This window comes from Stegodyphus dumicola, chromosome X2 (assembly GCF_044657685.1).
Source record: "Stegodyphus dumicola isolate Sdum_Otavi_A_Nest chromosome X2, ASM4465768v1".
Taxonomy (NCBI): domain Eukaryota; kingdom Metazoa; phylum Arthropoda; class Arachnida; order Araneae; family Eresidae; genus Stegodyphus; species Stegodyphus dumicola.
This window is the reverse complement of record NC_140781.1, coordinates 25,268,222-25,405,794: the sequence shown is the minus strand read 5'-3', so window position 1 is coordinate 25,405,794 and position 137,573 is coordinate 25,268,222. Positions and strand designations below refer to the sequence as shown.

At 34.0% G+C, this 137,573-nt stretch overlaps 2 long non-coding RNA genes and 1 other non-coding gene across 3 annotated transcripts; 1 reads left to right on the top strand and 2 right to left on the bottom strand.

Annotated features, from left to right (window-relative positions):
- Positions 1–43,036: 43,036 nt before the first annotated feature.
- On the bottom strand, positions 43,037–52,197 carry LOC118201063 (uncharacterized). The gene is made up of 3 exons (XR_004760190.2): positions 52,040–52,197; positions 48,973–49,166; positions 43,037–43,161 (listed from the first exon to the last, which is right to left on the bottom strand). It is a non-coding gene; the product is annotated as an uncharacterized LOC118201063 (long non-coding RNA).
- A 17,804-nt stretch (positions 52,198–70,001) lies between these two features.
- LOC146992705 (uncharacterized) lies at positions 70,002–132,791 on the bottom strand. Its single transcript, XR_015039107.1, has 3 exons — positions 132,604–132,791; positions 91,122–91,335; positions 70,002–70,305 (listed from the first exon to the last, which is right to left on the bottom strand). It is a non-coding gene; the product is annotated as an uncharacterized LOC146992705 (long non-coding RNA).
- TRNAI-AAU (transfer RNA isoleucine (anticodon AAU)) lies at positions 130,608–130,679 on the top strand. The gene has a single exon. It is a non-coding gene; the product is annotated as a tRNA-Ile (tRNA).
- Positions 132,792–137,573: the final 4,782 nt, after the last annotated feature.

Below are 137,573 nucleotides of genomic sequence, written 5' to 3'. Positions count from 1 at the left end.
CCAAAATATTGTTTATTGAGTTAATCGAAAAATCCCATGCAACCGGCCATTTCACCGGGATTTGGACTCGTTGAAGTACCAGTATTCAGTGATTTTGCCGCTGGTGAGCCCAAATACTTGGCCTTCAAACGATATGACTAGGCTCTCAATCAGAATTTATAGTGGAGTTTTAGACCTTAGAAAACAATATAAATAGAGCGAGAGGTAAAGATTAAGAAGATGCTTATTTTTTCTCTATGACTTTTAAAAATATTTATTTTCTAATCATTACAATATTGGGATTTATATGATTTCCGTGAAAAAACACCGAAAGTCTAAAACTGATAATGCTAACGTGTGATAGAATTCAAATTTTCAACTCTATTTGCCCATTTTATTTCATTAACACAGGTATAAAGTGAATTTACAGGAGCCAGAGAAGACATTAAGCAATTGAATTAAATATCGCAATACAGGTAATTAATTATTTATTAGGAAGAAATATTAAACGCTGCTCATTGATCCGTTTCTTACTCTTAAGAATTACTGCGCACATAAAATGATGCATCATATGTCTTATACTGAATTTATCGTCTCAAACAAATATTTCCATTCACGTAATGTTTCGGTAATCTGCTACGTCAGTAGTACATGGGTCTCAGTGCATGGCTACTTTTGAAAGCGCAGTGTTTAGAAAACATGAATTGGTTGCTACTGTTGATAACTATTTGGATGCAGTATCGTGACATATAGTAATCGACGAAAAGGTGTCAAAATATCTCAAGAGAAGAATCAAGTTCTTATCAGTAGGTCACCGATAAATGAGAAATACATGTTATCTATCAAAATTTATTTAGAAAGTGTGCTGCTCTGCAAAATAATATTGAGACTATGGAAAATAATCAAAAATGTCCCTGGAAAGTAGGTCTTGTTTGATTTGTTTTAAATATTTTTTAAAACGATTGATTTCGGAGTTCGTTTTTAACCAAAGTATATATGGTCTGTCACATCTGTGCTTTCGTTTTGAATCAGAGTCACCTTCAACCTTCGTTTTGAATCGGAGTCACCTTCAGTCTTGTCTTTGTCAACGCTACTTCTAAGCTTCAAGTATGCGAACCTGCGCTCTGAGTTCTGTGACATTGTTTACATGCTTTTACTTCCAGCATACTACTAAGCATGTAAACAACTACTAAGAACATATACCGGGCGCTCGGAAAATATCTGGTAAAAATGTAACGGCAGATAGAGGAAATCGAAAAGAGCAGATTTTGTTATGGAATGTGTGTGCCAAACTAGCGAATTGATATACTACAGTGCGCTGGTGAGAGGAAGAGAAAAGCTTTCGGCTGGCGTAAGTTGTGATTCATTCAGATTTCGAGTGATATGCACCGCTTTTGTCTATGGGGCTAAGGCTAAAATGGAGCAATTATTGAAAAGAGATTCGATTTTATGATTCTCATGTACCTTCTTTGAGCATCTGCTCCCTTTCCATCTGCAACCCTGCAGACAAAATGCTTGTTAGCGAGCTCAGCTTTCAGGTAACGATGCCAATTACTTTAAATCCGTGTGGGGAATGACTACTCACGCCAGCAGAGTGCTTTAATCTCCAAACAGTAACATCCTCTACAATCTCAACGCGCCATTTGAGCACACATATATTCTTTCAAAATTTGTTTATTTCAACGGTCTCTGTTAGCTGTCTTTACATTTTTTGAGCACTCTTTACACGCAAAACATAAATTATTTATCACATATATTTATATTTATTCTTGCCTGAAAATTCTTTGCTCAGATGTGTTTCTTTACCTCGCTTCTAAAATAAAAATGAGAAGGAAGGCTGCGTCGGTCCTGGTAACTGACATAGATATGTGGCAAAGGAAACCACTTCTCTACGCAGCGGTTTAAAAATTTCATGTAGCAAGTCTGCTGCAAAAAGCAATGCGATGCAGTCCTCGCTTGCTTTTGCAGCAGACTTGCCTTCTAAAACTGGACTTCTACATAATAAGCATTCCATCTTGCGTGTTCAATAGTAATGAAAGCGAAAGTGTACTGAATGAAAGAGAACGTAATAGAAGTCAATATTTTATAAAAATGAAAACCAATACAGTACACTTACTAAACCAATAATTCAGTAGAATGACAATCAAGTACTTAAAATAATGCTAGTGACACTCTTATCTGGTACAGTGGTTATCACTATACCAGATACAAGTGTCAAGAGCATTATGTTACGTATCTGATTGGTTATCACTGTACTAGATAGATACAAGTGTCAATGAGGCGAAAAGTCAGTACTGATACTCCTTGAAAGCCTTTTCCCTTTCTTAGTAACTGCCAATGTTTAGGTTTCGATTACCTGATACTATATATAGCGATAATAGTAATTAATGCCTTAATATCAGTACTAATTTAGCGTCTACTTAAAACTCTGGCTAGGCTCGAGTGCTGATCTTAGCCAACTATTTGAAACCCATATTGCTGAAGGGAAGAGAATAGATAAATCCCTGATAAGTTGCCCATTCTCTCTGTCTATTTAGTAATTATCGATATATTCATTTCGAACAACTGGTTTTGGGTTTACAGTAAACGCTGCTTAACGCGATCACATTTGTCCATGGATATTTTGATGACATTAACCGAATAAAAGAAACATATAATTAGGTATTTTTATAGCATTTTAAATAGAAAAATTAAAAAGTTTGTTTATAAACTGTTCATAATATGTCTTTAATGCAAAAGCTCGTTTATGAGTTGTTAATAACATTTCTGGAAATTATTTGACCTATGCTGGACAGAATTCTTAATTTTCGGAAGGCGTTCGCCACTGGGAGAGAACATACCCGCGTGGAATTTTAAATTAGGTAAAAAAGCAACATTAATTTGTCGTCGATGTTTTCATGGAATTTGATTTCAAGGAAAAAGAAAACATTCTGTAGAATTTCTTTTTGGAGAAGACTTGTGTCTGATCTCCCTCAAAATAGATAGAGTTATTCAAAATGTATGTGAAACTAAGGCTGCATTTTTGCCTAGTTTTAAATGGTTGACTGAAATCGAAATTAAGCTGTTTGGCAACTTAACCCCTAACTTGGATACATTTCGCTCATTTTTATAACCTTTTTTGACCTTATCTGGCGAATTTATCTTCCTATTTGAAGATTTTTCTATAGCTTAAAAATTTTATTTTATAATAATTTCATCATATTAACCGAACTGTTGATTACAATGTGCGATGTATCTTCTATGTTTTCGTATTCAAACGGAAGGACCGGCAAATCGACAACAATATCCGAATGCGAATATTAAGTGTAATCACATTATTTCACATCATGCATGAGGAAAACTACGGAAACGCCCACGCAGCCAACCCGTCCATCGGGATTTGAATCCGCTTTTAACTATTAATGTTTAGCGGTTTTATCGTTGGTGGGTCACCGAGTAACTGGCATTAACTAGGAGAGCAACTGTGATGTTTTTTCACAAGCTTCCATGTTTATTTATAAGCTCTGTCAAGTTTATTTTGAATACAGTAGTAATTTTTGTGAGAGGACCCTTTTTAGGAAACGAGTTTCCTTAACAACTTAAAAATATACCATGTAATAAATTTTAAGCGCTTCTTATCATGACCAGTTTGTCCGATCGGTAGCGTATCTTTCTCATATCGCTTAATCTTAGATTCGGTCGCACATGTCTCTTCTCTCCTATTTCCCTATCTTTTCCTTTTTTGTAAGGTGCAATATGTTTCTGAGACACAACTAAAAATTTTTACGGATATGTTACACTTTATACTATCATGCACTCGTATAAGATATCTCTGTATCAGATAACACATAGCGTTAGATTATACAGAAGAACAATCGGATGGTATGCAAAAAAAAGTGATAATTTTTTTTAATATGTTAAACATGAATACTCCAATTCAAATTGTTTATTAGCTGAAGTTTTGAAAATCCATGAGAATATACTAAATCAGACTGGTGTGCAGAATGTTCCGGTTTTCAACACGAATATGACATGGTCGCTGGTGTAATATTCATAACTGGCACTAACGAGTAGAGCAACCGTGATGTTTTCACAGGTTTCCATGTTTATTTATAAATAATAAATATATTGTTATTTATAAATATTGGAATAACTCGGTAAAAAATAACTCGGTAAAAAACAATTAACTGATAAATTATTTTAAGAAGTATTTCTTTTCGAAAGCTATGAAATACCCGACGAATTAAACAACCGCTTTAGCATAAACACTTAAACTGACTAGAACAGTTTGAGGTTTTTACCATAATTAGAATAATTATGTTTTTTTTTCAAATCTGCAACGTTAATGACTAAATACTAGATACTTTGAATAATTGTAGTGTAGCATATATATTGATAATGCAGTGAAAGCTGTCAGTGTGACCACCTCTAAAAGTTAATACTATTTCTGAGAACTTAAGTGAATAGTGATACTGAAGGACGCTAATAATCTAATGTGACAATACAGTCTAATGTGTCTCTAACGTGACAACGTTCTCAGAAGACAGAAATCATTTGGAACTGTGGGGTCTGTACGCGGGTTTCAATGTAATACGTTCACAACTTAAAAAGTCCGACTAAAAATACTAATTGTTTTTAAATAACAATATTATCCTCCAAACAAAATATGTTTATTTTTGCAAAGATTTTTGATCGCCGAAATTATCTTGCCTCGCATTTGTTTCGGAAAAAGAATCTGATAACTTTTTTGTGTTTTCTAAATGTCCTTGGTAAAGGCTACAAGAAGATGTATGTCTCGACCCTTTACTCATTAACACTTAACGTTTATCTTCTAATAAGGTAATGAAGATAGTTGTAGTAATAATGTAACAGATTATGTGAACGATATAGCCTGTGTTCTTTTTATTACCGAGCATAATATACTGGTTATCATAAATTAAGGAAAAATCACAAAAATAGCGATAACTCCCTCAAAAAGAAGCCAAACCGTGTAAAATTTGAATATGTTGCCAAGTAAGAGTAGCTGAGTAAAACTGCGATATGTAAATTAGTGGCGCTGCTTTCGGAATACGTCTCTGCGAGGAGCATGAAAGTCCATGTTTGAGAGCAAGCCCACATATTTCACTGTGACAGTGACATCAGAAATCTGAGATAGCTAATTCATAACAATGACCTCCAGGCATCATTTGCCTGCAGAACTGCGATGGAGAGCCATTGGGAGACTAGAGGCAGGACAAAGTCAAACAGAAGTAGCCAGATGGCTAAATGTGAGTCCTTCTGTGATTCATAGACTTTGGAGGCAATTTCAAACCACAGATTCGGCATCTACGAGGTTCAGTCAAGGACGGCCAACTGCTACGACGAGCGCCGATGACCGATATTTGACATTATGTGCACGCAGGAATAGAAGCGATATTCCGAGTGTTCTTAGATCCTCCCTTGCTGCAGCCACCGGAAGGTTCGTGTTAACGTCAACTGTGCGTAGAAGGCTTCACGAAGGTGATCTGTATGCGAAGCGACCAGCCATTTGTGTGCCGCTCACGTCACGCCATAGGAGGGACCGTTTTCAGTGGGCACGACAACAGTTCCACTGGACGCCTGATCAATGGAGGACGGTTCTCTTTACGGATGCGTCCAGGTTTAGTCTAGAAAGCGGTAGTAGGCGTTACTTGATATGGAGAGAACCTAGAACACGTTATCATCCGTCAAACATCCGTGAAAGAGATGCATACGGAAGAGGCAGTGTCTGTGTTTGGGGTAGCATCTCTTTGGGTGGACGCACAGACCTCCATGTCTTTCCAAGGAGAACCGTGAATGCTCAGATTTATAGAGATGACATCCTTGATGTTTATGTGCGCCCATATGCCGGGGCAATAGGTGATGCTTTCCTGTTACAGGACGACAACGCAAGACCACACAGGGCTCGCATCGTAGATGATTATCTTAAACAGGAAACAATTATGCGCATGGAGTGGCCAGCTTGATCCCGGACCTGAATCCTATCGAGCACGTTTGGGATGCTTTAGGGAGACGTCTAGCTGCTCTCAATCCTCCCCCTCAGACGCTTGTCGCGCTTGCAACTGCTTTGCAAAAGCAATGGCTCTCGCTTCCTATGGAACTGATAGACCGCATAAATGAAAGCATCACACATCGCTGTAAGTGCTGTATGGTTTCTAGGGGCGATCATATTACATATTGAAGGTACTTTTCCTATAGCAAACTGACACCTTCGATTTGTTCATTTTATACATGTGCTAATTTCTATACTACCATATTTGTCTGGTAATTTCTTTTTATGTTATTTGATACCTTACTATGTGTTGTATATTGTGGGTAAGTTTCATTAAATTCTACATGTAACTTTTTCAGTAATCGTGATTTTTCCTTAATATATGATAACCAGTGTATAACATAAGTAATACTGTTATTCTTTTTATAGCAAGTTTAACGTTTTATAGCAAGTTAAATTTTGCTTTAGATGGTTGTAGTGTTCAGCAGGTTCATTTCTGTGTGAAAACTGGGATATTAGTAACTGCACAAGAGAAGGGTTAAAAGTACCCTTTATTAACTCTTTAAAATTTACAGTGCGTCAACTCGACGCTAACAAACTACGCCTCTGCTTGGGCGGTAACTGAAAATCAGATAATAAAACTTAAAGTTTTAAGATATTAACAAACGATAGAACTAAATTACAGGGCTCAGCGAGATCCCATTTTTTTAAATCCCCTTCGAAACTAGTGGCAGCAAGTAAATGCAATTAAGGCACGTGAACCAGCAATAAGCAAAAGTTTTAATAACACAGGTGGCGGCTGTAGCTTAACTCTCCTCTTTCCTACCGAAAATCAGTTTTAAAACTATTTCTTCAAAGTGGAAATTTGCATTCCTTCACGCGCCCTACAAAATTTAAATATTCTGGCACCGACAATGAGGAAAATGAAGGCTTATAGGAAAGTTTAAAATTAAACTTTAACTTGTTACTTAAGATGAATATAAATCCCTATATGGTATTTATTTATTTATTTGCTATTATGCAAATCATCACTTGATGTTAAAACAGTTAGATAGACTTTCATATAGATTTATATTCGATAACATTTCCATGTAAAGGGGACTCTAAAAGGGTTCAGATTTTAAGAGTCACTCAAAAGGGCTCTTTTAAAGTTTAATAGGGTTTAGCAGTAAAAATTATCAGTAGAGATTTCCCAAGTAGAATATCGAAGTATTTTTAGGCTATTAGATAAATATACATTTAGACTTGACATGGGATATATCTTTATATATATCTTTTGTATCCATGAAAAGTATAAAACTGTATAACGTAATTCTATAAAAATATTTACTGTTTTTATTAGATACATCCAGATTAACGCATCTAGATTAAACGCATTTTTATTTAAATAAATCAGACTGAAACGTCAAAATGTAATATTTTTAAGAATTGCATCTATTGCTTTTAAGTAACCTAGTTTGTTCATCAGTAACTGACAGATTAAATTTGAAAGATAAATATCTTACATTTTGCCGAATGGCAACAGACTCGAATGAAAAGTGAAATATCGCAAATTCATGTTTCGAGACTAAACGCTTTTCTTTGTATGGATTTTTATCGCCTTCTACAACCTCCCGCTGAGATTCATTTTTGTCCACTTTTTACTAACTCAGACATATCGAAGAATTTTTTTATGATAATTAATTGTTTATAGCATCTGTACAAACTCCTAATTTCACAAGCAGCATTTTTTGAACTCTAAGCAACCGAGGAAAATACATACGTTATAACTTTCTATTTTCTTTCATTCTCTTTCCTTTTTCCCCCTTCTGAAAATTCTATATCGACATTCCAACTAAGACATGAGCTCTTCCGAAACGGATAATCGTGCTGCCACTTTAAATGTCTTGGTAAGCCAACCGATAGGAAAATAATTGTAAGAATTATGCAATGGAATAGAACAGAATACAGTACAACTATAAAATGTTGGTCTAACATAATTAACTGCATCAAAATACTCGTAGGGAGCATAAGGTATCACCCGATACATTTATTTGACGAGAAGTAAACTCGCATTTATTATTTGTGTTCATATGAATTAAAGAGTTTATCTAATATACTCTATTGGAGGCTGTATTGTATCATGGGAGAGCAAAACACGAATTGATATTTTTATTCGGTAATGACAAATATGTAAATAGAAAATTGCACTTTTATTTTTCTTTATATTATTAAATCTTTAACAATTCAGTCTGTAGTGGAATACATTTGTCAGTAGAACCCATCTGAAGTTTATCGACAGAATACCTATTCTGGCTATGAGTGCCTAGTGGAGACCAGAATCTTTAGATACACACACACAAAAAAAAAAAGTTTGGCGAAAGCTAGGATGCAAAAAATATTTTAAACGAACCGTTCGCAAAATTATGCAAATGAAATTAGTTTTGTCCTTCGGAAATTATCTTTCACGTTGATTACCTTTCAATGTTGAAGGCCATCATGTCGCTACTACTTTTCTAATGAGTTCTTCTAAGTTTTTACTGTAGCCTCACTATGCGCAAGGATGTGAAAGCCAACGAAGTTCGTCATTTACGTACGTTGTCATCCACGGCCGCGTTGTATTTTGCATTTCAATTAATTTATTGGTTTAATTGTTAAGTTATAAGAGGTATTTTGGATTGATCTTTATAGTAATGGCACGTAAAGATATTTCAGATAGTTCATTGAATGCTTTCGCATTGGGAATTTAACATTTTTATGCTTTCAAGAAAAGAGTTTCTTTTTGGAAATAAATGACATTTAATTATAAAAATTTCGATAAAGTGGTCTCACCAGCCACGGCAACGTTGCGTATTGCATTTCAATTAATTTATCGGCTTGTAGCAAACGTATAACAGGTCTTTTGAACTGATAATTTTAGTATGGGCAAGTAAGGATATTTCAGATAGTTCTTTGAATGCTTTCATAATGGAAGACTATAATTTAACACTTTCCCGCTTTCAAGAAAACGGTTTCTTTTTTAACATATAAAATTAAACATTTCCATGAAAATCTTTTGAAAATAGCATAGTCTTGTTCCTACTTTAGGAGACTTTATAGTTTGCATTCCAAAGGCTTTTAATGCGTCAGACTTCAAATTTCCGCAGCGGAAGACAAATCTTGAAAAATCATTCGAGCAAAGCAAGATAATGATATATTTTACAGCCTGCCTGTGGTATCCTTTAATAGAAAAACTAATGAAAAATACCTATTTATTCGTTTACTTTTATTTAAAAAAAATAGGCAACTGAAAAAATAATCCAATAAAAATGCATTAAAACATAGAAAAGTATACAATGTATGAAATGGTTACACTAAAATATACGATTTCAATTCAGTCAAATTTTGATCACGCCTCTCATCAGGTTTAAGGTCTCGAAAAGTTATATCTCTGTCTGGTATCCCAACAGTTGGTAGCATTTGTAACCCGTCTGTTAATTTGGCACTGCATTTAGGTTACCAAAGAAAACAAAATAAAGGCTTTTTGTCATTCTGAGATTGACGAAACACGACGACATAATGAACTCTGCTATTAATCTTTGGTTCATTTCTTTGATATGTTTCCAAAAGGTAAAAAGAATAGAAGCTACAAGTCAAACTAATGTTCCAGAAATTTGTTTCCCTCAAAACTAAATTTCTGGGACAAATTTAATACAAATTTATCTCGTTAATGTATCAAAATAATCCTACTTTCTGAATCTGGTTTAAACCAGTTTCAAATTATACTCAAGAAAACGAAGAAAGGTACTCTTAACAGAAAACATTGACATATGACGCGAACTCGTAGTAAAGCGTAAAATTTCCTTTAATTTACTACGGGATAAACTGCAATAGAGTGAGATTAGAAATATTTCATAGTATTTCCATTTTTCGCATTACGTCATGTTATGCTACAATGGCATTAGTCATCCAAGCGGTCTGTTTCTACCAGTGATGTTACTCTTAAGTATCATTAGATCTTCTCATCTACTTAGTATGGAAAATTGTCAGTTGTCAAAGGAGTTACGACTGCGAGCAGAGCCCACTCCTTAACAAAATGCGGTGAAAAGATATATTTTATAATCTAATCGGATAGGATAATGTAGGATTTATTCGATTATGACAAAGTAAACGAGAATTATTTGCTTGAGGGATATCTTCGTGGAAGACTTTCTAATATAGTTTAATTGATATAATTTGAAATATAAAGCTGATAAGTTTTATAAAAAAATTCACCTTTAGTGTAATTAATAAAAGTTATTTCTAACATTATATACTTTAGCTGTAGAGTAATAACCTGTGAGTTGATTAATAATATTTCTTATTTCCAGTAAATATATCTAACAGTTTTGAAATCTGAAAGTGCAAATTGTTGCATTGGGAATAAATTGGAGTAGCCGAATTTCTAATGTAATAAAATGAAATGTCTTTAGACTGCTTAATTATCGTCAAATCAATCTGTTCATTGCAGAGCTAAGGAAAATTACGGTGACTAACCAACAAGAATTCAGAAAATAAATTTTGTAATATTAAATGATGAAGTAATCGTTAAAATTTCTAGTAAAAATATTAGCAAAATTAAGAAAATGAATTCAGTTACATTTATTCATTGGAGAGGATCTGGAGTATTAGTGGTATCAAAATAAAAGCTTGGTCCAAATACAGTCTCTATACTCTAGTCAACGGTCCTCCTAAATACAGCATAAGGATTTCGTGCTCGCATCCTCCTTCCACAAGCCTAACAAGGGAGCTTTCGGAAAAGAGACGTTTAAGTGTTTGTTCTGTGTAGACACAAGGCTTGAGAATATTCAAGTACTGCTTTAGTTTCAAATCCAGGACAATCGAAGTGGGAGCAACCTTTGTTCAAAAACGCTTAAACACCACCCTACTTATGCCAAGGTAGCAAACATAGTGCAAGAAGATTTTTTCCTTTTGTAAAGCACAAGTGTCCCATCACTTTTGTGAGACACTGTATCTGTTAGGTGGAGAAGAGCTAGTTTCCCTTAGAAAGCCCCCACGAAAGCATTCCTCTCCTTAGGCAGGAAGCCCCGCGTGCTTTGCCATAATTAGTAAATGGACCAAACCTTATAAAATTGTTCGGTCGAAATGCAGCTTTGACGGATAACGATTTTTTTATGTAACTTCGCAGAAAAGCCACTTAATGTAAAATTTTAGATAAGCTCATTTATTCTACAATATTTCTGGCTATATGTAGCTTCATATTTATGTGTGACCTAATGTTTTTTACCTGGTATTGTTCGCGTGCAGCTAAAGTTGCTGGCATTAGCTCCAATAATTCCAAAAAAATTGAAATAAGCGTATGTTTCAAAATCTCAAAAGAAATGCTATGTGAAAGTGAGAATTACGTGTAAAGCCCTATGCTGTGAACCGCTAATTATCATTGCCAAAATATTGTTGGGTTTTCAAGTATTACAATATACAGGCATAATACATATATTGACATACTAATAATAGTTTTGAATGGCTGAGACCGCTGATCGCTGGTAGAACAGTGTGAGTTCAATTCCCACCTCACAGGATGACTGAATAGGAGATTTTTGGTTTTCCTCATGCGTAATGTAAAAATAAGCCAATATTTCGAAGAAAGTGCTCCCTTAGGCATATAGCTCTCGCATGCTTTGTCATAATCGAATAAACTAACAAAAAACACGTATAATTTTTTTCGGAGTAAGAACTTTGTACGAGCACTCGTAAGTAAGCACAAGTTTAAGTAAGTACTCTTTAAATTAAGCACAAGGTAAGTACCCTTTAAATTACGTTTAAGTAAGATTAAGTAAAGTACAAGTTTCAGTATTTGACAAAGTGTGAAGTAAAAGTAATAATAGTAATAGTACAAAATTAGTTAAGTTGAATAACAAAGCTAAAAAGGTTAAATATTTTGCTAATAGATTAATACCTAAAAACTGCGGTTTACCGTACGCAATATGCCCACTAGTAAGTTTCTCTTAAAAGTCTTCCCTGAAGGCACCCATTCTTTCAGACCTAACGTTGTTTACTTTGCCTCAATCAATTCATCAATCAACCAGCCAAAACGTTATGAAAGCAAGAAATTTGAACCTAAGCTAGATGATATAATCTAGGTTTAATTATTTAAAAATTCGGCAGGCAATGGTAATGCTGTTATGCTTAATCTCAGCGAAACGTATTTTGTGTGATGTAAAATCATTTAATGAACTTAGCCTGTGTGTTAATTTTAAAACTCCAAGTAATGCTCTATTGGTTTTAGCTGAATCCCCCCAAAAAATTATCTGTTAGTATAATTCAATCAAACAATAATTCTTTATCCTATTAGTATTTATCTAAATTTCTTAAAAGCCATTTAGATAATCGCTAATAAGATCCTCAGTAATGAAATATTGTTTACCTAAAACACGCGTAAAAATCGAGAGTTCAGACAATTTCGTAGCATGTATTACTTTAAAGAGTTCAATCCTCTTTATGACCGGAAAGAACAATATTACTGTTTATTCGCAATTTTCGGAGCAATTTAGAAAGTAAATAAATTTTAAGAAAGCAATACTTCCGTTCGGTCCAATTTGAACTTGACTTTCTGTTCTGCGCTACTGATTACGTTTACAAGAAATCAAATAATATTTTCCCTCGTAATTCACAGTTGCTAAAAGTTGCAACAATTCGGAAACACTTTTTGAGGGCAATTAGAAGCCAATGATGCGTAGATCAAATCAAAGACAGGCTATTCTGAAGCTTGCTTATTGTTATTTCACATGTAAGTATTGGCTACAAAGTGTGAAATAGTTTTATTTAATACCGCGAAAAATTTTAAATCCTTTACAGGAAAAGTAACCGAGAAACAACGTACCACAAATCGGACATTTCATTTGAAATTAGAATTCTGGATCTTTCTTTTCCGTTATGTTCAGCAATGTGTAATCATATTATAGATTGCTTAGAAAACATTTATGTTAAATGAAACTATTCTGATTCACTATATTTTAATTTTTCTTTAAAAATAAAAGACTAACCTTAATAAAGGTATGTCGATTTATTAAATAACTTAATAAAAGTGTTATATATGTGTGTGTGTTTAGTAAAACTGCGTTATTATTGTAATAACATGACTTGGTGGAAGAAAGTTGCAACGGATTGGCGGTGGTTCTGTGCACAATAACTTGAAGACTTTGCTGCGTAGTTGGCAAGATGACAGTCGAAGAACACACATAACGGTAAATTCCACACATGATTTTATTTCATGGATAATGTACATTATCACTGTGGCTGCTCTATGCACCTCCCAATTTTGTACAGCTCACATTTTAAACAATGGACGAATTTAGAAAAGTAAACTTTGCGTGGCTAGCGACACAGCGGAAAGCAGCAGAAGAGACCAGCGAAGAGAAGAAGGGGGAGTTGACTTGATTTGACTTATGACTTACTTTTTTCCGGTCACTAACTACTAAAGAATTTTCGCCAGCAGGTATCTTAGTACTTACGAAAGTAGGCGCTCATCATAAAAATTGTGCAGTGATAAGCAATGGCATTAAATTGAAGCATGCAGGCAGGTGCAGTGAGTTATACGGCAAATGCAGATGGTGAGTGCAATGTAGCTAGTAAGAGTGAAGGATAAGCAGTAGTGAGACATGATGAAAATGGCGCGAAGACAGTTCGAAGCTGTGAATGGCATAAGAGTTCTAAGTCCTTCAGAAGTATGCAGTAGCTAGATAGGCCGTAAAAAGTTCAAAAGTTCGTAGAATCATACGAATTAAAAATGAAGTAGTAACGTAAAAATCTTGAATAAAAAAAGGTTACGACGTAATTAAGCTTTTATACGAATTCTATTTCAGATCACATGACAGATTTTGGATTCAGATTTCATCGGTAAGTGCGCATCAGAACTGCAGGGAGACAAATTTATTGCTGTTATTTTTAGAATTAAACGGAAATTAAAGGGCTATTATTTTATTATTTGAAAGATAGATATTTTATATAGATATAAATAAATATGTAAGATAAAAATATATAAATCAAAATTATAATATAAACTAACTGTAAAACTTTTAATTTTCCCTCTCTGTTCTAAAAATCATAACTTCTCTCGATTGCGTCATTTCTAGATCATTAATTTTTGCATGGCCTGCGCAACGCACGCTCATGACATAATAGTTGTGAACTGAAACTTTTAACTCAAGCCAAAACCTTTCTCTTCGTGTACTTCTATCTTCCATAATTACGCACTTCAGCTTTTGCCTCTGTGCTCCTTAGACGCGGTTTCATTCTGCTCTGTACCTATTGCAACAATATCAAAAATGTAAATGTTCTTGAATAGTGCCAAGTGGTTGTGGCCACAAACGTCAACTGGAAAATAAAAATGGTATTAAAACTGCTTCGACTGCCAAATCTCTTAGATATTACCAAGTCAACATACTATTAGCATACTACGCAATCAGAATTCTTCCTCTTCAATATGGATCGACGATCTATCTTATCTGAGTATTACACATCAACAGCGCTCCGTCTTTTTCTGTGCTTTTATTATATCATATATATGTGTGTGTATATTATTAAAAAGACGTAGAATGTTGAATCCGTAATTAACAGCAAACTTGGGCAGTCGAAGTATATTAAATATTCATCTTTCTTCCAACTGATATTTGCAGCCACAATTTATTGGCACTCTAATCGTGCCTATTCAAGAATATTTACATTTTGTATACTGTTGAGATAGGAAGAGATCACAGAGGCAGCGTCTTAGCGGTAACAAGAATAGGAGCAAATGTGCGCAGTTATCCAATATGGCAGCCTATTAAGAGAAGGTTTCGGTTTAACTTACTGATTCACAGAAAGTTTCAGTTCTCGAAGTTTTGAATTCATGTTCCGAATTAGCTACGTCCGGTAACAAGAATAGAAGCAAAAATGTGCGTAGTTATTCAAATCACAACCTTTTAAAAGAAACGGTTTCGGTTTAAGTTGCTTATTAACAGAAAGATTCAATTCTCGAAATTTTGAAGTTCCGAATTAGCTACGTAATCAGCGTTGTTAAGTCATGTCACGTTGTTGTTGAATAAATTAATCATGTGTATGGATTAATCTAGAAATAAATTATTAGAATTTTGATCCAATTCAGATGCTAGAAGGACGGCATATAAAAATCTAATAAAGAAATTTGAAGAGGTAGTGCTAATTAAGTTAATAATTTGTTAGAGATTTTTTTTCTTATTTTATATTTTACATATACATATATATAAACTTATTAAAAGTGTCTCGATTTTATTCTTTATAAAGTTTAACTCCGCTCCGCTTTTCTTCATTAGAAAACTTAACTCCACTTTTCTTTACAAAGTGATGAAGTAAAGAGATGTTTTCTGTAAAGATGCAAAAACACTATGCCATTGGCATAAAATTTAAGAATGGTGAAGTTATACAATGAATTTCGCAAAAGAGGCACATATTGTTTTATTGCTATTGATTTAGTTACAGTTTCAATTTTATTATAATAGGATAAAAGGTCTTCCCCCGTTAAGTAAGTACGTGTGTCGTTAGCGTTATATAACAATTGCATAGCAAGCATTAATTTTAAAATGAAGCTTTTAAAACATTTATTACTAGTGTATTACTATCAGAATACAAAGAGGAAATTACCAAATTAAAAAAGGGATTTAAAGGACCATTAAAATTAAAGTTCGAATTTTTAACATATATTGGATCATCCTAAAACTTTTCAGGTGTTTTGAGGACAAAAACAAATTTTCTTATGCTTTTGTGATATTCCATAAAAATAGCACAAAAACATAAAAAAATTTCATTGAATTACCATATTGTTCTATGACTTTTTACCATCTGTCCAGCAGCTTGAAATATTCTTTTTTCTAAAAAGTCATTAAGTTTATTCGTAAAGAAGTTATTGACATGCTGTTTGACAGTCTCCAAAGAAGTGAACTCCAGGCCGTTTAGAGAATTTTGAAGTGACCTGAAGAGATAAAATTTGAAATGGCAAGGTTTAGTGAATATGGAAGGGGGTGACACAAGACGTTTCAGCCATGCTCAGTAAGTTTTCGTCTGACATTCATCGAAATGTAGGGTTGAACATTGTTACGAAGGAAGACAATGTCGAAGAATGATCAACTTTGAGTGTTTTGGTTTGATTTTTGCTTTTAAAACTGCCATTTGGGAACAGTATTTTTTTCGAATTTAATGTCTGATATGGTGATATTTAACAGCAGTCAATTACAATATACATTTCCTTTTAGTTGCACCATACACAAAGGAATACTTTTTTGGGATGCAGCCCCCTCTCGATGGCTGATCTCATTATCTTTTCCTTGCAACATTATTGTATATCTACTTCTCATCTCTTGTAATGAGTCGTTTCAAAAAAGCAGCATCTTTACTTTTTTCGCAAAAAACCACGTGTCAGTTAAAGTATGGAGTACCCGTACATTGTAGCAACTTAAACACCCAGTCTTCTTCAAATGATCATTTATTGTACTTTTGGAATATTTATTTTATGCCAAAGTTCCTAAATTGCATAACTCAGATTTTCAGTGCTTGCTGCTTTTAATAGGTCCTTGCTGTCCTTGGATGGTCGTCCGAGTGGCATCAGTTTCGAGGCTGAAATTTCCATGCTTAAACTTCTTAAACCATTTTCGAACTACATCATCAGAAACAGCGCTTTTTACATATATAGCACAATTTTTTACCAGAAGTCTGACTACCCTTGTTTTCCTTTTCTAAAATAAAAGAGCGTAATATAATAAAAAGAAGTTTGGGGGTCCTCCATTCTTTAGCATTGCACTGAAATTAAACCACAGGAGATACTAGAGTTATGCAGTATGGACAGAAAAGACCGTATTTAAACATCCGCTTCGATCAATGCCACTCCATGCCACTTTTAACAAAATAATCAGAAGAGAACGCTCTTATTATATTTTTAAAATAGAATCGCACTTCAAATGGTGTAATCTCTGTCATTTTTCAAATGTGATCCAGTTTCCTTTAGAAATTCTTCCACGAAGGCATTTCTCCCTTTGTATAGATAGTCCTAGAGTGCTTTGTCACAATCTAAGAAATCTAATCTAAACCTTTGTCACTTTTCATTCAACCTGTAACGAATGAACATACCAATGTAGCAACTTGCATTTCACATATGAATTTAAAAAGCATTTGTATAAAATTAAACTATTACAAAACAATACGTTTGCGACTTTCATCTGAAATCAAAGCATTTTGAATTAAGTTTCAGAACGCTTTCTTTAAAGACTGCATCATTATCAGCTTTACTTCGATACCTAAAAATGACCATCGGGCATTGACTGTTTCATCCGCTAGAATCAAAGAAGGGGAGGGGGTGATAAGCGACAAATATCAAAGAAGAAGGCTAAGAAGTGAGAAAATGTTGTTTAAAAGCAATCTGTTTGAATTTGGATAGCCATTCGAAACGAACATGACATGTACTGTATCAGTACGGACTTGCATGTCAGTTCTTTATTTATCGATACTTTGCGAAGAAAGAAAATGACGATATTTCTGTTTTTGAATTAGATTCAGCGTCTTCATATCAGGTTAGGTTAGGTTACTTAGATTGTGGCAAAGCAATAGCGAACTGTTTAAGGACATAGGAAGAGGATATATTCGTGGAGGACATTTTAAAGAAAACTGGTAGATATTCATGTTACACATTGGAAAAACCATAGAAACTCATATGCAGCTGGCCCATTCATCGGAATTTGAACCCGGGTGAAACTACCAATGTTCAGCGATTTTATTGTTTGGCTGTCAACATTTTCAGAAGGAAGAATTTTGAAATTTCGGAAGAATTACTAATAGGGTAGATAACGATGTTTTAGTTTGTCAGTGGTAAATAATTACCGTAAATAGTTTTATAGGTTGGTGATGCTATTTTATATTTTGAAATTAAGGATGGTAATCTCAGTGAGAAACAACAGAAATTACCAAAATACAGTTCAACGCAATTATAATGAAATAACTCCCCCCCCTCAAAAATGCAGCATACACAAAATGTATACATACATCTTTGAAGCTTACTCATCAGGTACTTTAGGTCAGTGGTCTCCAACTGGCCGTCCAAGGGCTATGTGTGGCCTCCGAAGCAATTTTATGCGGTCCGCGAAGACATTCCAAATATGCATTAGTTGCACATACGGCGTCTCAAAGATTTCAAGAATTCAGTTATTAAATCCAAGTTCAAGGTATTAAGTTCATGAATTCAGTTATTCAGTTAAGTCCGAGTTTACATTATTTCCACTTCCATTAAAAACGAACGAGAATAATGCAAGAGAAAATCTATAAATTAAGCTAATTAATTTACAGTGTGATATAAATCTTATTTAAAGATTTGAAGATATCGATTTTATTAATTTTGTCAAAATGTTTTACTTGTCAAAAAATAAATAAGCTCAGTTACGAATTTTTGCACTAAAAATTATCGCTTAGTTTGAAAATACATTAATACGTGAACAGCTTTTTTTCACAATTAAAAATTAATGAGTTTAAAATTATTATAAGAAGTTTATAATTATTTACATACAAACTTATGTATTTTTATATATGCGAAGAAAAATTTTAGAAATAAGATAAAGAGACTAGGTTGTTATGTATTCTCCAAGTTTTGTCCCACTTGGTAAATTTTCTTTGAAAACTTGTAAGGTTTTCATAATTTGGTTATTTTTAATTATTAATTAAACAGGTTAAAATTATTTGAAGGTAATGTCAATCTAAGAATTTAATACTTAGCTGTCAACATGTTTGAATTAGAAAGGTACAACCAATAAAAATACCTGACAGGTACCAAATTAAATAGAAATTTGAATACAAAATAAATATAATGTAAATTTGAAATAAAGGAAATAAATATAAATTTGAAACTTTACCTTTGCTATATTATTATTGTTGGCTACCTATGTTCTGATAAATATTTAGTAAGCGAAATTTAAAATTTATTTAAAATGCATAATCATCTAACTAATATGATGCATTAAAATATTAAATCTACAGCACCAAAAGAGAGAAAATGAATGGGTATTATTCATGTTTCGGGAAATTTGTACTGTTATAAAAATGAAGCTCAAAATATAATGAGGAATTTAAGTTTTCTTGCTCTGCAGATAAGCTTCTGTTTGAATAAATAAACAAGAATCCCAGGAACTTAAATATTATCGAGCAAGTAAACCAAGCAAGAACATCGTAAGGCAATTTTTGGTTCCTAACGTCTGTCAACAAATACTTTTTATAGATCAACACAACATCATATAAAATAATACACGTGAATTTGACAGATAGATTGCAAGTAATTTTTTATCAAAAAGTTGATTACAAGTTTTTATTGAAAAGTCAAGCTACCCCTGAAGTGATTTATTAAGTGGCTTAGAAGTGTTTCCCGTTTTCGATTTTAAAAAATTGGACACTGCTTGTAAATACACTGCTTTACAACTGCTAAGTAATCATTGATTTAGGCCCACCAGCGGCCGAGCGGTTGAACACTGGTAGTTCGGTCCGAGGTTCGAATCCCGCGAACGGGCTGGCTGCATGGGCGTTTTCGTGGTTTTCCCCATGTGTAACGTGTATACGAGCTAGTTTCCCTTAGAAAGCCCTCCACGAAGGCATCCCTCCTCTTAGGCAGATAGCCCTAGTGTGCTTTGCCATAATTAAATAAATCAAATCAAATCAATCATTGATTTATGCCAAGTGGTGTTCCAGCTCAACCGCGTAGTTGCTACATGTGAGTGTAGGAAATGTTGTAGTGCATGACCTCATCTGTATAAAAAGCAGTGCGTACGAGAGGTTTATTTATTATTTGTCCAAAATAAAGTTTGGTGAATAAGCGTTAACGTGTGTGAGAAACAACTTATAGTCGAGAGACTTAAAAATTCTCCAAAATAAAGTTTGGTGAATAAGCGTGAATATATGTGAGAAACAACTTATAATCGAGAGACTTAAAAATCTTTAGTGTGTTTATTTAATCCAAATTTTCAAGCAGTGAAATGTAAGGCAAAAATCACATTATAGGTTCCCGAAGGCAGTGCTCTAAATTTTCATGTTTTAGGGCTAACAGTGAAAGCAGAATGCTTATAAGATAACATTTAAGTGCTTATGATCGCAAACGAACAGCTGGACGTCTTAAGACACAGCAGTATCACTCAAGTTACCACAGTACATGTCGAAAAGTGTTATCTCGAGGACAAAAAAAAACAAAGGCTCCTAAAAAGAGGGAAATACTTTGTGAAAGCATGCAGAAACATAGAAGGAACATCACACACTCGGAGGGATCACTCTTAATACCACTAATGAAGAAAACGAATAAGAGTCTTATTCTTGGCCAAATAGTCGTAGACACAAACAGGCCCACCAGAGGCCGAGCGGTAAAGTCGCTGAACACTGGTAGTTTGGTCCGAGGTTCGAATCCCGCGAACGGGCTGGCTGTATGGGCGTTTTCGTGGTTTTCCATGTGTAACGTGTATACGAGCCAGTTTCCCTCAGAAAGTCCTCCACGAAGTCATCCCTCCCCTTATTCAGATAGCCCTAGTGTGCTTTGCCATAATTACATACACCACACCATCAAGGGTCTAATTGCTCTCAGTATTGATTAAAACTTTGTCTCTCAGGTTGTTTTCTTTGGTTATTATTATTATTATTATTGAGCCTGCATCAAGCAAATATCTCTCAGGGCGATACTTACTGGCAGGAAAGTTATCCTCCTGGCAGCGCTAAGGTTAATTCAAATGCAGGTGCTCTGATACATTCTACCGAAATGAGTATCACTGTAAATAGGGAAAATTCCTTGATGACAGTAATATTCTAGTCTAGAACTACGTTTTTTCAAATGCATAATGCTCTACGCCACTGCACTAGATTTATAGCTGAACATAAAGGTTTCCAGACAGAGTCGTAGGTACGGTTTTCAGCACTCGGAGGCAGCTGAAGATTTCGCCCTTTTTCCTGTTTGCCAAGAATGGAAAATATTTAGTTCTAAAACATCGTAGCATCAGTTTGGCTCCCCCCTGGATGCTGCGCAAGGGATAGATGAACCCCCCTTGCCCACCCTCCAGCTACGCCCATGTTTCCAGGTACGGCTTTGCACACAAAATTCTGCAGACATCAATCTAATGAACTTTCCGACTTCAAGCTGCGTCAGTCGTAACCTCTAGGATATAATTGAACAGAAAATACGATCTGTGGCATCTGTAGCAAGTGAATGAATAGAATTAAATTACCTTCTGCCAAAATTTTAGTGTCAAATTCCATGATACAATTTCAGAAATGTTCTAGTGCCCATGTTTCTCTCGATAAAAGCTGTTTAAATGACAGGGTGAAATGAGATTTTACTAGGCAAATGGCCTTAACAGATTGTCTTTTGATTAAACTTACGTAGTTAGAGAAGAATATAAAAGTTATGAATCGATGTTATTGAACAAATTACGTATAAAAAATAAAACAATAAAAAATCAATATTGTTGAGTAAAATTACATATAAAAATAAAGCACAAAATTTAATAATCACAGCACCGAAACATTATTTGAGTCGAAATAAACCTATGGGAGTTATTCCCTTGTTCCATAACTATGCATTAAGTAACTTCTTAACTGCTGATGACAGAAACAGTGCAGAAGAAATAATTTTTTAAGCATATTCATTATTTTATGTTATAGAAAAAAAAATTATTTTTAACTCGGTGGCGTTATCTTTCGCCGCTAAACTGGTTGTGTGAGGTCTAAAGGAACATTTGCTTTTAGATACTTATATTAAGTTACAGAAAGACGTTGGTTTAAAGGAAAGATTGTGTATTAAGTGGATATTTTCTTTGAACATCAAATTTTAATTGCTTGTTCAATGAAAGTTGAATAAGCGATTACAAATGATTATTAAAAATGGTTACTAAGTATTCCCCTTCATTTTGTTTACTTACCTAACAGCTTTTATTGCTTATGTTACTTAAACACTCATAACTGGAATATTTTTTTCTATTAAGTAAACAACGTTCGCTGCAGAAACAGTTGAATTTTATATCATTATTTCATTTTAAGCATTGCAGTTTTCGCAAATAATTTATAAGGTATTTTCCTCCTTTCCGCTTGCTTTTGTAATATAACCGGGAGCATGTCCGACACATAATAGGGATGCTCGGAGTTCGAATCCCGGCGAAGGCATTGTGGATTTCTTCCCTTTTCTGACTTCGAAAAGCTCTAAAATGACTCTACAGTAGCGCCCGAACTTAAAGCTGGTAAACGATAATTCGTCACCACCACGATTTGGCAATTGGGTCCCCTCAACCCCAGTCGCCCTTTAAAAGGGGGAGTATATAAGGTATTTTTTCCTTCCTTTCTGCGCGCCTTCGTGGTGTAACTGGAAAGCACGACCGTCGCGTAATCGAGAGAGGTCGAATCTCTGCGGGGTGGGCGTAGCACATTTTTCACGTTTACTGCATCGAAAAACCTGTTGATTCTAAACTTTCCGATAACATTTGAATAGCTCATTTATAAAACTGTTACAGAAATTTTGCTTCCATCGAAAGTCGATTGAGTATGAGAACATTACAAACAGAAAATTTTAAACTTTTTTTATTATTTTAAATTTAGGAAGCCAAGTTCCTTCAGATGAAGACTAGTTTCTCCTTTAATTTCCTCGGCTGTTAATATACATGTGTGTGTGTGTGTGATTATGGCAAAGCCTCGAGGGCTATCTGCCTAAGGGGAGGAATGTCTTCGTGGAGGACTTTCTAAGGGAAACTGGCTCGTATACACGTTACACATGGGGAAAACCACGAAAACGCCCATGCAGCCAGCCCGTTCGCGGGATTCGAACCTCGGACCGAACTACCAGTAATATACATGAGTTTGAAATCTATGTAAAAGGTACAAAATCCTGCATTTGGCGGTTTTTGTAAGTTTCAAGAATTGTTTATTTTTCAAACAGTACGCAATAAACTGTAAGTAGAAGGTGAAGCAATGAAATTATGTAAGAAGATAATGGGGTCCGTTTGGGTTACGAAAGTTCTTTACTGCTATATAACTATTTCAGAGATAAAAATAGGATATAGTGTATAAAATTCAGATAATATACTTAGATTAGGATGGTAGTACTTGAAAATTAATCGCTTCTGAAATAAGACATACTCACACAAAAAAATAAAAAGAAGACGAAGAAAAGAAAAGAAAAATAAAAAGGGGGAAGAAACATTTGCGGTGCTAAAGACCGAAGCGCCTCACTAAGCGTTTGAAACCTCGTATTACTAGATATATAATTATTTATTATTGCTGCATTATTAGTCATATGTGTGAATTCAATTTCCAAATATTGGTTTAGAGAGGTATTGTAAACTAGCATTGAATAGTTAATATACTGTTTGTTTTCTTCCCTTTATGAGGCTGAAACACCTTTAAAGATTTTTCATTCTCTCTGGCTGAAGGTATTGTAATTAGAGTTGATCAGTGAGACCCAATTCAAAGAATTTGCTTCATTTAAGCAACAGTATTCAAATACCAGCTTGACAAGACAGAACTGAAATTTATAACAGAACGAAACTGGATCTTCAGAAGTAAAGTAGCAAAGATTTTTAATTATATTTCCCGTGGCCGAATTTTAAGGTTATTCATTCGTTCTCCAACTATCACTTCCGCAGTTTCTTTTTTATAAAACTTCTGAATTTCATGGCCGCCTTTATCCGGTCATAAAATGTGTTCCCATTTTGCATAAATTAAATTATTTCTAAGGCATTTTACTCTTATTTATTTTAGTGAATTAAAAATTAATTGCCATGACGTGACTGTTATTAAGACAGGATAGCGGAATTAATCATATCGCGAATTAAAATAATAAAATCTGCGCTAATGTAGCATTTCACGAGAAAATCTAAAAAGTATTGTCACTCAAATCAATAATTAAATATCCTGCCATTTCCTAACCAAGAACTGTCAGCTCATAAATGAGCTTAAATACATCTTGGATTCTAGCAAGTACTCTAAAGATAGTGCATTGGATTCTAGCAAGTACTCTAAAGATAGTGCATTGGATTCTAGCAAGTACTCTAAAGATAGTGCATTGAATTCTAGCAAGTACTCTAAAGATAGTGCATTGGATTCTAGCAAGTACTCTAAAGATAGTGCATTGGATTCTAGCAAGTACTCTAAAGATAGTGCATTGAATTCTAGCAAGTACTCTAAAGATAGTGCATTGGATTCTAGCAAGTACTCTAAAGATAGTGCATTGGATTCTAGCAAGTACTCTAAAGATAGTGCATTGAATTCTAGCAAGTACTCTAAAGATAGTGCATTGGATTCTAGCAAGTACTCTAAAGATAGTGCTGAAGACTATTTATAACGATTGAAAAATGCTCTTGAACTTCCAGGCATTAAAATTACCTTAATTAACAACAGTTCAAAAACACTCAGAACACATTTCTCACGACATATCAGCACTCATGATATATCTGTCATATTAGCACTGACTTATTCAGTATTTAAAGAAGTGGTCTCAAACGCAAACTGCTGCACGCGATTCGATTGCACGCAAGCCACAGCTGCAAAAATTTTTAAAAAAATTAAAAGAATTTGCATTAAATTAAATTTGTATTAAATTAAAAAATTAAAAAATTTTTAGAACGCTATTTCCAAATCGTAAATAAACAGTAATACTAATGACGAAAAGAAAAAAATTCAAATTGATACTTATTTTCTGTCTGAAATCTAAAAGCTACGCAAGTTTTAGAAGAAATTTCTGTTGGTTAGTCAAATAATTCTAATACATTAAAGTAAACACTGAATAACTTGCTTTTTAACTTAAATTAAAAGTAAACAAATTGTGAAAACTTTCCAAGAGGGACAAACAGGAGAATAAAATAATGGCAACCTAATCTGTTTATTTTATTTATTATTACATTTTTCTACCACACACAGAGAAAAATTCTTATATTACAATATTTGTACGTAAATAATTATAAATTTTGCAAGCTTGTACAAAAATTGCTAGAAAGTATCTTCATCATGAATTGTAGATACTCAATAGCAATCTGTTTTTTTTTCCTGAAGACTTATTAATTTTCAACTACGGAAAAACATTTTCTCATATAAATGTCCTCCCAAACGAAGCGATTATTTTTATTGCAAAAACTCGTAATTAAAGATTACTGAAGTACGAAAAATAAAAGTTAACTAAATTTGTATTTTAATATTATTAAACAATATTTATATAACAGTGGGAATTAGTTAGCTTTACCTGTAGATTTTTGTGGGCGTTACTCACATTCGTCTTTGGTAAAATTAGACTCCAAATTATTAGAATCTTAAATTTTTTCTTCAAATTTTTCTCGTAATAATGCTAATTAATTTACCTGAAAGTTATTCGCGACCCGTGAAAAACTGCTTCGGTAGCCGTCAGTTTGAGACCACTGATCAAAAGACTGAATACTTCTGCTTTCAAATTCCCAGGAATGGGTCTTTGGCTTTTCAGTTAAAAGGCTCAACATTTCAATCGATGTTAAAGTATAACGTTTCCTATTTGTCTGAAATCATCATTACGAAGAAAACGACGGTCTGGTTTGGTCTCTTACGCGAGAAATTTGAAATTTAAATTTAAAAAAAATAATAAAAAAAAGCTAATAAACTTAACACGGAAGAACATTACATTTTGGTTTCTATGTAGCGATGGCTTATTAAACGTTTTAATCTAAACAGTTAGACGCACCTTGCACCTTTTTTTCTTGAATTTAAGAAAATGTCGATGCTCATCCCATATGCCCTTGCGTACCGCCACCAGATGACTACTGGATTAAGATGGGCGCTTGTAAAATATTTTTAAATGTAATATATTTCAAGATAAAGGGATTATATTGCAGTTCGAAGTAAGAATGTGGTTAAAAATAAATATAGATAGATAAATAGTTAATTTCGCATAATCAGGAAGTTAAGAAAAGTATTTTCCACATCGATGAGAACATTGAATAAGTAAGGTGAATGCTCTTTATTGATTAAAATTAATCAAATTAAGCAAATAACCTAATCGAGTATCACTGAAAACTAGTTTAATTCTGCTTTCTCAGTCTGTTCCGATTTTTTTTTCTAATTAAGAATTTAGAAACAGTGCGAGCTTTAGAAAGTAATTTTTACTTGTGTTTACATTTTTATCCCCCGAGGATATGTTCAAGAAAGGACAATTAGGTTTTCAGGTAGAAGTTTCATATTTTGTCTTCCCAGTTTCGTGTCAGAATCGCGATGTTGACCTCCTCACATATGACTTGTGCTAAAGCGAATTCTTATCGTCCCTCGTGTCCTCGGAAACTACATTCGGATGGAATTTAGAATAAGGTCGGAACCTGTTTTAAACGCCACTATCCATAAACTCGTAGATTGGGATCGAAATTGAGATTCAACGAACGTACTACGCAAATTTCCCTGCATGCCTAGTTCTCATGCACTTTTAGATAATCAGCTTCTCAAAATGTTTCACAGCAAGGTGAAGTTTTGATACGAAAGAGAAAAAAAGAACTGTTTATATTTCTTTGGGAAGTTTGAGGTATTTGATAACTAAGCGGCAATTTTATATCTAGATTTTTGTCTATTTCTGTTTCATATTAATATGTACTTTTATAAACACTACAGGTAAGGTTTATAATTAAGTGATTATCAGAAAGATACAACCAAGCGCAATTGAACAACAGGTATAATTTATTTATTTTTACTCATTTCATCTCAGTTGTTGACGATAAATTGTCGATTTATGTCAAAAACTGAAAAAGCAATATTCGGATCTTTTACGTGGTAAAACTACATTCGCTAGTTTTCTACAGAAAGACAGCTATACGCTAACGTTTGCTGTAGCTTTTACTTTGCTATAGCATTGGCATGGCTGCTATAACGTGCTATAACGTTGTCATAACTACCCCTTTCTATAGCTAATGTTGTCTTTTTGCCACAGTCAAATTAAGTTTATTATTCTTATTTCTTATAATTTTGTGTTCTTGCTTTCAAAGCAAGTAATTATTGCCATTCTACTTCAGATTAAGGTATTACTTCAGATTCTATTTCAGATTTATTCAGATTAAGGAAGAAAGAAGTGATATTTAAGTAAAGATTTCGCAAGTTGATTTTAGAGCGTGTTCTGCTTACTTGAGGCAACGTTACCGTCACTAAATAGCGATTTGGCGTGGAGTGCTTCATTTGGCTTGTCTCGCCGGCTTCTACGAACCAGAGCCTTCCCGCGCATTTATTTTTATCCTATGAGCAGTTGGACTAGTCTAAATTAATTTAAGTTCAACATTACTTGTTTTAAGTTAAGCCAGAAGTGTTGGCTTATGTAGACCCAGGTGGGATCAAATTTACTTCTTTGTGATCAAATAAAAGAGCTATTTACACCCTTCTTCTGACTTAGCTTCTACAGCTTAAAGACACGAAGATAATTCCTTCTTCAGTCTTTCTAGAGCTCGTGAGTTTATGCTACTAAAGCAGACGAGACTTTATGAGCGTTTTACCGCGTCCAGGTAAACTAATGACGAAAATACGTTTTCTCTCTGAAGAATGACGTTGGTTCATATGTCTCTCGAGAGAAAATTGTTTGGCGTACGTTGTCCTTTAACGGTACATATCCTAATATTCTATGTGAGAAAGTGTATTCCGTAAATATATAAAGCATATATTCCCTTTTTCAGTAAATGGAAAGTTATACCTTTATTGTTATATATGCACCTTCCTAGTCCTCTTAAAACTTTACCGGTCTTATACTGCTTATTATTTGAATATATTTTTTGTATTAGTATATTCTACCATAAATCTCCTGTAGGAATTAAATCACTGCATAACTCGGACCACTTCCAGTAACTGAAACTCTGTTTTCCAAAAAGCCATTCATAATTACCATTTACCCTCATTTTTTTGCAGCATTCTCCAAGTCGATGGAAAACTTTTGCTGAATACTCTTGAGATTATGTAATATAAGTGGAATACTTTTAAATAAGTAGAATTTTATTTGGTTAAATATAGAATTATAGTGTAGTGTTGCGGGTTCCACCCTTTTTTATCTAACAACTATATGTGGCGGAACATAGTGAACAGCTAAGCGAATAATCGCTTTAGTTCAGTAACAGAAACGTAAACTCGGGAAGGGTTAATTACCCTTTATTGCTCAAAATAAGATTTAACAGTTGGCCTCTTCCTCAGGGAGTACAGCTTGGACTTGAACTAAAAATAATAAAAAATAAAAACTTAATTAATGCTTAACTAAAGAGATATAGCCAAAGCTATCAAAATTCTAAGTAATTGGCCCCTAAATATCGTATTAGCTGGCGAAGCTATCAAGGGCCTGTAATACGGCCGAGCGTGGTAACAGCTTAGAGAGAAGTGACCAAAAGGCAAACGCGTGCTAGCCAGAAACTCTGAGGCTCTCTCTCGAAGTTAGTGGAACTTCGATTTAAATACTACTCTTACTCACTTGCATTAAACGCGATTCTAAAACCACATTCTGGTAGGAAATTGTAAGCTGAAATTAGGATGGACAGGAAAGAAGCTTAAAATAACTGTTAAAAACTTAGGATAAACCTTACATCGCGTCTGAGTAAAGCTAGTTGGGATCTTTTCTCTTTTAGGATAAAACGCACCGATCACTTTTCTATAGAAAGATACCTGAGTCAATGGTTACCTATTGGCCACCAGTACATTAAATAAATTGCTCATAATCTGTTGTAACTATATTTTTGATTTCAAAGTAAGTATCATAAATAAAACATTTTTAAAGTGTTTTATTCTATTTCATTCTTTGTTCATAGAAACAGCAAGCCTAAAAACAGTTTTCGAATCTGAATACGTAGTTCGTGATTAGCATATCGACGCTCTGATTTCGATGCAGTAGAAATGCTTGAGCATATGTCCCATAAATCATGAAGAGGTACATCAAAGTAAAGCCGTTCATCAGTTATTGAGACTGTGTTCATTTTTTGTCATTTTACTACTTATTAAATTAATTCTAGAACCGCATCAGAGGTCAGACTGGACTGACCACTGGCAAAATTTATGTTTTTTGTAATTTTCTAAGCATTTCAGTTTCACATGAAATTAAACGACTTTACTTAAATCTATTCAAATATGAAGTGCATAAAATTTCAAAAAGAAATACGTTCTGCTGTATATGTTCACCATATATTTTACTAACAAAATATGTATAAATGAAACATATTTTCAAACTGCTGCAAGCAGTTTGCTTACCAGGAAACATACAATGAATCGCACGTTTGTAAGTGCAGATGATCTTGAAAAATCACTTTATAGGATCTCTAAGGAATATTTATGTATATAAAATAGCAATCTCATTTTGCTTCACAGAGTAATCACATGTGATATTTATGAATCTCTACAGCAAGTATCTAAAGTAGCTTTCATAATTAAGAAAGATGAGATTTCTCGAAAGAAAAAGTAATTTGAAGATGATATGCAATGTTAAAATAATTTTGTCACTGCAGGAGAAAATATCAAGAATAATAATTTCCTTCGCTAACTTCCTTAATTTCAGTTTTTTAACAGTTTCTCAAAATTAAAAATTTAAAGGAATGCATTTCTTTGAAATAATAAATTGTTCTTTATAAAAAAATTTCACATCAAGCTTATGGTCTGGAGCTGTAATTCACAAACTGAATATTATGATACTACACTGACCATATATGAACTAGCATTAGACAAAAATACCTTGAAACTGATCGTTTTTATATTCATATCAAGAAATTATGAGCAACATATGAAACAACGTTTAAAAAAAGTAAACATTTAAAATGCTAAAAAATATTATATACATATTTTAGATGTGATGCTGAAGCACTCGTATATTCGAAAAGAGCAACTTTTTAGACATTAAAAGAATTTTCTCACTGAAGGAATTAGTATCAAAAATGATAATTGCCTTCGTTTGTTAATATTTGCACCAAACTTTAAGTCTAAAGAAAGAAGTTTATTTGGGATAATGAATTGTTTTAAAAAAGAAGTATAAAGTCCAGCATATGTTCTGAAGTTGTCTTTCATGCACTGAGTATTATAAAGCAATGACATAGCACTGACCCTCATTAGGAATAAAATTACTCAATTCAAAATTACCCTGGTATCTTAAAAGATCGCAGGTAAACGGAAAGTTTCTTAAAAGATCGCAGGAAAACGGAAATATTTTAAAAAATAAGTTAGAAGAGCATATGTCTTGGATAAAAATGTGGAGCGAAACAATTACCACATGATACGCGTAAATAAAATATACTTGACTTGTTAGCATGTTTAGGTATATGCAGAAAGTACTAGATGTACATAAGGAGATTGGATTTTAATAATTTTTATTCAACTGAAGTTATAACATCACATTGTCTCCTTCAAGTTATCATACTGGGAAGCCACACAGCACTGGAGACGATTTTTCCACTCTTCATAGCAGTGCTAGAAATTGGGTACCAGAATTACATTCAGCTGGTCAATTGGGGCAGTTCCAAAATGAGGTCTTATAAAATGCGTTTTCAATCCTGGGAATCGAAAAACGTTACATGTACTCAACTAGGACCGATAAGGTTCTGATGAGTCACAGGAAAATGTTTACTTAAAAAAAAAAACTCATTAACTGAAAATGCAGTGGGAGATGGCTCATTGTTGTGACACAGCATCCGACTGGTCTTAATTCTTGGTCTTACTTTCATGAGCCTTTTTACAAGTCCTTTCAAGAAAGAATTTCTCGGTAAACTTATTGTTTCAACGTTTGGCCTCAAGTTACAAACGCTTTGTGCCTGGCCATTCAAAAAGTAATTCAGCATGCTTGTGACCTTTTAATTTTTTTACCTTTTTCTTTTCTTTTTTTTTTTTTTTTTCCGTAGTGAGTTTGAAGTGTGCCGTTCCTTGCTTGGAGAGACTTTTGCGGACCGTACTGGAACACCCAAGACTCGTCACCAGTACATTTCAGAAAATGAGGATCATTTTCAATCCGCTTAAAAAAATAAATAAATAAATAAATAAATAAAATAAGGACCTGTTCTGCTTTTTTCCTGCGAAAAGGTTTTCGGAAAACGTTTTGCACAGATTTTCCTCATCTCAAATTCAGAAGTCAAAATCTGAGGATTGCTGGTGTGATTAAAATTCAACTCTTCTACAATCATTCTGATTATTAAGCGACTATCAGAACACAGAAGATATAAGATTCTGGCAACATTTTCGATATTTTTTGCAGTTGCAAGCCTTTCCATGTGATGTTTGTCTTAAGTTGGAACCCTTCCTTCTGAAAATGCCTTAAGCTAACAGAAAACATAGCCCCTTACAAAGCATTATCTCCGTTGGTCTGCTGAAGCTTTGAAAAAGTTTTTTTATCGCACTGCGCTCGTGTCTAAAGCAAAATCTGATAGAACAAAGTAGCTCGAAATTTATGCGACTTATTTTCAGAATGCACTAGAACAATACAGTTTATGAATAAACATCCTACGGACAACTACATGACTCTACGCAGTTCAAACTCATATTGGTTATGCATCGAATGTACCCTCATCCTTCCTTCCAAATGGAAAGTTCATAGTATTGCCAGATCAAACGTTATTCTTTTAATCTAATTAATTTATTTGCAGACCTCCTATGTGTGTCCTATTATCAAATGCTATAACTTTGTAGAATAGGAAAGGGACGTTGATTGGCCCATTTTGTGTTTATAAATCGTTATAGCGCAATAATTATATATTCTCTTTCTAGTTTTGAAATATTTGAGACGGATTACTCTTTATTTTTTAAATTAAAAGTAGTCTAATGTTTTACAGTTTTTTGTTTAAAACCATTACAATTCTTCTTTTTATTTTTTCGTTATAATGCAGTCATCTACTGGAAGGGTCATTTAGACGGTTTTAAAAGAGATTTAAAAGTGCATTTCTGTCAACATGCATACTAATATTAAAAAACAATGCAATTTTTTTAATAAAAAGTAAATACTTTATAAGAGGCATTTGTTAAAAAGAGATTTTTATTATTCTTACTTTTATTTAAAGCATAATACATTCTTTCATGTTTTCCGTTTGTTTTTACATCTTAATTTAAAACCATTCATAAAATAGCTTAAAAATAAATTACATTTTGAAATGCTAATTAGTACTTCAGTTTAGATTCATTGTTTAAAATTGTACAGCATTCTGTTTAGAAATGCGAACATACATACATTTGGACAGAAATTAAACAATTTTAATTATATTAAAATGATTTACAAAGCAATTTTATTATTGAATATTTCATTTCTTTGCTTAGTATATCAGTTATAAATAATAATGAATTTTTCACAGTAAAAGTTTTTACATGACAGTCAAAATGACCACAATCTCGGTTCTAGACAAAGATAAATGTCCGTGGTTCTGGTGTTAAATTGTGTAGTGTAAACAATAACAGCATTTTATAAAATTTACTATTATTTATCATCTTTCGGTGGCAGCTCTTCTATCAGGAACTTTCATGCTTTATATAGCTAGCACACCCGTGTGGTGCGGGCCTGGAAGTAAAACACCGATAACGAACAGTGCAACCGCCAGGTCGTGGACTAATTGTTCCATGTCACCACCGTTATGGCGCTAAACATTCGCATAGTAGGAGTTCATATTTAGGAAAAAGAAGGTTTTGAATCCATATCGAGATGCCTTCAGTTTTTCAGTAACACGATGTGATCCTTTTTAAGGTATCTGTAGCTCAGGAAAAATTCTCTTCAATGTTTCGACCGTCTGTTTGTTCTCTAATCACACCGGATCTCCTTCTTTGGATTTTACGTATGTCAGTCATTTTGCTTGCATATTGATTTTTCTTATTTAAGCTGTTAAATCAAGTCTTTACTTCGTTCATCACTGCTACCGTTTTATTTGATTATTATAAAGCATGCTGAGGCTATCTATTTAAGAAAGAAATGAAGCGGTGCCTTTGTGAAGAACCTCCTGAGGAAAATTCGTTCATATTCATATTACACAAGAAACAAACTATATAATACACTGGCGACAAGTTCGTTCACCGGCAAATGAACCCGGTTAAATTAACAGTGTCTAATGCTCTTATCCACTCTTCCGCAAGTAGACTAAATGAAGTATATTTTCCAAAATGATCTGGACCTTTTAATACGAACTGCTTAGGCGAAAAAGTGGCATTTGATGATCTTCAAACAGTAAACTATATGACACATGACGATTTTTCTAAACAGCATTCGAAACTAAATACTATTGGTATTTTTGTAAATGGCATATGTTATTTGAAAGAAAGCCACTTTGGGCCCAAATGGTTTTTAATACGAGATTTGAAGCAGCATTATTTTCCGATGAGGAAAGGGATCTGGACATTTATTGAAACAATATGTAACAAATGTATTTTATTTTCCGATATTAGCTGTCCTCCTGAAATAGTGGTTGACGTATGCTGACAGTGATCTTCCGAAACGCAACCTCCTGTAATGTTGTAAGGATCTTAAGTTTTACTAACGTTTATTTTATTTTAAATCTTTACTATCACTTCTTATTTTCTACTTCCGGCCAGAATTATAAGCGTTAAAGTATTTATGCAAAGTTTGTCTGGCGAACGCCAAGTATTTAAGTTGTGGCTTTTTGCCAAGCGAGAGAGAGGAAGCAGTGAGTCGAAGCAGGCCGCTTACCTTAGAAGTTTTACTCAGTTGCTGGTTGCCTTCCAGGCCAGAGGTTTTAATCCTCTTGATAATTTTTAAACGTATTGTAGTGTTCACAGTTCTCTGTACTACATACAGCTTCCTGTTAATATAAGGCCAATCTTCCACGTTTATTATTTTAAAGTTAAATTAGAGTTTAGTTTTATTTTTTATATTTTTACGTTTAGACCACAAGTAGTGGGTCTGTGTATTCCGAAGTACGGAAGTTATTGTAAATAGAGAAAAATAAAGGGTTTTGTATACCCTTCTTGTGTATCCTGTCTACTTCCCACAGTGATTGAACATAGCTTTAGTAAGCTCTCTGTTCCGAGTCAGGTCCTTGCATGTTCCCGAAGAAAGTAAGACGGAACATTGAACCTGATAATGTAACGTACATTGTAACATTCCTAGGGAAGAATATGTCAACAATTTTTTTTATTCTCTATATCTGATTAGCTCTTTATATCTTATAAACGGTTTTCGTTACGTAGGAAAACACTGAAAGCTCGTTAAATTCCTACGAAATTCTAGAGTACTAAAAACTCTTTTACTAAAAACGAGCTCTCATAAAATCAGTTAAAAAGGTAGATAGATGCCTAAGTGCAAAAGTAAATGACGAGGTTTTGCTCGAAGGCCCAAATTTTGCTTCTTCTAGCTTGATGTTATGGGTAATTTTTAAGGTTTCCCCTTCATTCACACGTTGTTTCTTATGTTGAAGTTTCTAACACTTCGATTGCTTCATCTAGTCCACCAGAAAATATAAATTAAATTAGTTTAAATAACATGCGAAAAATCTAAGTTTAGAGAGAGTTATAACCTTGCAATGATGATTCAACTTACTGGAGTGCTGCGCTGATTGTTGGTGAATTAGCATTTTATTTACAATTCCATGAGGAGTCTCATTAACACAGCAGCCAGGTTCCTAGATTTTAATATTTGATTTGTTAGCTGTTTGAACTCCTATTGTATTCTCAGATCAAAAGCAGCGGAAGTTAAGTTTTGTTAATATTTATACCTGGAATATAATTTAAACCTGGAAATACCAATAAATGATTTAGTTACTTTTACATATTTTTTCTTGTGAGTTGGTGTTGTAATGTTCTAATTTAAGGTGGAGCGAAAATTCATATCAGAACAGAAAAAAGTATTACTAACTGCATCAGAGTTACGTAGATAAACAGTAACGTAGCGTAAATGTTCTGGAAGAAGTTTTTTAGGGAAGGACGGGTCAGGGTCAGAGACGTATTAGTTTCAAATTCTCAATCCAGCATTGACAAGATATTCTCTCCAATAAAAGACAGAAGGAAATTAGAAGTTGAGTTGTATCATAAATATCAGATGTTAGAGAAGGAATTGATTAAGGGAGGAAATTATTAAATTTTTGGTCGAAGCCGGAAAATGAAAGCTGATAATCCTCGGATTGTTGCTTTATATTCATGATTCTATAGACATGTGTAATCACAAAAGCGTGGAGGGATTATTTGAATTAAGGGTGAAATGCAAAATTAAGAAATTAGCGCGAAACTGTAATGATGGAAAATTCAGTGGTGGAAATTTGAGTTTTTTCAGAGCTTCCTTTCTTAACCCAAGCATGTCTAATAGTTGTTGAATTGTTAGACGCCTATCAGCTTTTACCAAAGAACGAATTTTCTCCACATTTTCCATATTCTTTGAAGTTGGAGGGCGCTCTATCTTTGGTTCATCTTCAAGGCCTTCGCTCCCACATTTAAAGCGGTTATACCACTCATACACTAGTGTTCCTGACAACGATGACTCACTATATATTGTTCGAATCATCTCTAACGTTCCGACAGCAAATTTATCTAATTTGTACCAAAATTTAAGGGTATAACACTGTTCCATCTCGAAGCAATGTTTTTAAAATGCCTTTTCAGTAAATGAAAATGGCTTTTGATATGCAGACGACAAAATAACCAGTTTAAACTGGCTTTAACGAGAACTGAGATGTCACTTTTTGTAAACATACATCCATTCTTTCACTTCTTTATTTTATCTCATGGTCTTTGAATTTGTCCAGTTACTTTATGGGCGTACCTTGGTACCTTATGGGCGTACCAGTTACCTTACGAGCGTACCTTGTAAAAATAATTGTGCGTATTTAAAGACTACAGAAAATTTTGAGCATGCTGGTATAACAGGGATAATAATTAGATCAAATAAATTATGAAATAGTCGACGAGGTCTTAAAAAATGTTCATAAAACACAATGAGGAATTTTGGCCAGTAATGCCAGCTAGTTTAAGATCGAATATTTGCATGACTTGCTTAATTCACCATTATCTGTCTGTTTATGGGTCAGAAAGACTATGCATCATTTGAAGGAAATGGTTTATTTCTTCAGTTACAGAAATCTGTAACTCAAAAACATTAAACAAACCATATTTTAAAATATTTAATATGGACTATTATAATATACAATAGGCAAATGAATATCAACATATACTTTCAATAACGTAAAATAAGTAAGAAAAGTTAACTTTTTTCTTTTTCCTCTATTATTATTAACTTTCTAAACATTCATTTTAATTAACAATGCTTTCATTCACTAGTATTAATGGGCACTGATGGAAACTTAAATAAATCACCAAGACGAAATCTGTTTAAAGGAATGAAATGCAGGCAAAGCATTTGTCTAGGTAACATGTGTTTTTGATTTATGTTTCATGCTTAGAGTATGCGCGAAAAGAGCCATTTTGAATGATATGAATTCATGATTTTTTTAGAAAAAAAAAAAAAAAAAAAAAAAAAAAAAAAAAAGGAAAATTGTAGGAGTTTCAATTTTCAAATTCAAGCCAGTCGAATATGAGAATGACCACAATTGCTGGACGCAGCCATAAGTTATATCATTTGAAAGTTGGGCAAACGAGCTGACTGCATGATCGTTTACGTGGTTTTTCCCATGTGGATGCCCTTAAGAAGTCCTCCACGAAAACATCCCTCCCCTTTGGGCACATAACCCTAGTGTGCTTTGCCGTAACCAAACCAAACCAACCGCTTGAAAGTCATTATCTTTGAATGGAAATTTAGCTGTGCAGAATGTCGGGCTTCACAGGACTGAAACTCTCATCCCGTTCACGCCTAGTCATTCGAGAAGGGAGCAGTTTTTGCTAAAGAAAACTATTCAGTACTTTTTTTTACGTACAGTTGTAGGTAATTTCGAAGCCGAAGAGATGAAAAATTAGCAAAACCGGGAATCGAACCACGGACCTCTGGATACCGGCCCAGCGTGCAGAAACACTACACCACGAAGGCACGCTAGGAAAGTGGGAGAAATACCTTATACAGTAACTTTAAAATTCAGTACGTATTTGACATCAGAAAGCAATCACTAAAATCAGTGCATGGGGTCTTTAAAATCAATAGATGTGATCAAGTATTTACGGCGTCAATCAAAAGCAACTAGATTTTCTTTTAAAATTTCTGTTTATCACCGTTCAGCTTGAACATATAAAGGAAACTTGGTGGAAGTTTGAGTTAGAGTTTCAGATAAAAAACGGAAGGGTAAATAAATCAAGAATAATTAATCGCTACAGCCAGAGCTTAATTTCTTAAAGTACCGAATTTTTATAGAAAGACATAAAAAAAAAAATAAATAAATAAAAGTAAAAAATATTTAAAAATGAAATATTTAATAATTAAAGTAATAAAATAACTAATAATTGAAATTTAAATTGAATAAAATGTAAATAGACAAATAAAAATTTAATAAATTATTAATTAATAAAATAAAATACCTCGGCTTATTCGGGGCTCCGACTGGAATTACACTTTCACTCAAAAGCTAAGAAATAGCTCAACTAAAATCCGACTGAACTCAAACTCTGGATATACACTAAGCATAATAAATTGTTTTAAAGGATAATGGAAACAAAGATGCTTTTTCAAGCGAAACATTAAAAAATGGTAAAACGCATAAAGCGTCACTCATGAGACTAGAGAAAGTACTAGAAAAGGGTATGAAAGTTCAGAGGGAAATTTTCATGAACATAAGTTGGCATGAAAACAAGGACAGAAGAATCCAATACTTTCTGATCACGATGCCCCACCGATATAATTCTAACCCTGAAGGAGAATATGTCAGGGGAAAAAGGAATCGACTTCTAAGGTTTACTTATTAGATAACATTAAAATTAAAGTATTAAATAAATTTTTCGAAATCCAAAATATTTTCGACTGAAACTATGGTTCAGTTATGAAAAAGAGCCAAGAGTTCTGGTGCACTCCGGCTGGAATTACGTTTTATCTTAGACAGAGAGACAAACAAAGTAGACAGATGTTTTGTTTTTCACCCGCTAAGTCTTTCTGCACCGATGGACGAAATATCAAGCTTACCTGCGAAGGAAAGGTCTATAGAAAGGGGGCAATTTCGTATTTCAGAGGAGAGTAAAAAGGAACTTCGTACATTTTATACGAGTACCAAAGGGCAGGAACTGAAGATGGTACAAAATGAAAATAAATGGCCCACATGTAATAGAAAAAAAAAAAAAAAAAGAAAAAAAAAAAGGCCTATAGGAAGAAAAGGAGGATTGTGTCCATGAGTGTGGTCTTAATAATCGAGAAGGCACAATTTAAGCTGTGGTTATAGTTGGGAAAGTGACAAATTTTATTACAACTTGAACAAAAGTGGAAATTAAAAAAAACCAGATACTAATAATGCAAATTTGCTGTTTTCGGTTTACGCAACTGCTGCCATCTGTGGACACGCATATTAACTAAGCATATGTTAATAATTCTGAAACTAAGTTCTTGATGTGATGTTTCTAGTATTGTTTAACGATAGCAATGTGAATTACATTGGCTAATAATGAAAATATCATGTACTAGCCGGCTATGCGACCCGTCTTCGTCTGGCACTCCTATTATTTTCTTGCTTTATGTTTCTTTCTTCGAAGTTAGTGACCAAGTACTTATTACAGTAGCAAATCGTTACTAGAAAAACGTCGCCTAAAGTATCCGTGGGGTTAATTCCTCCAGTTAGGTTCGTCAGTGTTACTGCTTTTCTGCAATACACTATATCTTTCAGCGTCCACCATAGATAAAAGTTTAAAGGTGTTAAATCACGTGAATGCGGTCGGAACTCGAGTGCACATCTTCGTTCAGTTCAGCGTCTTTGCACATTTTCATCTAGGTAATTTAGCACTTGTCTGTGGTGCTACTCTGTCTTTTGAGAGAAGAATTCATCATTCCCCACAGAATGCTCGTATAAACGAGGTAAAACGGATGAGCGTAGCATATCTACGGACGCTTGACTTGTAACAGTTAATTCAAAGATGAAAAGCTCTATTAAACCCTTGGTTGACAACCTACAACAAACACTGAGCAAACACAGAAGCTGCAATTAACCTGAATGTAACTTTTTGCATCGTTTAACTCAAAATTTAGCTATAAATTTCCCATACCTTTATGCATGGTCACGTAAAACGCAAGGAAGAAATTAGAGAAATGTTATTGCAAACATTATGCAATAATACGAGGTAGGGAAATTTTTAAAAATAAATATTGATATTAAATTTATAATATTATCCATCCAAAAACAATGTAATAAATAAACTGTTTGCAACGTTGTTAACGTAACTGTTTGCAAACATCGTTAATATATGTTTAATTATTTCGATTTCAAAATATGAACAGTGTCCTTTAAATCATTAAGAAGTTTTAACTGCCCTTCATTAGCACTGCATGCTATCTTTAAAAAAAAACTCCTCCCTGCAATCCTTTAAAATACCTAATATGTTCGAGATTATTAGCCACATACTCTCTAACAAAAATATCATTAGGAATCGTTGGCTATAAATCTGTTAACAAAATGGGGCCATATGAATTATACCATTGTAAAATGAAAGCATCGTTATCTACACCAGCATATTCTAATTCATCAAAAACAGCTCAGTGCCTTCTGAAGACATTGAGTCAAATCAGAAAGAAGAATGCGATTGTGTGCAAATATTCGTCCAGTTTAGCGTGTTTCTGTTCCTGCTTTGAAGAGCCGATAAATAAAAATTAGCGAAGTTTTGTATCCACATTCCAAATCATATTCATTCAGAATATGTAGCATTTATAAATATTAAGTTTTTTGAAGCAGGAAACTTGAAAAATCAATTATGTTCTTTCCGAGACAAACTACGGGTCCTACGTTTGCCAGCTGGACGTACTACCAGTTACACTACGCAAGCATGCGTGAAACAATTCAATAATTCCTTTTATTATTCCCTACTTAAGGAGAGAACGACTGCGGAAAGGTACGATGATACCCTAACGAACAATTCCAGGTGATGATGAATTATCATGAACCACATTTTAGTTCGGGCACCAACCTAGAGGCATTCTAAATTTTCTGAATCTAGGGAAAACGAGAAACCAGCTATACTTTCGCTGGAATTCGAGCTATAGATCTTCCAATTAAATATCTAACTCGATCCACGCTGTGAAGTTTGATTGTTAACTTTCAATTTTGAAATGTATCGAGAAGCACTGCCTTGAAATAGTACATTTAATGTAATAAAAAGTGTGATATAATCTTGAGCATTTGTACACAATCGCGCTTTTTCGAAATCCTAACCAAATTAACAAAAAATGGATTAAATGTTAACGAATAAATAATTAAAGTGAAAAATTTTAAAGCTCATTAACGGATTGAAACTAATAACCTCTTCAAGCAACTCATTTTAAAACTTGACATATGTCTTCTTAGAATTTAAAAGAAAATGTGAAAAAGAAAGAAACAAAAATGTGAAAAAGATAGGAAAGAAAATTTGAATAAGTCTCGCAATCAAGAATTCTAAAGATGCAAATACTGCACACTTAACGGGTTAATTCAATATCTAATCCTGGCGAACAGGTTCCCTGCATGAGCATTTTCATGGTTTCACCCGTGTGTAATGTAAATACTAGCTGGTTTCCCTTAAAATGCTCTCTACGAAAATATCCCTCTGCTTAGACAAATAGCCTTGGTATAATTTGCACACTGAATTTAAGAAACAAACATAATATAATAGAAGGAAGATGCCTTTTTCTTTACGGAAAAGGGGAGCAAGCAATCTTGAGAAATGTCAGAATTTAATTTTAAAGATGACTATACCAACAGAATATAAAGAGAAGTGAAAAATAAAGTTTAATAAATCCGATTGTCAAGAATCAATTGATAAAAGAACTAAATTTGCCCCCCCAAAAGTATTTGTTCACAGTAGAAATGAAAGATATTTTAATCTCTTAACCTAAAAAAAAAAAAAAAAAAACAGGTTGGGCCCACCAGCGGCCGAGCGGTAAAGCCGCTGAACACTGGTAGTTCGGTCCGAGGTTCCGAGTCCCGCGAACGGGTTGGTTTCATGGGCGTTTTCTTATTTTTCCCCATGTGTAACGCGTATACAAGCCAGTTTCCATTAGAAAGTCCTCCACGAAGGCATTCTTCCCCTTAGGCAGATAGCCCTCGAGGCTTTGCTATAATCACATACACACTTAACTAAAAAGGAGGAATCAAAAATTAAATGAGATAGCTTCTGATTTCTAGCTGGTGAAACTTAATGTTATTGAATTTATGTATTTTGAAAAGGAGCAGCTATTACTTAGCACTAAAATATTCAAATGATATAAATGCTTCAAATATTGCATCAGATATATCTAGTTTTGAAACTACGCTGTTTCAATATAATAGTAAAATCAGATCTTCTAAAACGAATGCAGGAAGGCAATTTAGTTCGAACATATCTGAACTTGAAAACTGTGATAAGAATATTTTTAATGTTTCTATTTACTTCAAATTATAAAAGAATTCATTAAATTATAAATTTATTTTTAAGTACATTAAATTATAAAAAAAAGCCTGAATACCAACGTAAGAATTTTATGTTAACTGCTGCATTATTTATTTTATTTCAGTGTTATTTGCTGTTTATCAAAAAGGTAGTATTCAACGTTTTCTTTCAAAAATTATAATTTATTATATGCTTTCGGAATGCATAATGTTATAATTAAAAATACTGTAAGACGTATGGTATGGTTTTATTTAATTTTGTTGGATATGGACGTATACAGATACATTTTATTTGATTGCATATAGGGGCGCGCATTTACCTCTTTGACTCAAGTGAAAAAATATCTGGTAACGGCTCTTGCTTTTACCAAAGAATTATTAGCTTTTAAATTTTGAATTACATCCAAGCAATAGTAAACTGTTTATTGGAAGTCACTGATAATGTGTTAAAAGAAATTCATTGAAAACTAGTTATGGTTAGACAGGTGAAAGCTATAATACAGCATGAGCCCAAAAGTCTTTAATCAGCCTTTATTTGGGCATAGATATAATGACAATTTTTTTTTAAATGACAAAAAGATTCAGTTTTTGGTATTCTTAAATTTAAAGAAATCATTTTTATAAAAATTACGAAATCTATGTTCCATCGGTTTCTATACTTACATTTAGAAAAATTTTGCACTCGTTATAAAAAAAAATAATTTATAAAACGTTTGACTCTTGTTCGACAATAAATCGGGAATCACATTCAGGGGCTGTATACAAATCAAAGAGCGAAATGCTTGCTTTTTTTATTCACAACTTAATATAAGATATCTTTTCAAAAGGGTTTTCTGATGTTAGGATATTACTTGGCGATCATTTCTATGCATATTATTATAAAAATATTGATCAATGTAATTTTTAAATGGATATTTTATGCACAGAATTTTTAAGGTTTGCTCTCTAGAAAACACTGGTATTGGTACGTAGCTAACTCCTGATATTATTTGAATTAATTAAAAAGGAAAATTATTTTTATATTAATGAATTTTTAAGATTATCCGATTATGATTTTAAAGTAATAAATCTTCATGAGAATAATAATGACGTATTTTTAGACTTTAAATATCTATAAATTACTTGTGTGAAAGTTTTTTCGCCATACCAAATGTAACAAAATAATGAATAAAAACACTTTCATATTTAATTATTAATGCTATGATTCATACTTAATGATTTAATATTTAACAATTATTCTTTGTAATCACAGCCATTTTTCTTCTCTCTAAGTAAGTAAATGCCTAAGTTTTTAATAATGAATAAAGACACTTTCATATTTAATTATTAATGCTATGATTCATACTTAATGATTTAATATTTAACAATTATTCTTTGTAATCACAGCCATCTTTCTTCTCTCTAAGTAAGTAAATGCCTAAGTTTTTAATAATGAATAAAGACACTTTCATATTTAATTATTAATGCTATGATTCATACTTAATGATTTAATATTTAACAATTATTCTTTGTAATCACAGCCATCTTTCTTCTCTCTAAGTAAGTAAATGCCTAAGTTTTGTGCTAACACATTGTTAAAAAAAGACTGAAATTGTGTATAATTATAACTGTCATACGTGCGAAGCAAATATTTCTGTGTCAAAGTATGCTCAAGTTCTAGCATTCAATCCAAAAGAAACCGAGAAAAATGCCAGTCAAATACTAACAAAAATAAACTTTATTCATATTCAATAAATTCGATTAATTACAATCTTTTGGTAGGTGTTTTTTTGAAAATATCTGCTGTATTAATACTGCTGTATCTCGAAGTACCTTGCTTTCCTCCTGCAAAATGAGTAAATACAAATAAAACAGAGCATTAAGATGACACCAAATCATAAAATCATCTCATTTATTAAAGGAATTTACAAGGTTGTTAAGTACTTCAAGATATTAATTTAGAAGTCAAACAACAAAAATCAGCGTTATATTTTCACGTTTTCACAGGACTAGCTTCGATATTTTTACCGAACCATCATCCTCAGCTGCAAAAGCGCAAACGCTGATTTTTGTTGTTTGACTTCTAAATTAATATTTGTTCGGCGTGTAATTGTATCTTAATTACTTCAAGGTATTTACAAAGTTGTAAGTACTTCATTTTATATTAAAAAGTAATATAATATTTAACGCAATTTATTCTGAATTGAATGAATGATTACATCAAGTTTCGATATGTGGACAATCTCTTGGTGTTTTAATTAGGAAAAATTCAGATTAAATTGGCGTATCGTGCCATGTCAGAATTTTCTTTATAAAATTACCTTCCAGTTTAAGTTAAAATTTTTTAAGTTTTAAAGTTTATTTTTAGAATACTTTTCTTACATCTATTATTTAGCCGTTAATGAAACAACAGCGAAATTAAAATACACACGTTCCCACATACGAAATATACATTTATATAAAATATGTAGCACATATTTTGTATTCTTGATATCAGAAAAAAGATTGTTTTATCTTAATCGAGTAAGAGTGTGTAATGTCACGGATTTTACAAAAAAATGTAAACACTCTGCTTCCAAAACTTATTGTTTATCTTCTAGAGACATTAGACATTTGTAAGCAGCAGAAGTGAAAAATGAACAACGCCTTCGCCGGGAATCGAACCACGGACCTCTGGAATACGTGCCCAGCATGCAGACCACCACACCACGAAGCCATGCCAAGAAGGCGGGAGAAATACCTTATATACTCCCCCTTTTAAAGGGCGACTGGGGTTTTTAGGGAACCTAATCGCCAAATTCTGGGTGTGGAGAATCATTATCCACCACCCTTCTAGTTCGGGCGCTACTGTAGAGATATTAGGTATTTTTTTGGAAGCAGGAATAATGAAAAATTAGCAACGCCTTCGCCGGGAATCGAACCGCGGACCTCTAGAATACACGTCAAGCGTGCTGACCTCTCCAAGAAGCCGGGAGGAATACATAATCTTATTGATTGTTTTATCTTACTCGAGTAAGAGTGTGTAATGTATACATACAGGGATTGTACAAAAGAAAAATACAAACACTCTGCTTCCAAAAATTAATGTTATTTCTATCTATTACACAGTAACTTGTAACTGGCCATCACTTTTTGTATGATCATTTTATATATAAACTCAAGGTGGTAAGAAATCGTAAATTCCAGTTGTGTTTCCTAAAAAAAAAAAAAAAAAAAAAAAAAAGTGACTTGACTTTCTAAAGGGGTCAAATTGTTTGTGCCTAGTTCCTTTGTTGCCTGTGTAACTTCGCTTAAGTTATTGAGGATATCGAAAGGTATTGTACCTAAAGCAATGAAGAGATAAAATGTTCTCGGCGAAACATTGTCTCCGAGACACAAGAAGAAAACGTAACTCTGACAAAAGAGGATTGTTACGTTAGAAAGAAACCTACTGAGAAAAATGATGACTCCAAAGCTTAATATGCGTCTACAGAACCAAGTGTTGTCCCATACACTATGAAACGAAATGCATAAGTAGAATGGCTCAGATGCTATCGCAAAACTGCTTGATTCAAAAATAAATGCAGACTATAGTGGTGGCAAGAACATAAAGCGAGAAAAGCTGGCCCACCAGCGGCCGAGCGGTAAAGTCGCTGAACACTGGTAGTTCGGTCCGAGGTTTGAATCCCGCGAACGGGCTGGCTGCATGGGCGTTTTCGTGGTTTTCCCCATGTGTAACGTGTATACGAGCCAGTTTCCCTTAGAAAGTCCTCCACGAAGGCATCCCTCCTCTTAGGCAGATAGCCCTCGAGGCTTTGCCATAATTACACACACACACACGGGAAAAGCTGATCAATGAAAGAAGTACGGTTTTCGCCGCCCAGACGTTATAGTGGTTAGGGAAGCCTACTGTGATACCAAAGGGCGGAGAAGGCATGGATGTTTGTAAACGTACAGTGTCGGTGCGGCATGGAGGCACTCTAAATATGCGGCGAGCCGAAAGTCCTCTCGAGACGTTGGTGGTAGGGGAAGACGGGTGGGAGACCCTCGAACCCGTCTCCCCAGGATGCTTTCCTTCAAAATTGGAGGCGGAAAAGAGCGAAATCATACTGTCACCTGTACGGTGTTCAAGGCTTTGCCAACGACAGGAGCAATCTTGCTTTTCTTGCCGCGATGAATTTCGTGGGCTTGTTCTGATACCACTGTCAGGCAAGTGATGTAAGTTATTTCTCCCACATTCTTGGCGTGCCTTCGTGGTGTAGATGTTCTGAACTCTGGGCCGGTATTCCAGAAGTCCGTGGTTCGATTCCCGGCGAAGGCGTTTGTTAAATTTTCATCTCTCTTGCTTCCAAAAAATCCTAATGTCTCTACAAAGTCACAATACCAACAACACAACATATTACGGTTTTCAGATGAGTCAACCTTCACATTGTTTTCCGCCTGAGAACGACTTTATGCCCGAAGCTTACAATCCAGACGGTATGTTTCCTACAGGAAAACATGGTGGTGGTTCAGTTATGGTGTTGGGTCATTATATCGTGGTTTACAGCAGGTCCAGTAATCAGCTTATAAGAAAAAATAAATATTTTTGACTAAGTAACCATTTAAAGCGGCCATGTCCATCAATGTTGCAGACGTCATATTCTGTATGTAACTGTAATTTTCATGATGATAAGGCCCCCACTGAAATTGTTCAGTAGAAATCTGAAGAACATGGAGAAGAAATTATGTGTCTTTTCTGGCCTGCACAGTGATTAGACTTAAATATCAGTGAATCTCTGAGGTGCGATAGAAACTATATTACGATCATGTTTTTCTTTTCAAGCACCTGTCAAGGAAGCAGTTTTCTAACCGAAAAAAGGTATAAAATCCCTATTATCGCCATTCAGAGTTTGAATGCTTTCCCTACAAAAGAATTTCAAGACTTAGGCACCAATGGCGCTCCTGCGCCATATTTCTTGGACAGCCTTCACATTTTCAGGTGGTTCCATAATTCTGACCATCCCTTCCAATTAACAGAGAATGTAAACATTTTTTAGTCTAATAGACAGTATAAGGGGATCAGAATAAAATAACTTTCTAATACGAATCCTTGACCTTCAAAGTAATTAAGAACTAGAAGCTTTTAAACACAAATCTGTATTACACTGTAGTTGGTGCTCACGAATCACAAACTTACCAAGAAGCAAATCTATCGTAAGAAAAAAAAATTAAGCATTGCAGGTAATTAACATCATAAGTTCTAAGGTACTTCTCCAGCCTTCCTGGTGTGGTGGTTCTGCACGCTGGGTCGCTATTCCAGAGGTCCGTGGTTCGATTCCAGGCGAAGGCGGTTGCTAATTTTTCATTTCTCCGGCTTTTTCAATTAACCTATTGTCTGTACAGTGGCGCCCGAACTAAAAGGGTTGTAGATGATGAGACTCCACACCCAGGATTTGGCGATTGGGTTCCCTAAAAACCCCAGTCGCCCTTTAAAAAGGGGAGCATATAAGGTATTTCTCCCACTTTCCTAGCGTTCCTTCGTGGAGTAGTGGTTCTGCACGCTCGGCCGGTATTCCAGAGGTCCGTGGTTCGATTCCCGGCGAAGGCGTTGCTAATTTTTCATCTTGCCTGCCTCCAAAAAATACCTAATGTCTCTACAAAGTGAACGATTTCTGAAAAAAAAAAGAATATACGAATATACAGATAAGAATTTGTAAGATGTACAAATCTTTTAATAACAATAACATCGACTTGAGTTTTAACCGAGCATGACCTTTTACTTACATATTATCTCACGCAAGTAAAGTAATAATTGAAATAATCCACTAAAATTAGTGACGTTCACTAGAATTTTACTGTCGATTCCCAATAATAACCATGCATATAATAGTTCAGCTGAGTTTAAGTCTTGGTTTTCATTTTTTAATTTATTTTTGTTTCGTAATCCTAACTCCATTTTTATTTTGCTGTTTATTATAAATTCTTTTTTTTTCCTTCTGTGTTGCGTAGTTCCTACAAATAGTATTTAAATACGTAGGTCGTATCTTGATTTTCAGTTTGTTTACTTTCCTTTATCTAACTTTTCATTGCTCCATAGTGGTCGTACGGTTAATGACTGCTGAATACTGGTAGTTCGTCCTGAGCCCGAGCCCAGACCGATAGATGGCTGTATGGTTGGTTATTGCGGTTTTCCCGTGTGTAGTGAATACGAAGTTTCCTTTAGAAAGCCATCCAGTCTTTAAAGTCATCTTTATCCTTAGGCAGCCAGCCTCGTCCACTCGAATACAGTTTCCTCGAAATAGTCCAAAAAAAAAAAAAAAAAAAACCTAATAACCTAACCTTTCGTTACTAAGCGATTGTTTCTCGGATTTTGTTTCAGAGGCGTTTACTTCAAAGCTCACTGGCTAATATCCTTGTATATTTTGAGATCTAGATAGAAAGCACATGACATTTGTTTCTAGTGTTGCGGCCAAAATTGTTTTCAAAGGGGATCGAGATGCGCCTTCAATTAGCCCAGTGCTTTTTTTGCACAGTGTGATTATTCCCCCATTGCATTTCCTTTACATAACAACACTGCAATATAGAAACTGTAATTGAAGGCTTCTTATTGACTCATGAATACTACTTAGATCACCGAAAAAATCATTACATTCTGAATGATGTTTTACACGCTCCTGAAGATTGTGAACAACGTTTATGTTTATCATCAAAGTATCCCTGTTTAGGTCACTGAGGATTATCTCATTTTTCATATTATGTAAAGCTTTGCAGCCTTCTTTATCGGTATAGTGGTTAAATATACTGGTTGCTGTTTCATTTGGCCCAAATTCGAATCTCAGAGGGGATATGGATGTTTATAAGTATCTAGTGTCTGGGAGACTTAAAATACTGGCGATCCGAAAGTCATCTTTATTGGTATAGGAAGAAAAGTGGGAGATCCTCAAATACGTTCTCTGAGGAAGTATACAGAAGATGTAAATTTTATTGATCATGTGTTATATTTTTCTTATGGAACTATTTCAACTTCCTTACACTTAGCAAATTAATTATTTTTCCATCTATCTGCATCTACAGTTTACAATCATTATACTCGTACATTTACAATATTATGCCTCTTTGTCAAACAATAAGGAGCTTCCCCATAAACTGAGCCGGCCATTTGGCTGTGCAGGAAAGTTGCGAAGAAATAAAAGTTATGCCCAAGGGCAGTTAGCAGCAGCGAAACTTGCCTTCTTCGTGGATTTCTTCCATGATGTAGTCTGTCTGTGTAGTCAAGCGTACCACATGCAAAAACCAAGCCAGTTTCATTATAAAGGTCCCTATGAAGCGATCCTTCTTAAGCCAATAACCAATGAGTACTTTAATTAACAAAACAACTAATCTATATTCAGCTGAGTGATATTTCTCTTAAAACTATTTAAAAATTATTTGATTTTCTATGCATCGTCATTTAAATTAACGCACTGCATTTCAAATCAATTTTATAGGCTGAGGGATAATTCTGTAAATTTATCCGGAAAATTACTATGCGATATCTCTGTTATGTTTTTTTATATCAAAGTAATTCTTAAGTTAGCAAACATATATTTTTTATAAGAGTAACATAATCCGCAAAATTAACTGATTGGTAATAAATATCGTCTCAAGTATTTAAATTTGCCTAAAAAAATTCTCAATAAGTTTGTTTCAACTTACCTCCATTTTTCGACACATTCTGGTTACTTGCCATACCATAATGGCCACACAGCTGATAAGGGAGCAGAATATCCATAGTTATAAGAGTAGACAATAGGGTAGGGGGCAGCTGCAATGGAAGCGAGAGAAGGGTAGTATGGCACAACGTATGTTCCTATAGCCAAGCCAAGAAATAACAAAAGGATGGCTGCAGCCTAGAAAAAAGGCATTACGGTAAAAAAAAAAAAGCTAGAATTTAATTGAAAAGTTTCGCTAAGTTTGAACTAAGTATCGTTATATAGAATTCTAAATTTACTTTAAATTTCCTCAATAAGCGAGCACACCAGAGGCCGAGCGGTAAAGACGCTGAACACTGGTAGTTCAGTCCGAGGTTCGAATCCCGCGAACGGGCTGGCTGCATGGGCGTTTTCGTGGTTTTCTCCATGTGTAACGTGTATACGAGCCAGTTTCCATTAGAAAGTCCTCCACGAAGGCGTCTCTCCCTTTAAGGCAGATAGCCCTCGTGTGCTTTGCCATACTTGAGTAATCCAATCCTCGATAAGCAAAATCTTCAATTACTCGAAATCTCTAGTTCTTCATTTTTTAAGGTAATGGAATTTCGATTGCCTTTTATTAAATTCCATTTTAAAAATTTTTAAAAAAATTTTAAAAATTCTGAGATTTAAAATTAAAAAAGTTCTGAGATTCTAGCTGTTGTTTTTCATAAAAGTTCCGTACAGAGAATGTGAAAAAAAAAAAAAAAAAAAAAAAAAAAAAGAGATGTTTTCTTTGGGTGCGGTAAACATCAAGGTAACGTGCGACTTCTTTTTTCAAAGCAAAAACTTGTAAGGCTAAAAACTTGGTTAAATCGCTTTTTGCATTACAAAATGAAATACAGCATTATTTGGTTTCGGAATTTCTATTTTTTTTTTATCTATTTAAACTGTTAATGAAAACAATGACATAGTTCAAAGTATTCTCGGAAGTTTCTTTACAAAACCAGACTCTTTTTCCATTTTAACAATCCATGTAAGAAATGTTATCTCTAGGACAATAACTAACCTTACATTAATGTCAGGAGAAATATGTCATCTGTAGGAATTCTTTATGAATATGAAAGATTTTTAATTTGCTCTAACGCGTTAGTTTATGTTGTTCTATCATATCTAAATCTATCCAGTTCCATTCCTAAAATACGTAAGTTTAATCACTGTGTTAGAAGACGTAGCACGGCAGAGAATACAGCAACCTTGAATAACCCTGTAAAGAGGGGATCTAATTACACTGCATTAATTTGATATCTTGCGGTTTTTTTAGTAGCTGTGAAGAGTTTGATAACGTAATCAGTTCAACATCAAGTAAGTAAACATCAGACATCGGATTTGTAAACAGACTTTAACCATCCAGAGATCTCGTGGCTGTTTATTTTTTTTTTATTCTGGTAGTAGCTCAACACTCGAGTGTCTTCATGTTCCGCTATTTCAATCAGTAAGTACTTGCACATCGACTTAAATTAAGCATATTTTACTCCTGTCAGGATCAAGAGACTCTTCAGTTCGTACGGTCTTCTATTTTATAACAACAAACCTTAACTTCAATAAATGTCTCAGTTCAACAAACCTCAATAAATGTCTCAGTTCTCGTACTTTATCCCGCGTTTTCCCCTGTGTTCTTAGTTGTCGAAGTTGTGTCGAATGGAAAGAAAGTGACAGCGCGCTTTTACTCTGCATCAAATAAAAGAATGTCTGGAACAACAAAACGATGATAAAAAGAATCGAGATAGTAGAATGGGATATTTCACTCAGCCGCCATCAGTCGGCGAATGTGTGCTTAGTTGCGCAGTTCTTTGCGATTCGTCACCTATCACAACTTACGCTGTGATGGATGGGCAGCTTAAGTCGGGAGGTAGTGTAATTAGATACGAAACAAACTTGTGCATTAGACCTTTAGAATACTTCTTCTAGCTTGCTCATGACTCATAAGTATCTGCAAGTGTTTGTTAATAAGAATCAATATCGATTGCTTTTATGAATCTATTTCAATTTGAAATAAAATTTTGTTGCTGCAATTAATCAGCAGCAAAGAAAAAATATCGAATTTAGGCATTACTCCCTATTAAAAATGTTGCTTAGAAACTTAAAATGTAAAAGCTGCTTTTTCAGATCGAAATAATATAAGTGATAGCTTTAAGTTGTGAAGTCAACTTCGCCGGGTCTCGAACTCCGGGCCTTCTGATTTCCAGTCGGACGTACTTTAAAGTTACACCACGAAAGTTAAAATAACACACAGAATTAAAATAATACTTAAAATTTTTATAAAAGGAAAAACATGTATTTTTATAAGGATTTCAAATTTTAGATATCCAAAGAAGAATACATTGAAAACAAAAGATTTAAAACTGATTTTAAAAGTCTAAAAACTTAATAAAAACTAAGACAGGTCTGATATGAATCGAAAACATGGCTGCTACAAAATTAGAGGTGCATCCTTTATCGTTCGAAATAATTGTTATCTATTTCAACCAGACTGTTATTAAACGTTGTATGTTTCAAAATCGATGCAAGCAGAAGAAAAAAAAAATGAAACCGGGTATTAAAAGAAAAACAAATATTGTATAACTAATAAAATTAGACAAAAACTATGCACAAAGTTGTAACATCTCCAAATTAACAAAGGCTAAGAAACCCTGTAACCACTTTAACTTTTATTTCCTACTTTACTTTACTTTTCCTACTTTACTTTTATTCAAACAGCACGTAACAAGGAAACTACCTTTCAAGTTAAATGACACTGTTAAAAGATTGATAAAAAAACAAATTCATTGCCTTATAAAAATTTAAAAAGAACAAACGTAAACATAAATGCTGCTAGAATAAGTTAATCTGTTAAGATATATTTCAGGAAAAGCGAATAAACGATGTAAATATTATCTTTCACCTTACACCATTTTGATTATAGGTTACCATTACTTCCACTAATATAAATTTTAAATACATTTAGATCCTTTCTTCTGTATTTAGATTTTCAACACTGTCTAATTATTGTTCATTTTGCACCATTTAATCTATGAAACAGAGGAAATACGTACCAATAGCTTCATGTTTAGTGCTTGAGGTATGAAAAACATTAAGCACTACAGCTGTAGATTCTGGGACAACACGGTCAGATAGGAACCCAGTCTTTATATATGTACCTGAACCACCCAAAATGCGGAAAATGACCTTCAGTTTTGCAACAAAGAACCGAAGTGTGGGCTTTGTTTTTATCCGTCAAAGTATTAAGGAGTCAGAAAGATTTCATTTTATGGGACATTGATTCATTGTCCGAAGCATTGTCCGCAAGGCTGAATCATGAAAAAAAAAACTTTATCATTCCAACTTGCTGACACTTGATGATGTACGACTCTTTTATTTCGAAAAACCACGAATCTATATTAAACAAGTTTTCTAACCAAAGGTGACGGTAGCCAGAGAATATTCTGCTGATTTTTTTGAGTTAAACGTGACATTTTGACAGGGATATTACGGCAAATTTTGAAGTTTGACGAACCGTAATAATTAATTGCTTTCTTTCTCTTTTTTGGGTTTCCTAGCTTCTAAACAAAGTTGTAAACTAAATCTAAGTTCTAAACAATTGTGAAAGCAGTATAGAGTAGTATTTTCATTATTATTTTTTTAATTTTACTTATTAAAGAATTATTTAATTCCTTAAGGGAAAAAAAGACCTTTATCGTGTAATTTTACTTTTTGTATTGTCATAATTATTTTACTTTATTTCTTTTGTGAAAGAATTCCTGTGTTACTACCTAATTTAATCACTGGCTTGTGAGGCAAAATTCCTTATTAAATTCTTCTGGCGTTCAATGATACTCAATTTTCTCATTCTTGGAATACCTTTTAGTTATCATATAAAAGTGTATCACTTTTTATGATAACTAAAAACTAACTTTATCTGTAATTGATTATTAATTACAGATAAAGACACGGAGTTTCTTTTTTTTTCATGCAATGAATGGCAAGAAATTTATAGACACTGTCGAGTTGGAGTTTGTTCTATCCCTTCTCTATTGAATGCACCTATAATGCATCCAAAAACTATGAAAACTAACTTATTAATCACTTTTTCAAGCCTCTTCTAGATTAGTTCCTTCTTATCAGATAAATGTGTAGAATCTCATTTCCATGGCAATTCTAATTCATATCTCCCAGCAAGAAGAGTTTGGTTTAAGTTTGGTTAAACTCCCTCAAACCAGGGTTTCTGAAACTTTTCAAATTTTGTACCGCATAAATATGAAACAAAAGTATATGTACCACCATAAAAGCATTTCGCCATTAAAAATCAATACATCCTAAATGGAGTGTATATAATCAAAGAATAAAACCCTTTAAATATATATTATGTAATTTGTAAATGAAACTTTTAGTTTACAATAAAATATAAATAAGTATACTACGAGTATACAGGAGTGCCGCTACTATTCTTGGAAATCATGCAATAAATTCTTAGAAAATTCCAAGAATGATTTTCCAAGTTTATAGTACCGTCGGAAAATTGTTCAAAACTCTTGGAAAAGTCAACATTTCAACATTGAAGCTAGAGTCGTAAACGTCAAAAAAGTGAAAAATATATGCGTTTCTGAATAATAAAGATTAAAACAAAATGTTAAAAGGGGCGCAATTATACATGCATTTTGAACATTCCTTTAAATTTTTTCTGTAAAAATTGTACTACTTAAAATATTGTAATGAACCACCAATGGTATATGTACCACTAATGGTATATGTATATGTTAAAGTTATTCTCCTTAAAACAGTTTTGACAGAAATAAGCTATTTTTAAAATTTCAAGTTCCCATAATGTGCTCAAATGATTCCTAGCATGCAGTGACAAAGTCGTTAAAATGGTACAACTTGCTCATGAATTCTCTTTTCTAATTACCGTCCACTCAATTTCAGTTTTTACCGCTGTCAAACCCCAATCTAGCTCAACTAAGATTATATTCAGAAATTTTGCAAACCATTAGCCCCAGTCAAAATGCCAAGTTCACTTTCTTCACAGAAAATACCTGCTAAATCTATTTTATTTCATTTCAAGTAATTTAAAATTTTACATTCATGAATTTTCCGATTAAATTCTCATATCGTTTTCTCCGAAAGAACTTCAAACTTCAAGTATACGCCGTTTTAAATCATTGACCTCGATAAAAGTACTTTTATGTTCCTTCGATTTCGTTTCATCCCCTCCCCCACAGCAGCGCGTATATTACAGTTTCATGCCTAAGTGGAGGAACGCTCGATGTCAGAATTCTTTCGATTACGTAGCCACTTTGGTTAGCCGAATCGCAGAAAGTATGAATCTTCGTATCTTAACCTTGAACCCGAGTGACTACGTAGAGAATTCGCAAGTAAACAGTTTCGTTCCTGCAGCAATTAGAACCGGAATTCTCTGTTTTATATACATTCGTTTTTCCTTGTTGAGGACACATAATGTCAAAATGAGAATTATTACACTACGTTCAACTGATTTTTTTTAACATTGCAAAATTTGCTTATATGACTTGCTTTTTTAAGACATGAAAAGTAAACACCTTTCCTTAATAATAACTGTGGTTTGTCATTTAAAGTTATATTTTATGGAACTTACCGTAAAAACCACAGTTACTTGTATTGTTATCCAGGCTTATCAATGCAGAGGCCGTCGCAAGTTCAGCTTCCTTTTTTCCCTCAGGTACAGAAGTCTTCTTTTTTAAAATTCAATAAGAACTAAACCCCGTTCTTGCTAATAAGACTGAGAGTCATTAGGGTTTTTTTTTTTTTTAGAAGCAAGAAACATGAAAAATGAGCAATGCCCTCGCAGGGATTTGAACCTCGGACCTCTCGAATCCTCGCCGTGTGTTCTAACCGTTGCACCACGAATGCATGCTGGAAGGAGGAAGAGTATATAAGCCTTGGCACGTCCAGCCTTGGCACGAATCAGCCTTGGCACGTCCAGTCTCAGCGTCCTTCGTAACCATGCTTACAAGCAAATCATTGCATCCAAATTGTTTTTTTAACTGTTTATGATGGCCTTTCGTTAATTATATGGTGTTGCCGGAAAACTCAATCAGACGCTCAGCTTTCGATTCGGCTCCATAGACCAGATGTTGCATCTTAGCTTCATTAGGTACAGACCTGTCTTCATGAAACTTCTAAAATAGGCTCCCAAAAGGGCAAATAATCCTTTGGGTTCCCTAAAAATTCCTTCAGCTTGATTTTAGGAAATTTAAAATTTCTTTTTTTTTTCAATTCTAACTGCAGCAGTTTCTTGCAATTCGTTTTACTTGTTTACAACAATTTCTAATTCTTTGTAGCTTTCAGCTTCTTCAAAAATCATCGGTGTAGTGTTTCCTACAATCTTCAGTCTTCGATAAGTTATCAGAAATCAATGACTAAGTGCCTTCATTTCGCTGAAACTTAACAATGCGTTCCAGTTTTCTTTTAAAATGGAAAATTCATTCAAATCCATAACTTAAGTAGTTTATTTTCAATTTTCTTCAGATTGAGATTAAATGATGTTCCCTTGTGCCTTTAAAGCATTCAAATCCATCTCCAGGGAATGATTCCAAGTTCTAAAATAAAAAATATATCAAAAAAAAATATTTTCAGTACATTTGTGTTCCGCATTTTGTAATTTAATTGTATTTTGAGTTCATTGTGATATGAATTTAATTACAATTAGTACTATATTTCGGATTTTCAGACTACCTCTGATGCTGAAAGTACTATCTATTGAACCAAATACTTGAACTTATCTGTTACACTTTTAACTCGATTTCACATGTCCTTCAAAACTCATTCTAAGGAATTAAAATAAATTAGAGAAGTGAAGAAAAAATAAAAAGGTCTTCGAAGAATGTTCCAAAAGGATTTAAAGGGAACCATTTCTGGTTAGCACAGATTCCAGTAGCATCGCCTTTTCTGGAAGACCCATTAGTACTTTGCTGTTCTTCAAAGGAATAATTTAAGTGCTACAGGTCCAGAAACCAGGAAATTAAATCGATTCACCCCTTGGTAAATTACGCATAATATCGCTCTGATTGGTTCAGAGGCTAGGGCTGCTATTTGACTAACTGTGGACCCAGGCTCGAATCCTGGAGAAGGCTTGGTTGTTAAGCTTAGAGTGTCTGTGTCTGTGCGACATGCGGGCTCTTGAAGTACCGTTAAGCCGAAACCTCTCGAGAGCTTTAGTGACAGATGAAGAAGGGAGATTCCCGATTTTCACAAGTGTAAAATCGGTTACCCCTATGGTGTACCTTGAGCAACGTTCTCGATGATGAGATGGCTAAATGGCTGTTGAGAATTGGCCATTCCCGACGAATGCATTAAGTTGCAAATTTCTAGACATTTGAAACAACAAGTTACGCATGATTAAAAAAAATTTTTGTTGTGATATTTTAGTTAGTTGTAAAATAAATTAGTTTGGTTTGTAAATAGCTGTATTTTAGTTTCAAACTATCATTTGAGCTCCACGTAATATTTGGATCTGAGTTTAGTTAAACTGTGACGAGTGAATAATAATCTATAATCGTTTACTTTCTTAACTCGTGTTATTATTGAGTTTTGTGCGACAGATAACCTGTTATAAAATGTTAGCAATGAGTTGAGCTCTTGATACCTATGTAAGAGATAAAACAAAGTCCTTTCGCAGCTGCAAAATTCATAGTAGTGTGTGTGTGTGTATTCTTTCTTTTTAAATCCTATAAGAAGTCTTCACGTCTGTCCAAGGATACTATTCAGTTAGTATGTGAAATCATGCACCTCGCCATTTATTCTTCAACTTTATAGTTTTGTATTATGAGTCTCGATTCAGTTTTATTGGATAAACTAAATGCGATCTTCATATTTACTTGTTCTTTCAAACCGTATTCAAAGGATGCATCTCATAGCTTTTCCCGCTTTGAAGTTTTCTGAATTAGCTTCTCCGCGTGTTCTTGTTGCGCATTTTACCGTTCCCGAGAATACTTTTCTTAGCACGTTTTGAATAATTGCCGTGAAAATTGCTTCACAGGCATTATCATTTTTGCTGATAATTTCGAGGCATATAGATATTTTTCTTACCTGTTTCCCTTCACTCGCTCAGTCTAGACTTACGCAAAAACCATAGCTAAGTAAAACAGACTTTAAAAAGATCAAGGGATCAGTTGGCGGTCGATAGCAGAATATGCACTAGCACTGATCAGTATAAATAAGATCACTTTCATTAAAAAAGAATCATTAATAAAATGAATAATTTATTGTTTATTGATATAAAGCTACATCATACAGTAAAGAAAAAATTAAAATAAATATATGGGAAAAATGTACTAAAATTATGATACAAAATTAGGTGATTGCATTGAAGGAAGATGTTCATGCACATATCTTATTCAAACCACATGGGTATAGGTATTTTTTGAAGCAGGCAAGATGAAAAATGAGCAATCGCCTTCGCCGGGAATCGAACCACGGACCTCTGGAATACCGGCCCAGCGTGCAGAACCACCACACCACGAATGCACTCTAGGACGGCGGGAGAAATACCTTATATGCTAAGGTCTGAAATTTAAAATTCTTCCGAGAGAAATGTCCAAAAATAAAAGTTGTTAACCGAACCAGCTTACTTCTCTTTTTACCTAGTGGAAACATGCTTTAGTTATGTCTATGATTTATTGCGAAAAACCAATAGTAGATTGAATATTTCTTTTTAATTAGGGGATTTAAGAATTAAATTAAGCGATTTTATGCCAAACGTTAGACCAGTAAAATAAATTGCTGGCCCATATATGTCCTATCTTCACAGATTTCGCCTAAGAGACAGTGACCAATGTATTTGTGGCAGTACTGGTGACCCAGATCACTATCTGTTTGACTGCTCGCACACAGGGAATTCACATTTGAAAAGACCAACTGCAATCAATACGCCAGCATGATTCAAGAACACAATTAAGAATAAATATGCGCTCAGCTGTATTAGAGACTGCACTACCATTGCTAAAAGCATTGCTGACAACCTGGAGTGACTTCTTTCCTTGGACACCATGCCGTCAGCAGCCTGCTCTGTACATATATTAATTTACTTAATGTCTTGTGTTTTTTTTTTTTTGTTTGTTTTGCTGTTTTTAATTATATTTAATATCCAGAACACATTTAATGTATTCCCCAATTTGTAATGTATTTGGTCATCTTTACATCTGTCCCTGATCTTTATAGCACATTCTTAATATAACTGCATGCCTAACATGTACGATAATAGTGAAAAGTGTTCCGCTTATTCTCAGCAGTCCCCACCATGCACCTTCTTTCCATGTTCTGGTTCTCACTTCAATGTTCCTCGTTTCGTGGCCAATCCCCTGAGGACACAGTACTAAGCTCTTTAATTATATTTATTCATGTATTTTTTTAAAATTCCATCGACGGGATCCAACAGGCTAAAAAGCACCTAACCCAGTGGGCCAGCTGTTCCGTCGATGGTGAAAAGAAAGAAAGTACATAAAGTGCAAACATCACATTAATTAAAATCGAATACGTTTGTAATTACAGTCTGATTCCGTTTCTGAAAACTTGTTTATATTTGTTAAATTTAAATGATATTAATACAAAAAGTATAAAACAAATTTAAAAAAGAATAAATCATTTCTTTCAAAACTTCTGTTCATATCCTTAGTCTAATTATTATCTATAAGGGTGCCGATGAAGAAAATAATTTTTTAAGGAGGATCGACGCAAGAAAAGTGTTAGGAGAAATCTCTAGACTAGAAAAAGAATAGTTACGAAAGCATATACAGACCAAAGAAATCATAGGTCCAACTACGCAGCAACACTAACTTACTTCGATTAGTTCTGTTGCTACTTTAAGATAACAGTACTTACCCGGCTCTTGAAGTAGAACTCAGCGACGGTATTTAAAAGTAAACTGGCAGCAGCTGTATAAATTAGGCTGTGTTTTTACTGACAGCTATATAAATTACAGCTAAATAAATCAGGCTGTCTGACAGGATTGCGCAAATAGGGCAATAAAAAATATTTCACTATCACGACTGCATTTCTGTTGATTTCATTTCTGTATTATAATTGCTTATATTTATGAGACTGCTATGAACTTTCCTAGATTCTTTTTAACTTGGAAAAAATTTTTGGTATATAATCCTTAACCCTGAAAAGCAATTCTCAGAAAAATATTTACGGAAATAGTCAAAATAATAGTAGCAAACCAGTGTAGTAAAAGCTTGAGAATAAAGATAGAAGAGGTGATTGCGCGATGTAAGGTTAAAAGTTTATTCATCAACAATATCACATAATGTATCTTTTAATATTTTTAATTAAATGGCAATGTTTGAACCAAAGGAAAGTTTTTTTTAAATGGAAGAAGGGTAGGATGCGACGAAAAAAAAACCTATTGTTATGCTAAGAGGTTTACTTTGATTTATTAAGATTACGGCAAAGCACACTAGGGCTATCTGGCTAAGGGGAGGGAGACCATCCTGGAGGACTTTCTAAGGGAAACTGGCTTGTACAACACGTTATACATGGAGAAAAACCACAAAAACGCCCACGCAGCCAGTCTGTTCATCTGTAATCGAACCCAGACTGGAACTGCTAGTGTTCACCGACTTTAGCACTTTTAGCAATCTTTCTTTTAAGCAAGAAGAAATGAGATGAGGACTTTGGCGAACGCCGTTTCCTCCAGTCCGGGAGGGCAACAATTCCCTCGTTCACTGACTTATTCGCTCGGACGCTATTGGGCCCATAATGCCAAAAGGAAATACTAAACCAGTGCGAAACTATTTAGAAGAGAAAAACTATTCACTTGATCACGAGACGGTCCATCACATCAGAAATATCAAGAAGTTAATTGCGAAGAATGATGAAATCCGTGGAATTCTTTGCATAATAAGGTTTCGTCATTGTTTGCCACTCAGTATGGGCACGGAAAGTGAAGATGATTGATTTTGCAAGTTTAAGGATAGAGATGAATACAAAAAAGGACACAAAAAAAGGAATAAAGTATCTGATACAGCAATGTGCAGGTGAATGGCTTTATCATTAAACAAAATTGAGGATTATTGGGGGTACGCTAAGAATCTCCATTTCAATAGTGTTACATCGTTGCACCTACATAATGTTACGCATCACATGCAATATCTGCTGAGTGAAAGGTCTAGGCTAGCATTCACAGCAGGTGCTATTACTGGGTTGAATTATCGGTAGATGTTGGAACAAGAGTTATAAAAGATTATTTTCCTTTATTAGTTCCTAATAGACTGAAAACACCAAAAAGATATATCACAGTAATACAGCAGCATCGCAATGGCGAACCAACAGTTACATAATCTAAACACAGAAAAATTCTTTCGGGGCAACAGCGCCCTCTACCATGAAAAATTGCAACAAAAGTAAACTGCAAGCGTGTAAGGAAATTTCAAAGAAGATTTCTTTTAAGAATTGTTAGTAGTAACCCGGTGTACTCGTGCTACGGAAGTGACGTCACAGAAAAGGGGCGTGACTTGGATCACGTGACCGGAAGTGCCGCCATGTTGTCGAGTGGAGTTGAGTGGTTTCGAGTGGAGTTGAGTGGAAGTAGAAGTGTTTGTTTGAAAGTGGAAGTACGAGTGAATGGAAATTTCAGAATTTAAGTTTTTTGGAAGTTTTATTTTTATTGTGTGGCAACGAGCTCTGGAGCCACGTGTTTGGCATGACATCTCTTTTAATTTATTATTTTTAATTATTTAATACGTCATTAATTTACTCTTTTTAATAAGTATTTTAATTATTTAGTACGTCATTATTTTAATTATTACCTTTAATTAATTTTTATGGAATTTAATATTATTTTCCCTGAATTTTAAAAGTAACTTCGCAGCTAGGATTCGAACCCGCCATCGCTGAAGTGTAAAACCTGAACGTTACCACACGGCTACCCCGTCGTCTTATCAGGCTTGTTATTTGAAACTCTCTTGGTCCCTTTGACTTATTTTGCACCATTGATGTTATGAGGCTGAAAGTCTGAGCATGCGCTTTGACATGAAAACCGCGTCACACATTTGTTTTTACATGACGGCTAGGATTTCTTTTGGCTTCTTAATCATTACTTTATTCATTGTTGTTTTAAATGTAAGATTTTTCCACAGTTAATTTTTTTATTATTATTAAGATATTTTTAATTGTTTTCCTTTTTGATCTCATTCTGACTATTTTTTAAGTTATTAGTTAATTTATTAATTTTTTATTTCATTTTTTTTCCCTTTCCCAAACAAAAAGTTTATTTTTAACTTTCGCAAATTGACGTTTACTACCACAAAAGTGAATTTAAATTTTCTTTTTACTTTTTATCTTGCAACGTTTTTTTTTTTTCGTTTTTTTCTTTTTTTTTTAATTTATTCCTTTTTGTATTTTTACTTTAATTTTTTTATATTTGACTTTCTTTTTTTGGCTTTACAAAAGTAATATTTTATTTTTACGAATTAATTTTTTCCTTTTCACCTTTTATTTTGCAATTTTTTTTTAACAAAAGTAATATCTATTTTTACAAATTTAATTTTTCCTTTCCGCTTTTTTTTTAAAAAAAGATGTTTCTACTTTTTTTTTTTGAATTTTTTAAGTTTATTTCTTTTTTAGTTTATTTATTTATTTATTTATTTATTTTTTTTTTTGAGTTTTTTTGTTTACACATATGCAGTTTTTTGTTTTTTCCCTTATGCATTTTACTTCGAAAAGTAAATTTTATTTTTTCTTTCCCTTTCCTTTAATTTTTTTTTTGTTACATTTTTATTTTACCCTTAACTATTTTTCCCCTTGTTTTAAATACAACATCATGTTACACTTCCATTTCTCCAAAAGTAAACTTACCTACATTTCTCCGTCTTTGAAATTTTAAGCTGGAATTTACATGCATATAACTTCACTAAATAATATTTTCTGTAATTTTAAACCAATATACACATTGTTCCTTCTATATAGTTTAACTGGAATACTACATTTCTTACTTTTTTACTACTAAGTTGGAGATACTCAGAACTTTTCCTTCTAATATATTGTACTAACTACTAATGACTGTATTAACTTTTTGGCCAACTATACAAAACTTTGTTGATTCCCTTTTACACGTCTTACTTTTATTCAAAGGATTCACCAAACTATGTCTGACAAATGTAATTTTTACACTTTCCATTTACACATTTACCCTTATATTTAACTTATAAAACATATTCATGCTGTATTTCTGATTCCTTTTCCCCATAATAAATACAGACTTACACATGTTTCTTTATTGTAAGACCTACTGACTTTAAATAAATCTTATAAGGAGCAATAAATTTTCATGGTATGAAGCCCACTCAAATCAATGCATGGAACATTTCTACCCAGTTTAGTTTAGATACGTACCAATAGTACTTCATTTCTTCTTATTTTACTCTACAGACATTTATACATATATATTCAGAACACTCCCTTTTATTCAGTAAGATTCATTTATACTACTAACACAAATTTTGCTAACTCTTTGAAATATTTTACAAAAAATATCTTATATTTTCTTGCACACATTCTACTTAAATCACCAAACATACACTGAACCTTGATTTTTCCTTCATGTGAAAACGTCACTCGGTTTCTTAATATGATTCCACCATTTACCGCAGAACTTTATAAACACTACTCTATTTGAACTTATCAACCCCTTACTCTCTTAACAGATACAGAAGATTGAATTATATTTTAACTACAGAGAAGAATATCTACATTGTAACGTATTATTTTAAATTTGAATTATAGTCACATTTGTGAAGGAGAATTTAAAGTCTATAATACACATGGAATTAATATTCAGCCATGGAAAATGAAACTTTATCGATTTTTCCCAACTTGTAATATAAAAATTTGTTAACTTGGAATATTTTTAACGTATTCATTGTAAATTAACTGAAAAATATCCATATTTCACATTGTCAATAATTTATTTAGCACTGAACTCTTACAGCCTTTAGAGAACGAAATTTAATTTATCGTACCTGACAAATGACTCCTACATAGTTATGATACATTACACGAAATATTGAGTAGAGTTCCAAATAATGATCTAACATAGTAATTAACGTAAAAGACCTAACACAAATAATTTTAAGATAGAAATTTCAAACTGACATTGTTTAACTCTTACAGCTTTATTTGACATTTAACTTCTCATAGATAGTAAATAAAACTACACACAAATAATTATACATAATAGGTAATAATGACAGAAACTCCATATAATCTACTATAGTTACCAACTTTAAAAATTTTAACGCATTTTAATATGTCACAAAAAAGACCACACTTTTTTTTTGAAAAGCATTATTTTAATTAAACATTGGAACCACGCAGTCCTGCGCACATGTATAACATTTTTATTTATCATGAGCATGACACATAATAAGTAAATAAAATTTTCACAAAGTACGAAACACATTTCTCTTTTAACTGAACTGTACTCTTAAGAAAAATGCAGTATGGAATGCTTAGAACACTCAGGGCCACAGTTCCTCCTTTCCCCACGCATTGACCAAAATATACATGTACTTTAAAATCAGTTAAACAAATTCAAATGTTAGTATTCAAAGAGGAATACTTCACAAATTAGATGAAAGAAAGGTACACAATGAACTTGAGTCATAAATACAGAAAAGCATGAAAGGACCGAGAAAAAGATGTATTCGTGGAGAACTTTTTTAAGATAAACTTGCTCTATTTTTGCACATGGGTTACATTTTGCATTTCAGATTAAGGAAACATTCAAGATAATTCCTGTATAACTAGAGATTTTATTCACACTTGTTAGTAATGTAATTTATTAGAACAGTCACAGATATATAGGACAAGTATGCCATTTCCAAGGAAAACAATTTTCCCAAGACAGACGTTAATAGTGAAATATAAAATGGAATAAGAAAATCTCATATTTCAAACAAAATTAGTATCTAAGTATGCAAAAACATGAACAAGAAACGAATATTTTTTCTGAAAATGTTCCGAATGGTTTAAGTCAGAACTAGTTTCATGAACAGAGCATGAAAAATAATGATGAATTTTTAATTTTATTTTGTCTGTAGTACATTTACTTATGCTAAAATCTTCCATTTGGTTGACTGTACTTTACATTTAGACGCAAGTTGATAAATCAGAGTGATTTTGTGTTTTAAAGCTTCAGATTCAGAAATATTACAACTTCAGAAATAATACAACTCAAAAGCAAAAAGATTAAAACGACAAGAGAATATACTGCAAGCAAGCGAACGTGATAAATGACATTTTTGGGCCGATTTTCATGAATTCATAGATCGGGTGCAAAATTTTAATGCGCTGTATATGAACTATTTTTCAAATGTATTACGATCACTGTTTTCCAACTATACATAGACTTTAAGTAAACATTTCATGTTAATTTACCATTTTTCCTGAGATTTATCTACGTATTTACTAAATTTTTGCATTTTGTTTATAACCATAATGCCAAAAGGACATAAGAGAACATTTGTTTCTTGAAAATGTCCGTATTTTTTACCCAACTCTTATTTCTTTCATAGTTTTGAAGTCACCTATTAAACACATAGTTATCCTGTATTGACCAGACAGCCGTTGGTCTTGCCAATGTCTGAGGGAAGTCTCAAAGCTAGAAAATTTAAGTAATATTTTACCAGTACGGAGAACTTCTTACGGCGTTTTTGATGAAAATTGACCGAATTTAGTAGTTCATTACTAACCTAGGAGCCTTTAACTATTTTTTTTTATTCGAAAAAAAACACACAGAAATTATCATCAAGATTTTCCATACAGATATATTGTACTACTTTTCATGCCATTACATTTCCAATGAAATTTGATTCATTGTCAGATAGTTAAATGTTTGTTATTTTTTCGCATACGAATGCATTTCGTGTCTCACATACGCTCATTACATATGATTTAACAAAACTGCAAACAAGTTGGAAGTTAAATGAATATTTCCTGAAATACTGTACATTTCATTCCGGAAAGTTTACATGAGAATTTTCATTTTGAAACCCCTAATGTTTCTTTTCCTGCATTCAATGTAAATTTTGAGTACAAAATTTTCAGTTGTGACGGAAGTTATTTGTGGGTGGTTGTGATGTGTTCGTGTTTTCATAAACCGTTTTTTGTGAACTACCTTTTGAAACTTTGAATATTTCGGCCACTGCAAATCATTTAATTTTTCAAATATTTTTCTTATTTATCTTTTACAAGTCCTTGTCAAGATTTGGGAACAAATTTTTATTAAATAGTTATATGATATGATTTAATAACTTTTTACACGTTTGGAAGATTTAACATCAACAACACTACCACACCGAATCAGAAATTAAGAAAAGAAATGGAATTTTTTATCTTAGTATACTACAGGAATAGATTAATTTTCCCTAGCACTGAGGTATTCGAATGTAGTAGATAATGGAGACTTTTAACACAGATCATACAGACTTTGAATATTTTCTCCAAGTCACCAAAAATTGCATTGTCATAGATTTTTCTCATAAAGTCTATTTCTTTCCTAAAAGAAGTTTACATACTAATTTCATTAGAAACATATCTAAGAAAATATGTCACATTCATAAGAAAATCAGCGCTTGTTTCTTTACCAAATTTGTACTTTCTGACTTCATTCTACTGAAACGAAAACATTCATAACTTATTGCGAAGAAAAATGTTATACTTTTTGATTAATTTTCATACCACAGTATTTATCTTTGAAAATTTGTTTCCTAGTCCACTGCTAATATATTGCTAATTTTCGTACGTGACAAAACAAAACTCAGTTTAGAAACTTTTTTACTTAAAACCTTACTTTCGGTTGTTACGTAATCCAAGATGGCGGACACCACGTCCCCTATAGCCTCGGGCGCCGGCCGGTTACCGTGGCTTACTACTATTGTTCGTTGCTACAGGACTATTAATTACGATCTGCTTTTTACTGTAACTAGTATTCCACCCAAAGATATTGAGAGTTTGATCAAATAGGAATCCTATACCAGTTGTTGGCTATTCTGATGCTGTTCTTGACAAGTATAAATTAATTTGCTTTACAGACTAAAGTAAGATGAATAAAAGGCTGGCCTTGCTTCTGTTCAAAGAAATTTCAAACAGTACAGATTAATGATAAGTGCTCTGTTTTCTGTTTTTCAGGCTGTGACGCTGTGTTTAAACCTTGGTGTGAAATGGATTCTTTGAAATATTTCAATGCGTATTTTAATATATAGTGATTATCTTTCTTCGTTACGACTATTACAGATAATTAGTGTTTCAGAGAAACTTGCTATTGAAATTCGGGTTATTATTAAGACCTTGAAAGACCTCGATATTGACATTCATTTTGTTAACGTCCGTGGACACTGGAAATTCTGGAAATAAAAAAGCTGATGTTCTAGGAAAAAAAGCCGTGATATTTCATACTGATTTAAATCTCCGTATTCCTGTTTCTCATTGAAAGCGCTTTTATAGAAGTGATGCTATGTATATTTGGAACAGAGAATAGATCTGCTTCACCAAAAGCACAATGGACCAAAGGGTTTTTTCTCTACATTTTAAGATAAAGTTGATCAGTTTTCAGCAGATTTTAAATTAACTAAATTTTTGATTGGAAGTGGCAATTTTAAGAGCCATTTAAAGCGATCTGAACTAGTCTCAAGTGCTTTGTGCATCTGTGGTATCGGCGATGAAGATGATAAGCATATTATTCTTGAGTGCATTCATGTCCAGCAGAGGAAGATATTTCAGGCAAATCTAAAGCATCTCTCTGTGCCTCGGACACCAAGGTTTGCTGAATTCGGACTAAACAAACAGTTTCTGCTTTTCGAAATTTCGTTCTCGATTTAGATTATTGTATTAGCATTATTTTATTACTTCTCTAGTAATAAAATAATGCTAATACAATAATAAAATAATGCTAATACAATAATTTTCTTTTACTTATTTTCTTTCTTTCTTTATTGTAAAGTACGCTCCTTTACAGTTACATAGCAAATATGCGTTACACAACTCTTCACACTACATTCTCAAAACCCCACGCCAACTCTGACTCAAATCGAAACTTTTCTCACACAGTTGAGGAGTGCTACGACGCCCTCTATGGGAGATCTCAACATTTATTTTTTTTTAATTAATTAATTTTTTTCTTAATAATTTGTACCCATTTGCAGTGCTACTGCACATTCGTGTATTTTGTTAGTGGTATAACTTACTTGTGTAAACCTCGAGGTATACTTTGTGAAACTCGAGGAGTTAAAATTAATATTCATAAAAAATAAATAAAATAATCAACGGAAACTGCATAGATATATTTAGCGCGTAGTTTGCTCTTGGCCCTACCACCGACGTAGACTAAACGACAATAAATATGCACGGCCGTAAAATAGCAAGCAGGACACGCTCTCTCTGAAGTAACTCAAGACACCAAGTTAAATAGTACCTTTCCACCCTTACTGTGCATAAGACTCGAAACTGAAATTTCATTCTGACACGAAAGCGTGGGTTGAAAGCAAGAGCAGTAGCAGGAAAGGCTGTTGAAAAATAAAATTAACTGTTAAATAAATCCCCACAAATTTAACGATAAACAAAATTATCCGATACTAGAGGGTTGGCAAAAGCAAATGACTTACTAGCGTTAAAACTTGGTTACAACCATATAAAAGAAAACTTATCTGACATCTGTGCTTCAAAAGTTCAGGAAAAAAGTAACTGTAGTGAAAGTTACATCTTTAATAACAATTATGCAGATAATGAAATGACAGTTATTCGAGAAAATATTTTGAAATATCAATTTACTAAGAACTAATTCCACCAGCACATCTCTATAAGAACGTATTTATTAAAATCATTGAAAAATTTTGTTGCACGATTCCGCCATGAATTTTTTCACGCGGAAAAAATATCAATTTCTATGGCATCTTTGATATTTGAAGAACAGAATTAGGATTTTTTTTTTTTTTTTTTTTGATGAAAGTAATCGAGAATTTAAATCGCTTTCAACGCGCGAAATACATTTTTAATATTATTTGCGACAACATAATAGCACAACTTACTCTGATAAATGAAGTTCATAAAATAATGTAGAAAATTTAAAATATTTTAAAATATTCCTTAATTTAAAATTGTTGAATTTTGACAAAGTATTATGTGTAGAAAACTTAAAAAAGCTTTATAAAGATGATATGGATATAACGGCATTTTAAAGATGAATACATTATTATAAAGTACATTATTTTTAATTAAAAAAATTAAGATAAAACTATTTATGTCACATAATCGCATGACAAATATCACAAAGTTTTCCAAATGTGGAAATTATTAAAAAAAAAAAAAAAAAAAAAAACCAACTTTCTTACTTCAGCAATCTGTAATGCATCCAAAGATCTTCTTTTGTTTTAAAAAGGATTTAAAACTATTCAAGAAGTACGATGCCAGAAGATTATTAAACTGTGTGTCTCTATTGTATATGGAACAAGTATTATTTATTACCATTGATATCTAGAAAATAATTGATGAATCTGTTAGCAAGAAGTCAAAGAAAGAAGTTATTAATCCTTAAAAGCCATCTAATAATTAAACACTCAGTTATTTTAATTTAAAAATATTCCATTAATTCATTTATCAGTTTGATGTTTTACTTTCATTTCCAAAGAATATTTAATTTTTTGATGTAATTTAAATTTTTGTGCCTTTTAGTTTTGATATGCAGAGAAAAAGAAAGTAATATTTAGAGGTAAAAACATTAAATCACAATTTTATTGAAATAGTGATAATTTTAAGTAGTTATGTGTATTTATTTATTACACTTCAGCACTAATTGCGATTCAAAGTATATAGGTATGTAGTGTTTCTTCCCATTTATTCTACTAAAGTAAATGCTCAAGAACCTAGTGAACTACTGCTAAGCGAATAATTGCTTAAGTCCGAGAAAAGAAACATAAACTCAAGAAGGGTTAATTACACTATATTGCTCAAAATAAAGATTCACAGATGGCCCATTTCTCAGGGAGCACTTGGGCTTAACTTAAGAAATAAGAACTATCTAACGACTAATTGGGTTTAACTTAAAATGTAAGAAATAAGAACTATCTAACGACTAATTGGTTTAACTTAAAATGTAAGAAATAAGAACTATCTAACGACTAAATAGATTTAGCCGAAGCTAACACAAATTCTACCCTAGTTGGCCGGTAATATTAAATTAGGTAGCGAAGCTATCAAAAGGCACGTAATATGGCCGGGCATAGTACAATTAGAGAGACGTAGCCAAAATGAAAACGCGCATTATTTAGGAAACCTAACTCACTCTCCCGAAGTCAGTGGAACTTTGACTTCAATACTTTCTATTTCTCATTTGCATTTCACGCGGTTCTAAAATCTCTGATAAGAATTGTAAGCTGAAGCTGGAAGAGATAGGAGAGTGGTATATACTTAAAATAACTGTTATAAAATTATGATATACCTTACAGGTATATAAAACGTTTTTAGAAGCCTTTGCATGCAATGCCATCAACATTGGTTCCATTATAATAAAAAGTTACCGACTCCTTAAAATCGTCTCTGAATTTCACCTAACCCAAACTTTTGACTGTCTTCAAAATACTTTGCGAGTTTTCGTCGTTTTTGTGAGAAATAGTTGTATAGTGAATTGTGACGACCAAAATATATTTCCAGGCTAAAACGTTTTTAGGATCATATTTTTCAACGGTTTCAGGTTTTTGACAATGCTATCGTCTAAATTCTATTTATTTGGTAGAAAGGCTTTCTACTATTTTTAACCGTTTTATTATTTGAAATCAAAGAATGGTTTGCATTTCATTTTACTAGTGACCTGCGTACATACCAATACGATATCATATGATAATACGATTACTTGCCTCACAAATCCACAAAAAAGCTGCAGATTCACTACATCAAATACGGGAGTCTACTCGTTCAGAGATGCATTACGTTGGATGACATTCATTCCTAAAGTAGTGTATTAAGAAGGAAATGAAACACAGAAACTTTGCAAATGCTTCAGAGAAAGTTTTATTTTTTTAATAGCAACATTTTACAAATTTCAATTTTCGTTTTACAAAGTTTTTAAGCAGCTTTATGCAGCTTGCTTTGACAATTTTCATTTCCAATTTCAGTTTTCATTTTACAAAGTTTTTAAGCAGCTTTATGCAGCTTGCTTTGACAATTTTCATTTCCAAATTACGCCCCTTGCAAATGGGGCGGAATTTCTGGTGCTGGAATTTCAGGATTAATTTCGTCTAAAATAACGGGGTTTATCCGAGGTTTCGTAGGGTCAATGAAGTGACTATACGAAATCCTGAAACAAAATTTATATATATTTTAGAGAAATGAAAGAATGAATAAATTAAGATTTATGAATTAATTACAAAAATCAAGATTAAATAGATTAACTGAGAAAAGACAAAGATAATATCAAAGATGATATTTTAGATAGACCACCTTTAGCGCTTTGCCGTATTTGATCAAATACACTAGTGTGCAAAAATTAAGGACTAAGTCGAAAAATTAGCATATCAGCTGAACGAAGAGGCAGAGAGGACAGAAAGACCAATCAGGAGATTAAGTAAGGTGATGTACGGTAGCACATGCGCAGATATGCAGGTAGACGTAATGGGGGAGTGTCTGAGTTGTATAAAGCATGTTGTCGGTGTAAGATCAGTATTTCTGGCAAAGAGATTGCACGCCGTATAGCAGTTAAAATCACACCGAGTTGCTGCCTCAGCGAGAAATGGCGAATAATCAATCTGTTAGACGACATCTGGATGCTTTTACCCGAGGTCGAATTATTGAGAAGTTGGAGGAAGGCCGCAGTGTGACAAGTGTGGCTGCAGAGTGCGGAATTGCTCACAGCATCGTTTTACGACTTTGGAGACAATTTAAAACTACAGGAACAGCTATCCGGGGATTTAGTAGTGGTCGTCCACGAGGAACCACACTCGCAGATGACCGGTATATTGCCTTACAGGCCAGAAGAAACAGGCGGCAGACAGCGGGAGAAATCGCTAGACGCACGACACAGGTGACTGGACGACCGATATCGCGTTTTACCGTGGCCAGAAGACTGCACGGTAGTGGTCTGTTTGCACGACGCCCTGTACGGTGTGTACCTCTAACGCCTGCCCATCGGAGAAGGCGTTCTCTGTGGTGCCGGGAACACCGGAATTGGAGAGACAATGAATGGGGACGAGTACTCTTTACAGATGAGAGCAGATCTGAGTAGCGATTCTCATCGCATACTCATCTGGAGAGAGCGGGAAAGCCGCAATCACCCCTCGAACATCATTGAAAGGGATAGGTATGGAGGTGGCGGTGTTCTCGTTTGGGGAGGCATCATGCTTGGTAGTCGTACAGACCTTCACATGTTCGACGCAGGTTCAGTCAACGGGACCCGTTATTGTAACGAGATTCTTCTTCCATATATGCGTCTTTTTAGAGGCGCTATGGGTCCGCAGTTCCTTTTCGTGGACGACAATGCACCATGTCATCGCACAGTAGCTGCCGAACAGCTCTTAGAGAGTGAGGATATTGAACGTATGGATTGGCTGGCACGATCGCCGGATCTGAATCCCATCGAGCATGTATGGGATTTTCTAGGCAGACGCTTGGCAGCTCGTACCTTACCACCAGTAACGATTCCGGAACTTCGATTGGCGCTGCAAGACGAATGGGCAGCAATGCCTCAACAACTCATTGACACCCTTATTCTCAGCATGGGCAGACGCTGTGAAACCTGCCTAGCAGTCAGGGGAGATCATATCCCCTATTAAAGACCGGATGTTTCTTGCTGGACACCCATCACAGGGATGTTTCGGCCTTCAGTCGCATTGCGCTCCATGCTACTTTTTCAATAAAGCTTCTTTTTATCCCTCTGATTTCTCTTTTAGTAAGTGTTGCTTACATTACTCATGTCCTTACGTATTGGGGATCTTACGGTATTAAATGTGTTGATTTGGAAAGCTTTTGTACAAAGTTATATTGAAAAAACCATCTCGTCCTTAATTTTTGCACACTAGTGTAAGTAAATATATATTCTTGGCACTGAACGTCTTGATATCTCTAATTGGGAAGAAGCTTTTATCATTGAAATGGGCAACAATTTTACGAAAACAATTTTGTATTTTCCTCATAACTAAGATTTGTCTCTCAGTTATCATAGACATAACTAAGATTAACATTATAAAATAATAAAGGAAATTTGAAAACTTTCGTATATCTAAAACTGTTGTTATGAAAATTTTCTTTAAAAATAAACGCGCAAAAACAATACCTAATATACGCCTACATGATGTTATGAAAATTGCGCCGCATGAGTTTGCACATCAAGCATAAATGGTTGATCAAACTTCAGAAATTATGAGAAATTTCTTCATAACATCTTATGGGAGCTCTGTATCCTTCAATTTAGAAAGAAGAAATTATAAAAATAAACTAGTTTCCCCATTTGATTAACAAGTTACTCGAGTGAAATCGATGCATAATCTGTCCTTAATATATTCCCATATTAAAACTCTGCAAGGACTGAGCTCTGAGCTCAATGCATCTAAGTGGAAAGGTGTTTGAACATCAGGGTACTTGAGCAACAAGGCTCTACTCCATGAAGAACGTTTTTAAAAGTTGCGAATGTTAGTATAAAATTAATCTTAAAATAATCGACTTTTTTAAAAAATATTCTGGTACATGTACACTGCGAAAAAAAAATGAAATGTTTTATATTTTAAATTACGTCCAAAGGGGCATTTTTTTTAACATTTTGTGTGCTACATTTATTTATTAAATATCAAGTTTTTCGCACTTAAACCATAAAATTAAGTTCAACAGCAATATCGCAAAATAGATTTAAAATGAGCATATCTTTAGAATTTCTTATATAGAGACTCCTGCGCTGGAGATAAAAATGTTTTTTCTGTACAACGTTGCCATTGCTCGCTTTGAAATCCTTGAGTTTGCCACTCAAAAATTCGTTAACGTTTAACAAAATAGGAAATCGATAATAAAACAAATTCCAAATTTGGTCTTCCATATGCCCATATTCATAGGAAGATTACGTCATTCAGAATTCGATGGCTCTATGTACCGTTGTTTTATCACAATGCGAGAAATAGCATACATTTATGCAGATTTTTCATTATTTAATTTCTTCAAATATAATACAGGACTCTAACATTTGGTGGCAACAGTTTAAAAAGTGATTCGCCGTTTGTATTGAATCGACGCAAAATCGCAAAACGAAAGCAATAGTCCTTCAGGGTCTAAGCTCTTTGGACTATAAAAAAAGGGGACAGTTCTATGTCTCCCCTTCTACTGGGCCAATTGACGAAATTCAAACTGCATTTTCCATGTCGCGAAAGCACGACTTAGGATATGTATTAGATTTATATACATATAGCATTGTTCTAATATAGGTATTTTAACACAAAATCGGACTTTTTCTGAAATGATATACGAATTTCTTTCCATATTTCGATTCTACGACTCAAATTATGCTAAACGGCCAAGTTTTGTAAAAATCGCACGAGCAGTTTTTAAAAAATTAGCACTCAAAATTTTTGCTCCTCTAGGTTAATTCAATTTTGTATGTATTTATTAATATCCTTTTTTATTAAACTTACTTGATTCCTTTTTTCGCAGTTCGAAATTTAGGTTCATTCCAAATAAAATTCACCCATTTTTTATGATTTATTTTTTAAATTTGTATTTTTAAATAATTTTTATAAATTTTTGGAAAAACATTTTGAATTGTAACCTGTACAATTTTTACCCTCATCTTAAAGTAGATGTATTTCTAAGTATACCTGAAAAACATTAGAGCCTTTTATTCAAAATTTCCGAAGACATACGTGAATTTATATATTGGCGCGTTTTCAAATTTGGCATATTTGTTGAAAACGATAATAACATGCAATGTGGTTTAAGCACTTTGTTAAAATTATTTGAAAATAGGAACGATGCGACTTTCTTTCGCTTTTACAAAACGGAAGGGAAAGGAAAGTAGGTTGCTCGTATTAAGAAGTTCACCAAGTGAATTATTCTTGGCGCAATCTGAAAAAACTGCGCTAAGCTACATTTTTTCTCCGTAAATTTCGCACAAAATTTTACAAAATTTAATATTTAGGCATAATTTGAGTCGTAGAATCGAAATATGGAAAACAATTGTTATGTTATTTCAGAAAAAGACCCATTTTATGCATAAATCTAATATATATCCTAAGTCGCGCTTTGGAGACATAGGAAACGCAATTTGATAATCGGCCCAGTAAAACGAGAGATATAGGGTTTTTGTTTTTCATTTTTTTCCCCCGCAGTGTACTTAAGCAAAAGAGTGTAAGTTAAAGTTGCAAGTGGTTGTCTCTAAGGTAATAGGGCCCAGATGCTGTCGAACTGGTGCTCTAAGCTCATCAGCATCATTTGATCTTGTTTTTCCAATGAATGTTTTCCAATTTAGACCAGTTACTCTTTTATCAAATATTAATTCTATCCGAAAAAAGATGTCTATAAAAAGACTCATCTCAGAAAAAACTCTTTTAGAATGAATACAATCAACCGTGAGCAGCGAATCAATTTAAATCGCATCACCTAAAAAAATTGTGTGGGTTCAAAGGACGCAACAGTATTGAAATACTGATTCAAAGTGTTCAATATCGCCCTTTCTATTTAATGACATGGCCGTTCATTTGGAAATGACCGTCGTAGCAGAACTAGACACTTGAACATTTTCATTGTTTTGAAGAGTTATCTATCACCTGGAGCATAAAATTTGCTATCTAATACTTCTTTTTAATGTCTCAAACCTTGAGTGGCTGCCAAAGCTATATTTCGAAAGAATTTTCTGATTTTATAATTACCCCCCCCCCGCTCCCATACGAGGCCAAGTAATAAAGACATATGTGAAGACTGGCAGTTCGACCCAGTTTGAATATTTTCTTGATTACGAGTCAGTTTTCCGAAAAATTTCCTCCACAAGGACATCCTCTTTTAGGCAGATAGCCCTTTTTTACCAGATAGGTGCTTTGCCGTATTTGACAAATAAGTTGTAAGGATTATGTTAATTTTATTAACAGTTAAATTTTAAGTTAAAGTTCCTTTCCTGTCAAATTTTTAACTTCAACTTACTACTTCCGGCCAGAACGTACTTTTGGAATTTGCTGAATACTAAATGAGAAGAAGCGGTATTTAAACCACAAAGTTACTTACTGAAGTCAGAGAGAATCAGAGTTTCTGATTTACGCGCGTCTGTCTTTTTGACCACTCTCTCTCTCAAAGCTGTTATGTCGCTCGGCCGTACTCAGGCCCTTGCTAAGCTTCGTAGTAAAATAAGTCAAAGGGACAACTCAAATTGAACCTTGATAGCTTCGGCTATACTTCTTTTTAGTTAATCTTAGTTTTAGTTTAATTCTTACGTCTTTTTAGTTCAAGTCCAAGTGCGGGCTTTGCTTGTACACTCCCAGGCGGAGTTTGTTAAATCTTATTAGAATAATAAAGAGTTAGTTACCCTTCTATCTTGTTGTTTCTTGTCACCGAACGCAAGCGATTATTCGCTTATCAGTTCTTAGATTCCTCACTTCCAACATTAACTTAGAATTCCAAAGTGAGGTAGGTACTCTACAAAGTAAATAAATATTCTTGGCACTGAACGTCTTGATATCCTTAATTGGGAAGAAGCTTTTACCACTGAAATGGGCAACAATTTTACGTCTTTTTCTCATAACACCTATTTTTTAATCGAATCCTTCTCTGAAAGTCGCAACTCGTGAACTCAAACCTTTTTAGGTAAACGTGAAAAATTTGAAAGAGACTAAAAAAATACGTTTAAAATAAAGCCCCTTAAAAACGAATAGATATCGAAATTTAAAATTTACCTTCAATTAACGTTTCAGTACGATTTTCCTTGTACGATTAATTAGCCTTTTTTTGGGGGGGGGTTATTTTCATACGATGTTGTTACGATAAACAACTTTCTTTCAGAATTCAGTAGCCCATATAACAAAACTTTCGAATTGATGAAGAGGGGCCTATCTTTAAAATCCAATCAATAAACTCTTAAAATAAAACAGTTACACATACAAATCAAAACAGATGTAATCGCGATAATACATTTTCATGTTGTTTGGGGCACTCATTATATTAATACAGCCAAAAAAAGCTGTAAATAATAAAAAAAGCTGTAAGCCTTTATTTATTTTACTCTTCCACATTGCATTTATTTGCTGCAATGTTAGAAACTGCTCTTAATGCACAACACATGCTTTTATGAGAAGTTCAAAACAAAAAGATTGGATTAGATTAGATTATTTTTATTATGGCACAGCGCACGAATGCTATCTGCCTAAGAGTAGGGATGCCTTTGTGGTTGACTTTTAAGAGACACTGCTCGTATTCACATTATACATGGAGAAACCCATGAAGCCTCGCAAGAACCCAGGCTATTTCCCGGGATTTGGAACCCTGATCGAACTACCAGTGTTCAGCGGTCTTCCCATTCAGCTGCTGGTAGGACATAGCACGTTAAGTACTTAATTTTAAGTTATTAAATATTTCAGGCTGCCCAATGTAAATCTCGACACTCTTGTGTTATATTTATGGCAATAAATACCCAAATTTGTTCTTTATAGCAGATAATGACCTTTACCTAATCATAATGAGTATTCATTTCTCTGCAAAACAGACTGAACGCGTGAACAAATGAGATTAGAGTATTTTCGATACTTTTGGTTGTAGAGACATTAGGTAATTTGGAAGCAGGAAAGATGAAAAATTAACAACGCCTTTCGCCGGGAATTGAACCACGGATCTCTGAAATACCGGCTCAGTGTGTTGACCACTACACCACGAAGGTACGCTAGGAAAGCGGGAGAAATAATTTACATACTCCTCTTTTTAAAGAGCGATTGGGGTTGTTAGGGGACCCAATCGCCAAATGCAGAGTGTGGAGAATCCTCATCCAACACCCTTTTAGTTCGGGCGCCACTGTAGAGACATTAAGTAATTTGGAAGCAGGAAAGATGAAAAATTAACTATGCCTTCGCCGTGAATCGAACCACAGAGCTCTGAAATACCGGCTCAGTGTGCTGACCACTACACCACGACGGCACGCTGGGAAAGCGAAAGAAATACCTTACACGGTAATGGCTATTTTTCGAAGCTAGCGCAGGCAGATTTGTGTAATCAGTGGGTGAGAAAACAGTGTCTTGTAATACGGTGAAGAAATACTACAACCACTTTTCTGCAGAGGGCTAAAGTTTGCTGCGAGACCCCAGCCTGAAGCATCAGTTGTGAAGACGGGATCGTATCTCTGTATGATAGCTGGCAAGAGTTTTTACAGAGTAGTGGTGTATATGCATGAACGTTGACGAACTTCTGAGTTTTCAATTAAATAAAAAGTTAAAAAAATATATGTTGCGTTGGATGTGCTAATTTTTAATGAACATATGAACAATACATTAATGCATAGATAAGCTTTTCGTATCTTAAGCCTGTATGTATCCCTTTTTAAGAGATCCGCATTTAAAAACATTTATGATATATTGATTCAATGATTTCATAACTTTACTATGACATTCATTTTTTTCAACTTACGGAAAAGGGTTAAATAAGAGCTAAATTCCACTCGAGATATAACTGTCATATAAACCAATGATATAAATTTAATCAATGATTTAAAATTTTAAGGTAAGAAACAATGAAATGTTTTGCACAATACATCATGTCACTCAATACATTAAATTATTTCTAAGCTTCCAAATTTATTTTTATATTACTGATTATGCAAAACTGTAGCATATTTTTGAAACTCTGGCTTATGAGACTTTGGAATTCCAATATTCATTCAATGCATTAAAATCATGAATTAAAAACCCAAAAAAATTTTCTAGATAGATAAAAATTTGACAAAACGTTCACAAAAAATTATGATAAACTTTAATTACATTTTAAAATTAAAACAATCTGTAAATCAGTTGTTACAGTTTGACTATCTGAGTTTTCAGAAGTAAAGCTATGTATGTTAATTACAGGCTGTTATTAAAGTCCTGGACCCATTTTGATGTTTAATAACTCATAAAATAATAAAGATATATTAAAATTAATAACATAAATGGTTAGATAAACTCAAAAAGTTTTATGACCCTTGTCAATGAACTTCCACGTGTGCCCCCTTCGTCTCACGGAGATTATCAAGTCGATATTCAATTTCACGCCAGGTACCGACAAGCATGTCGGCATCCACAGAGGCTGTTGCGGTTTAATTCTGGCTTTCAGGTCATCAATGTTCGACACTCTACTCTTGTAAACGTTGTCCTTTACAAATCCCCAAAGGAAAAAGTCCAGCGGCATTATATCAGGTGATCTGGGTGGCCAAAAAATTGGACCTCCTCGCGCAATCCATCTTCCTGTAAAATGGTCATTCAAAGAACTAGGAACGATGGTACCCCAATGAGGTGGTGCACCATCTTGTTGAAAAAAGACATGTGGCTGAAGCTCTTCTAGTTATGGAAATACAGAGTTTTCCAACATGTCTAAGTATACGACTGATGAGACCGTCTTTTCTGTAAAAAAGAAAGGCCCAATGACTCGGTCGTGCATTAGTCCACATCACACATTAACCTTTGGAGAATCCCTTTGTGCCTAACGGTATTCATGGGGGTTCTCAGATCCCCATATGCGCCCATTATGGCGATTAACAATGCCAGAAAGATGCCAAAAACCAAAGAGAGAAAAATGCAATTAATAAGCACACGATATTTACAAAAATAAAGATATTCAAACCTGAAAAGAAAAATATATAAGTTATTCCATCAATAAATGCCATCAGTTTGTTTATATATTCATTATTTTATGAGTTATTAAACATCAAAATGTGTCCAGGACTTTATAAACACCCTGCATTTAAAAACAAACATTTTAATTGTAATACATTATTTAAATTCAAGAAAATGTGTCTTTATTCGCGTTCCGCTAACTTAGCAATTCCACGTATTTTCCATGGTACACTTCTTCACACCTCTTTATTAAAGTTACATTGGTGCGCAAGCTTTCTTGTTGATCATAAATTCATTGTGTTACATGGAAGGCTACTAGTAATTAGTATTGTATAAGTAAATGAACCAGGATGAGTAAGATCAGCAAATACAGCAGAGTAACATTTTAAAATGCAGCACTCATTGGATACTAAAGGAACTTTACAGACTAATTGGTATAATGCATTGGATTACTTTATTGTAAGAAAACATATTAAGAATATCTGGTATTGGGAGAGATTACCTGGGTGGACGACATTTTAAGTAGAATTTGTTTAATTGTGTTACACATGAAGGAAAACGGAAAACTCTTGTGCAACCAGCTCACTCAGCGACCAGAAATACAGTTGAGTACAAAATTTCCAACGCGTTATTTTCTTAGCATTCTAAAGGTAGCAGAGTAATAATTACTGAGATTTATCTTAAGTTTAGAATCTATGTAAAGAGTAAATATTAGTAATGGTTTCTGAATAACGAAACTCCGATGTAATGCACTTTATACTTCATATATATGGTAATAATAATGATGACAGTGATAATGCCATTCACGGCGAATACCACTCGTTAAGAATAAATAAATAAATACAAGTGACGTTGAAAAAATTTCATATTTTCTCCTTCCTGATAAAAGGAACTTACAGGGGTTGGACAAAAATATGGAAACACCTTTAAAAAAACATGTTTCTTTGCTTAATATGGTGTAGGAAATCCGTTGGCATCCAAAACAGCTTGCAGTCTTCTCGGAATGGATAAATACAGTTCCTGTATGTTTGCCAAGGGAATATTATACCATTCTTCCTGCAAAACGGTGACAAGTTCAGATAACGATGTTGGCGGTGGATAACGAGAACGCACTTTCCGTTCCAATGTAGACCACAAAGGTTCCATAATATTCAGGTCTGGTGACTGTGGTGGCCAGGGGAGATGGGACAACTCATCCTCGTGCTCAGAAAACCAGTCCTGGACAATGTGAGCTATGTGAACAGGGGCTTTGTCGTCTTGGAAGACACCATCACCATCGGGGAACAAAGTTTGTACCATGGGATGAACTTGATCGGCCAAAATGTTCACATAAGTCTTGGCAGTCATGTGCCCTGACACAGTTATCATGGGGCTAGCAGAGAACCACGATATGGCTGCCCAAACCATAACAGAACCCCCGCCATGTTTCACTCTTGGCAACAAGCAGTCTGTATTATAGGCTTGAGATGGCGTTCTCCAGACGTAAACTCGGCCAGAAGTGGGAACAATGTGAAAGAAGACTCGTCAGACCATATTACTCGCTTCCACTGCTCTATAGTCCAGGCTTTATGACTTAAACACCACCTTTTCCTGTTACGGGCATTAGCATCACTGATGAGTGGCTTCTCAATTGCAGCACGGCCAGCAATTCCCTGTTTATGAAGCTCCCTTCTAATTGTTTTGGTACTCACAGGGTTCGGTAACACAACATTCATTTCAGCAGTAACTTTTGCAGCTGTGGTCTTCTTATTTTTCGTCAAAATTGCCCTTAATGATCGTCTGTCACGATCACTCAGGACACACTTTCGCCCGCGCTGTGATTTAGCAGATGATGTTTTTCCGCTTTTCAAATATGCGGAATAAATCTTCGATACAGTACCTCTTGAAACACTAAACACCTCGGCTACCTTGCTTACGGAAGCACCTACCATACGTGCTCCAACAATTTGCCCACGTTCGAAGTCTGTTAACTCTGACATAATGCAATGACAACCTCACATAACAGTACTCCGACAACAACTGAACTGTTTAGCACATTTACGAAGTTGTATAGGTGGCGTCAGTAGTCAAAAACCCCAGCGCCACCTACATATTTCATTAAAATCAATTTTTCTTTTCAAACATGCATTTCACAAGGTGTTTCATTATTTTTGTCCATCCACTGTATATCAGATCGCCCTTGGTATCCACAGAGTTTTATTCAAACTCTACTCCAATCTTGGGCCGCTTTTTTGACTCATTTTTAATTAAATAATTAATTTCATAATTCTGTTAACGTATCTAATATTTTATGGATATAGAAACTGCTTGAGAGAAGATGGTTCTTTCTTGGTTGAATTATATCTCAAATCATTTTCAGATTTCAAAAAAATAAAAATAAATAAAGTTTCGAATGAGTTTGTGCACATTTGTATAACATATATTATTTTAAAAAGATTTAAAAAAAAGGGAGCGCTAACAATTGGACAATGCTTTTGTGTAAAGTTGTGGTCTACAGCAGTGGTCTCAAATTGCACGAATTCACAGTCTCAAAACAACTAACGGGTCAAAATCTTTTTTTTTTTCCCCAGAACAATGAACAATTTTTGTCAGCAACGCTTACTAAATGTTTATATAAACAGCTATAATAATGACGCAAATAAATTCAAATTTATATTAAATTCCTATCAGAAACCTAAAGTTTGGTACCTAGAAGACAATTTTATTGGTTACACTTTGTAATTCAAGTACTTTGACAACTAAATATTAATATTTCAAACTGACGTTTATAAAATGTTTCAAATAAATCTAATTTGCTTAATTAATCATTAAATAACTTACTTTAAATAAAGTTAGAAATTTTTCATGATTTGTTTATTTTTAAATTTAAAGAAAAAGCTAGAACATTCATAGAAAGCTTTCCAAGTGGAACAAACCTTGAAAATAAATAATGAATACCTACTTCCTTTCTCTTATTTATAAAATTTTTCTTCGACACATTAAAATACGTAAAAAAAATATCATTTTTTTATTTAAATATTAATTTTGTTTTATAATGCCCATGCAGTGTAGAAAAATTACTAGAAATTATCTTCTTTATGGATTTTAGATGTCCCTCGTTTAATCGTGCTTTTTTCTTATTAATTTTCAAATGTGAAAAAAGTCTGTTCATATGTAAATATATTCCCAAATAAACTAATTCGTAAGTACTAATAAAAGTTAATAAAGTATGTGCTTTCATATCTTTGAATAATATTTATATCACACTGTAAGATAATGTAAACTCGGAGTTCAAATAATTAAAATCTGGAAACCTTTATAACAGATACCTAAATGAATGTATTCGCTGGCCGAATTGTTTTATACCACTGTCTATAGCATATTTCTTTATTTATCAGTATTTCTTTCATACACTGATACTTTGCTTTATTTATCAGAATGTTTGTTCATGTAAGTTGCAAATTTTAACATTTTACACATTTGTCTTAAACACGCATTCTGAAAATTAGTCGTCTAGAAACATTAAAGAGAGTATGTTTATCTTAAGCGGCTGCTACGAACCATTCAGAAAATATGAGAAAAATGAATGTTTTTCAAATCAACTTAGATAAACACAGCCATTGAAGCTTCCTGCTCATGAGGATTTCTACCACTCGAAAGACATAAATTCCAAATCTAGATAGCAAACGAACCCCAAATCTGTACCGAGATAAATCATTTCACAGCTCTTCAATTGGTAATTGATGGAAAGGAGCAAGTACACTCCCAGCCTCGAATTCGGAATAAACATCTGTTTTCCATCTCTGCGGTGCAATTAATTCCTCTCGATGGTCTTGTCTGTCATGCAAAGTTGTTATTTTTTTATCGGTTTATAGAAATAATGCGCAGAAAGGAAATAAGCTCGTCAAAATTGAGAAATATCTCTGTTAATGTCACTGGGACTAAAAACCATAAAACATGGTGAGGAACAGAGTGAAGTATGGTTCTGAATGTAAAGAAACTAAAGCCATGATTTTTTTTTTAATTAGGGGCTGGTTAACTGGGCACTGTTTAAAGGAAAGATAAGTTTGTTTATTGCGCAATGATAGAAAAATAATCACAAACAATCCTCGTAAACTAAAACCGTATCCAGATAATACGCATAAAACTGAATAATGTACTTTTACTTAAATACAATCGATTTTAAGGACTTATTTGGGAATGCTTTCAATGAAAGCTGATTTAAAAAAAAAGTTTTGCCACCCAAGCGGGGAAGTATTTAGTGACTCTGACTGCAGTACCAAAAGAGCCCGGGTTCGAATCCCGCTGAAGGCATGGTTGTAATCTGCCCATCCCTTCAAAGAAGGAAACGGTGGTCTACCTCTTACGTGTCTCCATAATAAAGCGACTACTATTTCCGGCCTTAATAGTTCCCTAACACCTTCTAAATTTAACTAATCTTGATTCATCTGAACATTATGCAGCAACTAAACAGGGCCCTTTGTTACAAGAAATGCCACGCACAGTTGGTTGCTAGCCGTTTAGTGTTGAGCTCAAAGCTCAATCTGTAACAGCCACTGGGACTGAAAACATATCCTTTAAATATAATTTAGAAAATCCTTAAAAGAATAGCCAGCAATTCACAACATATATTCAAGGATTTATCACTAGTGTTCCGAAGAATTTAAGATCCTTGATTTTATTGGATATTGTTTTAGTTGAACATCTTTGTAAAAAGCTCTGAAACGAGCAATAAGTAAGAACTGAAGACCTTATATTTCGATAGCTCAGTAGCCATAGTCAGTCTTCTGAATAGTCGGTCGCCCTAGGCGAAATAGAAAAACTCGCAAAACAACAAAATTCTGGGAAAATTGTAAGGCTCGTGATTAGCGCAAGAGAATTTTTGGTTTAAAATGAAGATATAAAATAAAAAAATTTTCTTATAGATAAATCATTTAAATGAAGCAATTTTGTTTTAAATTTAAGTGGTATTTTTAATGTATTTCCATCAGAAATGGTCGTAAAATCTTAAAATGCCAGTGTATGAAAGAAATACTGAAACTTTTAAATTAGGGTAATTTTACAGAGAACTAGTGTAACTCACAAGGGCATTTTTTATCGTATATTTTATTCAAAATAATTAAATTAAGCGTTAGAGCTATATGAATTCTTGTTACACTTTCTACCTCAAAACTCAAATACGTTACAGATACTTTCTTATAAATGAGAGACTTATCCGTAAGATATAGGATTCAGTTCACCAAGACATAGTCATTGCAAAGAATTACCAAACTGGCCATATCATACTTAATAATGATTATGTGTTTCGGACACTTTTTAAGCAAAAATATTAATAAAGAATTAAGTTATTTGATATCAAACTTCCTTTTTAATCACAGCACTTTAAATTCTGGGCTGTGGATGGGTTAATTTTGTATGTGTCCAGGAAAATTGCTCTAATATCACCTTTAATAAAATCAGATTATTTTTAAACAGAAAATTTTGTTAAAGTACTTCTTCATTTAACCAAATAATATACGTTTTCTAGCTGCACGTTTCAGACTTTTCAGTTGTAATTTAAAATAAATTCATTACATTAGTTTAATATCATGGCTTAACACGGATTTTAATTTTGTTGCACTAAGATAATAATTCCATTAGTTAAGAGCTATTTTAATTTTTGTTTTACCTAACTACCACATAAATGCATAAAATAATTCCATAGCTTCTTCGAAGTAAGTGAAATGTTTACATATATATCGTACGAACGAATAATAGAAAAACACCATTCGTTTTACTCAGAACATATTCCAAACTGACAGCAAAAATATTTCAATAACAAAATTTTCAAATAAACCTTTAACTGAGGAAATTTTCAGCTTGAAAGAAACATAAAATTAAATAATAAAATGAAAATGCTGAATATGTAATGCACAGGTACATAAGACACAAATCTCTCAGGTCTACACTAAACTACACTGTTATTACAGATTAGCTGTACACTGTTGTAAAGCGTTATTTATTGTAAAACATTCAATAAACAAAATGCGTGTTTTTTTTTTCGCATGAAAGTAAAACTACTACATAAACATTTCCTGAAAATTAAAATTTTCAAAATTTGCTTATTGATAAACTAAAATTCAACGAGCACCAAAGTCCCGACAAAACTTCATCTTTAAGACCAAGCTGACTACTACACAGCAAATAAATTTTCTAACTTATATAAGAAATTAATATTAGATCTGGAAAAAAGTAGTAAATTAAAATTGCTTTTGTTTTACTCTCTTTGGGGCATTTTTCGACATTACTGTCTTATTATTGTAGATGAACTCAACATAAAAGTGCCAAATTTACATATATCCGACATACAAATAAATAAAGAATTAAGACTCGCTTCGCTGTAGTCATCTGTGATGATTAAAATTTTAGTTATTTAACTTTTCTTCTTACATGCAGACATCTGAATCTATTTCATTAACAATTTTTACATTGCTATTTCATTTATTTAATATGATATCTTATATAATATCACATACAAGAAAAATACTAGAAGTTTTTATTATTTTCAGCAGATTTTGCTAGATTAATATATTAAGAAATAATAAAATCATTCCCTGGTGAAAAGAAATGTTTCCATTTTCCCTTTGTCAAAAGAAGTCATTATTTACAGAAATTTATTGATGATTTCTTATTTTATTCTTATTCATCTGAAGTAAGCTTTCAGTTGTTGCTGATGGATGAGATAGGCAAAATGTACTTATAACTAATATCCTTAAGTAAAGAAAGTTTATTCTTGTACATTTTTTATTATAAAAACTTTATTTCACAAAACCATGTTTTCTTGAGCAAGTTTCAGGGCTTCTACAGTCCTCAGTAAATGTCATGCTCAATTAAGATTTACACAGCTGTTTTCAATAAAATTTGCAAAACTGAAAGCTCCACTCTTAAATTCTAGGAATACATTTTCTATGTCTAAAAACTAAACACAGTAGGCTAGGTTTAACCTTTTAGTTTGTGTTATAAGCAATAACTTACGTTTCATAAAATACTTCATGATTATTTTCGTTTTATATTCTACTGATGAAATTAGAAGATGAAGGAAATATTCAACCAAAATTAGTAATTTAAATTTAGATTAACTACTTTCGGTAGGGGGAAGGTTAAGAAGAGAAGGTTTACTTTAATTAGAGGATTATACAGTGGAGTTAAAAATTCATTTGATTTATTTAAATAAACATACAAGTTACTAAGAAATAAAATTTAAATGAAGTATATTTGTTTACGATTATCAAAACTAATATTTATTCTATAAAATTCAGATTTTTATTTCTTATGCCTTCTTTAAGTAATAAACATGTTAAAAATACAACATTATTAATCTGATTTTTTTAATCTATACATAAAAAATTGAATATAAATTATTCGTTTACTATTTTAGCAAAACTCAAGTTTTTTTAATATGTACTTTGATAGGGATGAAAATGAAATGGCAATTTCGACTATCTAGGCATTAATAATATTTTTCTTTGTAGAATACCAAAATTCATTGTGAAAATGAGCTACCTGTCTAGAAATGAGCGCTATGTTAAAATCATTATTTGATTCTTATTTGATACTAAATTACCTTGTTTTATCAAAGCTAGTTATAGTGCAGATCTATTGTAAATGTCTTTTTTAAATGCACTAGAGAAAATACATATATAAGTAAAGATATAAAATGGATTTTCAGTTATGCCACAGATTCACTTTTGATCTAAGGATATCACCATAGTAAGCAGAAATTTACTAACTCTAGCACTTAATAATCTTCTACAAAATATGAAGTATTAAATATTAGAGAGCACTTGACAATAATTTTCAATAACAGTTTTTAATTTCCTCACTTTTAACCAACTATTATCCACAAATGCATTTTATTATTTAGTAATTTTTCCAAATTTGAGTTTCTTTAGTCTTTTACTATAATTTTTCTCAGTTAAAATGAACTGAATCATTTTAGTTGGACTGAATTAGACATGGGTTGAATTTCATTTTTCTGCAAACATCAAATTTTTCTGTTGCAGATAAATTTATGCCTAGTAAACAACACTTTTCATCCTGGGAATCAATAAGGTTAGAAGTGAGGTAATAAAGTATTTCTCCCACTTTTCTAGCGTGCCTTCGTGGTGTAGTAGTTCTGCACGCTGGGCCGGTATTCCAGAAGTCAGTGGTTCGACTCCCGGCGAAGGCGATTGCTCAGTTTTCCTACCTCCGGCTTCCAAATATACCTAATGTCTCTACAAAGTACATATAAATAAGGATAAACTGCAGTTTAAGTTTTTAAAATGCCAAACTCTCACGAATGGGAGAACATTTTAATGGCCTAAAAATCGATCAAAATCTTCCTCTTGAATGACTGAAAATTTAAAAATATATTAAAAAAATATTTGGAATTGTAAGTGATGAGATTTAGTATAATGTAATGATTTTATCATGTGATGATTTTTGTTTAGAATGTAGCCTGTTTTACATTTATTATCAAGCAATTTTTATACAGTCTGAAGAAGCTGAATAGTTTATGAAGTAATTTAAAATTAGATATTAAAGAGAAACAGCAAATTAATACTGACAAATTAAATCTAAAATACCACATAGTATGGTAAGCTTTATTTAGCATACATCATGTAAAGATTTTTGTTTAGAATGTAGCCTGTTTTACATTTATAATCAAGCAATTTTTATTCAGTCTGAAGAAGCTGAATATTTGAAGAAATAATTTAAAATTAGATATTAAAGAGAAACAGCAAATTAATACTGGAAAATTAAATCTAAAATACCACATAGTATGGTAAGCTTTATTTAGCATACATCATGTAAAGATTTTTGTTTAGAATGTAGCCTGTTTTACATTTATAATCAAGCAATTATTATACAGTCTGAAGAAGCTGAATATTTGAAGAAATAATTTAAAATTAGATATTAAAGAGAAACAGCAAATTAATATTGGAAAATTAAATCTAAAATACCACATAGTATGGTAAGCTTTATTTAGCATACATCATGTAAAGATTTTTGTTTAGAATGTAGCCTGTTTTACATTTATAATCAAGCAATTTTTATTCAGTCTGAAGAAGCTGAATATTTGAAGAAATAATTTAAAATTAGATATTAAAGAGAAACAGCAAATTAATATTGGAAAATTAAATCTAAAATACCACATAGTATGGTAAGCTTTATTTAGCATACATCATGTAAAGATTTTTGTTTAGAATGTAGCCTGTTTTACATTTATAATCAAGCAATTATTATACAGTCTGAAGAAGCTGAATATTTGAAGAAATAATTTAAAATTAGATATTAAAGAGAAACAGCAAATTAATATTGGAAAATTAAATCTAAAATACCACATAGTATGGTAAGCTTTATTTAGCATACATCATGTAAAGATTTTTGTTTAGAATGTAGCCTGTTTTACATTTATAATCAAGCAATTTTTATTCAGTCTGAAGAAGCTGAATATTTGAAGAAATAATTTAAAATTAGATATTAAAGAGAAACAGCAAATTAATATTGGAAAATTAAATCTAAAATACCACATAGTATGGTAAGCTTTATTTAGCATACATCATGTAAAGATTTTTGTTTAGAATGTAGCCTGTTTTACATTTATAATCAAGCAATTATTATACAGTCTGAAGAAGCTGAATATTTGAAGAAATAATTTAAAATTAGATATTAAAGAGAAACAGCAAATTAATATTGGAAAATTAAATCTAAAATACCACATAGTATGGTAAGCTTTATTTAGCATACATCATGTAAAGATTTTTGTTTAGAATGTAGCCTGTTTTACATTTATAATCAAGCAATTTTTATTCAGTCTGAAGAAGCTGAATATTTGAAGAAATAATTTAAAATTAGATATTAAAGAGAAACAGCAAATTAATATTGGAAAATTAAATCTAAAATACCACATAGTATGGTAAGCTTTATTTAGCATACATCATGTAAAGATTTTTGTTTAGAATGTAGCCTGTTTTACATTTATAATCAAGCAATTATTATACAGTCTGAAGAAGCTGAATATTTGAAGAAATAATTTAAAACTAGATATTAAAGAGAAACAGCAAATTAATACTGATAAATTAAATCTAAAATACCACATAGTATGATAAGCTTTACTTATCATGCATCATGTAATGATTTTTGTTAAGAATGTAGCCTGTTTTACATTTATAATCAAGCAATTTTTATTCAGTCTGAAGAAGCTGAATATTTGAAGAAATAATTTAAAATTAGATATTAAAGAGAAACAGCAAATTAATATTGGAAAATTAAATCTAAAATACCACATAGTATGGTAAGCTTTATTTAGCATACATCATGTAAAGATTTTTGTTTAGAATGTAGCTGTTTTACATTTATAATCAAGCAATTATTATACAGTCTGAAGAAGCTGAATATTTGAAGAAATAATTTAAAACTAGATATTAAAGAGAAACAGCAAATTAATACTGATAAATTAAATCTAAAATACCACATAGTATGATAAGCTTTACTTATCATGCATCATGTAATGATTTTTGTTAAGAATGTAGCCTGTTTTACATTTATACTCAAGCAATTTTTATACAGTCTGAAGAAGGTGAATATTTGAAGAAATAATTTATAATTAGATATTAAAGAGAAACAGCAAATTAATACTGATAAATTAAATATAAAATCCCACATAGTATGAAATTAAAATCAAGTCCATTCACATCGGCTCAAAATCATAAAGTAAAAGCATGAATTCATAAAAATTATATACTTTCAGTAAATAAAATATGTAAAGACTAATACACTTCACACATTTTTCATAACAGGGTTATGATATTTAAAATTATATACTTTCAGTAAATAAAATATGTAAAGACTAATACACTTCAAACATTTTTCATAACAGGGTTATGATATTCAATCTTGCAATGGTTAAACGTAGCGCAATAATAACAGTTAGAAACTCTCAGAAATCAATCATAATTCTATATTGTTTAATCATTTTTAGCCTTGTTTCTCTACATTCTATTCTTACTTTCTGATCTGCTTTATAAACGTTCGCTAACTATAATAGGTTTAGAAATGTAAAAGTAACCAAATCTGAAACTTTCATAGTTTTATTGAGCTTAACAAGTTACGGACATTTTTATATATCCGAAAACTATCTTTAAGCAGCTATCCCATCCTTGTTTACGTAATTGGTCATTTCTCAAGAGCTATTTGACAAGTCGTTGATCTCTCATTTAGAAGTTCTGTTACTCAATTCGCTTAGTCTGTCTCATTACTGATGCGCGTTGATAATATGTCAAGAATTATTTTGTTAAAATATTTAAAGACCTAAACATCTCAGAGAAGCCACTGGCCAATTAAAAAGATAGCCATCAATATTCCCTATTAAGTAACAGTTTCTACTAGATCTTAATCCTACTCCGCAGATGTAAAAATTTATTTATTCCTTATCAAATATAAAAGAAAAATATGAAATAAGTGCAAATGATTTTAGACAGAGGCCTTATTAGCAATTATTAGTTCGTGAAAGCAGCTTTTCAAGAGTTTCAGTTTGTAAAAGCAGCTTTTCAAGAGTTTATTTGTTTAATGGCGAAAACGTACTCAATGAGCACAATAAAGGTAGTTTTAAAAGGCAAATTTTTCTTACTTTTCTACTTCTTTTCATTTAAACGGAATAAAGATGCAATAACTTTAAACTACCGAGGTAACATTCTGACAATCAAAACATATATTTTTAGAACTTAGAAACATTTTAATGGTTAAATCGAAAGTGAGTAAAAAGATGGCCAGCAATATTCCCTATTAAGTAATAATTTCTACAAATTCGTTATCAAACATAAAAGAAAAACATGAAATAAGCATTAATGATTTAAGATAGCGACTTTATTATCAATTATTAGTTTGTCAAAGCAGTTTTTCAAATTTATATGTTTAATCGCGGAAACGCATTCAGCAAGCACAATAAATGTAATTTTAAAAAGCAAATATTTTTAATTTTCTACTTATTTTCATTTAAACGAATAAGGTAGCAATAACTTTTAACTACAGAAATAACATTCTGAGATTAAAACACATTATTAGATTTCGAAACATTTTACTCTAAATCGAAAGTGACTAAACTAGCTATTTAATGAAGTCTAAACTAGCTATTTAATAAAGTCTAACTTTTAACTATATGTCCAATTACATGATTTAGTCAAACTTTAAAGATTCCCTTTTGTATTTTAACCTGTTAAAATTTACGTAGAAACCTACCTTTCGATATTAGCTAGTGTTCGCTTTACGAAATCTGCATACAGAGAAAGGTCAACCAACGGAAGATGGTATTAGATAAATTGCCTAAATTAGAGTTAATGAAAAAAAAGATACTTACAGCGAGCCAATTGTTCCTGAGATTTTATAAGAACTGCACTGCATCGTCGATGTACAAACCATTTTCATTAATACAAATTCTTAGTGCGAAACGAATACAAGTTCTTCGTGCGAAATGAGCTGTTCTCACAGTAAGGTCTGAATATCAGTGTGTCTATTGGCTGCGAAGTATCAGCCTGTCTTAGCAAATAGGATCGCGAGAAACAGATGGTCATCTGTGAGGAATAACAGATGAGTTGAGTTACGTAATAATACATGACTATCAACGTACAATCAAAAAAACATTTTTAAATTTTGAGAACGGGTACTGTCAAAATTTCCTATATATTCTAAACAGGAATTTTATATTCGCTGAATATGTTAACTTGCTTTAACCACGTTTTGCTAAATTTGATGTCATAGAGCAACAATTATAGTTGTATCTTTTACTTAAATATGAGTTATAAAAACTATTTTGACTTCTAGATTTTAGTATAAAACTTTTTTTATTCCAACCAAAAATGTCAGAAGTAGCACTGCTTATCAAAATCGAGTGTTGTTACGTACGGTATTCTATAGATCAAAATATGAGTTTCGATTTACTTATTTTTATGAATGCTGCACTGACCACTGTTAGAATCCAATAACAGAATGTGATGAACATCAAAAATCAACTAAAAAATTTGCTCTTACTTCGGTTTTAAGACACAAAAATTAAAATAATTAACAGAAACTTAACAATCGATTTTCGCGGATACTAATGCATTCATGTTACATTTATCTACGAAACAAAATCATTATCAGGTTAAAGAATAAGAACATGCTTTTACACTAACATGTTTTTTTTAACAGAATTACTACTAAAAGCTATAACCGCGAATCAACAGAGCGTCGCCTTAGGTAGGATCTGAGAGTTATAGCACCTCTTTGCTAAATACCGATACTCTCCCTAACTTAGATTCTCACAAGTTGTTAAAGCATATTTAATTTGCATATCTTTCATAGTTGACCCGAAGTCGAAATGCAGGAAATTTTAATATTTGAAAAGAATGTATTAATAAAAATAAGCCTCAAATTTAATAAATTAAATTTTAAGCAGAAATTTAAAATAAAATATGTCCTGTTTGCGCTTTCCGTGCTGTTTTTCCAATCTTTCGCGGGAAAAAAATTCTTCTACAGAATGAATGAACATAATATTTCATATCGCAGTACAAAATTGTCTGATTATTTTATGGAATAGTAAATAATAATTAGAGCCCTCTTTATACAGTTTTTATGTTTTTTTCTTTTCTAGTTGACCATCAATTTCTGTTGTATTTTTCTTAGTTGATTCTCATGCACTAGAATGATTAGAAATTCCTCTTCAATCATGCACAGAGAAGTGCAAAATAATAAACCAGAAAAGGCCAGCTTCTTTTACGAAATCTGCATACAGAGAAAGGTCACAGAATGGAAGATTGTATTATATAAAATGCCTAAATTAGAGCTAATGAAAAACAATATACTTACAGTGAGCCAATTGTTTAACCAAGTTTTCTCCTCTTCCTTTAACCAAGTTTGCTCCCCTTGCTTTAACCAAGATTTGCTAAATTTGATATCATTGAGAAACAATTATTGGTGTCTCTTTTACTTAAATATGAGGCATAAAAACTATTTTGACTTCTGGGTTTTAGTATAAAACTTGTTTTATTCCAACCAAAAATGTCAGAGGTAGCACTCCTTATTAAAATCGAGTGTTGTTACGTATGATGTTCTATATGTTAGATCAAAATATGAGTTTCGATTTACTTACTTTTATGAATGCAGCACTGACCACTGTTAGAATCCAATAACAGAATGTGATGAACATCAAAAATCAACTAAAAAATTTGCTTGTACTTCGGTTTTAAGATACAAAAATTAAAATGATTAACAGAAATTTAACAATCGATTTTCGCGGGATAATAATGCATTAATGTTTCCTTTATCTACGAAACAAAATCATTATCAGGTTAAAGACTAAGAACCTGCTTTTACACTAATATGTTATTTTAACAAAATTACTACTAAAAGCTATAACTGCGAATCAACACAGCGTCGCCTTAGGTAGGATCTGAGAGTTATAGCACCTCTTTGCTAAATCTCGATACTCTTCCATTAACTTAGATTCTCACAAGTTGTTTAAGCATATTTAATTTGCATATCTTTCTTAGTTGACTCGAAGTCGAATCGCAGGAAATTTTTATATTTGAAAACAATGTATTAATAAAAATAAGCCTCAATTTTAATAAATTAATTTCTTAAGCAGAAATTTCAAATAAAATATGGTTTGTCTGCGCTGTCCGAGTTGTTTTTCCAATCCTTCGAGGGACAAAAAATTCTCCTACAGAATGAATCAACATAATATTTAATATCGCAGTAGATAATTGTGTGATTATTTTATGGAATAGTAAATAATAATTAGAGCCCGATTTATGCAGTTTTTATGTTTTTTTCTTTTCTAGTTGAGCATCACTTTCTGGTGTATTTTTCTTACATGATTCTCATGCATTAAAATGATTACAAATTCTTCTTCAATCATGCACAGAGAAGCGCAAAATAATAAACCAGAGAGGGCCAGCTTCTTTTTATATAATGGCCCGTTTAATATGCTTTGCTGGAGGCAAAGACAATGTAATGTTGTATTTTACTAATATTTACTAGAAATATATCCTTAGGTAATAAATACGGATTGATGGAATAAGAATATATATGTTCCAAATTATCCTTTTCGTCTGTGTTTTATATGCAACATCAAGAGAAAATGTAAGATTTATGCATATAAGAAATTCAAAATTCCGTTTTAAGTGAATTTTTCCAGGAAGTATTTATGCCCTTAAATCGAGACTCACAAATTAAAATGTATTTTACATTTTAATTTGTAAATTCCGGTGTGAATTAACCTGGCCGCTAAAATAACAAAATGCTATTAATAAAAATTTTGTGATCCTCCATAAGAAAGAAGTTCGTCCACGTGAAACAATCAGTAAGTTTTTCAATATATTTTTGACAATTCAAGGAGACCTAAAGATGATTTCAAGTTGGTTAAAATACGAAAATTTAGGAAATCCATAGTCAATAATAGTAGTTAACAGTTACGACGAAGACAGTAATAATAATAATAATAGTCTGTCCAGTGGAACTTCGGACACTCGAGTAAAAGATTTCCATAGATATCCAGAAACTTCAATTCTTTTTTGTTCTCATACTTGAGTTCAAGTTGGGTATTTCAGACAAGAGGCAACTCGAAAGAATGTGTGCATATAGATAAGAGAGTAAACGTTTTCATGTAACTCAGTGAAGAAATACCTGCATTATATCTCAGCAAGGGACTACAAATTTTGGTCGAATCCAACTCCAGTTTCTTTGGACGTTGACAGTTTGCAAAAGCTCATTTAGCAAGATCAGTGATATACAGCCCTCGAAGTATCAGGGGTTCTTGGTTGCTCTAAATGAAACCATATTCATTTGATGAAACTCTAAATGAATTAGGAGTGGGGATAACGGATGCCGCATTAGTTGATTCATGATCAGCTGACAACCAAAAAGGGTGTGTGTAACCGACTTCTGATTTACAGATGACTCCCCAATGCGGTCACTGGCAATGAAAGGTGGGGCTGTATGTTAACTATTCGAGCGAGCGACAATGCTTCGGCCCTAGTGTAGGAGAAGTTCTCGTGCCAGAGGCGAAACCTTGTGGTCTGCAGATGATGCTCGTATGTGTTTCGTTTATTAAGGACGTTGTACTCTGAGATTTCTTACGAAAATGACATATAGTTACTGTAAGGAATTAGAAAAAAATAACACCAGTTTGCTGAATAATTCCAGTTCTTTGCAAAGTAATGGAGGATTAGTCCCTTTCATCTGAACTACCATCTAACATCTCACAATATCGTGTATACAGACATTTTCCAGGCGGAGATATCAATGGAACACGATCTCAGCAATATATTCCCTCGAATCAAAGCCACCATGGAATCTAAACGCCATATCTGTCTGATCTCCATTGATATCTAGAAACCCTTTGACTCTTTGTGGTAGCAAGATACCTTACAACTATTGCAGGTTGCCCCGCCAATATTCAACGGTTACTGGCCAGCTATTTAAAATAATCTATAGTATTCAGGTCTTGACCGGAAGGTGATATCATCACAAAGGCTATTACAAGACGTTGGAAGCACAACTCTCTGGGACAAGACCTAAATTCTACGATTTCCTAAGATGAAAGTAGTTAGCCCTCCTCATCTTACCTCCAATTATTTTCACCTAACCGTAGATATATCACCGCCAATTGACATGAAAGACATAATCTTTTCAACTGGCATTAAAAGAGTATCAGCTTATGCGTACTGAGACACTCTAGAATAATTCACACAACGAGTCTCCTCAACAACAGTTAAGTTTTTCAGGCCGAATTATTTGCCATCAGGATGCTCATCAACTGATCAGCCAAGCGTGTTGATACTATCACAATGAAGACCTACTCTGCTTCAGGTTTGTAAGATATTAGAACACGATATTAGTGACATAGATTTTCCGATCACGTACCTGCTAGAAATCTCAATTTTCCTGCCTACAATGTCTTGTGAACTGCAAATATCCTCTTCCTAGCAGAATTAATATTTTAGTCCATCATTATTTACCATTTTCTCTTTTACTTCTGGCTCTACGTTCTGCCTTCAAGCAAGACCTTCAGGGTACATCTGCCGAACTTGTTTACAGTATGACCCTTCGACTATCTTCTTTCAAAGTTTAACCACTCTCTACTCCAGTCGAACCATCGTCTGAAACCTCCAGACTTCCTGAGAAGCGATGAAAACGCGACATCCGACTCTTACATCATGCCCCAACACATAAACCTCGTTTCTGCATCCAGCATAGAGTACTTGTGCTCATGTGTTTGTGCATAACCACACGAAAAAAAAAAAACCTCCCGCTAATTCATATGACGATCTCTTCAAAATCTGTGCACGCGGCACCGAAAATTTCACCGTTCTCGTGCGTGACAAGAAACCGTCGAACCGATCGCCTAAAGCTTGCATTCTTGGAAGCTTTGAATCCTCCGATCTTTGCGAAGCGTGATCAGAGTCCGGACAAGGGTGAGGCAAGTGAAGGTACGTGTTCAAATTTTAGAAATACAAGATAAATTACAAGATAAATTTTGATTGTTAACTTTCAATTTTGAAAAGTATCGAGAAACACCTACTTTAAATAGCGTATTTAAAACAATAAAAAGGTCGTTATATTCATGAACACTTGCGCACTCTCGCGTATTTTCTTACTCATAACAAAACTAAATCAAAAACTTGATTAACTCTTAAACATTAAATATTTAAAGTGAAACAAAAAAGAATCATTATCATGTACTTTATATATTTTAAGTTCATTAGTGGTCTAAAACTAATAACCTCTTTAATCAATGCAATTTAAAATTTTACACATATCTTCCTAGAACCTAATATTCCATGAAAAAGACTACAGGTGAATAAAGTATCGCAATCAAAAATTCAAAAATCTAAAAATTGCAACACCTAACAGAGGGGTTAATTTAATATCTAATCCTGGTGAACGGGCTGGCTGCATGCGTGGTTTATTGGTTTTCCCCGTGTGTAATGTGAATACTAGCTAGTTTCCCTTAAAATGGCCTTGACGAAAGTATCCCTCTCCTTACACAAACAGCTCTCGTTTACTTTGCATATTGAAATAAACAAACAAACGTGATATAAGAAAGATCTTTTTCTCCACGAAAAATGAGAGAAAATAATCTTGAGAAATGTCAGAATTTAGCTTTAAAGATTTAATATATCATCAGAATATAAAGAGAACTAAAAATGAAGTTTAATAAATCAGATTGTCAAAAATCAATTGATAAAAGAACTAAATTTGCCAAAAAAATATCTTTTCACAGCAGAAATGGAATAAATGACAGATATTTTAAACTCATAACTAAAATGGAGATGTCAAAAATTAAACGAGAGAGCTTCCGATTTTAAATTTTTAGCTGGTGAAAAGTTAATGCAATTGGATTTAAGCATTTTAAAAAGAAGCAGCTTTTACTTAACACTAAATACCCAAAATTATATAAATGCTTCAGGCATTCCATCAGAAATACCTAGTTTTGAAAACGACGCTATTTCAACAAAGCAAAATCAGAGCTTTTGAAAAGAATTCGGGAATGCAGTTTAGTCCGATCATATTTGAATTCGGAAACTGCATTAAGAACATTTTTAATGTTTCCAGTTACTAATGTTAAGGTGAAAGAAGCTTCTAAAAATTTAAAATTTAAAAAAAATCAAGAAGAAAAAATTAAAAAACTCAAAATCTTTTCTTGGCCCCAGAAAAATTTCAGTGTCATTTTTATCGCCCTAAAATATAAATTAAATAACCAAGTAGATTTTATTTTTATATTAACTGCAGCACTATTTACATTATTTCAAAATTATTTGTTGTTTATCGAAAAGGTGCTTTATAAAGTTTTTCCTTTAAAAAATTATAAATTATTATATATATTAGCTTTCTAAATGTGTAAAGTTATGATTAAAAATATCATAAGACATATGGTATGGTTTTGTATAATTACATTTACTGAAAATGGAAGTATACAGATACATTTAATTTGACAGCATGTAGAGACGCGCATTTACCTTTTTGCTCATGCGAAAAAATATCTAGGCACGGCTTTGTCAGATATCATCCTGCTTCTCCGGATCCCCCTGCTTCTCCAAATCCTACTTCTTCGTTCGACATTCCGCTTCCTCCCAGTGATCCACCAGTCATTACATTCTCGGAAAGACGTGGGAGCATGACGTTTTTCCTTCGTGCCTTTGGAACCTCGGGGATGAATACTGTGGATGACCTTTTTAAGTACCAGCCAGAGCCCAAGGACCAGCTTTTTTTTCTCCCTCTCGCCCAGTAGGGAAGATAATTTGTGACTGTCCCTCGACAGTTCATCTCTGGCAGTCATCGGGGAGGTATCGAACTGACCTCGCTCGTGTCGCGTAATACCGGCCGACTTTCCTGCAACTGGAATGCTTGTTACTAACGTGCATCCCCGCCTGTGATCATTCTTTGATTGTGTCGAACGACCGATATCTGATATTTATTTTCGTTTATCAGTGGATATATCCTAAACTAGTATATTTTCTAATTTAATTAAAGTAGTGGATGTAAAAATAGGCATATTATCTTTATCTTTTGCATAAAGACACATCTCTAAAGAATAATGACTCTACAAGCTCTACTAAGATAAAACACGATAGGCTTTTACACGATGCATATTTTCTAAACAGCATTCCCTACGGTCAGTACTTGAGTAGCACTCTACTTGCTCTAAGAATTTAAAATTTTTTTCTGTTTTTTGCATGTCTTTTCATCACGCTCCAAACATATTTTGATAACACGTACATTTTTCTTATAACTCGTAGCGATTTACATACTCTTACACTAGCACAAATCCATCATTTTATATATCAGTGTGCAAGCCACTGCATACTATAACTCATAGACATGGGCCTTAAAAACTTTTAAATTACAATTCACCTAAAATGGTTTAATCTTCGGTAATTTATACAGGGTTTTCTCTAGTCAGGATTATCTGTGGTGCTGGTAATAGCATGATATAATTATTGCTGGCACACTAAGCTAATGATAAGTGTTGAAATTATTTCTTTTTCCTTCCGATGGAGGCAATTTTTCTTTTATTATTTATCGTCTGTCCCCGGACTAGGTCACGTAACTGGCGGCAGAGAAAGAATGTAATAACTCTTCCAGTTTAGCTTGAGTGTGACGCTTGAAATGATCTGTTCTTGACCGCATAGCGGTAATCAACAATTATAATAATTGCTCTCGATAAAACTAATCTTGGCCCTATGATGGGGAAATTTATACCACATGTAAATTTTGTGTTTTGAATAATGTAACTAATGTACCTAGGTTCTTCATTAAATATTTCTGTGTTTCAAGTGGAAGTTCTTATTTTCAAGTTGAATCTTTACATTAAATTGGTATGTTGACTCTTGATATACTCGTATATTCTTGATTAAATTGATGCTCTCCCAACACCGTGAATAAAACAGAATCGTGAATCGTGATCATAACGTTCAGGTTTATATATTTTTTAGTGCCGAAAATCCCGGACCTTTAGATATTACGAAATCGAAAGTGAATATAGTTCTTGATTCGTCCTATGCTGGAGTAATGGAAGGATACCTGAAAATATCAGGTAAGCCATTTTCTTTTCCTTCTTGAAGTATTCAACCATGAAGAAAAAAAGATTGATTTAAATAAAAATATTGAATATTTGCTTTGATTTATTGAAATATTACTTGAAAGAATAATATTTGATTGATGCTTGAAAAAATAATTGATCTTAATCGAAGGAAACTTGTGGATTACAAATATTGTTTTTAAAGGAAGTGCTTGAAATACTGAAATACTGTACGTTAATGTTTATTACAATTATTTGTTGAATTTTATAAGGTTATATTACATTACTTGAAATAAGGAAAATATAGATAAATTAAAGTCGAAAAGAGCTGCTATCAGATCTGCAATCACTAAACAAATAAATAAAGCAGAAGATTTGCTGGTAGCAGCCATTGAACGAACAGACACAGATTCCTTGTTAGAGTATCAGGATATTTTGTCAGAAAAAGGAAATTATTTAAATGAAATTGATAAAGAGATAGATAAATTGATTGAAGATAAAGCTGAATAGGAAGAAGAAATAAAATCTGTTGAAAAATACTCTCATAAAATTTTGAGTATGAAATCCAAGAATAAGAATATCTTAAGAAAATGTAAAGCAGATACTGAAGTTAACGTAATTCAAAATGCACCTGTAACTCCTGTAATTGAAAATAAATTTGTTGCGGCAGTTAAGTTGCCGAAATTAAATATTGAAAAGTTCTCTGGTGATCCCAGCACTTATTTAAAATTTATTAACTATTTCAAAAATGCTGTGGATAACAATGATTCTTTGTCAAAAATAAGTAAATTTCAATACCTGAAATCTCTTTTGACAGGTACTGCATATAATGTCTTATCAGGGTTTGATCTCACTGATGAAAATTATGACGAATGCCTAAAATTGTTAAACGAAAGATATAAATAGTCACATAAATAAAATTTTGAACTTAGAGCCAGTAAAATCATCAAATAATATAAGGGGGCTTAGAAATTTGTATGATAAATGTGAAATACATATCAGAAATCTTAAGTCAATGGGTGTAACATCAGGTTCATACGGGCATCTACTTTTGCCTATACTGTTAAAATTGTTACCAGAAAATATGGTTCTAGAATTTTATAAGAAAAAGAATACAGAAAATGAGTATAATGTCAATGACCTATTGGAATTTATAAGAGAAGATTTACGTGCCCGTGAGGCCACATTATTAGTAAACAATTCTTCTAGTAATAAAATACATGACATTTGCACTAATTTTAATTCCAAACAAAAATATAATCAGAACTTTTTCTCTAAGAAACGTGTTCCTTCGGCTGTTGCCTTGAACACTTCTATAAAAATATTTTGTGTATTTTGTGACTCTTCAGATCATACAAGCTTGAATTGTAAAAGGTATACAGACCAAGAGAAACGCTTTAAATTAAAGAAGGGTAGGACGTTATTACAAGTGTTTCCTAAAATCACACCTGTCTTCTAACTGTAAAAGTAAATTAAACCCATGTTCGAAATGTGGTAATAAATTTCACAATGAGCTGTTCTGTAATAAATCAGAAAAACATGAAAGTCCTGAAAATATTAACACAGATAAATCCACAACCTTAGTAGCTTGCGTTTCTGAACAGAAAAATAAAACGATTTCTACATTACTCCAAACTTGCATTGTATATGTCTCTGGTGGTGAAAACAGAATCCATGCAAGGGTTTTGTGTGATAGTGGTTCAGAAAAATGCTTTATAAAAGAAAATTTTGTAAGAAAATTGAATTTAAAGCCCATTAGAAAAGAAAATTTATTAGTATATTCGTTTGGCGGACGAAAACCACAAGAATCATAATTTGACGTAGTTTCTCTTGAATTACAAAATGTTTCGCAATCAAGCAATTCCATAAATACTGAAGCCTTGGTAATTGAAAATATAACTGGCGCTACAGTCAAAATTCCAGACAAAGGTTTGAGTCAACGATTGAAAAGGAGAATATTTAATCCTGTTGATACAGGGCCATAAACGGGAAATAACTATTTTACTAGGGTCAGACTTTTTATGGCAAATTCAATTAGGATATCAGGTTCAATGTTCCTTCTAACCTTCTTCGGGAACATACAAGGACCTGACTAGGAACAGAGAGCTTACTAAAGCTATGTTCACTAATTGTAGTAAGTAGACAGGATACAGACGAAGGGTATACAAAACCCTTTATTTTTCTCTATATACAATAACTTCCGTACTTCGGAATACAATGACCCGCCACTCGGGGTCTAACGTAAAAGTAAAAAAATAAAACTAAACTCTAATAATTTAACTTTAGAATAATACACGTGGAAGATTGGCCTTATAATAACAGGAAGCGTATGTAGCACAGAGACTGTGAACACTACAATACGTTTAATTTATCAAGAGGATTAAAACCTTTGGCCTGGAAGGCAAATAGCAACTGCGTAACTTCTAAGGTAAGCGGCCTGCTTCGAACTCACAGCTTCCTCTCTCTCTTGCTTGGCAAAAAGCCACCACTTAAGTACTTGGCGTTCGCCAGACAAACTTTGCATAAAAACCTTCACGCTTATAATTCTGGCCGGAAGTAGAAAATAAGAAGTGATAGTAAAGATTTAAAATAAAATAAACGTTAGTAAAACTTAAGATCCTTACATACTTCCCGCCAGAGTTAATTAGTTTGAAACTGAGGTCTAAAACGACCTTGTTGAAAACTTTTAGCTCTAGAATCTAACGCGAGGCCAACCTTTTACAAACATAACTTCGTTAGAAACTAGAAAATTTAAAAGAAAGAAATTTGTTACAATAGCAGCTCCCAGGATATACAACAATCTTTTTTTCATCTGTACCGCATCTAACCAGGAGCTTTTATTCAATTCTGGTTCCTTCCAGAGATCTGGAAGGAAAACTAGTTTAATGAAATGTTACACAATGACATGGCAAGTAACATATAGAATTATACTGCTCTTAACATTCTTATTTCATTCATGACTATTTTAATTATCTCTCCCCGTGCTGTCTGACATGTGTTGTAAAAGAACACCAAACACGAATGTGTTTCTGTCTACGTGTGCCACACTTCCTCCTACAATCAAAACACTAACGTGTTAAAATTCAACATAACGAGACCTCTTAACACACCATACTTTCAACTCTAAACCCTGAGGTACTATTCTAAAAGTGGCTAACTCTAAAGTGTAGCGTCAGAGAGCCTAACTACATCATTCAACCTTTACCACATATCCGCCATGATTTAATCTTTACAGTCACACGAATAACAAATTTTTAACATTACTTTCACTTTTACCATATCACGGTATTTCTTAACATTTAAAATAACAGTTCACATGTATATAAGAACATATCAACATGCCGTTAATTTTACACATTTGAAAACATACATTAGTAGTACATTGTTAACTTCTATTCTTTTCAAAGCAAGTGCCAATTCTTTCTACATTGAAATAATACTACATTTCAAAAAGTCTTTCAGACTAAAACTTCTTTCTTGCTAGAATGTTTTAAATAAAATTTATACAATAACTTTTTACAATATTTAAGTCTTTACACAACGCTATTATACATCAACTTTAGTTTTACGCACGAGTAATTTAAAAACATAATACGAAAATCGGTCACAACTCATTTCTCGCCCTTTTGGCGATAAAGGTAGACCTCGCATGAGGTAAAACTTCTTGAAATCTGCCACTTGCAGTAAGAATGAAAGATTAACTTAAGTTTGCAAAGTAACATAAAATTTTACTTATCTTTGTAATATTCGGACATCCTTTTCTGGGCCCAGTCTTTAAAGGTACTGCAGATAGTAGCTTGGTTTATCCTCCTTCTTGTACGGGCTCGCCCTTCAGTGCTTTCCTCTGGAAGCTTCCTTTTTTCACCAGTACGGCCACCCTTGAATACTTTCCTTTTCTCCTCTGCTTGTGGTCTTTGCCATTTGATGGCAGCTGGTCTTGGCGGAACCGGGAAACTTCTGTCGTGATCCTGCTTGGACCTCGTTGTTGGCCGTTCAAATTTTTCTTGTACTTTTTCCTCCGCCGCTGATGGCCCTTCCGCAGTTCGGCGACTTTTGCTGCGGAGAGTTCTGTCGGATGAGTCAATCTTCCGTTTCACAGCCGGGTTATAGTTGCCGTCCTTTCTCCCGGTCTTTTCCACATACGTCGTCCTTCTCCCTTCTTCATTCTGGGGGTGTTCGTGAACTCTGTTTTTTGGACGGTGGAACGGCTTCTTTTTCTTTGTACCTTCAATTTTTCCGCGGGGCAATTTTCTTTTCACTTGCTTCTGTCTCTCATTGGCTTGCCCTTGTACTTGTCGTTTTCCCACCTCTGGAACTTGTACCTGCGTTTTCTGCCGTACCGGATCCTGCAAAAGATCTGAAAAGATTTGCATTTTATTACGATCGAAGTAGGGCTTGATTTGATCCATATTTGCGGAACAGGTTTCACCATTTCTTGCCTTTAACACTACAACAGCGTGAGTTATTTTTTCTATAACATGTGGTCCTTCAAAGCGTGGAAAAAATTTGGCAGTTTTATCTTCTGGTGCTGAAGAAAGTGAATGCTTAATTTTTAGTACTTAATCCCCTACTTTATAAGTTACTCCCCGTCGTTTCAAGTCATAATACAATTTTTGTTTTCTTTGTGCTACTTCCGTATTCTTTTTTGCTTCTTTTATTAGTTTTTCTATATCACCCATTTTAAATTCTGGGGCTCTTTGTTGCACATAAAATAGTTTATCTAACGGTGTTATAACCTTTCTGCCTAGAAATAACTCAGCAGGAGTTTTGCCCGTTGTATCATGTTTTGCGGTCCTAAGGGCGAAAGCAAATTCATTGACATAGTTATCCCAGCTTTTATGAAAATTTTTAACATAACTACGGATAATTTTCACTATATTTCTGTTGACCCGTTCCGCTATATTTGATTGCGGCCGATACGGGATCATTTTTAAATGACGTATGCCCAGGTTTTGGCACATGTCTTCAAATATATTACTTACAAATTGAGGACCATTATCCGATATAACTTTTAGGGGCGCCCCGTATTTTAAAATATATTTATTTAAAATAGAATCAGTAACCAATTTCGCGGAGGCTCGTTTTAAGGGAACAATTTCGGTCCATTTACTAAAATGATCAACCATAACAAGGAGATAGCGACTTTTATTTAACTGACTTTTTGGGAAAGGGCCCAATAAATCGATGCCGATTATTTCATTTGGAAATTCGGATTTAATACTATTTAGAAACCCGGCCGGGCGGAAATTAATATAATTAACGACTTGACATGTTGGGCAGGACTGGACATACGCCCTTGTTAACTTTTGCAGTTCAGGAAAGTAGACTGCCTCGCGTACGCGTTGGATAGTTTTTCGAATACCAGCATGAGAAGCTAAAGGGCTGTCATGGAGCTCATGCAGGATATTTAATCTAAGACTAGCTAGGATAACAGGTCGAAATTCGTTGTTGGAATTCGTAGTTTTTGTGTAGAATAATAGACCATCTATTAGTTCGTAATGGGCCGCCCTATTTCTTATCGCCACAACATCTTGGTGGCTAAAATTTTCAGGATCCTTCAAATACTCATAAATACTTCCAAACTCAGGATCCTTACCCAGTTCTGTTATTACAGTTTCTCGGGAATTTATCGTACACGCTGTAAGCATTGCAACTTTTACGGTATTACCCTGTTCGTCTAATTTAATTCGTGATAGGGCATCTGCTACGATATTTTCCTTTCCGGGGGTATGCTTGATTACCAGATTATATTCTTGCAGCTTGAGTGCCCATCTTATTAACCTTGGGGATAAATTTTTCCCTGAGTACAATCTAGTTACCGCCGCATGATCAGAGTATACTGTTATCGGCGCCTTTCCAAAATAGACTCGGAACTTTTGCACTGCTAACAGAACTGCAAGTGCCTCTCTCTCGGTCGCGGAATAGTTTCTTTGTGTTTGATTTAAAGTTCGGCTAAAAAATGCCACGGGCTGCTGATTTTGCGAAAGTACCGCTCCTACCGCATAATCCGAAGCATCCGCTGAAATTTCTAAATTTTCATCCTTTTCAGGAAATTTTAACACAGGGGCTTGCGTTAATGCTTGATTTAATTTATCGAAAGGACTATTGGGTTCGGCCGTCCACGAGAATCTTGCCTTTTTCCTTTTTAATTTTAACAATGGCTCAGCGATAGCCGCAAAATCTTTTATAAAGGACCTATAATATGAACAAAGTCCTAGAAAAGAAGAGAGCTTCTTTGCCGTGTTTGGAGTCGGATACTTTTGTACAGCGATTATTTTTGATTCATCTGTCTCGATCCCTTTTTGAGATATTTTGTAACCTAAATATTTTAATTCAGGGGCTGCAAATTTGCACTTTTCGACATTAACTTTTAGACCGGCCTCATTTAATAAAGAAAACACCTGTCTTAAATCCTGTACATGTTGGTCGAGATTATCACTAGTAATAATGATATCGTCTAAATAGATAAATGTGGACTTTCCAAGAACAGGTCTTAACACAATGTCCATGCATCGCTGAAATGTTGCTGGGGCGCCTGAAAGGCCAAACGGCATACGCAAAAATGCATAAGTGCCAGACTTGGTTATAAAAGCAGTCTTAGGCACGTCCTCAGGCCTCACCCCTATTTGAAAATAACCAGTCGTTAAGTCTAAAGTCGTCATAAATTTGGTTGATTTTATGTTCCTTAAAATTTCTTCTATGATCGGCAACGGATATACCGGATATTTCGTTATGGAATTTAATTTACGGTAATCAATAGCGAATCTCCACCTTTTTCGATGCTCCAAAGGATAATCATTATTTTTCTTACATAAAACCACCGGGCTAGCATAACTACTTGAGATGGGCGTTATGATCTTTTTACGTAGCATATCGGTAATATGCCATTCTATAATTTTTTCCTTATTCTTATCATACCGGTATGGTTTTTGACGAACTGGCAATGCATCTCCGGTGTCAATACTATGGTTAGTAACCTGAGTAAATCCTGGAATATCACTAAATAACGAAGCAAATTCACTTACCACTTGTCGGATTCTATCTTGCTCGTCATTAGGCAGGTGGTCAAGATTTAACCTTGGCGGTTCAACCTTTTCTACACGCACTGGTTTCATTGTCAGCTTAAGGGACGCTTCATTAAAATCCAGTGTAGCTTGTGCGCCTGAAAGAAAGTCTATTCCTAAGATCAAATGTGCTTGCAGATTCTTTACTATAAAAAACATCACCTTTACTTGTTCGTCCTTGATACGGATATACAAAGGTACTTTACCTACGCACTTACATTTTTCTCCTTGCGCCGCTAATACTGTCGTATTATCCGCATTATATATGCGGTATTTGCGAAAATACTTTCTAAAAAAGACTTCTGCCACACAGGAACACTGCGCGCCGGTATCCAGGAGTGCGGTGGCCGGGATATTATTCACCAAGACTTCAATCTTCGGAAGAGTCAAATTTTTCACCATTACTGTATTTAACTTGTAGGAAGAGGGGTTTTCGTGGCCTTCGGATTTCCGCACCCTCTCGTCCGCAGAAATCCGTTTTAGTTTAAATTATTTTTCCTTTCCGTGCTTTCCTTCTTTTTCCCCTGGCCTTGAGACTTTTTTCCTGGGTTGCTATTGAACTGTCGACGTTCGCCGGCTGTTTTTGAATGCTCGGGTTTCCTTGCCCACTGATTCGCTTTTTCTCCGTAGCCATGTGCTTGAGTTTGCTGTAGTCTTGGCGTACCAAATTGGTTTCGCTGTTGATATTGGCGTCTTCTTTCGACGTCCGCCGTTCTTCTACTTTCAAACTGGATTGCTAGCTCAAATAACTTTTCCAGTGTAGTCGGATTTCTTAATTCAATAAAGTCTTGCACTTGGGGCAGTAACCTCGGCAAAATCACTTGAATTATTTCAGGATCCGGACGGTTTCCATACAAGAGCTTGAAAACGTGAATTTTTCTTAAAATAAAGCTCGAGAGGTTTTCGATTCTTTGTTGATATATACTAAAAAGTTCCGTTTCTAATTTCGCACGATCCCTTACAACAGGGAAGGCTTTTAGTAGGGCAGTCTTGAAATTTTCGTAAGTATAGGTGGGACTTCCTGCTTGACCAAGAGACTTCTGCCGATACATTTGAACCAGTTAAGCGCTTGGCCCCTCAAAGTGCTGGTAGCTAAGGTAACTTTTTGAAACTCGTGCACGGGGTAGAGCATGAAGTGGTCATCCAATTTTTCCAAAAAACTGGTTACCGGTGAGTTTCCGTTAAACGTTGCTTCTGGTTTCATCGAAGCGCGCATGGTCTGGACGATGTAACCGAATCCTTCCAGGGCGGCAGCTGGCATTTCTGGATTCTGAGCCGTTTCTGCAGGCAGCACAGGTTCTTCTTGAAACTCGGCCATGGTTATTCTTCTTCGTTGGGCGCCACTATCAGGTTCAATGTTCCTTCTAACCTTCTTCGGGAACATACAAGGACCTGACTCGGAACAGAGAGCTTACTAAAGCTATGTTCACTAATTGTAGTAAGTAGACAGGATACAGACGAAGGGTATACAAAACCCTTTATTTTTCTCTATATACAATAACTTCCGTACTTCGGAATACAATGACCCGCCACTCGGGGTCTAACGTAAAAGTAAAAAAATAAAACTAAACTCTAATTTAACTTTAGAATAATACACGTGGAAGATTGGCCTTATAATAACAGGAAGCGTATGTAGCACAGAGACTGTGAACACTACAATACGTTTAATTTATCAAGAGGATTAAAACCTTTAGCCTGGAAGGCAAATAGCAACTGCGTAACTTCTAAGGTAAGCGGCCTGCTTCGAACTCACTGTTTCCTCTCTCTCTTGCTTGGCAAAAAGCCACCACTTAAGTACTTGGCGTTCGCCAGACAAACTTTGCATAAAAACCTTCACGCTTATAATTCTGGCCGGAAGTAGAAAATAAGAAGTGATATTAAAGATTTAAAATAAAATAAACGTTAGTAAAACTTATGATCCTTACAAGGTAATGTAGGAAAAATTGGAAAACATTTATACATTGCAGAAACTATTTTCAGACATACTATTCAGGGCTAGATAGATGCAAAAAATAGAAAAATAAATTCAGTTGAGCTGTATCAGTTGAGAGTGAAAATAATAAACTGAAGAAATGTTGGGATTTAGAAGTCATGTGTATTGTTGAGAATAACGAAAAGAATTCCACTGATTTAGAAATTATAAATGACTTTTAAAATAATTTGAAATTCAAAAATGGTCGTTATGAGGCAAAGTTACTATGGAACAAATCTCGCGATTTATCGAGAAACAATCTTGATGTGGCTAAAAGAAGATTCGCTGGTCTAGAAAATAAATTTAAGAGTAATGAAATGTTATTTGAGGAATACAACAATATTCTCAGGGAACAAGCACATTTAGGAATTGTAGAGGTATGCCCTGAAAACAGGTCGACATTTAATTCTTATTATATGCCTCTTCATCCTGTAATTAGAGACGACAAAACAATAACAAAGGTACGCATCGTTTACGATGCTTCTTCAAAATCAAATAATGCTCTTTTTCTCAATGACTGTCTTCAGCCAGGGCCAAATCTAAATTCAAATGTTTTGGATGTTATTTTGAAATTACTCAAGAATAGGATGGCCTTTTCGGCAGATATTGAAAAGGCATTCCTTCAGATATCAATCGCAGATTATCTGAGATTTCTTTATTTTAAAAACCTCAAAAGAAAAGATAGTGTAATTTCTTACAAAATGACAAGAGCAACCTTTGGTGTAACTTGTAATCCTTTCATCCTTGCCTGCTCAATAAAACATCACATTGATAAGTACAATAATTCTAACTTTAAACCTTTTGAAATGCTTAACTCAAATCTTTCCGTGGATGACTTATTTTCTGGAGGACAACAGTTGAAGAAGCGCTTAATCTATCAAATGAATCTGTTAAAATTCTTGCAGAAGGAGGTCTAAATCTAAGAAAATTTGAAACCAATTCCCTAGAGCTTAAAGCAGAAATGACTTGAGGAAACGTTTATCTCTCTCAATAGTGACACTCCATGTACATCCTTAAAGGTACTAGGTTTAATATGCAACAATGATGAAGATGTCTTAGGACTAGAATTAACACCCTTACTGTCCAATATAAATACTGACTGTACCAAATGTAATGCATTAAAAATATCAGACAAAATTTGTGACCCATCTGGATTTGTCGTACCCTTTGTTAATTTGAATTAAATGTTTATTGCAACAGCCATGGCTTCAAGGGCTAGCTTGGGATGAGGTCTTTTCTGGAGAACTCAAAAATGACTAGAAAATATTGCTCTCAGAAATTAAAGAACTTAAAATGTTGAAAATTCCTAGATATTAATTTCATGTAAAAAATTTGGACAGGGACACTGTTCAATCACACATTTTTAGAGACGCTAATCCGAATGCATATGGCTCAGTCGCATATTTGAGATATAGAACTGATGAAGATAAATTTGAAACTACATTTGTTTTGGCAAAATCACGTGTTGCACCATTAAAGAAGTTATCGCTTCCCCGCCTTGAATTGATGGGAGCACTGGTGGGTGCTAGGGTTGCCAACTACCTGAAAATATTCTACATATTTCAAATGACATTTTATGGTCAGATTCGGAAATAGTTCTACATTGGATTAAAAGTACAGCTAAAAGATAGAAACCTTTCATTGCTAATAGAATTTCAGAAATACATGAAATTTCAGATCCTTGTTCATGGAGACATTGCGAAGGAAAACTCAACCCTGCAGATCTAATAACAAAAGGTTGTTCTGCAAAAAAACTGATAAATTCTCCGAAATGGTGACATGGCCCTGCATTCTTTCGTTACCTGAAAGTGAATGGCCAAAACCTAAACTATCAACGCCAAAATTATGTGATGTATCAGAAGAATCTCGAAAATCGGAAGCTGTCTTAGCGTGTGTGATCAAAACGGACAAAACTGATAAAGTTCCACTTATGAATTTGACAAAATTTAGTTCATTGAAAAAACTTTATCGTGTGACTGCTTGGATTTTCAGATTTATGTCAAATTTAAAAGCAAAAAGGGAAAACAGAAATTTTGCGGAAATTTCAGCCGAAGAAATCAGTAAATCTGAAATCTTTTGGTTAAAAGAAGCTCAAGAAGATAGTTTTCCTGGAGTTACAGAGTCCCTAAGAGAAAACTAACATATTCCAAAAAATTCAAAATTGTTCGAATTAAATCCCATATTTCCAGATGAAGGTCTACTTTTGATACGAGGTCCGTTACAAAAGTCAAACCTACTATTTAATCACAAACATCCGATAGTAATCCCTTCAAAACATAAATTAAGTGAATTAGTAGTACGAGACGCTCATGAAAAAGTTTATCATGCGGGAGTATCTGATACTCTAGTGCATGTACCTGAAAAATTCTGACCCTTAAGAGAAAAACAATATGTCAAATCAATCTTACTCAGGATCTACTCAAATGCATATTATGCAAAGAATATAATGTATGTCCTGGACAACAAGTCACTGCGTCTCTTCCAGCGGATGGAGTTAATGAATCTCCTTCTTTCGCAATTGGTGGATTTGATTTCGCAGGTCCCTTGTATGTAAAAGAAAATGACAACAAATACTACATTTTATTGTTTACTTGCGCCACTACAAGAGCTATTCACCTGGAAATCGTAAAAAGCATAAGCACTCAAGAATTTTTACTTGCGCTTCGCACGTTCGTATCCCGAAGAGGTTTGTGTTCCACTGTGTACTCGGACAATGCTAGAACATTTAAAAGAGCCGAACTTGAAATAAAGCAAATATGGAAAGTGATTAACCACCCTGAAGTTAAAAAGTGTTATGCTTCGCACGGAATCGCACGGAAATACATTGTGGAACGTGCTTCCTGGTGGGGCGGTTTTTATGAACGTTTACTTCGCAGTGTAAAAACTAGTTTAAGAAAGAACATTGGGAAATTATCTTTGACTCAAAGTGAATTAGAAACAGTTTTGCTTGAAATAGAAGCGATGATAAACTCACGCCCATTAACATATGTCTTTTCTGATCTTGAAGAGCCCTCCGCACTTACTCCAGCCCACCTGTTGATTGGTAAACGACTCTTGAGTTTGCCAGCTGTAAGGACGAATGACTTGAATTTACCAGGTTCTAGAGAAATAATGTTAAAACGTTTCCGTACACCAGAAAATCTAATAAATCACTTTTGGAACAGATTGGAAAAAAGAATCTCCTGTGCTTGAGATCTGCTCATTATACCGGTCAGAAGAAACCATCCGCATTCAAGGTAAATGATATAGTGCTTGTTCATGAAGAAAACTTACCTAGAAGCTGGTGGAAATCAGGAAGAATAACCAAAAATTGTATTGCTAGAGATGAAATGATCAGATCGTGCGTAGTGAAAACTAGTAATTCGGTAATCAAACATCCAGTGCAGCTATTGTACAATTTAGAAATTGATGCTATCAATAATTGCAATAAGCAGTGACTTATCAAAAATAGACTGAATGACTGATAAACTGATGATAGACATAAAAAATATTCTTTTTCATAATGTTTTCATTTATTCACTTTATTATTTTCCTTGGTTTAATGATTTCTGGTGATTTTGAGAAATGTTAATTTAAATGTTTTGGTTTTTTTTCCTATAGTTTCAGAAAGTTTTTGTCTTGTTATTAAGAAATTATTGATATAATGTGATCTGTATGCGTAAGTAATTTTTATTTGTTTCTTATTGTTATAGAAATATTGTAATGGTTAGTTAAATTTGTGATGAACCTATTGTTCATCGGGGGGAAGTTTGTTAAAATTATTTCTTTGTCCTTCCGATGGAGCCAATTTTTCTTTTATTATTTATCGTCTGTCGCCGGACTAGGTCACGTAACTGGCGGCAGAGAAAGAATGTAATGACTCTTCTAGTTTAGTTTGAGTGTAACGCTTGAAATGATCTGTTCTTAGCCGCATAGCGTTAATCAACAATTATAATAATTGTACTTGATAAAACTAATCTTGGCCCTATGATGAGGAAATATATACTACATGTAAATTTTGTGTTTTGAATAATGTAAATAATGTGCATAGGTTCTTTATTAAATATTTCTGTGTTTCAAGTGGAAGTTCTTATTTTCGAGTTGAATATTTACGTGAAAATGGTATATTGACTCTTGATATACTCGTATATTCTTGATTAAATTGATTCCCTCCCAACTCGTGAATAAAAGAGAATCATGAATCGTGATCATAACGTTCAATTTTATAATAAGTATTCATTCCAACGAAAATTAAGCCAATCGATGAAGCGCGGTCATTCAGACCAAAGACCTTTTTGTTTCGACGTCAGACAGGAGCGATTGCATCTCGAAATAAGCTTACTGGGAAACAATGGATAAAGCTCTCCCGGAAGTGAATCTCTTCAAGTTTTTTATAACATTTTTTTATTCCTTATGACAGAACTATCATATATGGAGCATTAAAAATTGAAAGATGTGATACAAAGTAGTTAGTTATTCCTTTTTTAGGAATGTGTAAATTTCCAGTGCTGCAGCAGATCTTTCTTATTTCTTTATGACAGAAATCTCTTATTGTGCGCATTATTTACTGATAGATGCGATAAAAAGTAGCTTGTTTATTTGGTATGTGTAACTTGTAAGAGATCACATTTACACATTAATTTTCTACAGTTTTATTTCTTACATATTGCTAACACGATTAAACCTGTCTGTATGGATGGTAATTTTGTAAACACTTTTTTACACTTTAAAACACTTTTAAACACCGCGATTTTGTAAAATTATTTTTTTATTTTTGTACAATTTACAGAGCACTACCGATTATCATAATTTCAATTCGGTTTTAGGTGCATGTATGACTCAAATAGGAAGAACAACGGTGAAAAAATCCATGCCATTGTTTTGACTTTTTATAACATAAGTGAGCAATTTATTTGGTAGAATTGCAGCATGTCAGCAAGAAATAAAAATCCCATAATTTACTGAATTTATTGGTAAATTCATATTGTTTTTAGTTTATTTTTAGTAGGTTATTAACTTTCTCTTTTATAAATTCTATTGGTAATTTGTAGCAAAATTCACTTTACTGTTGCAAATCTTAATTCCATTCAAGGTATGAGTATTATCAATACCTGGGGCATATCAGCACTCTGACACATACATTTTGGCAATTTTCTTGTTTTCTCGAGAATTTAGGTGTAGCTAACGCACTCAGAACATCGCAAAAGTCCTGGAGACCATGAGAAACCAATGAGAAGATTTTAGAATCTGATGAAGTAATGTTAAAAATAATATAAATTCTTACATTAGCAAAAGCTCTTGTTACATCAAACTTAAGTTGTTGTTTTTTTTTTTTTTTAATTTACAGTCATTCGAAGTAGAGAAGACTCATATGAAATCATCATCTGAATTAGATAAGACTTGAAGCCCAAGAAACACGGCTTGTTTTCGCAAACTAAATTATGTGAACACTATTAGTTCAGGAGCTTCTGCTCACTTTACAAAAATTTACATGGGTGTTACACTCTTTGGAGCAGAATTCTGAAGTTTGTATAAACTGCGAAAGTTCAAAGTGTCCATCCTTTCACCTTTCTGTTTCATCTTCGGAACGCTACCGCAAAGAACTCGAAAAGAATAAACATCGCCAAAATTGGTGATAACTGCACAAAGCTGGTAATCCCCAAAATGAAACTGTTTGGAAGTAGCAACCATTTCTCTTGCGTTCGCCTGGCTTTCTTCTACTATAGGAAATTTACTTGCACACATAAATTATTCTTCACTTATGTTTTATTATTTTGTCTAATATCCATGCTATGTTTTCTAAAAGTGATGTTAAAGTGTTCCGTAAAAAAATCTAGAAAGTTGCTGGCTCTAATGCTTGTTCGGCATGAAACGGAACGTAATGCGTAAGATACATTCAAGGAAATTTTAAATTATAATTGAAGAAGGTATTCATGTAAGGTAAATATGTCTCCAAAAATTTTCTTTTAGGACAATTTTGAGAAAATGGAGCAATAGAGGTCATTAATCGCTTGTTGTGGTAGTACCGCCCATTCCTGTAGTAATGCATGTCGACGCTCATGGAGGGTGCCTGGCGGTACACTACGATCTGATATCCGTCGTCCCAACATGTCCCACACATGCTTTATGGGATTCCGGTCCGGTGATCTAGCAGGACACAGCAGTTGTAGAATGGTTTCATGCTCCAGATAACTCCACACCACTCGAGCTCTATGCGCACGAGCTTTATTATCCTTAAATATCGAGTCGATACCTGCGATAAAAGGACGCACAAGAGAGTGTAGAATTTCTTCGCGATACCGAACGGCTATGACGGAACCACCAGGAATCACGCAGAAGTCGGTGCTGTTCATTGCTATCCCAGCCCATAAGTACGCCTCCTCTCCTGTAATGGTCTCTTTCGACGATGCTCGGCACCCGATAACGTGTTCCTGGCTCTTGCCGTTGTGATAAGGTGGCATAAAAGTTCTTTGTCTAGGATGAGTTTTCAGAGTGCAATAGTTTCATATCCGTGATGCAATCCTATGCCTTTGTTAATGATTCCGGTTGCAGCCTCGAAGGTCGCTCCAGTAGACAAAGAGTCTTTCATCAGAGTCAGGAGATGGACACTTTGTTATGTATGAGTGAAAAAATCTTCCCCCCTTGGAAGTTCAGCGCAAGTAAAAACAGAGAGATATAGATTAGGCTAAATTGGTTCATAAACTAATATGTGCTTATTATCCTTCGCTTATATCCTTTTATTATTATAATTTTTACTTACATATGCTTGATATTATGTTTTTTCCTTTTACTTTTAATTTACACGTGTTAAATATCATGTTTAACAAACTGTTTTTTCATTTACATCTGCTTAATATCATGCTTTTTCTCATAATTTTAATCTATATTATATGAATCATATACAATAAACGTCATGCGTTTTCACTTATATGCTTAAAACCATGTTTCTTTCTGCTTAACACTAACTTTCATTTTAACTAAAACTATTCTCGATCAGACCTTGGCGAGTAAAAATGCACTGCCGCCAATGCGTTCTCTATGGCAGTTAACCCTCAACCTCCAAATGCAGTGACGAAAATAAAACTCAAGAATTTTTTTTTCAGCAAGAAATTCTTATTTCCATCATTGTAATCATAATTTACACTCCTGCTCAAAAAATAAGCAATAGAGGCAAAACACTGAATAAAGCAAAGACAGTTTTAATAGATATGCGTGAAATTGATCCAAGAGGTTGGTGTCGCATAACTTGACCAAATAGCAAACACTATAGCAACGCCATACAAAAGGACACGTATTACCACCGTCACATCGCGAAAGACCAAATGAGTTAGAAGCATGTGCAATGGAACATTACCCCAATAACGAGTATGATACCCTCTAGCTGAAATTCATGCTTGAAAATGGTGATGCAGGCTGGCAATAGTGTCATTAATCGCTTGTTGTGGTAGTACCGCCCATTCCTGTAGTAATGCATGTCGACGCTCATGGAGGGTGCCTGGCGGTACACTACGATCTGATATCCGTCGTCCCAACATGTCCCACACATGCTTTATGGGATTCCGGTCCGGTGATCTAGCAGGACACAGCAGTTGTAGAATGGTTTCATGCTCCAGATAACTCCACACCACTCGAGCTCTATGCGCACGAGCTTTATTATCCTTAAATATCGAGTCGATACCTGCGATAAAAGGACGCACAAGAGAGTGTAGAATTTCTTCGCGATACCGAACGGCTATGACGGAACCACCAGGAATCACGCAGAAGTCGGTGCTGTTCATTGCTATCCCAGCCCATAAGTACGCCTCCTCTCCTGTAATGGTCTCTTTCGACGATGCTCGGCACCCGATAGCGTGTTCCTGGCTCTTGCCGTTGTGATAAGGTGGCATAAAAGTTCTTTGTCTAGGATGAGTTTTCAGAGTGCAATAGTTTCATATCCGTGATGCAATCCTATGCCTTTGTTAATGATTCCGGTTGCAGCCTCGAAGGTCGCTCCAGTAGACAAAGAGTCTTTCATCAGAGTCAGGAGATGGACACTTTGTTATGTATGAGTGAAAAAATCTTCCCCCCTTGGAAGTTCAGCGCAAGTAAAAACAGAGAGATATATACGGTGGTTTCCTGAGAAGAGGGACAATCTTTCCTGTTTAGAGCTATGGGCATGTTGGCCTGCTAAGGACGATCATTCCTCGTGTATAATCTCTTTTAGCATTTGTAACTTATGTTTTGTATGTATGCATAGGTGAATTAGTTAGAGATCATTAAGTATTGTAAGACAATTAGTGTTCAGAATTATTAGGGTATTACTCAGGTTTGGAGAAATAGACCTGTTATTGTATTTTGGGGTAGGTTATTTTGTTTTAGCTTTCCATAATGGGTGAGTTTATGAGGAAATTTACTAAAGCTCTGTTATTGGAATTAGCGAAGGAGTTTGATACAAATGTGTCTCAAGCCAATAAAGTAAGACAAATTAGGCAGGTTATTCTTAATGTCGAGGACTATGAAGAGGAAGCGGCAAAAGAGTACGCGGCAAGAATTTGGGCTGCGGCTGAGCAGGAAAAAGCAAACGAAATAGCTGAAAAAGAGAGAGTAGAGTGAGAACGGGAACTTGAACAGGAGAGAGCAGAGGGAACGTGAACAAGAGAATGCAGAATGGGAACGTGAGCGAGTTTTTGAATTGGAGAAGTTAAAACTGATGAACGTAGTTAAGACTAATAGCTTAACTTCCACGGTTTCGTCAGTTGAACAACCTAGAGAAAAAAGGGTTAATCTGAAAGATCTAGTACCGCGTTTTGAACCGAGTAATGTAGATATTTCATTATGCTATTTGAGAAACAGGCTCAAAAGGAGAACATTAATTGGGTCTCGCAATTAATTCCTTTATTACCTCATGATGTAGCTCAGTTAATAGTAAAAGAACCAGCGGATAAAGGGGATGATTATCAGCATGTTAAAATATTACTCATGCATAGATTCAAGCCCAGTTCTTTGGCTTTAAAAACAAAATTTGAAAAACATTCTAGAAAAAAAACGGAATGTTATGGGTGGATTTAGTGTATGAATTGCGAGGGTATTTAGAGAATTGGTTGGATTCAGTGGAAGTTCAAGATTTTGAAAGTCTTAAGGAACTTATGCTCACCGAGCAAATTAAGCGGCGAGTCCCTCTAGAAACAAGAGAGCACTACTTAGACAAATGGGAAGAATTTGAAACAGCTTCTATTTTAGCAGAGAAATGCGACAGGTATGAGGTTTTCGGAAGATATATGAGGAGGTTAAACAGAGAGCAGGGTTGAAGAAACCATTTGAGAAAGTTAGAGAGCGGTATGTAAATTCCAATGGTAGTTATAATCAGAAAAGTAGTGGTCATCAAAGAATTAAATCGGAGGAGCATAGAAAAGTGGAGGATTCTAAAAAAGAGCCGGTTTTCAATGAAGCGAAGCTCGAGAAACAGCAAAAAATAAAGTGTTACCAATGTGGAAAAAACGGGCATATCCGACCTAACTGTCCATCGCTGGAAAACAAATAAGGCTAATTTTGTGAATAATTTAGGAACGCAGAGTTCAGGGAAGTATTTTGAGCCGTATTTCAAGAATGTGGTAATTAAAATGGGGTAGAGAGAGAATATCTGAGAGATACTGGAGCTGGAATAGATCTTTGTAACAGTACTTGGATTAATACTAGTGACTTATTAGGGGAACTGTATAGATAAAACAGCCTTTGGACACGGAATGTAAATGTTTACCCTTGGCGAAAGTCACCACTGAAGGTAATTTTGGTGTGGTCACCACAAAGGCAGCGGTTACTCCTGTGGAGTTAGATAAAGAGTGCTATTTGTTAGGAAATAAAACTGCATGGTTTTATAGAGGAAATTAGGGAACTACTGGTTCTCTTGAACGCTGTGGAACCTCGTAGTCAGGCGCATGCGCGCAGGAATTTAGAGAGAGCGGGCGCGGAAAACTTAGATTCCAGATCGGAAGATGAGGAAATAGAAAGTGTTATGAATAATGAAAGTTCAGAAGAAGAGAAGTTAACAAGTAATACGGAGGAGGGCATTGAAATTCCAGTCATCGGTTCAGAAGAAAGGTCTATCCTTGCGGATGTTTCGCCAGCAGAATTTTCGGAAGCACCAAAAAACATGCGCTAGTGTAGTGGCCCTCTGGAAGAAAGGGGAAAGCGAAAGGGAAAAGGTGTTTATAAATTGTAAAGGAGATGCTACTCAGAGTGGCAGTATCTAAAAAGGGGGAAGATAAGCTTCAGCTGCGTGTGCCTCTTGGTTTTAGGAAATGGATCTTGAAGTTATGTCACGAGAAAATCTCTGGTCATTTAGGGGTAACAAAAACCAATGATAGAGTTTTGACACACTATTTCAGGCCTAATTGTTACCAGGAAATTGAAGAATTTGTGCGGACGTTCGATACTTGTCAGTTTGTATGTCATAATAGGGATAAAAAGAAAGCCCCAGTGAAAATTGTGCCAGTTATATCAGAAGTGTATAGCAGATTAAATATTGACGCAGTAAGACCTCTGATACCTAGTTCACGTGAAAATAAATACTTAATTACGTCAATTTGTGTTGCTTCCAAATATCCAGATGCCATTCCTGTGCAGAATTTAAGGTCTAAAAGTGTGATTCAAGCCTTAATACAAATATTTTTCTAGATCAGGTTACCCTAAGGAAATTCAGTGTGATTTGGGTAGATCGTTTACTAGTGAACTTACATCTAAGTTGTTTAGTAAGTTCGGAATTAAGGTGTATCATTCTTCTGTTGAAAGGTTGAATTCCACCTTGAAAAGGGTATTGAAGGCTTTCTGCTTGGAAAGCGGGATGGACTGGGAAGAATGTTTGCCATGTGCTTTGTTTGCCCTCACAACTATTAGCCATGAGAGCACAGGTTTTAGTCCCAGCGAGTTAGTACATGGAAAAATTTGAGAACGCCCCAAACGATCGTGTATGAAAACTTGCTAGAGGAAGAAAGTTCAGACCGCACTGTGGTCGACTATGTTCTAGACTTGGTAAACAGATTAAAGAAGTGTCAGGAGCTGACTGTAGAGAGGATGAAAGAGTGTCAGAATCTGATATGATTTCTGATAAACTCTGATATGATCGCAACGTTGTTACGAGAAGATTTAAGGTCGGAGATCTCGTGCTTGTTTTAGCCACGTCTAAAACACACAAAATGGCTATAAACTGGATAGGATCAGGTAAAGTAACTAGTGGGATTTCCGAAACCAATTATACGGTAGAGATTCCGGGTAAGCGTAACAGTGACACCATTTATCATGTCAATTTGATGAAACCTTATCATCAGCGCCCCGAGTTTGTGAATCTGATGATGGAGGAGGTCATGGAGGATATCGAGGGAGAAGTTGAAATTCCTTATTCCTTGGCTGATCGAACGCAGATAGATTTTTGGAAAATAGTTGGAGATAGTAAGCTGGAGGAACGAGCTTCGGCAGAGGAAATAGAAAAATTCCAAGAATCATAGGGAAGTATGGGGCGGTGTTTTCGTCCGACCCCGGCAGTACATTTGAATTGAAATGGACATTAAATTACTGGATGAGACCGCGGTTAGAGTCAGGCCTTACGGAATGTCGGCGATACAAACCGACATCTTAAAGGAGGAAATTAGGCGGTTGCTTGAGTTAGGAGTCATAGAAGTTGGGCAATCTGATTATGCATCGGCTATGATCTTAGTAGAGGTCTCAGGAAAAGATCCTTGCCCGTGTATAGACTATAAAAAATTAAATTCAAAAGCTATGACCAAATTTTTCCCGCTTCCCAATATATAGAAGAGGTTGTAAAAAAGGTCAGCGCAGCTCCGTTTATCACCATCGTAAAGCTAACAAAAGGATACTTCCAGATACCGCTCACAAAACGTGCACAGAGGTGTGCTACATTTGTGTTGCATTTTGGTTCTTTCATCCCGAAGAAAATGATGTTTGGGCTTTAAAATGCGCCCTTCTATTTTTGTAAATTGATCGCTCAAGTTTAAGGAGGATTGAACGATTTTGTTCTACAGTATATTGATGACACTGCAGTCTTTTCGCCGACTTGGGACAGGCATATGAAGGATTTGGATGTGGTTTTAGGTCGCCTTCAGGAGGCAAAATTGACTGTTAAGTCTTCGAAATGCAAATTTTCCCATGTGGAATTTCTGGGTCATGAAGTAGGGTATCGGAAAAGGTCACCTAGTGAGGCCAAAATTCTAGCAATCAGAGAATTTCCGACCCCCACAACTAAAACACAGATACGTAGCTACCTTGGTACTGTAGGCTACTATGCAAGGTACATAAAAGACCACGCCCGTATTTCGGTACCTCTCACAGACGCTTTGAAGGGCAAAAATAAAAGAGAAAAAGTAAATTGGAGAAAAGAGTGCGACGATGCTTTCAACGAACTTAAGACTAAATTAGTAAAAAGTGCGCTTTTATTTGCACCAGATTATTCTAAAGAATTTATTGTGCAGACCGACGCCAGCTTATTTGGTGTGGGTCTTGTGTTTTCTCAAATTTAGATTGGGGAGAAACACACTATACTGTATCTTAGCAAAACGTTTTCTAAAGCTGAGCGTAATTATAGCACAATTGAAAGGGAATTAGCTGCCATTATTTATGGACTAAAGAAACTAAATCATTACTTAGACGAACAAAAATTCAAGATCCAGACGGATCATAATCCGTTGACTTTTTTAAACAAAATGATGGGATCAAATTCTCGTTTGACTCGCTGGGCATTGTGTCTCCAGTACAATTTTGAAATTGTTCATAGGCTAGGCAAATCACATGGCAGTGCGGAAGGCTTGAGTCGTGCCTCAGTCCAGTGACTGAATGACACTAGTGGATACAATGTCATTGGGGTAAAAAAAGAAAAATTTTTTCTTGTGTACTGAAAATTAATGACAATTGTTGAAAATAATTTTTTGTAGCGGTATAAAAACAATTTTTTTTTAAATTCAAAATTGTTTGTTATCTTTTTTTATGCTATCTGTCAAGGTGATGTTATCTAGAAATGAGTGAAGGGTAAAGTAACTGTCTTCTCTATTATAACTTAAATGGTTACCACTATTGTTCTAAAAGCAGTGAAAAACACTTAGAATTTTCCTTTCGATAGTCTATGAAAATGCTTCTATGAGGGGAGGAGTTGTGACAAGGTCGCATAAAGGTTCTCTAGGATGAATGATTTCAGATTGCAATAGTACTTTTTTCAGCACATAGGTGAAATCCTTATGCAATGAGGTGCCTTTGTTAATGAATCCGTTTGCAGCCTCGAAGGTCACTCCAAGAGACAAAGAGATAAAAGAAGCCTTATCATCATGGTTCAGGAGATGGACACCTTTGTTATGTACCAGTGAAAGAATCTCCCTCCCGGGAGTTCAGCGCAGGTGACGACACAGTGAGATATAAAAGGTGGTTTCCTGAGAAGGGCCAGGACTTTCCTGCTGGAGCCAAGAGCATGTCGACCCGCTTCGTGTATAATGTTAACAGCGACAGAGCATTTTCTTGTTAACAAAGTTTTGAAACTACGGGACTAAATGTATCCAAGTCCCACACTATCAAGAATCGGAACTGTTCAATGTTTTTATTTTATTAAAATTCCTGTTATTGTTATAACTTGAGTTAGAAGTTCATTTCAACTCTGTATTACAACTCGGTGTTTGTATAGCGGTTTCAGCCGCTACACCACACCACTATAACTGACTGACGAATAATAGTAAAATATCAAATCCTTTCTGTCGATCATTTGATTTAGTCAATTTAATTTATAACTCATTTGCTAGAAATGTCTTTGTGTTTATACTGGTGTAATTCTTTTTAAGAGCTTTACATATTGCGATTTGTTTAATTTACATTTAATAATTCGTACTAACTATGTACTTACCCTATTGTATAATTTAGAGTTTGAGCAACAACTTTGAAATTTGTTTATATTCATATTTGTTTTTTTGCCTTTGTATTTTTTATTAGATGACGCTTTTCTAAGAGTTCAGGTGGGAAATGTGTGCCGCAGGGCGTTGCAACCTCACATTTGTTTTCATTGATAACTTGGCAACAACGTGAGAAGTTTAATACTTCCGATTTGAATTGTGCGCATGATGCCGCGGAAGCAAATGATCGATGTTTGCATTAGTATTATGAGTAATTATGTTCGATATTTTGGGGCAATTTTTATTAGATTCGTAGATAAAATGATCTACAGTGATGTACACCAATTTACGTAAGTTTATGTGTCTCTGCGTCATTAAATAAAGTGTATGTCCAATGCGTAATCTGAGTTCCTCTGGAATTAGAAGTTAAAACGTACACAGAACCGCAAGTATTTAGATGTTTCCGAGAATTAGCAAAACTGAATTTGCAGCAATGTTGGCGCATAGTATTTAATTAATTTCAGATCATGAGATACTTTGCCATCCATAATGAAATGAATATATTCATAAAACAGAATAACACACACAGACGTTTAATTTTGATGCTTTTTACAATTAATTATGTAGTCATTACTAAAACAAGCACAGTAGAGTCCCGCAAATTCGACTCCCGATATATCTACATTCCCATATGTTTTTCCCCCCTTATATTTGTTTGTTTTTGGCCAGTCCCTTTTTTTTTTTAACATACGGCCAGCTAGGAGGATCGGGGCAGTGCCCTTATAATAATAATAATAATAATAATATCTACATTTCGTATAATTGGACGTACACGTTCTTTTTTTATTATTATTATTGTTTTAAGAGAATCATTTTTGCTAGTCAAGGAGAACGTTACCTTTGATATAATGCGGTGGTCTATTAATAATTAAATTTTTATAATTTCTAACATCTCCTATACTGTGCAAACAGTATAGATAAATTTTAATTACAATACACACAATACTTCTGCAAGTTAATGCCCACATTTTCGACAATGCTTCATCCCATTCTGACGTGGTACAGTTACGCCATGTTTGTCTTTAGTAATGTTATTTCGGTATTTCAACCAATGGATCAGGGCATTTTAGAATTACCAAGAAAGCACACTGACGTAAACTTCTTTCATCTCTTATCTATGGTCGAAGATCTTAGCTATGGACGAAGGGTATGTAGTCATCGATAAACTAAAGAAAACAGGCTTAATTGAAGTGGCGTACATATCTGAATCTTGGAATAAAATCGAGCGTATAAAGCCTCGTTTATTCCTGAAGAAAGTTGCTGAACCATTCAGGAAACGACTAAAATAATGAAATAACGACTTAAACTTCATGCTGAGAAGTTAGTTATTGACGCGAAGATTAAAATAATGCGGAAAAATCTGAAGCAATCATTCTACAAAGAGAAAAAAAAAAAAAAAAAAAAACTAAACATCCACAATAATCGATTCTTATGAAAGTTCTAAAGTAAAATTTAGTTAAAATATTTTAAACCTTTACAACAAGCATGTTAATCTTAAAATTCAGAAGCTGCACTATAAATATTGCATTAAAAAGTATTATTGAACTTTCAAAAAACTTCGAATTCGCATAACTTTGAAATCCAAGGTGAAGCTTTTCACATTCATCGCTAATTTTATTGAACTGCCATACCTTTCTTAATCTTTGTTTAATTTTTCGCTAACATCACATGGTCAAAGAATTTTCACGTTGCTATCCTTAGTTATATATAAAATATTAAATCGCATGTCATCAACTTTGTCTTCAAAATAACAGCACTGGTAAGATAAACTGATCACTTAGCACTGGCATGAAGATAAAACTGATAGTCGAAAAGACCTCTGAAGAAGAAACTAAACACACGTGTATTTTTTGTCATAAGAAAACACAGGCAGATTTGACACTAAAAAAACTAGCAACCGATCAAGTGGATAACGTCTCGAAACACTGGTAATTTACCCGGCATTTTACTCTAGATGACTGATCAGATGGCTAAACAGGCATCTAAATAGAAATAGCATGAGGGATTTGATGATTTCTTCTTATGCGTGAAGTCAGTTTTTATTTGAAAGTCTATTGCGCAATTAACGCTCTTAAGCCAGATGCCATCAGATGTTTCTTCTCCATGAGGATTGGTGAGGTTATTCCAAGGTATTCTTGCAATCTTTCCTTATGCCCATTTCCACTTAATTGCCTCTTCAGAGGTCCCCCTCAAAAATCTTCTGATGCTTTCTCTCTCTCACACACACATATTGCGGGATCTTGTGGTAATATCATTATTCATATATTTGCTGAGCACAGAAACGCCTGTAGCTGAAAAGAAGTATTCTAATAGTTGAGAGACGAGCCACTATCCCATATAGCTTTGGCCTCAGTTTAAAGGAACGCAGCTTTCAAGCACTTCCCGCTAATGCCAATCTGTAAGTCTCCCAGTCTTCGTGCCAGCGGGTAGAAAATAAATAACCGGGCTTTTGAGACCGTGTAGGCTCTGGCTAGACTTAGCATAGAAATCTGTGTCTTCTTGTTCCTCTCCATGATGCATGAGATGGTCGAAGCCCAGAACTATGGATTCTCAAATAAACGTTGCTTTAGACACTGAGCTTGCCGCAATAATTCAACAAAAAATACAATTTAAAATAAAGTCAATCTCCTATAAACAGAATTCCTTCTTTAGTACCATCCGTAACGCATTTTGCGAGGAAAAATTCTTCCTTTCTTAATCTATACCGAGAAGCCTCGATACAACGTAAGGACACAACATTCTCTGTGATCTGTATATAATAATAATTTAGCGGCAGCCAGTCGATATTTTTATACAAAATTTCTTATAGAATCGGAATGGAAAGTTAAAAAAATTCTCTGCTGGCTGATACATTTTAATTAAAATTAATTTGATTTTAAAAGAACTTTCGGAATTTCTCTAACAACCATTGGTACCACGGAGGTAGGAAGTAAGATGGAGTGGCTCTAACCGGTTTCCCCCATACACTGCTTTGAAGCACCGGCAATCCCTTCATGGTGAACAAAACACTGGGTGATTTACCATTAAGATCAGGGGGTTTTGACACGATCGAAAGTAAATATTTTGTAATTACGTCGTAAATATACACATAAATGTATATATTTTGTTTTTCTACAATATTTCAGAGTCCTAAGTATATGAAAAGAATACATTTTTAAACAACATTTCATTCTGAACGGAATTAAATGCTATACTTTTTATAGAACAGTTTGCTCAGAACGGTTTAATTTGAATGAAATATTTTCACAAGTTTTCGTTAATTACCCTCTTTTGCAAAAAAAAAAAAAAAAAAAAAATCGAAGCACCAAGAAGGACTTTTTCAATCGTGACGAAATTTGGCATGCAAAAGCATCTTGATCGAACATGCAAATGATCGAAGTTTCAAGGCAAATGAACAGGAAATGGCGATCATAGCGTGCATTTCTAGTGCGCAATTCTCGAAGTATAAAACCAGTAACAGAGCGGAAAATTTATCTTTTTTTACTGCCATTGTAATTCCATAAAGAAGTAACTAAAGATGCCAATACGACGATATCGAAGACCTTACAGACAACTAAACGAATTCGAACGTGGTCGCATTGTAGGGTTGCGTGAAGCTGGATGATGTTGGCAACAATAGTTACTACAAGGAAATTGCCGATAAAATGAAGGATCTGAAAGGCCAAGGAGCACAAATGCGAGGCAAGATAGGATGATTGTTCGCCAGGCCCGAACCGCACCAACGGTATCATTGTCGACTATCCAACGCACTACAGCCAAGTCTATACCTCCAGTGGTACCGTCCACCATCTCACGGCGCTTGTCTGAGGCGGGATTACGCTCACAGGGGCCTTTGAGACGTTTGCCTCTGACCCCACAACATCGGCGGAGTCGTCTGGAGTGGTGTTGCAGCCGATTATCATGGCTGCTATCAGATTGGCATCGTACAATGTTCAGCGATGAAGCCCGCTTCACTCTTGAAGCAGATCACCGCCGTGTTCGTGTCTGGAGAGGACGGGGCCAGTGGTCCCAATCAGCCTTTGTTTTACAAAGGCATACAGCCACAACCCCTGGTGTGATAATGTGGGACGCTATTTCTTATGACAGCAGGTCATCTTTAGTCATCTTCCGTACATCTTTTAACAGCTCAACGATATGTTGATACCATCGTGCGGCCGGTTGCATTACCCTTCATGGCACATCATTCTGGGACCATTTTCCAACAAGATAATGCCAGGCCACATACCGCTCGCTTATCTTTGGGCTGTGTCCTTGCGACTGATACTCTTGCTTGGCCAGCAAGGTCACCAGACCTTTCACCAATCGAGCATATTTGGGACATGGTAGGCCGCCAGATTCTGGCACCACAAAATTTCGCAGATCTGGAGCGAGAACTGATGAATACCTGGCAGAATGTGTCGCAGGATGACATTAGGAACCTCTACCACTCCTTGCCTCGACGTATTCAAGCATGCATTGCCGCCAGGTGCGGTTCGACCAACTACTAATTTGAACACTCAATGGATGATTGTGAGCCGTGAACAGGTACTATGACCTTGATTTTTTAATCATTTTATTTCGTGTATAAGCTATACACATATTTAATTTCATCAAAAACAACAATTTCCTTCACGGTGCTTCGATTTTTTTTTTTTTTTTGCAAAAGAGTGTAAATTAGAAAAATATGTTAAGGTAATTCGATTTTATTCGGCTGAGGATGATAGAAATTAAAATCAAAGATTATTGTATTATTAGTATTAAAATATGCATTATTTCTTTTTTATTTTAGAGCTTCTTCCTAAAATACTTTCTCAAATATGACATGATTTTTTAGCCTTTGAGGCATCTTTTAAATCGAGAAACTAAGCCAATTTATAATAAATGCTCTATTCGGTCCATTTCTAATTAGAGCACCTTTTATTTTAATAGTGAAATACGTTAAAAAGTACTTAACTTTCTCTTAATATTTCTGAAAGGGAATAAAAAAGGATTTTTTTTTAAATATAATTTAAAACTTGTAACTGAGTTATTTAAATGTAAGAGAAGAATTCTTTAATTATACTTATCAAATTTTTTACCCTTAATTTCAACAATACATATCCTAAAACTATTCTTTATTACTTCCTTAAGTACGCATCTCATAGAATCATTATAAATTTAGATACATTTCATAATTAGATTTCTTCACAGTAACTTTCACAGGAGTTTATGAATGAATAAATCCTTCATTTCAAATACATTTATAAATAATTTAATAAATATTTACGTATTTTGTTAAAGGCTGATACAAGCTTTTTGCAAGCATATGCATAAATATCCATACGTATTTCATGTTTTTCCTTTTCGGTATGTGCAAATCTTTAATTTCTGTGCATTCACTATATTTTTCGAGTAAAGTAATTTAAAATAATTTAGCATATACCTGAAATTTTTACATAAGAAATATGTATAAATATAATTTGAATGAAAATTACATGCATTATTTTTAATATTCACTCAAAGGTCAGTTTTTCTTCGACATTCCTCCAGGATGGCATCTCTCCCTTTAGGCAGATAGCCCTTGCATGCCTTACTCTATTTAATAAAAAATTAACCTGACCTATGTGCTTAAAATATTTTAACAAATATTTTAACATGCATAATTTTATACTTACATTTAGCCATCAAGTTTCAAACTTTTGACTTAAAACACGTTTTAGGAGACATTCATTATCAAATTCAAATCTTCTACCAAATATATTTTGACAGAGCACTCAGTATCTCTTTTAGAGATTTTACGCAGTTTAATAATTATCTGATAATAAAATACATAATCAGATCACAATCTTGATAGCCTTACTCTGTATAGTATTGCTTCTTCCGCGGAATTCGCAAATGTATCCGTCTTCTGTTCCACCCATTTATGTAAAACTGTACATAATTTTACACAAATGTATCGTTACAAATCAAGGAAAAGTTAACTTATTCGCAAATCTGTGTGTATATTTATTAATTTTGACGAGGATTGCAGCATTTGGTGGTAATTTTATTTTTTAATTAACCCAGATAAGTGAAACGTGTAAGTCTAAAGTGATTATTTCTCAGTTATACAAAAATAAAATGATGAGTTTAAAATAAGCAACTATAAAGGCCTCTCCTCTAAAAATTTTTAAAAATTAAATGTTACAATAGTATATGAATGAAAAAAAAATTATTTTATTTAAAACATTTTGGCGTTTGGAACATAAAATAAAAGTAGCGAATACTCTATCAAGGGGATCGAAAGATGTATACAATTTTAAAGGTACCGTAAGGTATTTTTCATTCTTTAAGCATAACATTTTTGCTAAAATCTATATTTTTGTAGTTCAACAACTCAGAATTTTATAAAACAAATTCATAATCAAAATCGCTGTTGTTAGTTATCGAAAAATAACCAAGATGTGATTTTTGCGTAAATGTCACTAACTATACAAATTGCTATTATCCATCACACTATAAATGTTTCTTTTATGCGAAAGGGCCCACCAGCGGCCGAGCGGTAAAGACGCTGAACGCTGGTAGTTCGGTCCGATGTTCGAATCCCGCGAACGGGCTGGCTGCATGCGCGTTTTCGTAGTTTTTCCCCATATGTAACGTGTATACGAGTCAGTTCCCTTATAAAGTCCTCCACGAAGGCATCCCTCCCTTTAGGCAGATAGCCCTCGTGTGCTTTGCCATAACTGAGTAATCCTAATCCTTTTATGCGAAAGTGTCCCATTTTCCTATTTATATGGAACTGTCGTGTGTCGAAATACTATCAGAGTGCTGTCAAGGAACCTTCTGAATGTAAACAAAAAACACCCCACCTGGAGACCGAAGCCTCTCAGCAGTGTTTCACTTGTAGTGCCAGTTTGGCCCCTCCTTCCTTTCTTGCCTCCATAGTTCGTTACACTATAAATTAGTAACTTTCTGATTAGGTGCATCGCAAACTGATTTAATGGAAAAAATTGTTTTAAAAACTAAAGGTCATGTATTGTGTAATAATATTTCTGTCATGAGAGAAGACCCAATCAATTTAAGTTTGTTAATCATAATGAAGCAATGTTCTTAAGCGTATTACTCCATAGTAAGTCACATTCCTTTTCCTCGAGATATAGGTGCTTTAAAACTATTTTTAAAATATATGTAGATATATAAATTGTTTTTGATTGTATTATTCTTTTCCTGTATTGTTGTAAAACTGTGTACTGTTTTACTTAGTTATTTTTCATTCTCTGTTCTTTTTGTTGCTGTTGCTTTTAGAGTAATAATTCTACGGTTTATTTTCTATTAATCGATTTCGTGCCCACGTTTTGTACGTAAGTATTTATTTCTTATGCAGAATTGTAGAACCAATTCTGAGTCCAACAACGATTAAATTGGAAAAAATAGTTCAAGTAGAATGCGAGATACAGGTAAATATGCTCCTGATGGGCCTTAGCAAAAGTTTTTGTCACCAAGTTGATGATTTTCCGAAAGATTTGGGAAAACACATTTTTGAAGTCCTACGACAGATTCTTCCAGGAGCTCCTGTTTACTTATATAAATATAGCGGTTATTATACTGCAAGGTTTGCTCTTGTGTGACGTCACTGACGCCTAGTCATGGATCTTATAAGAAATAGACTAACCCCGCGTCACCTACATGTCCGCAAGAAGGAGTAGAGACGATCTAGTTTACTTTCACACTGAAACATATGGCGCCTGTATCACATAACTGTTTTTAATTATTAAATATGATACGTTGTATAAGTGATGAGATTACGAAAGTCACAGATTTTTCAAATAAGATTTAATATATCTCATTAAAGCACTTTTTACTGCATTTTACGAATTTTTTTTCATGCGTAATTTTTGTATAAACATCTTTACTTTGGTAAAACGGTAAAAACTCTAAACACAAAATTTTTTAACTTAATTTTGCCTACAAATAAAGTAAAATTAACTAAGATTGATAGTATACGATGCTATGAAACAAACAAGGTAAAATTAAACAAAATCTGATATCTATATATATATATATTTAATTTTATGAGCATTTTCAGGCATTTTTATAACGTTACAAGGCGATCATTTATTTGATTATATTATAAGGTATTTCTCCCACTTCCCTAGCGTGCCTTCGTGGTGTAACGGTAGCACGCTGGGCCGGTATTCCAGAGGTCCGTGGTTCGATTCCCGGCGAAGGCGGTTGCATATTTTTCATCTTTTCTGCTTCCAATTAACCTAATGACTCTACAAGTGGCGCCCGAACTAAAAGGGTTGTGGATGGTGATTCTCCGCACCCAGGATTTGGCGACTAGGTCCCCTAAAAGCCTAGTCGCCCTTTAAAAAGGGGAGTATATAAGGTATTTCTCCCACTTCCCTAGCGTGCCTTCGTGGTGTAACGGTAGCACGCTGGGCCAATATTCCAGAGGTCCGTGGTTCGATTCCCGGCGAAGACGGTTGCATATTTTCATATTTTCTGCTTCCAATTAACCTAATGACTCTACAATATGATCATTAATTATTAACATTACAAGATGATGATAAGATGATTATTTATTTTAATAATTCATAAAATTCTGAGCATAAACTTTTCTGAGTGTAACTGGGGGGAGGGGGGGGAAGATAAAAACGCACTCAGGTTTTATATTACGCCCAAAGGGATTTTCTTTAACGTTTTGTATGTTACCTTTATTTATTGAATATCGTTTTCTTCGCAAGTAAACCACATAAAATTCAATTCAACAGCAATATCACAAAATATTTGAAATTAGCGTATCTTTAGAATTTCCGCGCTGGAGATAAAAATGTTATTTTCCGTACAATGTTGCCATTGCTAGCTTTGAACTGGTTGAGTTTGTTAATCAAAAATTCGTTAACCCTTTGCGGCACAGTGTGTCCGGTCTGGACACACCTAAAAATTTCCTTCTGTACGCACAGAAAAATTGAATGAAAATGTATTTATAGGTTACTCCGAACCTTCTTTATTTCTAGTAGATGGCAGCTCAACACAAACCAGTCCATATATTTCAGCCATGTTTAGTTTTTTAAGACCCTCATTTTTCAAAGAAATCTTCCAGATTTTTTTAGGGTATAAAAGAATTGTTTGAAAAGAAATTTCTATGTTATTTTTTTGGCTGTATGCTAATCTCCTTACGCTATATTAGTTTTAAAGTTTTACCTTGAAATCTTGCCTAAAATCAAACGGCGAACCCTAGGTATGCCAGAGCGGGCTCACCGATAATCTACGACAACTAAGAGTCTGCATTCTTTGTTTCTCCGCATCTCATCGGTCAGTTCATTGACAACAATGCTCGTTTCAGCACTCTTTTCGAAGCTCTATTCAATCAATGTGTCACTTTGGGCACACCCACAGAATTAAAACGATAAGTGGTATCTTCTTCACAAAATTTTACTTGTGTACTCCTCTAGACTTAATTATACTGCCTCCCCCCCCTCTTTTTTATCAAAACTCCGACTTTAAAAGGTAGCGTGCCGGAAAGGGTTAAAGTTTTACAAAATATGAAATGGATTAAGACAAATTCGAAATTCGGCCTTCCAGGTGCTCATGTTCGGATGGAGGATTACGTTACTCAATATTTGATGGCTCTAGATACCGTTGTTGTTTCAAAGTGCGAGTAAAACATAGATGTATTCATGCAGATTCTTCATTACTCAATTTCTTTAAATGTAATACAGGCGATAATATTTGATAGCGACAATTTGCAAAGTGAAGGGTCATTTATAGTGAAACAGCGCAAAATGCAGCTTCGAAACTAATAGCCTTTCTGGGCTACCGCCCCTTTGGGCAAATAAATTAAATTCACAGTAAATAAAAAAATCTTAAGCAGAACTAGAAATAAATTCAAGTAAAATAATCACTATAAAATACTAGCGCAATTAATTATTACAGTTAAATACAATTTTAACATTAGAATAAATGTATAAAAATTATTAAGGTGTTAAACGTGTTTATCACTATGATGTTTTACGAAATATAATTGAAATAAAGCTCCTTTATAGAAATTATGCTATAATATATATTCATCATAATTTAAAAAAAGCAGCACAATTTAGAATTTTAAACGAAAACTTTCAAAAATTCATTTTTTGGTATCTTAGTATGTTTTACTTATTTACACCAATAAAAAGCATAAAAATTGTAAGAGAAAATTATTTGTTTGAAATTTTCTATTAGTTCAGATTTAAAATATTTTCTAAAAGTAGTTACAAATTTCCTTACAGCACAGGGAAAGCTAAAAAAAATTCAGGCCTGAAAGCATGCAACAGCTTTATAATTATTTGGAACGTTAATTATGCTTGATAAATATGCTAAATTTTTAAAAATCAATCTCAGTTTCAAAAATATCTAAAAATTCTAACTTGTGAAATAAGGCGCTACAACCAGCTTGTGCTTGACAATTATACATGCTGCAAAAACCAACTATTGCAAGTTTCTGCAAGTCGTAGTCCGGATGTGGTCAAGGGGACAGCCAGGAATGCGTCAGACGAGTGAGAAACCCATTTGGGTTGGTCTATTTCTTATACGGTCCATACTCTAGTCTGCTCAAAAACAACCATCTACGCTGTATCTTTGTTTCGCTATCTTTTGACGTCAACATTGCGAAGAGTATAACCTTGTTTTTCTACTGACCTTGAAAAATACGAAGCATTTACTCTGAGTTACTCTTACTTTACTATAGGGGTCTTCAACCTTTCATGACCGAGAGCCACATCAATAAATTCACAAACATCCGCGGGCAACATGTCTGTCAAAAAAATAGTGTTGTTAGGAAATTTATATAAAAAACCGATGTTTGTTTTGCAAGACTGCAATTGATTCTAAGCGAAGTGATAATGTTTCAGATTTGTGTATATATATATATATATATATCTTCGATGCAGTGGCGTAACTAGAACTCTAGGGCCCCTATGCAAAAAAAAAATTCTTGTCTCCTTAAATAAATTTACAGTACTACCCGTCTCCAAATCCAGGGTTCCAGGTTTTGATAACAATTTTTATAAGATTAGGATTAATAGTAAAAATTTGATATGGACACACATGACTTCCTTGTAGCGCCTATTAAATTACACACACTTTTTGCTGCATTTCATTTAATGTTATTTCCTCTAATAATTTTAACTTAATTATTCGATCCCTCAAGGCAAGTTGAAAATGGCATCAAAAATTGCAAATTTTGAATTAAACATCCCGGTTAGGTTTTTTCACACGGTAGTCAAACTTCTTCTAATTTATTTTTTCATAACGAGTACAAAACTTTCCCAAGTATAGGTATAGGAATCGGGAGACCGAATGATAAGTTAAATTTCGTTATTTGCCGAAAATTATGTTTTTTTTAAATTTGACACAACCAAAATGTTTTTCGTCATTTAAAACACCTCTGTAATGGGCAGATATGACTACGACCAACGATTGTGAAAATAAAGGCCTGAGTAAGGGGGTGATATATATATATGCAGATGTATACTGCCAATTGCAATAAAAAAGAGAAGTTCACAAATGGATATTATAGCAGCTCCATGTTCAAAATTTTAACGCTCTACGGCTAATCGTTTTTGAGTTAGGCGATGCATATATGCATACGTACATGCGAACATACAAGTGTCGAGGCAAAAATACCTTATGAATCCATTTTGGAAAAAAGATTATTTTGTCTGTACGTACAGACGTAACGCTCCCCTCCCCACCGCCACAAAATGGAGGATTCGATTTGGTTCATGAGATTACGGCAAAGCCTCGAGGGCCACCTTCCTAGGGGAAGGGATGCCTTCGTGGAGGTCTTTTTAAGGGGAAAACTACGAAGGCCCATGCAGCTAGGCCGTTCGGGGGATTCGAACCTCGGACCGAACTATTAGTGTTTAGCAACTTTAGTGCTCGGCCGCTGGTGGGCCCCAGATAGATTCGGGAACGGTCAAAATGGATATTTCCATTGAAATATGATAGCCGAAGTTTTCGCGATTACGATTACTTTGTACACGATATTCGTACAAAGAAATAAAAAAGAAAATTTTTAATTTCATCCAAAAGCTTTGTTTTCAAACAAATACTACATAAACAATCAAGTAACTCATTTTATGTAGCAGAATTCAAATATTTAACAGTGCTTGAGAGCATTTTTATAACGTTGTTTAAGATATTTCTCCCGCCTCCTTGGCATGCCTTTGTGATGTAGTGGTCAGCACATTCGGGGCGTATCGAGAGGTCCATGTTTCGAGTCCCGGCAAGAGCATTGCTCATTTTTCATCTCTCCTGCTTTCAAGCAAAAAAAAAACCTAATGTCTCTACAGTGGCGCCAGAATTAAAATGGTGATGGATGATGATTCTTCACCACCAGGACTTGGTCATTGGGTCCCCTGACCTCCAGTCGCTCCTTAATAGGGGGGTATGTAAGGTATTTCTCCCGCCTTCTTGGTATGCCTACGTGGTGTAATGATCAGCACGCTCAGCGCGTATTCGAGAGGTCTGTGGTTCGAGTCCCGGCGAGGGCTTTTCTCATTTGTCATCTCTCCTGCTTTCGAAAAACACCTTATGTCTCTACAACGTCATATTCTTCCAATAATTTGACATCAGGTAAAAAATTAGCTATGTATGTAACCATTGTTACTTTTTACTCTGGATCTTATCTGGATTTAATCTCTCTTAAACTAACTGAAATTGATTTCATCTTTTACAGATTTTTTTCCATATTTGAGCAATACATTCATTTGCTTCTCAATTTTTCTTTTCAATACAGCTTGCGATATCATGAGAACTTCTCTCGCGCTTTTCTTTTCTTTTCTTATGGGTAATGTTTTCCAGTACTGTATTCCTGTCGACCACATCTGTCCTTATTTGAAATTAACCAACATGGTTCGCAATAGTCTTTGTTAAGTTCAAATGAATAACAAAGCAAAATCTGTCTCTAAAACTTTATTTTGGGGAATTATTAATCACTGTATAATGAACAGAAGAAAATGATCTGCTGTCTCCATATTGGGGAAAATCGATATCTTTTGGCCTAGAAAGGCCAAAATTTATATCTATTTATCTCTATACATATCTATATCTATAGATGTCTATCTATAGATATCTAGAAAGGTCAAAATTTAAAATAAATCCTTTCTTATTCTTTGTAAGAATTTCTGGATAATGACCAAAATCGGATGAATATCTTTCATTTTTTACATCTCTAAGAGCGGTTGGAATATTGTCTGATCTTTCGTCAGCTATTTTACGATAGTTCGCCTTCTTCAGTGATTTCATGCCGAAATATTTTCTGGAACATTTTATAATTCTTATGTTCCGAAGGTCTTCTTTCTGCCAAACCACACGAGAGGACTTTCGGCTCGCTGCATATTTAGACTGCTGCCATGCTGCACCGACACTACAAACATTCATGCCTTCCCATCTCCGGGATGCGTAATGGCAAACCGCACATTGAGTTGATCAATGTTAAACGAATTTCGCTTACTGCGCATGCCTAAAAGAGAATTTGGCGCAATTTTAAAAGAAGATAAATACGGTATATGGTTGATATTGTGTTATCTTGGGGTAAACAGTTCGAGGTTTTAAAACGCGTCAGGTTGTAAGCTGCTTCATTACTTGGAGTGTAAATGTCGATTGTAAACTACCCAAATTTTCTTTTAAAAAGGATTACAAAACAGGAAATATTACAAGATATATTAGCTGATTATACTTCTGAGGAATAAAAACAATTGAGTATTTAACACACGTTCCATTCGTATATACTTTAGCAAATTAAGGATTAAATCTAGTTTAAATTACTGAATTAAAGGTCAAATAAATTATTGTAAGTAAATGAAATAGACTGCTGCAATTGTAAACAGTCGATAAGACCTACATGACGAACAGGCTTGTGTAGGATTGCGTATGCTTAGTCGTCAGTATTTTCTCTCACGCCAGCGGTACACCATTTGAGCATGCGCAGTAAGCGAAATTCGTTAACATTGATCAACTCAATGTGCGGTTTGCCATTAAGCCTCCGGGATTCGGAACCGGACCCTTCGGCACGGCAGGCAGCGACGCTAACCACTATACCGATTGGGCGGCGAAAGCTCTTCTCTAGAAGAGAATCAAAACAAAAAGCATATAGCTTTTCTGCTTTCTATTCAGTTGAAGTTTTGGTGTATGTTAACACTGAATTCAGTTTATTTTTTTATTTTATTTTATTTTTTGTCTGCTTCCTAGAGCCCCCTGTGTCATATGACGCAAGAGGACCCCTGGAAATTTAAAAGAAGACGGATTCTATTATATATATAAAAGAATCCGTCGTCTTTTAGGTTTAAACATGTAAATGTAACTACATTTATCATAGCAGGACATTCAAGGGCTCTGTAAGCCTTCGGGCCCTTATGCGACGGCATTCTTTGCATACCCTTATTTACGCCACTGCATAGTGATGCATATATGAATCATACCACTTTTTACTGAATTTAGCATTAAAAATATTACAAAGCACACGGTTTTTACTGAGCTGATTTTTATATTACTATATCCATATCAATGTTTAGGTATTCTTTTCCCTAGCAGATGGCAACATAAAACTGTATTATTTATTGCATTAGTGCCAAAAACACAGAATTCATTTGTTTTTTCAGTGGGCAAGCTAACTTTGTGTTACTCATAAATTCGATATTAGCCGCCTTAAAATTTTACTCTGTATAGCTGAAGGTATATACTTTTCAATTCTATGTTAATATTTACCTGTAGATTTTTTTTTTTAATGAAATATTTCAATTTTTCTGTTTGATTCATATATGCATCACTATGCATTTATGATTAGATTTCACTCTAGAGTGCAGTGTGATGCATATATGAATCGGGTTAAAATTTAGAGTGGATTTTTAATTATAAGACTTCCTAATACCTTTTATTTTATGACTATTTTTATAACAGCAACACCCACTCGATATTTGCATGCATTGTTCTTATTTAGTTATAAAATATTAATTTTATGTATCTAATTATGCAGTATGTATATTGTTTGTTTATATTAAAAATTCTTTTAATTTTTTTTATTTATATTCATTTTTATGTGGTCTCGATGGATTTTCTCACAAGTTTAAGGTATACTCAGGCCAAGTAAACCTACTTCATAATCACTTGGCAAATGATGCAGAATTGGGCGCCAGTGTAAATGTTGTGATTAGACTTTGTAGGAAGATTCTTCGAAATTAAAATTTCAAATTGTATTTCGATAACTTTTATATTAATTATTATATATTATTTATATTAATTATATTTATGTCAATTGAGACATAATGAAGTGTTTAGCTGATGAGGGCATTCTTTGTTTGAGAACTGTGCGTAGGAACAGATTTCCAGGTTGCAA